Here is a 144,179-nt window from a genome sequence, read left to right on the forward strand (position 1 = left end):
GGTTTTCCTCTGTGAAAGCACTAAGCTTAGCATCGAAGAAAGTTGTTCTTCCGCAGAAACTGGATTTGTTTGGGAGAGTTGATTGCTTACACATTTCACGTGAAAGCAGCAAGTCTTTAGAAAAAATTAACTCACCTGAACAGGGTTTCCCCTCTTGCCCGGCTGATTTACTTCTTTCGCGACTGCACAGTCCTGTTAGACTCAATATTCCCGTACAAATATATCGTTACGTCCTTCGGGATAGCCCAGGTGCTACCATCAACACGATCTTGAATCACCTATTCTATGTCTGACTATATAAACAATACTATCGACCTATACTTCTTACTTCCTTGGACTCCTTGATTGTATATGGTCTAATAACAGTGTGCACCATTCTCTCACTTAAAAATACCACTGTAACCTATCATCTACTTTAGCTTCTTCTACTTAATAATCTTGATCAGGCTCCGCTATCTTCATCCGGGCCATATGATTTTCAAATCTAAGCTAACTTAACCCTGGAGACATCAATTTTCTCAGTACTATCCTTGTTCAAAGGTTTTGCAGCCGGGAACAAAGGAAGAGGGGTTCCCCTCCAGCAGTGAAATGAAGTAAAAGCTTGGAGGAGTGCACACTGTGTTCCTGTGGTAGGCTGCTGTGTAGAGCAAAGGGTTCTAGTGGGATTTTCTTCATATATATTATATTTACATCTATCTATTTTGTACACTTACTCGTTCACATATTCATTTCTTACTTTTTGTGACAGGACACGCTGCCCCATCAGCATTTGTGCACCCGTTGTTTTCGCGAGTTTTGCGTTTCGCTCACTTCGAGCGGTGTGACTGAGCGTTCCGCTCAGTAACCTTTTGAACACCACCAATGTTGTCTAGACTTGACTGGCAACAGTGACAACATATGATCGGGGGAGCAGCAGGTTGAATCGACAGCAGTGTGAGAAGAGGAGCAGGTGGCAGGAAGCTGGAGAAGAATAGAAGAGAAATGCAGCTGAAAAATCATTTTAAGTGGTGTAATAGTAAAGTGAGAAGCATAAGAGGTACGATGAAATGTAAATACTGCTTCAACCTGCCGGTGAAGGTAAGAAAAACGAATGTGCTCGAAAAATAACAAGTAAGCCATATTCGTGAAGAAACAAGACCCTGCAAGTAAACATCGCATGTCACGTACAAATGTCAACGAAAAGAATTAAAATAAGTGATATGTGTATACGGTGTACGACACATTAAAGCATGCTTTGCACTCGTAACCTTATAGAATTCTGTTGATATTACCGTAAAACATATGCACATATAAAAAGTAAATCTAAAATAGTGATATATTATTTATATAAGCCAATATTATAATATTCATTTCAAATACCTCACTCATAACCTAATCTATTTTATTGGATACTGCATATCAGTGCTACAGAAAGTAAATAATTAAGTTTCTTGCGCCAGTCAGTGTTCGTAGAAGTCAGTCACTTATATACACTCTAGAGAGTCAATAAATATAGAACGTCATGTATATAATGAGCGCACAATACGAACGCATTACTTTGTATTGAATTCTTTTAACCTTAAGCTCAAGCTTGAAACATCCATAAAAAGTGCTTGAAAGAAAATCAATCTATATTTGATATAGGCCTATATAATAGCGGAATATTACTTCAAATTATAGCCATAAAAATATCTAACAACCACAGTAGTGATATAACATCGTTACATAACTGCATTATTTCTGAAAACTGTGCTAGCTAACATATTTATCTGTGAAGAATGTTTGAAATATCAGTAATAAGTTGAATTCAATTTAAATAAAAGTTCGCCAGTCGCGACTATCAAGTGTCAATTAGTTAGTCACTTTGCATTCAAATTAATATTTCACTAGTGAATCATCTGTTCAGGCAAAGACAGAACTGAAAATAGAATTAATTATACCAAGCGGCAAGTATAATATAATAGTTTAGTGCATCCGTAAAAAGGAAATAATTAAAAATAATAAATAAATAATAAATATAAAAATAAATAAGAGATCAAGCTTCTCTAAAACAATTCTTTCTACTTATGAAATAACATAATTTGCAAATGTCGTCTGGACTTTCATTTATTCTGAAAAGACTTAGAAATATAGTAGAGAAACCTTATTGCATGTATTATTATTATTTTGTTGTATATAGTATTTTGTGTGTTTCCTTGTTCTAAATATCAAGTTTCTTTTAATTACTTGTTAATCGTAGTTTTATGTTGAACGGTATCAATAATTAAAGTGAGTGACGTTACCAAGTCATTATTGAAGCTACTATTTACGTTAAAAGATTGTTCATTTATGGTGAGCATTATCTGTTGTGTATATGAATACTATTTTGTGATAAAATGTGGTATTATAAAAACAAATATAGTAAATAAATACGTATGGTTTATAATAACAAGTTTACGCAACTGTATTCTGAGAATTCTGAGTCTAGATTGCATCATCTCTCTACGTCCACGCTACGTCTTACGACTTCGTGAATAACATCAGTGTGGAGATTTATATTGAAGGCTCGAATGGTAAGTTGTCGATTACGACCCAAGTGTGTTGTAGTATTAATATTGGTATTATTTGAGTTCACTATTTCTTGATACACTGTTTTCGGAGCGTGCGCTCCTGCTACCGAGATTCCGGATAACGGGAGGTTATTAAAGATTTGTTTCATATTTTAACCATTAATACCCTCCACCGTTACCGTCACCGTTACATTTTTCGTTATACATATCTCACTTTCCACCACCTTCATCGCCCTGTCCAAATGGGTACTTAACTTCTTTTCACTTTCTAAACTTCTCTCTCCCGATCTTGTCTTTTTCCTGATCTTGACGATTCATTTTCTTGACTGTGACATTTACTTGGATTTTGTGTTCACGCTCATTGCGACCGGACCTAGAAACTCCTCACATGTGGACAATTTATTTTTCACTTCAAAACAACTTGTAATGTATACAATTTTTTATTTGTAGCCTATACGAATTATATCTGAGGCACTTATTTTTATAACCGTTAGAGGTTTTGAAGAATAAGAATAATAAGAAGAAGATATCAAAGTATTTATTCGCATTATAGGCAAGAATATACAGAAGAGTTGGACAGTGGTTGTTACGGCGAGTGCCTCGTATGTGGTGATGCTCTGTGAGGAAGAAAAAATGAAATGGAATCTTTGTTTTACGTCCCACGGTTATGCCGGTTAGGCTAAAGGAGACGGTGATGATGAAAGATGAGTGAAATGGTGGAACGAAGAAAGTGGGAGGAAACGGCAGAACCCCGAGAAAACCCACGAGCACGGTGTTTGTCCACCACAAAGTCCACACGGCGCGAGCTGGGATCGTCCCAGGGACCCCAAGCACCGGAGGTTAACGCTTTACCACTGAGACACCGCGCCCCCTCTGTGAGGAAGAGTTGAGTGGGATTTCCTATACACCTACACTACACTTACACTTTCTTTTATATTTACACGTACATACATCCCCTTCTTTTTTATACTCTTTCTTTTTCATTTTACACTTCCCACTTTTCTCTAACTTTTTGCCTTGTTCAACTTGGCTTTCAGCCCTCTTTCACTGTCTGAATTTCTTTTTCGATTTTGACCTTTTCCTGACTTTGACCTTTATCCCGATTGTGTCCTTTCTTCCCACTTGTGTCCTGCATTTTATTCAATTTTGTTCCTGAATCACAAATCCTCCGTGTTAGTTATACATAAGCAATTTTGCATTTGTAGCATACGTATCTTTAATGCTAGTGCACCGACTTATTTAACCGATAATGGTCTCAAGACAAGACAAGATTTTTTTTTTTTTTAGATGTAATTCCTTGGTTCATTCAATAGATGGCAGGGTAATCGTCGAAACTTCTATGGTGATCTATCTGTTTTGAAGATGGAAGAAGAAATTAGAATAGAAAATTTAGTGTAAAACGAACAGTTTGTAAGTAGTTCCAGCATTAAAAAAAAAAAAATGATTCAAAACAATAATTAAATTACTTGTCAATATGTTTATAGTTTATATAAGTGTCTGTATTTTATTGCTTTCCGTCTGATTTTGACAAAACCTCAATTCAGTTGGCTTAAAGTTATCTTGAAAACAGATGTTTACGGTCCAGCAATTTCATAATGTATTAAAATGATTAGTTTATTGGAAGGTATATTAGGACATTAAGCACATCAGTCCATGTAGACAATACACATCTTTTATTATATCTATGACAGGTTATGTAATTTCTCCAAGTCAATTAGTGCGTAGTAATAATTAACATCCTTTTGCCATCCTAAGGCAACACTAAGGAGATTGCTTTAGTCCGCTACATGGTAAAAGGAGATATTTTAACAATGTGTCATATAAATAATTAGGGTAATTTTAGTTACAATTATTAGATAAGTGAACCGGAATATGAAAAAGTTTGGTTTAGTGAATTGCAGGTTGGTGGAAGTATACTAAACATTCGGACATAGTGGGTTTCGTGTACTTCGACGTTAGCATAGGCGTAAGTAAAATTACAAAATTTGTGTACATGCGAACACAACGTATACACTTTACTATAATTTAGAGTAGGGAAGATACATTACGATTCTGTTTTTGATACTTCTACGAAATTCTACGTAGGCTAATTCGATTTGGTCTTTTCAAAATGGAAGTCTGGTTCGAGGAAAAAAAAAAAAAATCGGATTTCACATTTTTATCTTTAAATTACGTTATTCAAAATTTCTGAGATTACTCTATCATAAGGCGAACTCAATTTTAAACAATAAACAAAAACAAAGAAGCTGACTGAGGAGTTTTCAACAGTGCAGTTGATTGTTTTATAAAACAGGATTTTTAATGTTAGCTTTATTGCTTTTATTGAATTAATAAGGCCATGCGTCAATAGGAAATATGAATACCAGTTGCAAACAGCAAGCGCAGAATGAATTACGATTAGTGGTTTACAGCGTGCAGGTTTACTTTTGGCACACCCCTCGAAATAACTGTTAAAAAATTACAATTCTTTCACTGATTTCCTTCTCTCGTAAATAATTTGTGCTGGGCAACATGAAAATATTTCACTTGGCATAAATAAAAGGTTTCACTCGAGCAGGTTCTACCAAATTGAAAATTTATAGGTAAAATACAATGTAAAGCTTTTTTTTCGAGAAGGAATGAGAGTGTGAATATAAGTAACTACTGTCAGTGTACGACATATTGAAATGGATTTTGAGTGATAGTGAAAGTATTGTATGTGTACCGGTAAGTTGTGTTCTTCCACTATCCTTGTTAATCCGTCTGCTCCCTTTCGCTGATGCGCTGTTTTGCGGTTTTTGGGGGAAAGGGACCATGCCTTTGAGTTTCTGAAACTGTATAGGAGGATAGTGAACAGAGTATAAATTACATATTTTTGAAAAAAATGAAGAACGATAATTTGTTAGCCTCAGTGCTGTCAACAAGAAGCTTCGGGTAAACTTCCCTAGTTGGCATAGTCCCTAAATTAATCAAAACTTAAAAACAGTTATACATACAGTGACGTGATGAAGTAATTATATATTTCAGTACTTAAAAAAAATCCAAAAGTAACAAGGGAAAGTGAAATATAAAAACAATGAATTATTCTAAGTCGCGGAGTAAACAACTCAATGCACATACAGGGTTGTAAAACTGTAATGATATAGATGTTCCTAATGTAATTTGAATATTCAACCTTATTCCAAGAAATACTTAAACACCACTATTCAAATAATCCATTTTTTTAAAGTACACGTTAAAAATAGAAGAATCGATACTTAATCAAAATATTCACAATCATAAATGGATGTGGAAAACCATGAAACAAGGTCCGTAGCATAACTGATGGCAAGTGACATATAAACGAATGCCTCATACTAACGCCATCACACAGATGCATACTTTGTACATCAACATTGCATCAGACACCAATTGCAACCCATAAACATGAACCATTACAGAAGCGAGGAAAATACACGAACTCATTGTCAGTTGTTTTTATTTTTTAAAATCTGTCTTGAAATACACACTACCTTGGAATCAAAACATTTTCAGTAGGGGGGGGGGGGGAGTAGTACAAAGCAATTGAATAAAGTTAGTCCATTACGTTTTGGAGCATTCAAATTATTATCAAGAATAACTTTCTTCTAGAATCAATGAGGCAACACAATAAACGAACACTATTTGAAATGGCAATCGAAAAGAATAACACAAGGAACCATCATAACTTCCGACTGCTTAAATGTTCAGCATTATATATACAGAAACTAACTGTTAATTAAATTTCTTGTAACACGAGCAACGAAAAATTTCATGGAAGATAAGCTACTAAACTGAAGGTAAGATTAAGTTAAAGTTCAAATTACAAATTAGTTTAGACAGTTAACCCCCTCTCCCACTTCCAAAAGTAGGGGCGTGTAAATAGGCGGAATTAGCAATTGAAGGGGCACATTAGGCCGAGGGGGAATTTTTATGGTGCGTGTCAAGTAAACTGGTGCCGTCGTGCTCCGTCATTTTAAATCTCGCTGAAAAATTTAAATGGGAGGGGAGTCATGTGATATATGAAACGGTTAGAATTTTAAGCTCTCTAGAAATTCAATGGTGTAATTAGATTTGACAAAACCTGTAATAAGTATGAAGTTATAATCACATGAAACTCAGATTACCTCTTACAAAGTGTGTTCAACGCGCTGGCCGTGTTGCGCTATACATGTTTGCAGACCTGTCTTCCTAGCTGTATGAACACTTATCAATGTCTCAGGTGTGATTTCTGGACATGTATCCTGCATCACTTGCTCCAAATGATTCAGATCCCTGTCTTTTCGTCATATACAATTGCTTTTGGTGATCCCACAGGTAAATTCCAGTGCTTATAAATCAGGTGATCTGCCAGATCATTTCTGTGGTCCAAGTCGATCAATCCATCGACCAGGAAATTGTTCGTCAAGATACTGACGAACCTGCACTCCATAATGAAGTGATGCCCCATCATGTTGGTAAAATAAGGAAAAGCTGCTTTCCGGGGCCGACACTTAGAAAAGAATGAGTTATCCTATTCTAACATGTTCAAGTAATGCTCTGCAGTTAAAGTGCCAGGGATAACAAATTGGCCAATGATATGCGTCCCTGAGATCTCTGCACCAACGATTTTGCCGGGTCTGTCCGCTTGGGGTTATCTGGAGACCAGTGGCGTAGATTTGTTTTGTTTACCTTCTCTGTAATACAAAAGTTTGTTTCATCGGTGTGTGAAATTTGCATTTCAAAATTGGGGTCCTGCCGTAATTGTTCCATTGCCCACTCACAAAATCACACTCTCCGATTTGGGTTATCCTCAGAATGATGTTACTGCAGCTACAACTTGTAAGGATACCACTTACGTATCTGTAACGCTTTGCAATGGGGGTTGGACTGACGTGGCACTCCAGTAACAATTGACGTGTGCTGCGCTGTGGAGACTTAATAAACGATGTGAACACTGCCGTAACTGTGCCTTCACCAGTGACATTTCTGGACCTGCCTTCGAGTGTACCTGTCTCTTCCAACTTAGTCAGTAGCTGTTACGCTGCAATGTGCGAAAGTGGAGCATGCTTTTTATTAAACTCACGAGCTCTAGAACGGACACTTCTATCACCCCACATCATGACGATGTCCATACGGTCTGCTTTGGCTAATGGCATGATTCGGCAGCTGGAAATAAGAAATAAATAAATTTGAGTATGTGATTATAACTTCAAAGTTGTTACAGTGACGTTAAATGTGATTACACCATTGAGATTCTACCCTGTTTCGTATTTTGCATGACACTTCCCATTTAAATTTTTGAGCAAGATTAAAAATGGCTGCCGTTCACCTGACACGCACCACCCGGCCAAACGTGTCCCTACGATACCAATTCCACTGTCTTATCTCGCTTTCTTTTTATAAGGGTTGGTAAGGGGCTTTTGATTCACCCTATATATTAAATGACAATAACGTTAGTATTCTACCTATTTTGTGAACTTTATATTTAAGTTGCGTGGAAATTACGGAAGTAGATCCGAAACTTGTAATATTTTGAATTATGCTAGAATGAACTTTTGAACATTAAATAATACTACTTTCTTGTTAAGTTCCTCTGATGAAAGGAAAGATATACAAAGTTTATGGGGAAGTAACAGGATTAGAGGAAATTTAGAAATGAGACCAATACAGAAGGTAATCTAGCTTATCACTAGGATGATTAATTAGAGAGGAAAGAAGCTTTGATATTGGACTATGTGAAGGCGCGTAGTAAGGCAAAACAAGCAATAAAGCACGATGTGTCAATGTTTCAGACTTACTGGTTTACTAAGTAGAAAGTATTGAGTTGAGTTGATTTTGAGTTTAACTCCCTTTCAGCAGCGAGGCTATATGAGGGGGGACATACTGATTAACGTGGACTCCGAACCGCATGAGCTCCCGCCAAAGTAGGAAATATATGCAGCAATAGGGGAGAGAAATACATAAATGCGGAGTGGAAGCGCATGAACTGAAAGTTTTATGTAAGCCAGTTATAGTTCAGATTTACTTTATATATACATTGGTATGTGCCTCTCACAGGACAATATTTGGGTGTCCAATAGCTCCTATGATTAGTTTGTAAAGACCCTGGAAATGTCCCATCGCGACGTATTGATTTCCGTAGAGTATCCATTGGGGAAAACTGACGTCCCATAGACATGTGTTTCTTGATTGGACATTCCTTGGGAGTCCAAAAGATGTCTGTGATTATTCTCCAAAAACCAGAAATGTTGGACATGAATACCACTTGAACTCGCGTTTCTAGAACATGAATTTCTACAAGATGTCCACTACAGAAACAGACACTTCATCAACGTTCTGGTATCCTTTTACTGGACGTCCAAGGAATGTATCTGTGATAATCTCAAAAAAAAAAAAAAAAAAAAAAAAAAAAAAAAAAAAAAAATCCAATTCGAAATGCAATTTTGCGAACATAAGTGAACATGTGGCTTTACACAGGGTGTTCACTGACAAAAATTGGTAACCTGTGGACATCCTTTGACTTCCAAGGAAGGTATATCGACCAAAGCTATGCTTACGGAAGATGAGCTGCACTGAAGAAAGGTAAACCAACGTAAGTTAAAAGGAAGGTCCTAACGCCTATCTTAGAGGAATATAGTGCGCTACCTCTTGCTGGAAGACACTATTGACCTGGTTTATAGCTAGCCGCATTAAGTAATCTGCATAAAAACACATTGCCCTTCTGCGCACCTTTAATAATTGCTTGACAATGCTTGTTGATTACAGTTTGGTGAACTTCTCTGCACGTAGAATTACAGCAGACTCTTCCTAATTCAATGTCCAAGGGGACACATAAAATGTTCAAAATATCCAAAACTATTCTATTTTTAAATATATCTAAAATTAAGCAATCAAAACTATTATACATATGAGAAATAATAATTAACTAATATGCAGTGTACTTTAAGGCAGCGTATTATTTGCATGATCCAATACGATGCGAATAACAGTTACTCGCATATAAATTAAACCACGCGTTTCATGGAAACACATTTAAGTAGAGTACCACATACTCTAGTTAACAACACAACAACTTAGACGAGTAACAACCTTAATTATCTGTCCTTAACTTTAGGAATTCATGACCATCGTTTGCTGTGACTTGATTTTTCCTACACGGTCAACAATATCTTCAGTTTCGTTTATTGTGTGAAATACGTCATTAATATCATTTGGTAGATATTCAAAAAAATATTCGTAAATTTTCAACCACTTCTGGAACTTCAGATGAGTTTGCCACATGCCGTTTCTTTATTTCATTGGATAGTTTGTCTTAATCTTTATCGTCGTCAGATGGATGTGTTTTTATGTCGCTCGTCCCTACGGTTACCTCGGGATAGCTGAAAACCAGTTGAAACTGCTGTTTGCAATCTGTCCAATACTAGAAATTCTTGTGCCATATTGCTTAGAATTAACCCAACAGGGGGTTCAAAGATTCAGTTTACCCAGTACTTTTTTTTTTTTTTTTTTTTTTTTTTTTTTATAAAGGAAATGGTTGTTTCCAATACAGTTTTAAAAGAGAATAAACTTTTATTCAAATTATTCAAGTTAGAATTAACGAGAGTCCTCTTTATTATATTTACAGATTTAATAATATTAATATTTTTATATCAGGCCCATAGCCAGTCCGATTTCTAAGAAGGTGTAGAAATGAATACGGAGGGGGCAATGACAAAGACACCTCAGAACTGTCTGTCTATTCATTTGTGCAATGTATAACAGAGCTGTAGCTCCTTTGACAAAGGATATATTACACTGAGAAACTAAACACTAGCTTCGTGAATGTTTGATCATTGTGTCTCATTTTACGTTGGTTTCATTTCATTAACGAACGTCACGACCAGAAATGTGGTGGACAAACGCCGCGCTCGTGGGTTTTCTTGGGGTTCTCCCGTTTCCTTCCATTTTCTTCATTCCACCATTTCATTCATTTCTCAACATCACCGTCTCCTTTAGCCTAACCGGCATAATCGTGGGACGTAAAACTTAAAGATTACATTACATTACATTGCGACCAGAAATGATAGTAAGAAGTCAAAATACTGAGTGCGCTTATGTTTATTAATAGGAAAGAAAGCTTTACAAGAAAATAATGCCATATATATATATATATAATCGAAAAACCAAAAGTTGTATTTTGTTTAATTATTTTATAATTAATAGAAGTTGCTTTGCGATGAATTTTGTTTCTTATTAATCTTTAGGTGATATGAATACACAAAGTCTACATTTTAGTCACCACTTGCACTCAACTTATCACTTAGCTCAAAATGAATTAGTTCCTACAGTTTATTTATGTTCGCTGTTAATGTTATAGACCTATTCGTTGGAATTATATCTGCCTGCACGCTTTGGATGCTTGCAATGGTGCAATAATAAGGTAGGGATTATTTGGGTTTGAAATTCTTGAAATGAAAAAAGGCCAGTGGGAGATATTTGGTATAATTTTATGCAGAAGTGAGTAAAATACGCAAAATTGAACTTAGTTGGGTGAATAAAATTTCAAAAATTTCATACCTGGTTTTAGAGGTCAATTTAAAAATTATCTCCATCGTTTTGATTTCAGAGGGGTCAAAAACTAATTTAGGGGGGCACTACCTACTATAGCTCCTCCCTGGCTACAAGCCTGGTTTTTATGCCTTTCAGTATTGGAAACTTATCATGAAGTAAATACTTTTTCCTACGTAAGTTGATTAAACGGCTTTGCTGCAAATATGTTCATTTTGAAAAAGTCAGGTCTGGATTAATAGAAAAGATAGGAATTTTCAAGATTTATGAGAAGCGACGAAAACTGTCCTCTACCGTAAGACATGTAATCGTAAATAGTTTAAGAAGCAAGCTAATTTGTCGTTCCGAAGATGATTTAAACGAAGCGACATTAAAACGGTTGTAACGTTATTTACATTCGTTACGTTACATTCCCTGATTCGAAATTTATACAGCTTACAAGATTATCATGAATTAAACAATACAGTTACGCACTTTTGAATATATATATTCACTTCCAACGTATATCGTGTTTGTCACAATACAATATTGTACATTCAGTCTATGTAAGATAGCTCTTCGTTCTAATTATCTTTTTTTAGTTACCATAACAACGACATCAAACAGATAAACAAGTTGTCTTAGCAACGAAATTAAGAAATATAACGATATGATACAAACACTTAAATTACTTCTTTATATTTTTCTTCTTCTTAATTGCTTGTGCCTTTAAAATAGCACTTTTGCCCGTAAATATAAACAATACTTAGTAAGTACATACAGAAATAGACACTACCGTTGTACAGTTCATTTATTTATACTGCGAAGTTTTCTCTGTAATAAAAGCTACTCGTATATTTTCAGAGGATAAGTCTGCGTAGGTTTAATATTATTGTGCTTGATTTGCTGTTTTTTGTGTGGCAGTTTTAATTTTGGGAGCATATTAGACTAAGATCTTGCTGTTTGATTTACCACATTTTTCTGGATTTTATCATCTTAATGTTAAATAAGGAATAGTAGTAGAATACTAGTATATGATTCTTACTGAAGTTAGGAGATAGATGAAAGTTGAAGTTCGGCCAGAGAATATCGTGTGACCGTTTATATGATTTAAAAGTAGGGTTGGCAAACACTGTGATTTTTATTGAAAAAAATAAAAAAAAAGTTTTTTTTTGTTTAGACCAGGTTTTTTTGGTTTAAATAATTTGCTGTATGTATTTGTGAGGTGATAGCAACGTCCCGTTCAGCAGCGAGGCTATATGAGACGTGCACCTACTGATTAGCGTGGAATCCGAACCATATGAGCTCCCGCCGGGAATCGAACCCGGGTCTCCCACTCTATGTATTTGTATCACATATGGATAGAAATAAGTTTGTTTTACCTTGGTGTTATTATGCAACAACCGGGTTACGCTGGAAGGGGTCACATAAGCTTAAAGAGGAATCCAAACCGCTTCTCGGCTTCCATCCGAGAGAAATTGTCCTCCATTTGAACTCTAAACCGGGACTAATTGGCAACAAATGCGAAACGTCTACCGACTCACTCACGAAGTATTCCTGATAAAAATACGTTAGAGTGATCTTTACATACTTGTTTATATAATTGTCAAGAGTCATTTCAGAAGGACAAAAAAATAAACAATTGCACAAGTGAAACCATTATACAGTATTAAATATGGACAATTTCAAAGTACTGCAGAGTACAGAAGATCTAATTTAGTCCAAGTTAGTTTACTACTTTTATTAACGTAAGTAAAAGAAATACGACTACTTAATTTGAATATCAGTAAGAAAAGTGAATAAAGATACGAATTATTTGAGTCCACTTTGGCTCTGAACCATTTATACATAAATAAATACCGTGAACTGGGGTGAAAACGGTCACCGGAGTGAATATGGTCAGTGGACTGAAATTTTGTGAAATATGCTAATACTAATACTAAGGAAATGCGTATATCAAGTAAGACATATTTTTTGCACATTTCCTGGAGTATGCTGAAGAGATTCAGAGAAATGTGACTTTAAGCAATGTCTTCTTATGAGATAAATATTTGTTTAAAAAAAGTCTTAAAAAGTTGATTTTGAAAAAGTCCGGAAAGTCTTCCCGGTATTTATAGTTTATAATTGTAGGAGTTAATGGAAAATTTTTTACAAGGTCCTTGTTATATCCACTTCCTTGCGCAGAAGTTTAATGCTGTTGAGTTTCGTACGGTACCAAAGATACTTCTGATTTCAATAAATACCTCTCATAGGATTTAAATAGACCCCCCCCCCCAAAAAAAAAAAGAAGTACGGCATTTCGATGTATTCTATAAATAGTAAACATTATTAAAACGAAACAATATTTAGATTTTTTCTTGACTGTAATTGCATAACAATAATAATAAATTATAAAATAATCACAAAAGGAACATTCATAAACTTATACAAAAAAAACAAAAGTTGCTCTTGTAGTATAATCTCTTTGAGTAATGATGGGGAATTTAGAAGTGGATATAATACGAATAATATACGGGAGTGAAACGTGATAACCCACGAATGTGTGTTCACCAAGATTTTACGAACATTTTTCGTCTTTTGGTTTAAACCTTTTTAAACAGCTGGTTTAAACCAGCCAACTCTGTTTAAAAGCGGGTAAGACATGGAGGGGAATGGCCGTCTAGCGACTGAAATGGTAGATGAAACCAGACAGTTTTCGAAACAACAATTAGGTGAGATAAGGACATTGAGGCATAATTACAGATTGAATCGGCGGCATTGTTAAAGAAAAGAATACGTGTATGACTATCGTTGCATCAGGAAGGCATCATCCTGATAAGTTCCTCGCAGTTTGGCATAAGAGCAAAATGAAATCATGTGGAATGGAACAAAGAAGTGGTTCGGCGGAATTAGCTCCCGACGGATTTCGGACATCGTGACAACCTGGGTATACTAATTCTACCCCGAGACTAAACAACAATTACCATCCACTACGAAGATATGGAGTTTTTGAAGTGTTGACCAAAAAATATGACTACACCAAATTGATCACGTAGTAGCTCTTCCTCTGGAGGATCAAAGGATAGTGACTGCAGTGTGTGGAGCACGTGTCTTTCGAAAAGTTCAAGAGCGACTGCCGAATACAAGATTGAGTGGAATCCTCATCCAGTTTCTGGAATCTACAGAATTTCAATTCGACCAATCCAACCCACAGTCCTGATCTGGCCTATGCAATTATTTCCTGTTTCCGACGCCGAAAAAAATCATATTTTTGCAGCGAACTTCGAGTCCTGAAGACGCTATAACTGCCTACTTGAATGATCTGTCGCCCTTTGAAAAAATAGAATGGCTTGAGTTCTATTCAATGAGGCTAAGGGAAACGGTGATAATGAGATGGATGATAATTGTGGATCGATGAGGGTGGGAGGAAACAGGAGAACCCGAGAAAACTTATGTACACCTTTCACTTCACTTGGCAGAAGCTAGGATCGAACCAGAATTCATGTGCCAGAGGTAAGCGCTCTAGCAGTAAGCCACCGTGACCCCGCAAAAAGGTTTGTGTGGATGCAGAAAAGTACACGGAGTGTAATGGTGAATGATTCGAAGAAGTGTAGTTCTTAGTTATTTTCCGTGTGCTGGCTTATATAAATTCAAAAATTTATGGTGACTCTTAGTTCATTTAAAAATTACGCGGTGAAATGCGAACTAAGATGCCCAGTCTGATTGCTACATCAGGAAAGTTAAAATGCAAATATGTATATATGTATAATCACTACAGTGTTAACCTCCTAATTTGTACTTGAAGATTGGATGGATCAAAACGGGAAAATGGTTTGAGGTGAATTTCATTGTTGAAGAATTTGTCATCTAAATGCAGCATTTTGATGACAAAATACACTTCTTAGTTATAGGCGATGTCCCGAAACCACTGACTATTCAAGTCTTAATATTTTGATAATACTGCTCATTTTCCTTCACAGATTGTTTGTTAGGTTGTAAGGCAAGGAAGTGAGGCGTTGAACAAAATGAGCAATTAGATAGCCCAAAATAATACCGGTAATTAAAGATTTGGTGTAATGCTTGATAGTTGAAAATGAGATACTAATAAATGTATATCAGAGGCGATTGTGAGAAATAAAAAACAAAATGAACGTGCTTAGAGTTCTGTAGGGATGTGTAGGATATGTAAGAAACGCGTTAGTAATCCATTGGATGCATTTATATATAAAATTGATTTTTGTTTAATCGACAATGCCGTCTCACCCAGACCGAATGTGTGTAGTACAGTTAAAATATCTAAAAGATGACTCATAGGAGCGAGGTATAGATATAGTATAAAATTGAAACTAGGGAAGTGGTATAAATTTCTAAATTTGATACGGTTTTTAGACTTCTCAGGTAAATCTTGAGGGGGAGGGGGGAATTTGACTCTATAAAAGTGAGTTAAAAGTACTTCTAGTGGATTTAGTAGAATCGAAAAGTAGAAGCTCGGAATAATATGTTTTGTATGGGATTAAATCTGTTCAGGGAAAAGTAAACTAGCTGTAAAATGATGGAATATTCACCAACTGCGAAATACTTCTCAGTAATAAATCATGGCGTTATAGTAGTGCAGATTTTGTGAACACTAATTTAAACTACTATAGTTACGCCAGAAAACACAAGGGGCCTATGGTACCATTGGTAATTAACTTGTAGCACAGCCTTGACTCCGCGAGCAGTTCGATGAGACTGATATACTCCAAAGATACAACTGTTTTCCGTTGTAGCCAGATAATACAAATGATTTGTAAGAAGCTGTGCCGTTACGAAGAAAAAAGTCTGTTACGTGATTCGTCACAATAAGAATTTATCGCCAAATCAAACAGGAAGAAACATGCAACCAATGCTAATTTAGAGTACAAAATTTCTTCTCAGACATAATTTAAATTTCGTGGGATGAGTTTCACTTTCATGAAACTTTTGTGATTTATTTCTGAATCATTTCCTTTAAAGAAATATAGAATTCAGATTTTTGGAAATTAAATTACTGACCTATTTAAGCAGTTTCAGTTGAACCTTGAAATTAATGCATTACATGTAAGATTAGATGTAAACAGAAATTAATTGCAGTGCTGATTATTTGTGTTAGATTGTCACGTTTTCTTTCTGTTCAACAGGTAGAAATTGAATGGTATGTTAATTGGTAATATTTTTCTAATTCATTCTCCAGAATCTGACAACGTCAATCTTTTAGTCATATTATGTAATCAGAAAATAGTGTTAGATTGTATTATTTGTATAAATATAAGTATTATAAAAAGATATGTGCCACAATGGTGGAAACAGCCATGTATGCTGAGAAATAGAAATTTTCACGTCCTGACTTCAACGACAAACAGTCAAACGGGGATTCAAAAGACTATACTGTTGCGACTAAGTAAAGGTGAGGGATAAAATCTGTTTTGTCTTGATGTGTGCTTGCTTAATTTCCTTGTGATCCCTTTATTTTGCATGGAATAAATGCCCCCCCCCCTTTTTTTTTTCGGCGTTAGTTCTAGTAACTAGAACGACACTAGCAGCATACTCCCATAGCACGAGTGGAAAATGCTTTAGACATCCCTTTTTCTTTAATCGTTTCGGTACATGTATTGTGTAGTTATGTATTTCGAATGCAATGCCAATACGAGCGAGTTCAGTGAAAGTATGTTTTTCTGTTCGAGGGGAAAGACAAGGCTATGGGAAGGAGTTACAAACCAAGGAAGTGCGACAACCTATCATACAGGTCTGCTAGACGTGCCAAGGATATTGTAACAGGTGAGTTCACCGTTATTAGTGGAAATATCGCATCAGGATAGTCTGCTTCAATTATGCACAAATAATGCAAGTTAGTAATGTAGATAATTTTATTTATTTATTTATTTATTATTTTTTTATTTTTGTGACTTCTTTTGCAGGTTTTGAAAATATGCTTTAAACTTAATGTTCAAATGCTTGTGTTGTTTATATAGGATTACATTCTTATACAATTCACTTACAGGTTCATCATCAATTAATTTTTCCATATATAGGAATATTTTACTTAATTAATAAATTTTATTGTTTTTATATGTACAATGGATAATGATAAGATACTTGAATTTTAGTGGAACCAGATCTGGGACACTTTTACTTGAATTTTATTACTGCAGTATATCAGAGAATGTAATGAACTCGTAAGAAGACTTTCCAGTGGTCAACGTATATTTATTGTAATATTTGTTTTCAGAATTTCGAATACATACACACACACACACACACACACAAAAAAAAAAAAAAAAAAAAAAAAAAATTCATACATAGTAGAAACTGAAACTATTGTTAGTGCTGTTTAAATCTTGTTTTTTCTATATGGAAGATTTAACTCATCTTCCTCTGGATTTTAGCTAAAAATCATAGCAATAGTTTGGGAGAATACTTGTTTCTTCTTATTTAACGAACTAATTACATAATTAGAATAATCGTATGTCACAGAGAGAGAGTACTCGTATTGATTAGCATACAATTAGGTATTGTTGAAGAATGTGATAATGATGTAAGCAAATTTTATCCTTGACTTCCTTTGACCTTGAATTAGCACATATTTTGTCACTGAGGATGCTGGAGTGGGGAATTACAGCAAAATTACGAAGTTATTTTATTTATTTGTTTGTTTATTTTTTATCTATTAATGTGCCAAGAGTGTAATATAGATGTTGAAGCTGCGACATTCGTAGTTACACGTATTTTGTATTTTAGTTATGAGCGAAATGAAGTATTCCATTTCAGTGATGTTTCTTGTAACGTTCTGCGTAACCAGTGTTTGTAGTGTGTATATAAAAAGAGAGAAAACTTTTATTTCTTTCTTTGAAATAGTGCATTCCTCAAAGAGACAATTTCAGAAGAATTGGGAAAATGTTATATCAAATTAACCAGGCTAGAAGTTGGACGTAATAGTGAGCAGAACTTGTCATGTGGATAGCAATGTAGTTCATCCACTATAGCAGATTGTACAATATTGGAATTTTCATCAACTTAGATATTATACATTATAGGTGGTGATACATCTCTAATATTTTTGAATTATATTATATAAACATTTTCTTCATCTGCAGTAAACAGTGAGAATAATGTGAGTACAGGTCCTTCCCAACAAATGCCTCTTAAGTATTTTGAATATAGCTGTATTCTCCATTTTAACTGATAATTGCCGTAGATATGTGTTCAGGTATTTTTCTGATTGTTTTAAACTTGAAAATGACGTCAGTTTATCGAAAACCAGACACTTTTCTGTCCTGTTAAATGATAATGGGTCGAATTTAAATTTATATGTGTAAGTATTATTTATCATTGTCAGCTCTTAACGTGATAATCTTAATTCTTGATATTATAAATTCATAACGTACACTGAAAAAAGTTAGAAAGAAAATGATTGCAATACGTTTGCAATTTCTTTTGGGCTCTTTCTAGTCTTTCATCGTAACATCATGAGTAGTCATCACCACCTAGGGATGAATGCTCCGAGCGGAGAGATAGAACACACTAATTTTCTCTCGGAACACATCGGTGCCCTGTACTTAAACGACGAATATAGTGATGTGATCTTAATTGTAGATGGCGAGAGAATACATGCCCATAAAGTCATTCTGGCAGCTAGAAGTGAATATTTTCGGTAAGTATCACATCCTTCGGTATAGATTCATGACTTTTGATCTGATTGTACGTATTTACGGGGTGGTTTGCGCTTTCTTAAATAATTTATGGATACATTTTTCCTTAAATTTTGCTAAATGACTAATCATAACACGTTATTCGAGTGTAGGAATAGTATGTGTAACGAGTAATTTATATCTCCCATAGATTTCGATTGATTGATTTTTGAGTTTAACGTCCCATTCATCATCGAGGCTATATGAGACGTAGACCTACTGATTAACGTGGAATCCGGATCACATGAGCTCTGCCGGGAATCGAACCTGGGTCTCCCACGCTAAAGGCGCGTACACTAACCGCTTAGCCACGAAGGAGTTCCTCATAGATTTCGATTCGAGGTAATATTTACACTCAGTCTCATGCACTTTAAATTCCGATCATACACTCATAATATAGCAGATGACAATTTACTGTATACGGCCTATTTAAAATGTACAAAATGAAGGAATGGGTAGTACCGTACTGAAACATAAACCAACTAAAAACTTATCGTTTCATAGTAAGCTAGTGAAAATGCAAGAAAAATAGATTTTGAAGTGCCGTAGCGCGAGAATTTCGCAACAGTAAATTATATCACTGCTAGAAGACGTTCCCCCATCACGAATTAACATATGATATTCAGTGCAGGTGCCCGCGCGATTTTGAAATACACACAATTTGAAATATCTCTGACCGTTTTAGTTAGTTTCTATAGTTTCCTAGTTAGGACGCTTCAAAATTTATACTCTAGCATTTTTGGCAGATTACAGCTACAGAACGTGTTTCTCGATCCATGGTGAAATGTGAACAATGAGGGACCTCTCATATCAGATCGTTTGTGCCCCATTCAAACTTTCTTTTAAATATTTATAGTTAAATTGAACTATTTTCTTATTTTTATAAGAAGCGTCGTGATTTGATGTTTTACTGTACTTGAATACAATTTTAGTCATGCATTTAAAAGTCTAAACAAAAGAATTCAGTATACACAACCAATATTTGTTCGGGTTTAATTCGTACATTTTCGTTAACATTACCTACCTGAGTTAAGAGTTTATGCTAAAATGATGCTAAATAATTTAAAGCATCATTTAATTAATTTAAATAAATGTTCGCTATGCCTATCAATGTTGCTCGATTACTATCTCATCACACATGAAGTCAGTAGATTTTTTTTTCTTGCTTTCATCTAGGAATAACATTCCTTAGCAATAGATTTTCCAATCAAAGATAGTAACCAGGGCCTAGACCTCAATGGTATTCACCAGGTTATGCTGATACTGATAATGTAAATCTGATAGATGGTGATAGCAGAACAATAGAAAGAAATACAGAGAAAACTATACACATGGCAATTCGCCGGGATCGTAATACTGCAAAGTAATGGTAAGCAATAAGAATACGTCAAAATATCAAACAACTTTCGACAAAGTGGATACTTTCTAATATCTAAGATCAATATTAACAGACCAAAATCATATCCACGAAGAAATTAAATATCGACTGAAAGCAGGATATTCGTGTTGTTTGGTTCATAATTTTTTTTTTGTCTTCGCGAGTTCTCTTGAGTAATTTGAAACTTAAAAAATATAAAACGATATTCATGTTTGTTGTGATGTATGGTTGCAAAACATGGTCGTTTACACTGAGGGTAGAACGCAGACCGAAAGTATTTGAGAGTAAAATACTGAGGCAAATGTTCGGAACCAAGAACATTGGGAATAGGGAATGGTGAAAACTTCATAATGAAAAACTGCATAATTTACACCGTTTATCAAACATTGTTCCGATCATCAAGTATAGGAGGCTCAGGTGGGCAGATCATTTAGCCAGAGTGAAAGAAAGTAGGAATTTTTTCAAAATTTTAACTCCAATCGGAAAACGACCATTAGGAAGATTAGGCGCTGATGAAAGGGCAATATTAAGATGGATCTCGCAGAAATAAGAAAGAATACAAAGTAACTTAGAAACTGGATGTAGTTAGCTAAGGACAGAAATCAATGGAGAGCTTTTGTGAACGCGGCATTGAACCTCCGGAATCCATAAGCTAGAGAGTGAGTAAATGACTTAACTAATTAATAGATTTTTGTCTGTCAACCGAAATTGAAATAAATGGAATCTTCTTTTTAATATTCCACTATGATGCTCCGATTTTTTTTTAAAGCTTAATGCTTTATGGAAGAATCCGTAGAATAAAGGTAGTGAGAGAAACCCGAGATATCGATGGATACAATGTTGTCTACTCAAAAGGAAATTAAAACAGCTTTCCAGAAATCTTACCCAAAAAGTAAAGGAGTATATATATCTTGAGGCACGTAGGAGAAAACACTGGAATGATATGTGTACATATATATAGCGTTGGTTTATTTTTGTGTTTGATATTTGCTTGCTCTTTTACCAATGTTAAATCCTAATTTTCGTTGAAATATACAAGGCACAATGGTTCGGTAGTAGAGAGAATTTACTTTAATGCAGGGGCCTTGAGTTCGCTTCCAGGTCAACATTACGTCGTAGGTTTTTCTTTCCATTCCGTCAGTTTTTGTAATATAATTATCCATCTCGTTTTTGTCTGCTGAGAATAATCACGGAACACTAAACAGAAATAAAGTTTTGCGTGTTATAGTATATACCTTACTTACATTTCAAGACTTTCTTTGATATAGTTGCATTTATTTATTGTTCACGTAGGTGATCACCCTAGTAATTCTCTAGCGATGAGTCTCATTTTAGCTCGATATAACGAATTTGTTCATTTATTATTATTATTATTATTATTATTATTATTATTATTATTATTATTATTATTATTATTATTATTATTATTATTAAGTCATTAAGCCCTTTATTAATGGGAAGCGCATCTTTAGACGCGATACAAGAGGATGCTAAATCGAGGAGGGTGTGTAAAGACACAGTCTTCTAAACACACAGACATTCCCCATTAAAGGGTAATTCTACGTTGATTACCATTGACGATCCAGATCATTTAAATATTTATAACTGAGTGTGGACAAGTGTCAGTATTGCAAACAAATTGCGTAGAGCGGAATTGTGCACTTTCTGAGTATCCAAAATAAAGTTAGCAACATGATAACTTGAGCACTCTTTGTCAGAAAAATCTTACATTCATTTGTAAATATTTAAAACAGAGTTTGAAGGGAAAATGAAAGCTTTGGTGTGAGATGTCCCCGCTTATTCACATTTCACGATCTTTTCCATAGTTATTAAATTGTGTTTACCATCCGTTTCTTAGCCTAAAGCGCATATTCGTAGAACATTAAAATGAAGCTTTAATTTCGTTCTCATTTCAAAAGAAAGTGTGAAGATTTCAGGTAGCGTCATCAAAATAAAAATAAAAATATGCTAATTGTCTAAACTACTAACCAACTTTCCCGTTTCTTTTTGTAAATGTTCGTATTGTATGCTAGTCAAACTTGTGTTGTGATTAATTTCAAAATTGTTAGTATTATAATTAGTTAGAATTCACTTTGACAAATAAAATAAATAAAAATTACATAGTAGTTAAAGAATATATTTCAATTATTTGGACATTTTAATTAGCATATATATATATATATATATATCAATCATCGATTACTGTGTAGAGGTATTCATTATAACGTTAAATATTTACAGAATAGCTTCCTAAATAGTTTTAATTTGATTTTTTTCTTTACACATGCAATTTATTTATAGTTAGTTGAAATCGCGTTCACTGTTTTGCATGTTTCTAATTATAAAGATCAACAATACTTTTTTATGTATGGACTTAAACAAGAGAGTTTTGTTATGCTTGCACTGTTAATTGAATATCTATTGTTATAATGCAGTTCGTGCTTGTATTATTATTTCAGAGCACTTTTGTTTGGTGGATTGCGTGAGTCACAACAGACAGAAATTGAATTAAAAGGAACGTCTGTTGGTGCTTTCAAAGGATTACTAAAATACATATATACAGGGCATATGAGCTTGGCCAATAACAAGGTAACTTTTACTTTTCAGTAGACCAAACACATATCTGACAACTTGTCCTAATGAAATGTATTTTAATTTATTACATATCTTATGAAGTAATAGATGGGCTTGAAAAATCTGGAACTAGATGTACAGTACCGTTGGAGAAATAAGATGATAGTATTTATGATGTGGGTTAGATGGGTTACAGAATGGGTCACATACACAAATTTAAAGTGGTCCAACTGTGAAATAGACTGTCAGAAGTTTTCATGTTGAAGCATGTAATTGAGTATAGGTTCGATTGAAAAGTAATTCGCGAACTGTATCAGTTCTAAGGTTTTGCTTGGTTGATTTAAAATTTAGTGTCCCTTTTAGCACCAAGGCTATATGAGACGTGGGATACGAACCACATGGGCTCTCATGGGAATCAAACGCCGAAGTAAAGAAGCATACGAACCATATAGCCACAAGGAATCTCTTAGTTACACTGGGTGTCTACTGATACTGGAAATATTGCACTTTAATTTTGATACTGGAAATACTGAAAATATACTGGAATTTTGATCCACACACTGGAAAAATTATGAAATATACAAATATTATCATTCTGTATAATGTACTCTGTATTTTGTACTCCATAGTCCGGGGTAATGCCAATCTTGCATTATAACTAGAACAGAATAATACACAATTATTTATACATGTTATAACTTAATAATACAGTTATAAAATAAAAATAATGCTCTTGGCTCACTACCAGGCCTCCGAGTAGGGTGTCAACGGGTTTCATGACTTGTCATGAATTGAGGTTGTCGGTCAAAAGAAAATAGTGAAATGAGCTTCAGATCATAGAAAAAGTGATTTTATAGAACAACAATACCTATGTAATACAGTACAGTTACTGAATAATTGTGATTTTCCCTAGTGATCCAGCGTTATAAGGTGCCGCCATCTCTCTTGGAGTGCAGATAGTGAATAACTTCCCCCTTTCTATTAATACTGTTTTCAGTTTCCGCTTTTTTCTTTTCTTTTCTCTCTCTTTTTTTTTTTTTTTTTTTTTTTTTTCAATATCACATACAATATAGATGTATTATATTATATGTAATGCTTCAAGCACAGTATACAGGCTGCAGACTAGTCAGTAAAAGTATGTCCAATGGTGGGAAACTAAGGGCCAGTTTTAATGCTTGGTATGGATGTGGCACACTGCTTGTGTACAGATTTCAGCGCTTTCGTGAGCAGCTACGTATACCTAATCATTTGTATTTCAAAGAAATCAAGACTAACTAAATTTATTAAAAATAAAATATTCATTTGATGGTAAAACAATTACAAAACTGACATCATGAAGAGTGTGATTATTCCTAAAGAATTTTAAGAGATCATTGTATTAGGTACTGGAATTTTGCTGATAGTTATACTGAATATACTGGAATTTTGAAATTGAAGTTCAGTAGACACCCTGTTACAAGTTCTTAAAGAGAATATATATTTCTATGATAAACTTAATAAAAACATATTGGAATATTGTTGTTATACTTAATTAAGAAGTAAGGCTTAATTAATCCTGTACGTAGATACTTACTTAATATTCAGTTTTGAATTGACGTATATGTACACAAAGCCTAATCAATTTAATGAAAAGACCTGAATAAAGTGCAGATAATTCGTGTGACTATTTTTCGCTCTTAGAACAGCTCTGATGCGATGTAGAATGGAGTCATAGATATCGTGAACGGTACTACACCATCGGGCGTGCAGCGCATTACTTAGTTGTGTGAGTGGAGATGAAGGCGGAAATGTACGCTGGCTTCGTGTCTTCAAAACTGACAATCATGTTCTGGTTTTGGGGATTGGCCAGGCAGGGGGAAGTGTTCAACTTCTTCTTGATATCCGTCAGGTCACGCTGCAGCATTTCCAGCTGTGTGAGTGGGGGCATTATTATTCTGCAATATACGTCATTGTCTGGACTATAGGATACACTAAAAGTAACGCTATGGTAAATGTTTTCACAGTACCCACAGAAAATAGGATATTGCAGCCCTACCATGGTTCACTATTGGGCACAGACTTCGGACCATACGCTTCTTTGGGCGCCTGCCACACACGAAGACAAGATGACCTATGACTGATCCGACTGTATCACACGTTTCCCTTCATCAGCTCTCCATGTTGCGTGTTTGTGGCATCATTTGGCATCGTGTTAAAGCGTAATGGTCTCTTATCAGAGATTTCGCCTGTGCAACCCGACCCATGTCCGTGTTATATGTAACTCGTAGCGGACTGTGATCGTCGATACTGTGTCTGGGAGGTGCTGCTTGAGTTCCTCTGTCACTTTCACCGCAGTCGCACGGCGTATCTGAGTGACAATTCGCTTGAATCCTTAGCGGGAATTATAACTGAGGGTTTTCTTCCGACCACTGTATATTACAGATACCAAATGTTATAGAAGTTAGCACATGCCTAGATATAGAATGTTAGTTGTTAGAGAATACACTGTGAAAACAAATTTTTAGACCAAGACGGATTTCAATCAGAGTTAAATGGATATTGGATTTTAGGAATCTTTTGTATGTTATTTCTCTAGGTGTAACCTGTGATTAGGTAAATAGATACATGGGAGATTTAATGGGATCAGGATTTATATTGTATACTTTTATGTGGATATGGAACACAGTGGAATAAATATGTAAATGATAATCAGTGCATTAATGTTTGTATGTAACAAGAGCACTTAGGCCTAACAAGTAGGATAAGATTTATCTGATTTGGAACATTAAAAGATAGTTGGCACAGATCAAATTTGGACACTCAATATATTAAAAAAATATATTATTTTCTTACATTGGCGCAGTCGAATCAAAGAATTTACGCTTAAAGCTGTGAAAATGTCGGCCATTCCTAGTTTTCCTCCTCTGAATATCCAAAACGATAGACTTCAATCGTATATCGAAAGATTCGACCACACGCATTGTGGCACAAATTCCTGACGATAGGAAAATATCTATTTTATTTACAGTCATAGGAAATGAAGCATACGAGGAATTATTTAATATTTGTTGGCATGAATCACCCTCCAATAAATATTATCAAGATATTGTAAAAGCTATGAAAGACCATTATGCTGCAAAAGTTAATATTATTTCTGAGAGGTATAAATTTCATTCCATTAAACAGAAGCAGTACCAATCCTTTGTTCTGGAACTTAAAAAGACAATCAGCGTACTGTGACTATAAATGCTGCATAGAGGACAATTTAAGAGATCAGTTTGTTTTCGGTATAGGTAATGAAACAATTAGACAGAAATTATTGAATACTGAGAAACACCTTTCAAAAGGAATAGAGATAACGCAAATAATGGACAGCACGGAGAAAGAATTACTAATGTTTAAATCATCTTCAAATTCATATTGCAGTGCTATACATGAGGAAAAGGGCAGGATATTTCGTGGAAGGACGAACCAAAGACAAGTTGCAGTCCCTCATCTACCGAAGCATTACCTATTATGATACTTCATTATAAGTTTTGTGGAGGACTACATAGAAAAAGGAAATTGTCCAGCTTGGGGAAAACAATGTATAAATTGCAATCGTAAAAACAGTTTCGCTCAAGTCTGTCAATCTGGCATTGTTCCATATTCTAAGATTAACTAATCGGTATCAATTATGGAGGCGATTAGGGAGGGTTATAATACGGATAAATAACAGCTGGAAGAGTGAAATACGTGGCTAATATAATAAGATTGGATACGATATCTTTGGATGAGGCAAGTGTGGAAAATACGAGCGAAGACTAAATTAAAAATAGTGCACCTAGCATAATTTTCGGAGTTTTTGCGCAACTAAATATTGCAAGCTCTAAGGATACAGATTCATTTCCAAGAACACCTTCTACATCCTAAGAAGTAAACTTCACCAAGGCAAGATTATCGTTAACTAAATCTTATCTGGGTGATAAGAGATGGAAAGCAGAATTTCTTAAACAATCAGAAGACGAGAATCTGGATAACAGAGGGCAGGAAGTGGAAGAGAGAAGAAGTGGAAATGAATCTGGAATGAAAATGGAGGATTAACTTTGGTTGATAATTAAGAATCAGGTTAGGATGCAGAATCAGATTAAATATTTAATGAATCAATTAATGATGCTTTATAGGAAGAAGAAGAAAGGAATTTTGTAAACGTTTTGGGGGAAACGGATTCTTAGATAAAAATGTAATGGTATTAATTAATTATGATTATGAATAATGTATTAGAAGGGAACTAGATTATATTTGTTATCTACACATTTTTCGTTATAATCTTAATTAGGCTCTGTTGTTCGTTATGATAGTAGTATTTTTGTTGTAATCAAGTTTGTCTCAATTTATGGAAAGGGAGAGAGTGTTGGTAATGAGGCTATAGATGTTATTTGTGTTTCTTGTAACCTGAGCATTATACTTTATATTACTTTTAAAGCTTTTTTTTTTTTTTTAACACAAGTAATACCCACGGTTAATGTTGCTATTTATTGACAGTTGCTATTACTTAAGTTGATTCCAACGGAAATTTTCGTGCCTGTCGTATATTTCTGAATTCAAGACGACTTCGAATGCAAGACAGGGTTTGCCCAAGTGGGCTCAGCCCGAAAAAAAACACCAGGTTTTTTCGGGTTGGACCCACTTGAAAAAACCCACCTGAGTTTTTGAGCTTTTTGTTAGTATATTATCGGTACAGCTATGGTGATCACACTAAAAGTTAATTTTGTCAGATTTTTGGCTTTCCTTAGGCGAATTAGATGCTTTCGTGTTAAGATATGCAACATTCAATATAAGACCGTTATAAAGTTCTGAATGCACTGAATAGATTAAAAAAAAAATCTTAGCTTAAAGAACAAATTAATGTATGGATTATGCTTTTGAAGTAAAATGTGCGATTTTGTATTTTAAAAAATACTTTCCGTGAAAGGTGTGCTCGCCAGCCGAGAGACGTTATCCCTCATACGTTGATGGGTTTAAGGCCGTAGGCGCCAGTATTACCAATCAATATGTAAATACACTAGTAAAACTATTAGTATTATTTCTAACTTTAATCGTTTCAGTAAAATTTGGTTTTCCAACAACAGTTTATTTCCGTCATTTGTTGCTACTCTTCAAATAAGTTTGCTGTAGAGTCAACACCAACAATAGCGTAAAAATTCTTGTCAAATTTAAGAAGCTTAATGCTCGGAGTTCCGAAGACTACGTAATGCTTGCTATTTCAAGTGCTGAATTCAAACTTCGTACTAGTGAAGTTTCTATCTATAGTAAAGGAAGCTGCATTTTTCGGAAAAATTCGTCGTGAAATAAGTGCTCATGAAATTCCCGCAATTGAAAGTACAAAGCACTGGAAGTGAACACTTCAACAATAAAACTATTTATTTTACTCTGGAAGACATTTAATTTCATTTGACATTTTGAAACACCCTAACTATATATAAAACTACATGAACTGACATAAATTAAACGGGTACTTCCGGTTGACACAGAAAGCTGAAATTTGGCATGATTGTAGCTTTCCGGGACTACCCGACAGAAAAATTGTCAAAAGTGAATATTTTTAATTTTTAGGAGGTCTAAAGGAGAGATGAAGAAATTCTCCCATGCTCTTTAAATGCGCTTTTTTGGACTTATAATCTCATATTTTAGGTACTTGGAATTGGAATACAAACTTGAAATTCGGCATACTTGTACGTTTTCGTTAGAGTTATCTAAGTAAATCACAAATAGATAAATAAAATAAAGTTAAATTAACAATAAAAAAATCCAACTTTAGTGTGGTTTTATGGAGAACTGGAAAATCTTTCCCATGTTCTATGGAACATTTTCTGCACCCCAAAATGTTTAGGCACTTCTGGCAAGATTAGAATGATGAAATTTTGCATCGTTGTAGCCTTCCAGGACTAACCGACAGAAAAATTGCCAAAAGTGAATATTTTTAAGGGACCTAAAGAGGGATGAAGGAATTCTCATGTTATTTAAATGGGCGTTTTCTTGGGATACAAAATCTTATCTTTTAAATAGTTGAAATACAAAAAGAAACTTGGAATTTCGTAGAATTGTGGATTTAAGAGGTGCAAGGGTGTGGGGGCAAAGCCCCCAGCAGCTCAAATTCAGGAAATATAAAGAGCAAATACACGAAAATCACTTACATAAGGATGCGAGGGCCGTAGGCCGAGCAAATGCAGGGAACTAGGGGCCGAGCTCCTAGCTAGCCAAAGGCTAGTTTACTTTATAAAATATAAATTATATCTTTGTTAATTGTTTTAAATTAATTTTCGGAGAAAAAAACATTTTGCAACAAGTGCTCGAAAAATTCCCGCAATTGAACACAGTATCGGAAGTGATCTTCAGCAATAAAACCATTTATTTTACGTTGAAAAATATTTATTTCATATAAGACATTTTGAAACCTTTATTTTATAAAATATGAATTATGTCTGTTTTAAATTAATATATTTTGTATTCATATTTGGCAAACGTCACTGAGGCTCCTGGGATGACTCGATCTACATTTGTTCGTTTGTCCGCCAGTACCATACACACTACAGGGTACAACTTTCGGTCTTTTAAGTTGAAACTTTCAGGTTACAAGCACGAGACATCCTGTATAGATTTTGGCGGCCTACCAACGTAGAATTTCAAAATGGTGGGGAAAAAAAAAAAAGTATCCACGCTAAAGTGCAATTTTCGGTTTTTACGTTGAAAACTTCAGAGTAGAACCACAAGAGACTCTAAATTAGCTGTATTTATTTTGGCGGCGATCCAATGTAAAATTTCAAAATGGCAGCCATTTTTCAAAACAGCAGTTAATAGAAAGTTGTTGCAATTTGTGACAATGACAGTCTTGAAATGTAAATCATATTTTAACAATTTTACCTTAAAGACATTGAAATATTACGAAAAAAAAAAAACAATTAAACCCGAAAAAACCCATATGGGCCCAGGTGGGTTGGTTTTTTCAAAAATACCCGGTTTTTTTCAAACCCTGATGCAAGACGAACACTCATATTCGTGTGTTATCAGAGGATTACGAAAGAGGCATCTGCACCACATACTGAGTTTATTTTGAGAACTTACTATAAAACTACACTAAAAGTTACATGAGATACGGATCTCCCTTAATGTTACTCTGGGAAGATCCACTGAATCTGCGAACGTTCAAGGCTAAAGTGGTAGATACGGAAGAGGATAAAGTTCGAGTTTAATCAATGACGAACATAATAAATTCTGACAAATAGTTCTCAATATAATTACAGTATATTTAAGTTCAAGACGAGGTTTTTTTTGGCGCAATTTCGTGTTCAAAAATATAGGTAGTTTGCATGAAGTGGATTTCTTTTTTTTCTTTTCTGAACAGAATCACAAGCTTCTGATTTATTATAATATATTAACTGATTAACTGATTTATTATATTTCGGATTATCCTCTAGTATACTTATCGACTCAGAAATGTTCTTATTCAGTGTTGCAGATAAGCCTAAGCCAATAATACCGAATTTGCGCAAATATAGGCGGCACTACTAAATTTACGAGAAAATTGTGTGTTGCAGCTTTGGAAGTGTGTATCAGTCATCCATTCAAAGTTAGTGTAAGACAATTCTATAGAAATTACATCATGTACAAAGCAACTTGAAGTCCAGGAAGCAGTTCACAACGTGCATCTGGGTCAGAAGTGTACCGTTAATTGTGGCTGTTCGGTCAATATCGAAAGAACTTACGAAAAGTTTCAGAAAAACTAGAGTTTCCAATAATCTTGATGAGACTGAAGATTACCTTCTTTGTGAGAGTGAATCTGAGCTGCATGCTAGATCGTCTAGCGAGGGTAAAGAATCAGACGCCAGTGATGCTGAGATGATGGGAAGTGATTGTGCTTGATTTGGGTTGGTGCAAACAAGCTGACGCATTTTTGCGAAACAAAGTTGCTTTTATTACAATATTGCGAGCGGTGATTATATTCAATGAGAAAAAGCAGAAAGGTTACTACTCACCGCCCCCATAGCAGAACATGCGCAGAATAATTGCCATGTAACGCTATAACAAAAATATGATAAAGCCTTTCTATTTCATCTGTGTCCCTTCTGGCGCTACTATTGATGTGTGTTTTCCTGTATCTTCCTCGAAAAAGGAGGGATAAGTTGCTGCGGTCGAGATCTTTCAATTGTTTGATGCAGAAGCGTTGCCACATTGCAAGTAACCTTGGCCACAATGAATTATTTCACGGGCTTCACTGTACTCTGTCTTGTTAGCCACTCTAAGTAGCCTATGATCTTCACTGGTCAAGACCAAACGACTGAATGACAAATTGGCAACACAGTTGAGGTCATTCACTTCTTTTCCCTAAGCAAAGGGAGCGTTTCATCCGACAGAGGGTGGTGGGAGTGGGGCCAAATTATAGTTGGCATATCTTCCGAGGGCACACCTGAGATAGACAGGCTATAGTATCATCTTCATTTATTTTGGAATTTCTGCAGAAACGTTTTGACTTACTAAACCTCATCGCAGAAAGTCAAAGTTCGGGCTCACTGCAAAAAAATATGTAACCGAATTTTCTTCTACATGCAACAGGTAGCGCTTTCGGAAGATGCAGCTTCCTTCTTCAGCCTGTTGTAGACTCCAAAAAGGATACAGTTTTATCCCTGGGTTTTCGAGAAAATTTAGAAATAAATAATTTGGTGGTGTTAAAATGTATGTGTTTTGTTGCCGATAATTATTGACATTTTTTAAAAAATTCATTTTAAGTAGTGCATTATACACGGTTAACTAGCAGATGGTTGCTTCTTTTTGCCTAATGGTGACGTACATACTCTTTACGTACGTAGTACTTGTCAACACTAACGAGAAATGATTTCATCACATCTTGAATAATGAGTTAAGTAGTAAAACAAAAAACGCCCTTTGCATCGAACACTAAGTACAGCGGTCAAGCTTACGAATTTTTTGTACAATTTAGTTACGACAAGTTTCTGTTTTATGATTCTATGTAAACATATGCAACTTTTCATATAAAAAAATATTGTGATTTGACCAACATAATTTTTTTTTGGTGGTAATCTTTAAAGAATGCAAGGAAAAAAAGAAATTAAAAAAATCGTAAGTACAACATCAAACTAAAAATTCGTGCAGTCTAGTTGATCTGTTAATAGTTTAATTTGATTTGATGAGTTTAGCGTCCCTTTCAGCAGCGTGGCTATATGAGACTTGGACCTGCAGCTGAACGTGGAATCCGAATCACATGAGCTTCCGGCGGGAATCGAACCCGGGACTCACACCAAAGGCATTTACACTAACCGTTTATCCACAAGGGAAATCATCTGTTAATAGTGGTGGAGGATGTGTTAATATAATAATTTACCTAGGTAAAATATTTTAAACGTAAATCTATAATAGATATTCTTTATTGATTGAATGTATAAAGAAAAGTATTGTGTACGAAGTATTTATTACTTGAACTTTCCGTCTACAAAAGCAATACAAAGTAAAAGACCTGTTATCTTTCGGAGAAAACGAACTTAAAATATAAAATAATATTAAAGAATGATTTATCTGTCTCTGCAGAACTATCTGGATCTGTAGAATGCAGTGAAATATTCTTCTTTTGTAGACACGACACTAAGCCCAACACATAATTCACTGTTAAAATACTCCATAAGAGATACCGACACTAGTATTCCATTTTTTCACACCAGACAAAAGATGGTGACGCGTTTACTTTCTCACATTACAAAAAACAAAAATACGGCATATTGCGCTTATGGAAAATTTATGATGAAATTTATAACTAACTGTTTACATAATTAATATAAGAATACATACAAAGATAATATACAGGGATAGACAAAAAAAAAAAAAAAAAAAAGTTAAAAACACTCATACAGGACACGTAAGTTTGGCCCTCCACTGTACAACACGTGCTGCGGTTGCCGATCGTTGTTTGTTTTCAATGTGTTATGTGGACCTTCCTCTTCCGTCAGCAGTAACCTGTTCACCTTTGAGTGTCGTGGTGTGAACGTGGTGCAGTAAAATGGGCGACCTGACAGACTTCCAAAGAGGCATGATCGTTGGTGCCCGTCTGGTTGGAGCTTCAGTTGCAACAGTGGCGAACATTGTGGGGGTATCGAAAGGCACTGTGTCCAATGTCACGAGGGCATACACAATTCATGGGCAAACGACATCTGCAAAGCACAACAGTGGTCGAAAGACAATCCTGTCAGATAGGGACTGGAGGGCATTAAAACGGATTGTAGCAGCTAAAAAGAAGACCACTGCAATGAAAATTACGTCTGAACTCAATTCCGGCCTACAGAACTCGGTTTCATCGAAAACAGTGCGACGGGAACTTCATAAAATGAAAATTCATGGTAGGGCCACTATCGCCAAACCCCTGGTCATAGCAGTAAATGCGAAGTATCCATTGGTGCAAGGACCACAAGGCGTGGACTCATGAGCAGTGGAAACACGTAATGTGGTCCGATGAATCGACCTTCACCTTGTTTCCAACAACCGGTCGTGTTTACGTATGGAGAACGCCGTCGCAGGCCTATGATGCAGACTGACTGCTCCCAACTGTAAAGCATAGGGGTGGTTCTGTTACAGTATGGGCAGTGATATCGTGGTTTTCTGCAGGTCCCATCATAGCCTTGCATGGAATGATAAATGTTAAGGCGTATGAGCCCATTTTGGGGGACCAGGTTCTCCCCATGGCCCTGATGGTGATGACATCTACCAAGATGATTTGGCACCCTGTCACGCTGCAAAAATGGTGAAATCATGGTTTGAGGAGCATGACCAGGAGCTATCAGACCTCCTCTGGGTCCCACAATCACCAGATCTGAACATCATTGAGCCATTATGGTGTTCGGTCTCATACCCTCCACCAGCATCTCTTAAGGAACCGTAGCATGTTTTGTAGCATGTAATGGTACAAAATTTCATACACCACGATTCAGGAGCTGTATATGTCCATTCCACGTCGGATCCAAGCTGTTTTGGACGCAAAAGGAGGCCCCACACCATACTAGGTATGATTTTCACACTTTTGCAAACGTTTTAGATTTTTTTTTTTTGGTCAAACCCCTGTATATATCAGTGACGAGTCTAAAAGTATTTAATTAAGAACTTTATATTAATTATCCAATAGATAGAATTAGACATGTCCGTTGATTGATGGTTTTCAGTTTCGTTATAGTTACGTTACTTAAAAACTATCTAATAAATGTTTATTTGAATATATAATCTTAAGTATTTATGTAATTCGTTAAAACAAAGTCTGAATAGTGCTGTGATTGTACTATATTGTTTCGTCAAACACACTCGCCGTAATCATCAATAGCTCAGGGAATCTCACGAGCAGCTCCTGTCCCATCTCAGATTATATGTTAATGATTATAGCACCAATCTTACATGCTTTTCAGTGGTTAACAAGTTGCTACATTAAGTTTATGGTTATACCTGATCTAGTGCAGTGTTTACAGTAGCAAGGAAGCAATTTAGATCGTTCATAACATGTTGTTCGAGAACAAAACGTTAGAAAAAAGTTTTAATCTAATCACTGTTCAATTGGACACACGTAATTAAGTGCAAGATGACATTCTGAGAGGAAACAAGAGTTACATGTGAGTTTCCCTGAGATACCGATGAATGCGACAATGTTTGTTGAAGTAGTATCATGCAATTTAGACGCAGTAGTAAATATTTCATACAGATTATTTAAAATATACTGTTCTTTGTTGCAAAATAAATTGTTAGTTTTACAAATCCTTATTCAAAGACGTACGGAAGAAAAGTATAGTAATGTGCAAAACGTATTTTATATCTAATGATTTTAAATTTAAAACAAAAAAATGAGAGATTTACTTGACATATTCAGGAAGGATATCACATTATTGAACTTCCCAAGAAGGGTAAATGGAGTACAATAAGAAAATACAAATAATCTTTTTATATACAACTTTATTTTTAAACATACGAAACACTAATAGATATTTATTTGTGGTGCTGGTGTTTTTAAACAATACTTTGTTGTAATTATCTGTTCTTATTCATGAAACAGTTACTACCCCGTGATATACCTCCGTAATGTGTATTTGCATGGTGCCTATTCAACCATGAAACAGTGAATGAGCCGTTAATTTTGTTATCAAACCTTGGAAATTTTCAGTAGAAAAAAAGCTCGTCAGAAGCCGTACGGGGCAGTTTTTTTTTGTTTATTATTGTGGTTTTGTAGTCAGTGAGGTTTTTATCAACTTTTCAACCGTGAAAAAGCCGTATATTTGAGTGGGAACCCTAACTTGAAATAATTTCAGTATTTTCTTTATGTTCAGTCACACTAAAATAATAATATTTAAAAATAAAATCGTGTTTCTGTGAGATTTTCAAGAACTAATATAGTTAGCCAGTATATTTTTAATGAAAGTGATTTTCGAATTAGTTTATCGTTAGAAGAGAACGGATATAAATGTAAATTCATTAACATTTACTGTTATCTTTTAGAAGTATGACTAATGAGGAGAGGAAGAACAACAGTTAAAATTGAAAACATGGCCTGAAAAATTGTTATATTTTAACGAAATATTTCAGACCTATTCCTCATTACACCTTCATATGTATGTCTCTCTCCTTTAACTGGGAAATTTTTGTGCATATCTCTGTACATTATCCAAAGTTTCCAGGCCTGAATTTAATGTTGACGTTTTTCAGGCGTATCACGAACGCATCTCATACAATTGAGGCGTGGGAAAATTGGTTAAACGAAGCAGATTTATGAAGAAAGAAAGAAAAACAAAACGCATGAATATCATGAATTAATGTCAACAAGGCATTAGTTTTAAAACTACATCATAGACACCTGAATAACCATTAGTGTTTCTATGTTTAAAAAAGTTTAGGTCGCTAGTTTGATCCCTGGCCAAGAAAGTTTCTGATGGACAGCGTCGTGTTCGTGGGTTTTCTCGGGGTACTTCTGTTTCCTCCCACTTTCTCATTCCATCAGTTCGTCCATCGTTCAGTGGTCTTAATCGACGTTTCCCTTAGCCTAAGGGGCATAATCATGCGACGTTAAACTGAACAAAAACAATAAAAAAGTAAAGCGGACTAGGTGGCGTAGTGGTCAACGCATCGGTACAGTATGTCGGAGGTCCCGGGTTCGAACTGCGGTCCAGTCAGGAACTTTTTCACTCTTTGCGTTAGAATTCGCACCTATAGAGGATTTGGTGTGTAGAATAATAAATCGGTTGTTTTCTTCTTTTATTAGTATTTATGAAAGATTTAATTTCATTTTTACTTCAAAAAGTGACAGTTTGTACCCATGTATATTTGTGTATATGTAAAGTTTATTAGTATTTCTTTACGGATTTATTCCATCTACCGGTATAAAGTCCCTGTGGTTAGTTTTCCGTAGTACCTGCTTTTCCTGAAGGTGCCAAGCGTATCTCGCATATCTGCGAAAAATAAAACAAATTTTATGTTTGTCAGCATCAACTATATTAAGTTTTATTTTTATAGATGTTCAGCACATCTACGTAACATGTTTATCCGCCATTGACTAAGTTGATGGGTCCAGGGAAAGAACCTACCAACTGCTTTCTGTGTGTTTGTTTGTTGTTTAAAATATACTGAAATTCTTTACAATTAAAGTAAACGGACCAGCGCCATTAATAGTTTGTGGAATGGCGCTTCGGAGAGACTTCCCTGGATTCTTGTTACGTTTTGCTTTTTCATACTTTGAATAATTTATTAAAATTTAGCAATAGTTGTAGTGTTTAGAATTTAGTAATAATTGTTTTAAGTTTGATAATAGAATTCCATCTTATACATAATTTTAGGGTTTTGTTTCCGTCATTCTTCTCAGTACCAAATCCTTATAATACCTTCAAATGGCGTTTTATCTTCTAGGAGGAGGTTATTTTGGATATTCTTGGTTTGGCCCACTTATACGGATTTGTTGATCTTGAAGCTGCTATATCGGACTACTTACGGAAAATCTTGAATATAGGTAATGTGTGCATAATATATGATGCTGCGCGTTTGTACCAGTTGCAGTTTTTGACTAGATTTTGCTGTTCGTTCATGGATCGTCACGCTTTGGAAATCATCAACAATGAGAGTTTTTTAAATCTTTCTGCTGTAAGTATGCTTCTAGTCTGATTTCATTGCACTTAAGAGTAGTTTCTTCTGCCGAAAATGTAGTGTGTACATCGTTAACTAAATGTCTATATTACAATCTCATTAAAACAGCGCGAGTAAATATATAAGAGGGTTCTGGTTGGTAACCAAACTCCTTAGAAATCAGAGAGAAGACTGAAGATATGTAGGAGCAATAATGTCACGGTTCCCACTGACCTGGAAAACCTGGAAAATTCAGGGAATATTAACCCTTTCACTGCGTAAGTCGATTTTTGTCGGCAGAAAGAAAATTTCCCTAACCAGCGAATGTCGACTATAGTCATTGTTCAAAAATTTTTTTTTTTTTTTGGTCTATATCTTTGGCTTATCGAGAGTAGTCGCTAAAGGTGTTACGTACGATTTTTTGCATTCTGTTGTTTTCGATAAACAATAGGATGCAAAAAATCGCATCGAACACGTTTGACAACTTCTCTCGACAATTCCAAGATACAGACAAAAAATTTTTGAACATAGACTATAGTCGACATTTACTAGTTAGAGAAGTTTTCTTTCCGTGGACAAAAGTCGACTTACGCAGTGAAAGGGTTAAATACGAATTTTGACATCTCAGAATCCATTTTCCTTTTTGCCTTTCCCGGCTGGTAGAGAATATTTTACAAAATATATTTGTTTTGCAAAATTTCTCTATTTACACACTTACTATATACTTATACATGCATTGTATATGAGGAACCATGGGTGGAGAAAAATCTAGTTGCTTTTTTTACATTGTATATAGAGCTGGAAATTTATAAATCGTGATCTAGAAAACCTGGAAAAGTCTGGGAATTCGTGCTCACCACCTAAATGTAAATGTAATAAAAGAAATTAGCAAAGACAGAAATATTCTGGAAACGGACTGAGCGTAGGGAGCCAGAATATTACAGATGATTAACACCATGAGCGCGGTTCGCGGACAGAATTGTAATTGACGTCTTTTCATCTCTTTCTGAGCGCCATGGAAGATCTTAGGGAAGAGTTTTGGGTATATTTACGTGCGGAAGTAATGTGGTGTACTGTTGTGATGGTTTTTGTGTTCTGGCATAAAGAAGATGGGGAGAGCGCTGGAAATATGTTTGATTGTTGATGCTAATCGAAAGATAGTTAAGAGTTAACGCTAGTGTAGAAGGCTTGACAGGGGATGCATATAAGGATGTAAATTAGGTTGGAAGAATCATAACTACCAGAATGACAGAAAGTGTATGTTATCGTGGTGATAAGGGGTTGAAACGTCAAACTGGTGTCGAATATCGAGCAGGTTTCTAACATTGATTCAGTGGAGATGCGGGGATCTTTCAAGAGACCAATCCTCATAATGAGGGTATGACAAGGATATCAGGGAAATGGGAAAACTGTTTCAGTTTCAGGTGAGGTTGTGAGTGTGGAGTAAGCAAGAATCGTTAGTTTCTGTAGGAAATGTACTCGTAGACTGGAATAGTGTTGGGTGGTGGTTTGCTGATAAGATTAGAAGGTGATATCCTCGGTTGGCAGATATCTCTGACTGCTGAGGAGATGACTTTGAGGTAGTAGTTGAGGAACAAACTGTTGGAACAGAGCTCTTTTAGAAAGAAAGCTTTTTTTCTTTTCACCCTTGCACTCGATTAACGAGAACATCCGTAGATACTGAATATTTTTGAGAACGTAAAATCTTTCTGCGGAAATGAGTGAACAGAAAGCTACTGTGTATAGTAACCGGCACGTAGCGTGGCAGCTCAAGGTCACTGCAAAAGCAGACGAATTCCGAACAGCGATCCTACCGTCAATCCGCTTTCCAATAACCGGCAGTGCTGCCAGCTCTACACAATTATTCCAGCATCCAATAACATCAAATAAACTGTCACAGAGGGATTAATAACAGATAAAAAAAATCTTTATAGTAGAAATAATAAAAATAAATTAATAATGACATGTGTGCATGTATTTCTGTCTTAAAATTTATTTTGAGATCGAAGTGCATCAATTCATTCGAAATGATGACATTTATATTGTATAACCCATTTTTATTTTAATCCGAGAAAATGTGTAATATATTTCAATTTTATTACAACTATCCGGAAAATTACACAAACAATAGCACCAATTTGTCGAAAATAACAACTATTTTGGGCAGAAAATAACGAAAATTTGACGTCCCTACATTAATCTATACTGCGTAACATGAACATAATTCCAGTACGTGAGCGGCAATATTTTCGCATATTTACTAGAATATTGTGATTGTGTTTTATACACATACACATACCTTATAACTCTGAGACACTGCAACGTACTTTCTGCAGTGCAATGTAGCTAACTACTCTGCCAACCCTGCAAGAGAATAAAGTGGAAGCACGCCTCGGCCAGCACATTGTGACCTTGAACAGCCATGCTACGTGCCGGTAACTATATCTGTAGAGTTCACACTGACCTTGGAAGAAATCAGGGAAATTAAAAAGAACCAGAGAAAGGCTTCAAAATATGTCGAGAGTAAGGAAATAGCTAAATTTTACAGGAGAGTAGATTGTTTCAAGTTCCCCACCACCTCAAAGAATCAAGACAGATTTCAAGAAAACAATAAGGAAAAAAATAAAATTACCTTCAGGAATAAACTAACTTAAGAGGTCCGAAAGGTGTTAAACTTCAATCTTTAAAAGAACAACAAATGAAATAAAAAATTCAAATGCTACAGAAGGAAAAAAATGACGTAAGTTTGTTGATTGTAGATAAAAAGGTGTGTCAAATTATATATTAATAAGACAGGAGACACCAAATTCTCTGTAGGTGCTAATTCAATAACATACAAAGAGTAAAAAGTAATTGACTGGACCGGGACTCGAAACCGGATATCCGACGTACCGTGCCGATGTGTTAACCACAACGCCACCTATTCCACTTCCCAGAACTAGTCAAACATCCTCTCCTGTAGTCGGTGCTCTCAGGAGGGTGTTTGGCTAGTTCTGGGAAGCGGAGTGGGTAGCGTTGTGGTTAACACCTCAACACGATATGCCGCAGATCAGGGTTCGACTTCCGGCCCAGTCAATCACTTTTCACTCTTTGTGTGTTATACATACTTATTTGTTTATGTTTGTGAGTATATTTACAATGTTAAGATATTGAAACATATTATTTTGACACTAGTGTTGTATTGGATTCCAAATACAAAAAGTTTGACGTATAATAATTATTTATAATAAGAAAGTACGCTTATACTGTAGCAGAAAAAAAAATGAGAGCGTTTCAAGGCTATAGGGATGGATGATAGAGGCCGATTGAAAAGATTTCTAAATCTAACCACAAATGATAGAGTTGCGAGTCAGGGAAAATTTACTTATTTATGGAAATTCAAGAAAATCAATACTAGAATTTTAGTGTAAACTCTGATTTAGGGATATGTTTTATAAATTAATATATGCTTTGACAGCTACTATAAGATTTTGCTAGTTTATTACTATCATTTAAGAAATATTTGTTGTTCATCCACAGAGTGCGTTGAAAGAAATCATAATGAGAGATTCCTTTTGTGCCCCGGAAGTGGAAATATTTCGAGCTGTTTGTGAGTGGGCTCAACATAATCCAGATGAAGATTCTCGTAGCATTTTGTCTGCAGTAAGGCTACCTTTAATGTCCTTAACAGAACTACTGACAGTCGTTCGCCCGGCTGGAATTGTCAGTCCAGATTGTATATTAGATGCGATACAGGCTCGCACAGAATGTCGTGACACAGAACTTAAATATCGAGGATACCTAAGTAAGTATAATAAAGTTTCCATTTGTAACTCGTGTTGATAAAACGTCGTGAGTGGGAACAATAGCTGCGTTAATTTGTGAAGTAACTTACGTTCATTGTACTGTAAACTGCTTGAAGAGCAATGTTATCAACCAATCTCTGAAGTACTCCAAAGCTTCTCCACATTCTTACGTTTTTTTTTTTTTTTTTTTTTTTTTAAATATATATACATACATACATATATATATATATTAAACTTCGAATTTCTGTTGATAGCTTTCAGCATTGTAAAGATTTAAGTAAGAAACGGAATTTGGTAGGGATAGACCGTATGGAAATTCAGTTTCCATAAATTTTCGTATACTCTAACCCTATCAAATTACTAACTCTTGACAATGCTGACAGCTATTAGCGAAAATTCGACGTTTAATGTAATTTTTTAATTGATAAATAAGAATTTGGGGGCACAAAAGTGAGTGGATTTGGTGGTTTATTGTTAATTTAACGTTCGTTTAGATAGTGGTGTTGTGGTGAGAATGATCTTTATAAAACTGTACAGCTATGTAATCCATTTGTACGTATTTGGTCTAGGAATTAATTCGTGCGGTTTTTAATAAAAATTGAAGCTTTATTTCAAAAACAAAGTAAATGAATACGTTAACAAAAATATTGTCCATCGCTAGCCACTACTTTCTCCCATCTTTCAGGCAATTTACGGATTCCGTGTCGAAAGAATTCCTCATCTTTTGACGCAATCTAATCAAAGATCCATTTTTCGATATTTTTTGAAGAAGTGAACCGCTGTCCAATCAAATCGTTATTCATGCAATCGATCAAGTAGTAGCCAGACGGAGCAGTGTCTGGTGAATATCGCGGGTGGAGTAACACTTTCCATCCGACATTTTCCAAATAGGTTTTGACCGGTTTTGCGACATGTGGTCGAGCGTTATCATCTTGATAAATAAGTTTATTATGCCTGTTATTCCATTCTGGTCGTTTTCAGGCCAGAGCTTGCTTCAAACGCATTAATTGTTGTCGATAGCGGTGTCCATTAATAGTTTCACCAAGTTTCAGAATTTTATAGTACACCACACGTTTCAAATCCCACCATATATACAGCATAACCTTTGCACAATGAATATCTCGTTTCGGTTGTGAAGGACCTGGTTCACCTTGCTTCACCCAGGCCTTTTTTCGTTTAGGATTCTCGTAATGAATCCACTTCTCATCACCAGTTACAATTCGATGCAAAAATCCCTTCCTTTTCTGTCTTTGAAGCAGCAATTCGCAAACGGTTTTTCTTCTTTCAACGTCTTTCTTTTCAATTCATGTAAAACCCAATAAGACATCTTTTGAATCATTCCTGTGGCTTTGAGACGTTTGGAAACTGTTGTTTGCTCAACTCCAAATGCTTCTGCAAGTTCGTCCTGCGTTTGACACGAATCCTGATCAAGCAATGCTCTCAATTCTTCATCTTCAAATTCTTTTGGCTGTCCAAATTGCTTTTGGTCTTCCAAGCTGAAATCACCACCTTTAAACCGTGCAAACCACTTCTGACACGTTCGCTCAGCTAGAGCATGGTCACCAAACACTTCCACTAAAATATGATGACTTGCGGTAGCACTTTTCTTCATGTTAAAGCAATGAAGAATAACTCCCCGCAAAAACACTTTATCAGGCACAAAATGCGCCATTTTCAGTTGAAGAAAAAATGTTGTTGTTTCCGCTTCAAGCAACTGACATATACTAAACAAGATGCTCAATGACAGTAGTTTTCAACGCATGTTTGGATTAACGAAACTATGGGACAATAAAATAGTTACGCCATCTTTTGTAAAACCGCACGAATTAATTCCTAGACCAAATATAAGAAAATGAAAGAAAGTAATAGCATAGTTTACAAAACTTCGACAAGGAAAATTCTTTTTATTGAGACAAAATTTTAAATTTATAATTTTTCTGGTATATTCCGTATATTTTCATATTTTACCTTGACATTTAAAAATAACTATATACTGTAGGTGAAACTAGAAAATAGTTTCTTTCTTGCAAATTGATTTAATAATTGAATACATATTTCATGAACAAACCTTTTACAATCATCGAGAGTGGCATAATTTCCATCTGTGGGAGAAGTTTAAAAAGGATGGTTTATTTTCGGATGAGGTAATGAAATGTTTTAGAAATAAATTATTTAATCAGTAATCACAGTATAGCATAGTACATGATTAAATTGTAAATATAATAATACTTACCGTGAAGTATTTCGAGTATCAGTTATGTCGAACTGTTAATTTCGAGAACCACACTACTTTCAGTAGTGACAATAGTTACTAGGTGAAGTGGTGAGTTTGTAGTCATTACGTTGCATAAAAAAAGGTGGTTCACCAAAAAGTGTTTCTCGGAATATTAAGCACAAAAATAGTTTTACTGGGTGAGGCATAAGTTTGTGTGTTTTTAAACTTATCCGAATGTTTCATATTGTTTCTGTAAGTGTCGAGTATAACCAGTTAGTGTGATGTGTAGTGTTTGTCAGTCATTAGATAGGCAGCACCTGTTTTCGCACCACAGTCAAACTGAGCCGGTCACACGTAGAGGTCGATAAAGTGGCTTATTCACATACTATTAAGTCGTTACTGAAAAAAAGGGTGTGTGGGTGAAAATTGCGAAAGCTGCAAAGGAAATCCGTGCTGTGAAAGGGAAGGGAACTGAATATTCGGACAAACCGAAAGTAGTTTACGCAGTTACGTCAGACGACATGAGCGTTCAAGACAAATCTTGAACGTGTAGAGACAGTTTGCGTAATGACCAGTCCACGTAGAAGTACACTTAGTTGGCAACACAGATGAAATCCCAAAGCGGCCCGTGTGTAGTCATCTTCATTAAGTGGGGTTTTGTCTGAAGACACCCTCGTGCCCCACGAGCTGACAACACAGTAGAACAAAAAACTTAAGATTTACATTTAATTTCTTTAATAAAGATTTTACATTTTGTTTCTTGCAAATGTTAGGTTTACGGTTTATAGCTATACCCCACAACGCAAGTAAATGAAGATTTAGGAATGAAGTAGTGAATGGGGAAAACACCCTTGGCCACAATGTCACCTACCACGAATTGAAGTAGTAACCTGTGTCGAAGCAGGTATTCTTTATATCAGAAATATCCGCTTTATTAAGCTGTCGAAGGTCTCCAGTCAGTCACTTATTTTTTGCCAGTTATTTATTTGAAGTTTTTGGGCATAATATAAATAAATAAATGGTACTTTGTTACTTGACTTTGTATCAGAATCAGGCCATTCTAAAATATCCATATCGTCACCGCTATTTAATTATGATAAATATTAATATGTAAATAAAATTTTATACTTAACTGCATTGTAAATTAAGAGCACAATATCTGAATATGTTCTGTATTTAACGTTAGTAATAAATAGTAGACATAACGTTTTCCTGTTGTTTATTATTTCAGTGGCAGAAGAGAACGTTGCTCACCCAAAGCATGGCACCCAAGTTCTACAGGGAGAAATGCGGTCAGCGCTTTTAGATGGTGATTGCCACAATTACGATATGGAACGAGGCTTTACTCGACACGCTATCAGCGACAATTCAGAACAGGGTATTTTGATAAAGCTGGGCATGCAGTGCATTATCAACCATGTTAAAATGCTGCTCTGGGATAAAGATATAAGGTAAATATGTACATTTTCTGAAGTATATGGGTCTCGGAAATAGTATTTTCTTCTACCAAATGTATGAAGTAGAGATTGTGAAATTCAGAGTATTCAGGCATTAGAATTCGTTAATTATAATGGAGTTGTTCCATTAACGTGTATAAAAATTGTATGTTTACGTTGTTAATATTGTTATTTATTTATCTATACAGAGAAGAGAAAAGGTAAAAGATAAGAACTTAAGAATTTATATACTCGTTGAAATTTATTTAAGAACACCCTGTATGTATAATTTTGTTCTAATAAGATTCCTACTACAGAGTGTGTCTGTAGACGGCATGCTGATTTTAGTTTGAAGTTCCTAGCACACCGGCTATCGTAGACGGAAGGTTGCTAGTAGTGACTGAAAGGAGGTGCTGCTAGTAGTTTAAACGTTGTCGGACAACACGAACAGTGTAGTTGTGTATGTAAATCTGTCATGTGTGGATTTTGTAGTCTCTGCAATGTCAGGACGATGCCACTGAACGCTTATTGTCCATTGTAGTAACTTTGAGCATGGTGAGTGCATTGTGGCTGCGAGAGACTCAGTGGCAGTTCTCCAGAATAGCCACTCGAGTGGGTCGTGGTCCATTGGTAGTATTTGCGGTGGGAGTCTGAAGCTTTCCATAACATACGCAGGATCAGTTCCCTGCAACGCAGCGATGCATATGAAGTGAAAGGTCGTTTGTGGCGGCCAAACGGACAGAACAACAAATTGGCTATAAATCTCGAAAACAGGGAAATGTCAGGGAATTTTGCTGAGAGTCGGGGAATTTTGATTTGCTAAGAATGATATTTTGCAACTTTAAACTGAGAAACTTAGCTGTATTTTCCGCCATTCTTATGTAGCAGTATTGTTCTGCAGCTCTGCATATTATCTTTAGTTTTTGGCGTGATCAGTGGAATATAATCGGTGATTCACCTACGGAATGCAGTTGGATGAAGATGCAATAGTAAATTCATTTTTGACGCACACATAATTCCAATCTTCTTTTTCTTTCTTTTTCGTTCCCACTAGTTTCGATTTTATTGGAGCTTCCCACACAAATGAAGGGATTTTGAAGAGTGGTTTCTCGTGTTTAAACTTACCTGTTTTCATTGTAATGTATTTTAATTCGTGAAGGGGTTTATTTCTGAAGTGCCTATGAATTTACGAAAACTGCTGATGAAGTTGCACATCAGCGTATGCATTCGGTCGAAACTGGATGGATAGCCGGTCTAATTTCGTCGGACCCTGGATCTTTAAGTATAAAGTAAATCTGTAGATATCTAAAGTGTACTTTTATGTTGTGAGTTTTGATGAATCTCGTAATGAAGTGTCTCAAAAGAAGGAGATTGATATAAATGTGCGGTTCTGGAGTACTCTGAAAGGACAAATTAGCACGCGTTATTTGACACCGGTATTTTTGGTCCATTCTACAGCTTCTGATCTTTTAATCGCTTTCAGAGAGAGTCTCTCCCTCGAACTAAAAGAAACGATTATTTAAATTTCAATTGATGGCTCTTTTTAAAGCTTAACGAGTTTTTGTTACCATTTGGCTACACTTTTTTTGTTCTTGCCTATTGTAAATTGTGCGTATCTTCAAGTCAGATATCGCCAAATGATCCTGTAATACTTGATAAAGGAAGCCAACCGGTACATGTTATGCATGGAACATTTAAGGCTAACTGGAGAATCATTGAATTTCTAAGAGCTCTGCGCAACTTAAAGGATATTCCAGTACTATCTGCCGAGTACCCTCCTGTAGAGGCTCAGAAAATTTTCCAATCAAGTTTTGTTCTGTGTTGGCTTGAAAATAGTAGTGTTACCTAGTGAGCCATTAACATTTATCCGTTTTATATTCAATGTGTCAGGAATTATAAGAAAGTTTCCAGTTCTTTGAACTGTCAGATCGTGTCAGGCATATTGGAATATAAAATTCTCATTCCTAAACTTAGGTTTTTTAAATTCACTGGCTTTAGAAGTAGCACCGATTGACGCTTCTCTCAGTCCATTTCTTTCCAAGACTTTATTGGCTGTGATAAATGTGATACAAAAGTTTGTAAAACCAGAAGCTTTTAGTTCTTCTGGTTCATTTATTCGAATTCATTTGAAAATTAAAAAATTAAAAAAAAAAAAAAAAAAAAGTGAAAAATGTTAACGTTGGTGCTATATGCAGTGGCATAAGAAATACCAACGAATAACAGACTTGTATATTTTGAATTTTCTCCGAAAGTACAGAAAATGTCTATAGAAATTTGTTCTTAAACTTCTGGAGAAGTTATATTTATGAAGTGTAAATTGATTGGAATTCTTTCGTGTTTGGATCCTGATGTTTCTTGGGGATTTGACGTTGAAAGTGAGTCGTATCAAGTCTTTAAGCTGAACTAATTGAAATAATTGGTTAGGTGGTAATAGGACATAGTTGTGAACCAAGAGAGAGACGAGAGGTGTTAAAGAGAGACGCAAGAGGTGGGAAAAGACGACTTGTCTTAAAAAAAAAAAAAAAAAAAAAAAAAAAAAAAAAATTTCTCCAGCTTTTTTGCCCTGGGATTTTTATTCTTAATATTTCGACTTTAATGAAGAAATAACAGTACGTTCTACATTTCTTTTTCCATTAAAACACGAAAAAGCATTCCTGCATTCTGTAGAATTAATGCAAAAATATCACTTAATAAGAAAGAGAAAAGGAAAATCAATGGACGCAGTGGGCTTTCTAGTTCCAACGAATTGTTTGTAGAACAGTGTTAGCAGTGACTGTTGTGGAAAAGTAGCAATTTCGTGGAACAACATTGTCATTTACAGTTTTGCATAAGCTGAAACTTAAAAGTTAGTAATAGTTTAGGAGCTTAAGACACGTATGTAGGAGATTATACGGAACATATTTATATACGTAGCATTTATTGAGATGGTTAAAATTTGAGGGAGACCAGTTAAGAACACAATACCCAAGTTACGTATCAAACATATTGACAGGATAAGAAAGAAAATAATTCTGTGTATAATGATGTTTTATTACCATTAAAGTAACATAATGCTCAAAACTACCGTTAATAGCTTTAATTTTATAAAATAGACGTAAGTACCTTAAGTTTCTGAAGCTCTTAATAGTGTTACCCAACGGAGAATATGACTTTTGTATCTGTTTCTTTGTTTATGATAGGGGTCCACGGTGGCTCAGTTTCATTATACTTACCTGTGGCACGTGAAAACGTGGTACGATCCCAGCTCCCGCCAAGTGTTCTTTGTGGTGGACAATAATCGTGTGCATGGGTTTTCTCGAAGTTCCTCCTACTTTCATTATTCCACTATTATCATCCATCTCATCATCACTGTCTCCTTTAGCGGTGGTACATAACCGTGGGATGTTGAACTAAAAATGGATTATGTTACTTTTTTTGTTTGTTTCTTTCTTTCTTACCAGTACCAGTTTGACTGTAGGTAACCCGTGGAAAACACCTAACAAAATGTATAGCTTTCAAGCAATTGATAAGATGGTGAGGCAAACAAATTGACACTAGTGTTATGTTCGGTTGCACAACTTACAGTTGCTAGAAACCGATGAAATGTCAGTTTGAAAATCAATCAAGATAGCCAGTCCCAGTCTGAAAATAGTACTCTCTGTAGTGAATGTTGTGAGTGCACAATTTTAATTGTGGAATATACTTCAAGAAATCAAAGATGGTACTTCACACACAGTCATAAGAAGCGGAAATGTCCATTTTTTGAATAAAAAGCCTGCTTTTTATGGAAAGAAAAACCCACCACCGCAAAGACAGCATTTTTGCATCTCTATAGGCACTCCAAAGATTTTTGTTCGAATTCAAATTGTAAAACAGTTATGAGTAAATATTCTAGAACTGGTCAACATTTGAATACTTTTAACTAAAGAATTTGGATACTTCCGAGTACGATAATCTTAGAGATTATGTTAAAATGGTCTTTATTTTCTCTCTTGGAAAATTCAAATTCAGAAAGAGAGTTCTCTAACAATACGGAATGTGTAGTATATAATTTACTAGCATCGATTACCCGCTTCGCTTGGTTAAAATGAAAATTTAAATGCACGTCTCATGTGTTCGGTAGCCGTGAAATATGCTGTTTTCGTTTTGAGTGGCATCGATTTAAACGGCATCGGAAAGATCACTGTTCATCTCAGCGACCCCGAAAACTATGGATTCGACACTAATATTGGTCATTTTAGATCATTTTTATGTATCTTCCCAGTTCCAAGTTGCGGGGCTGAATTTAGTTTTAAATGGGATCGGAAGTGTCACTGTTCATCTCAGCGACCCCAGAAACTATGTATCAGACTCTAATATCAGCCATTTTCGATCATTGTATATATATATATATATATATATATATATATCTCCGCCGCCTCCTTCATGTTGCGTGGCACGGCATCGGAAGTGTCACCGGTCATCTTAGGACGTCGAAAACTATGTATTCGACACTGATACTGGTCATTTTAGATCATTTTTATATATCTTCTTCCTCCCCCTCTCCAAGTTGCGGTGCTGAACTTGGATTTAATCAGCATCAGAAGTGTCGTGCATTTCAAGTGACCCCGAAAACTATAGATTCGACACTAATATCGGTCGTTTTCGATCATTCATAAATATTGCTCCCCTACGTTGCACCGTCAAAGTAATATGACAAAACCATCTCAGGTCTGAACCTCATCTATGATGAAAATTTCATCGAGATCGGTCGGGTGGTTGAAGAGTGATGAAGTCAAAAAGGCAGTTACTTTCATTTTTAGTATATACAGGGTATTAATGAACTATACCGACAAACTCTTAAGAGGTGATTCCTTACATTAAAATAAGACAAAAAGTTCATACGGACCTATGGCGAAAAGTGCATAGTTTCAGAGCTTGGGCTGTCAAAAATCGAGAGAAAGCTAAATTTCAATAGGCCCCATTTCGAATTCCAGAAACTTTGGATGGTGGTTCTTATCAGCGTAAAGGAAGCCACGTGTACGCAATCCAAAAGTGCATATTTCATCAAATGTCAACAGGTGTAGAGGGTATTCCCTACAGGTTGTAATTCTCAGATATGTTGTCAAGAGAGTTTTCAGATATATCCTGATTTCAAGGAGAATCCAAAGTAGGCAGGAGGTAAGCCTTGACAACAAAGGGCATCCAATGCTTCGGAGGGAAGTCAGACGTATTAGAAACCTTCAGCTCCACTCTCTGCGCGCGCGCGTGTGTGTGTGTGTGTTTTCTGAATAACATGTAATGATATGTATTTCGTCACGGTATATTCCACGTTTTCTTCACTTATAAGCGTGAAAGAAAACATCGTAGAATGCGTTTTCCCAAGTACAAGAGACCGTGCTGCTGACGATCCTTAACACTTCCGACATCGCGCCAAAGGATTCCGTGTTCTCTGCTATCAAGGCTTATCGTTTGCCTACTTTGGACCAATCATGAAGTTAGAGCATAACTCAAAATTCGGTTGATGGCATGTCTGGGAATTTCACCCTACACGGAATACACACCCATTGAACATTAATGAAATATGTATTTTTTAATTGCATATGCGTGACCTCCTTTACACTGATAAGGACCACCATTCACAGTGTCTGGAAATAGAGCCTCTTGAAATTTGACTTTTTCGCGATTTTGGACAGCCTTAGCTCTGAAACTATGCACTTTTCGCCATAGGTCCCCTTACTCCCCCTACCCTAAGTTGCACCGTCAAAGTAAAATAATAAAAACCATCGCCGGACCGAACCTCATCTATGTTGAAAATTTGATCGAGATTGGTAGGGTGGTTCATATATATATATCTTTCTTCCCGTCCCCACCCCCGCCTCTAGATTCTACCGTCAAAAGGAAAATATTAAAAAAATTCCAGTCCTGAACTTATATATATCCCTCTCCTCCCCCTCCCCTAAGTTCTACCCACCCCAGGTGCAAATCTCATGTGTTCAAAATTTGATCGAGATCAGTTGTATGGTTCAAGATTCATTATGTTTTATTTATTTTCTTGTACTCCTCCCCCTCCCCTCCCTCTCTCCTAGGTTCTACCGTCAAGATGAAATAAAAAAAAACTCTAGTATCAAAGCTCATCTATGTTGAAAATTTGAGATCGCTCGGGTGATTCAAGAGTTAAGTCACAAACCTAGTCACTTTATATATATATATATATATATATATATATATATATATATACAAGGTGTTAACGAACTATACCAACAAACTGTAAGAGGTGATTCCTCAAAGTTCATATGAACCTATGGCGAAAAGTGCATAGTTTCAGAGCTACGACTGTCCAAATTCACGAAGAAAGCTAAATTTCAATAGGCCCTATTTCGAATTCCAGAAACTATGGATGATGGTTCTTATCAGCGTAAAGGAAGCCACGCATACACAATCCAAAAGTGCATATTTCATCAATTGTCAATAGGTGTAGAGAGTATTCCTTACAGGGTATAATTCTCAGATATTCTCTCAATAGAGTTTTCAGATATACCCTGATTTCAAGGAGCGTCCAAAGTAGGCAGGAGGTAAGCCTTGATAACAATCGATATCCAATGCTTCGGAGGGAAGGTAGAAGTGTTAGGAACAGGCAGCTCCATGTTTCTTTGTGTTCGGAATAACGTGTGATGATACGTATTTCGTCACTGTATATTTCACGTTTTCTTCACTTAAAGCATGAAAGAAACCATCGCACCATGAGTTTTCCCGAGTACGAGAGACTGTGCTGCTGACGATCCTTAACACTTCCGACATCGCGCCAAGGGATTTGTTTTCACTGCTATCAAGGCTTATCGTTTGCCTACTTTGGACCAATCATAAAGTCAAAGTGTATCTCAAAATTCGGTTGATATCATGTCTGGGACTTTCATCCTGCAGGGAATAATCTGAACACCCATTGAACAAAAATGAAATATGCATTTTTGGATTGCGTATGCGTGACTTCCTTTGCGCTGATAAGGACCACCATCCACATTCTCGCGAATTCGAAATAAGTCCTCTTAAAGTTTGGCTTTTTCGCGATTTTGGACAGCCCTAGCTCTGAAACTATGAGTTTTTCGCCATAGGTCCATATGAACTGTTTGTCTTATTTTGATATGAGGAATCACCTCTTAAAGTTTGTCGACATAGTTCATTAACACCATATATATATAGTGCATTCCACGAATAACACTAAGGCCCGTCTTCTGAAGAAACCAAGGCAAATAGAAGCATGAAACCTTTTGTAACCGTCAAGGGACATAAAAGACATTATGCTGATAAGGAGAATCCCCCAAAAGAAGGGCCTAAGGGAGTTACGGAGGTTAACGACAAAATTTTAAATAACAACCCCCACCATGTGGTACCTTGTTTGAAAGGTAATCACATTTAGAGACCAGTTTTGGAAACTACATGTTGGTAGCATGCCTCTATCCAACATGGCGCCAGTTCGTAAGTACGGTCGAAGTACGTTCCACGCATAGCACTAAGGCCCATCCCCTGAAGAAACCAAGACACATGGAAGCAGGAAACCTTTTGTAACCTTGAAGGGAAATAAAAGACAACATTATGCTGATAAAGTAAATTCCCTATGAGGGGGACCTAAAGGGGTTACGAGGGGTAACTACAAGTACTTCGACCATACTTGCGGATGGCCGCCATGATGGACAGACGCACGATAGCGACAATCAGTTTCCAGAACTAGTCTCTGCATGTCATTAGGTTTCAAACGAGTTACCACACGATGAGGGTTGCTATTTAAAATTTTATAGTTACTTCCCGTAACCCCCTTGAGCGCACCTCGTGGGTGGTTCTCCATATCAGTATAATGTTGCATTTTATGTCCTTTGAAGATTCCAAATATTTCATGTTTCTATCTGGATTGGTTTCTTCAGGAAATCGGCCTTAGTGTTATGCGTGGAACGTACTTTACGGATGGCCGCCATGTTGGATAGGGACACGCTAGCGACATGTAGTTTCCGGAAAATTTACATTGCTGATTGTAGGTGCCACATAAGTTGATGCGGGCCAGCAGGAATTGCCGACCAGAGATGTGCAATTTCCAAGATGCAGCGAGTTAGTTCATACCACTAGAGTTATTGGGGTTTCGTTCCATGAACATCAGGATGAACTACGGTTTTGTTTCAGGATCAGGTTTTGTTTCATGAATATCAGCGTTTTGTTTCATGAACACCTCCCCTCCCCTTGGTCGTCCAATCCTCAGAACTCGATGTTATCAAGCGCCTGTAGTCAGTCCTGGAGCTCATATCCTGGAGCAGATATCCTCCTCCATCGCTGCTGGCGAAACAATGCTGCAGTGTATGAGGAATACAGTATTCCTCTCTAAACGATTCATGACTTACATGCCTCCATTCCACGATGAATGACTTTTGGGCTTTTTTCAATTATGGATATGCATCAGCCCCACAAAACGGATACTGGCACGATCCGTAATAAAGGGGAAAAGCTTGGTCTTGCACCAAGGTACTTAATAATCAAAGACAAGTCAAGTGACACATCCGGAGCTCTTAATAAATTATCTCCATTTGTTAGACATCGCCAATTACAACATAGTGCCACACGAACCTTTCCTCCCGGACATATCCGCAAGTTGAGAAATGGGACATTACTTGTACAAACGATCTCCGATAAACAATCCAGACTGCTCTTAGCTTGTACCCAGTTAGAACCTGTTCGTATTCTTGTTGAACCTCATGGTCAATTAAATACCAGCAAGGGAGTCATTACCTGTTTTGACCTCGAATTACCGAAATCTGAAATCTGTGAAGAATTGAAGGACAGCTGTGTTACTGATGCGCATCGCATCGCCACAAAGAAGAATGGTACAGTGCAGCCAACAGATTCTTACATGATCACCTTTGATTTACCTAACCTTCCGACGCAGTTGAACATCGCTTACCACTGCTTGAAGGTCTGTCCGTATATGCTATTACCCGTACAGTGCTTTAACTGTCAACATTTTGGCCACTCAGCCCCATCCTGTAATACCTCTGCCATTTGTGGTAACTGTAATTCAGCAGCTCATGGCCAGGCCCCATGTGCGACCCCAACTACGTGTCCTAACTGTAAAGGTGGCCATCCAGCTTGGTGACATGACTGTCCTAATTTTGTGGGTGAGAAGATGATTCGTGAACTCATGGTCTTAGAGAAAATATCAGCAGCTGAGGCTAAACGCAGGCTATAATCCAAGGTTTCCATTGGCACTAGTGTCTCTTCACTTTTGAAGAACACCAGATCTCAAAGTACTCAAACAGTCGATACATCCCCTAGACTGAACTTGATGTTCCCAGTGTGCCCGTCTCCTCCAAGGAGTCCCTTGCAACTGGTAAAATCAGGAATCTCCCGCTCGAAGCACAGGTCATCTTCCGCTTCGCAGCCTACGCTTACACCGAATGATCCTTCGTCTCCTCGGATCGTTAAGCAACCTTCTGCATCTCAGCCACCTGCCGCTCCGGCTGCTGGCTCCACCTCGATTGCCCCTAAATCCCAGCTTTTGAAGCTGTTCCACAGCCTGCCTCCTACTAAACCACTCACCAAGAAGGAACCAAAAACAGCTCCAGTCTCAGGCTTCCAAGGCTGCCTCCATCTCTTCCACAGCTACTTCTTCTGCCAAACAGTCGAAGAAATCTCCACGCACCCAATCTTCTAATCCACCTGGAGCAAAGAAACAGAAGCATACATCACGCTGTCCCGCTAGTGATGACGAGTCTCTTATGGATGATATGGTGGAGGAGGAGTTTGATAATTTTACTGTTGTGGAAGGTCGTCAAAAAGGCAAGCGCAGTACCTCGCTTCTTGTTCTCGACGCTTGTTGAATATCTCCTTCAGTGGAATCTAAATGGTTATTCCACACACTACGAGGAATTTAAGCAATTATTGACGTTGTTTCTTCCTACCATCTTCTGTCTTCAGGAAACTCATTTTACCTCTACTAGTAATTTAGTTCTCTCTGGTTACACTTAATATCGTCATGATCAGCTCACTGCTGCTCGTGCAGCAGGTGGTGTGGCAATCGGTGTCTCTGATGCCTACCACTCTGCTCTCGTACATGTGAACAGTGATTTCCAGCTTATAGCTGTTCGTGTCTTTTTGAGACAGCCTGTTACTTTTTGTTCTATCTACCTTACTCGCCTTGTCATCTTTACTGCTGCCGATCTTGACCGATTGCCCGACAGCTTCCATCCCCATTTCTGTTTGTGGGTGATTTTAACTCCTACCATGCACTATGGGGCTCTCCTCGGAATGAGCCTCGAGGTCAAGAGATTGCCTCTTTCCTTGACAACTCTAACTTTTGCTCCTAAATGATGGCAGTCTACATATTTTACTACTGCTACTTGTACCTACTTTCATTTGGACCTCTCCATTTGTAGTCCTTAACTTGGTGCCCACCTCACTTGGCGCGTGCATGACGATCTCTGTGGCAGTGACCACATTCCTATTATTGTCAATGGACTTTCGCTTGTCTTTTCCGTTCCTTCACTGCCTATAAACTACGTAAAGTTGATTGGGCTCGTTTTTCTGCAACTTTTCAGTTCACTTTAGAACCCCGTTTTTCTGTTGATGATCATTGTGAGGCCTTTCAGCAGAGTATACTGGCAGCTGTACACGACTCTATGTCCATCTGTGCTGGTTCCCGGTGTAAAAGAACCGTTCCGTGGTGGTCTGAGGAGATTCACGACGCTATTCTGGCCCGACGTCGAGCACTCGTACTTTTCATCGTGCTCCTACAGATTATAATTTGGCTTAATTTCGTCTTCATGCTCGCTATCTGATTATTCAAACTAAACATAGCTGGCGCACTTATGTTTCATCTCTTACTGCTGGCAGTTCAATGACAGCGGTCTGGTCGCAGCTTCGTCGTCTCCAGGGGCATGTTTCCTCTGTTCCTGCCCTTGTCATCGATGGTGTATTGGTCACTTATCAGGATAGAATTGTTGCTGAATTAGGACGTCATTTTGCGGATGTCTCCAGTTTTACTCACTACTCAGCAGAGTTCCTCACTCAGAAACAACGCACTGAACGTACACCCTTTCAGTTCCTCTCTCGTTGGCAAGCAACATCATCTTGACCTGTACTGGCTTGAAGACTCCTTCCATGCTGCCTGGCGTAAAGCATACATTATTCCTATTTTGAAGTCTGCCAAACCTGCCACGTCCAGTGAAAGCTACCGCCTGATCGCCTTGACCAGCTCTCTGTGTAAACTTTTGGAGAAGATGATCAATACATGCCTAGTCTGGTTTCTTGAACACCATGGCCTCATTTCTAATCTCCAGCGTGATTTTCGACGTTTTCATTCAACTACTGATCATCTTATCCATCTTGAAAGTGCTATCCAGGATGCCTTCCGCTATCAGAAACTTGTGATAGGAATTTTCTTTGACCTCGATAAAGTCTAAGACACGGCTAGGCGTTATGGCATTTTACGGCCACTGCATATCTTGGACTTACGTGGCCACTTGGCTCTCTTCATCCAGGGCTCTCTTCATCCAGAACTTTCTCCAGCAACGTTATTTTAGAGTCAAGCTTGGAGCTACTCTTTTGCTCAGTTTCCACAGGAGAATGGAGTTCCGCAGGGCAGTGTGTTGAGTGTCACTTTGCTGTAGCAGTGAACAGCGTGATGTCGCAGCTCTCCCCTTCTGTTCGTGGACTGCTTTATGTGGATGACTTTACGATCTACTGTCGCTCACGTGATTTCCGTACTATTACTCGACAGTTGCAGTTAGCGCTCAACCGCCTTCACCGATGGTCTTCCACGCTGCCACACAATACCAAAACACACTGCGTACATTTTTATCGCCTTCGTCACTGTGCCTGTGATCCTAAGCTATTCCTTGTCAGCTCTCGACTGTCCTATGTCCCCAAATTCGTTTTCTGGGCTTGGGATCTGACAGAAGACTTACCTGGGCTGTTCATATTCGAGACCTGAAATACCGCTGTCTCCGCTCCATGAACTTACTACGTTTGGTGTCTCATCTTTCGTGAGGTGCTGACCATGTGGTGATACTGCGTCTATATCGCAGCCTCATCCGTTCATAACTGGATTATAGTTCTGTTGCATATTGTTCTGCTCGACCTTCCATTTTACGTCATCCGGATACTGTTCATCATCTGGGCCTTCGTTTGGCGCTTGAAGCTTTCCAAAACCAACCCTATTCCTAGTCTCTATGTCGAGGCTCATGAACCATCTCTTTCACACCGTTGGGACTGCCTGCTCTTGCGCTATTACATTCATATCCGTGCCCTTGTGGCTGGTGCTAGCTATGACAGATATCAAGCACGACCTACTGCTACTCGGGCTTTTAGCATTCGTGCAACAGACCTTGTGGCTTTTCTTGGACTAGACGTCCATGCAATTTGTCCATTGGGCTTCCTGCCCATTTTTCCGTGGACTGTTCTTCCACCAGTCGTCAGCTTTCATCTAGCGTAATTTAAGACGACTCACCAGCAATCAAGAATTTTGTCAGGAGTTCTCCTCTTTTCTGGATCAGTACTACCCCTACACTGTCTTCTACACAGATGGTTCAAAGCATGAGGTTTCTGTTGGCTGTGCCTTCGTCACGGATGAACTTAGCGCTAGCTTCAAGCTCCATCCTACTTCCAGTCTTCACTGCTGAATTGGTTGTATTTTGGAGACTTTGCATTATATTCGTCAAAGCCATCTTCGAAATGTTTTCCTCTGCTCTGATTCCAGCAGTGTTTTATGTAGCCTTACTGATGTGTCAATTGTGCACCCTATAGTTCAGCAAATTCTAATTTCTTGCCCCTCCGTACGTCTGGCAGGCTACGATGTACAATTTTATTCGGTGCTTGAGCATGCTGGTATTCCAGGGAACGAGCGTGCTGACTGTGTTGCCAAAGAAGCTGCCCTTACAGGACCTGACTATGTCATCACTCCCCAGCTCAGATCTTCGTCCTGTAATCGACTGTCGTCGTCTTCAGCACTTGCTGGCAAACTGGGATGAGCAACTTCAGAATAAATTGCACGCTGTCAAGCCTCTACTTGGTGTTTGGGCCACAAGTTCTCGTCCTTCACGACTGAAAGAACGACGATTGGCACGCCTGCATATCGGGCATAACCATCTGACCCATGGCTACCCACCTTCGTGCACCCCTTGTGGTGCATTTCTGACCATCCGCCATCTTCTTGTGAAATGTCTTTCTCTTGCTCCAGATCGAGCCCGCCTGGGCTTATCAGCTGATATGTCTACATTGCTTGGAGACGATGTCAAGATGATCCAGGAAGTTTTCTCCTACTTACAGTATGCGCAAGTACTGATTGCTTTGTGAGTGCATTTCTCACGTTTCTTTTAATTAATTTATCTCTCATTTTATCTAATGTTTCTTTTTCGTGGCGGTTTTATGCTTGTCATAACATTTCCTTCCATTTATCTTCTTTTCTGCACAGTCATATTCAGTACTAATTATGAGCTGCCCAACGTGTGTTCACCTATTGTCCCTGAGCTACTCCGGCAGAGAAGATTAACATGTCTTTGTGTATTAAGCAGTCCTTGTGTTTGTGTGTTGAGTTTGTACATTTCTTAAATGCTATGACATTTTAATTTGTAAGTAAACTGACATCTTTTATCTGTTATAGACTTCGCTTTTAATCTATATTTTATGAAGAAATATACTTTTTTATAGGGTATTTTCATCTTATACTGTCACAAGGGTGCAAAAGACCTCGCTGTCGACGCGCCCAACTAAACTCTTTCAATCAATCAATCCACGACAAATGAGAGGTGTTTCCTAGGCTTACGGTGATTCTACTCTGTATTAACCGGGTATAGTAGTGAATAGTTCTTGGAAAATTGCTACACAGCTCGCCGAACTAGTGACGAGCGCACTACTTTTGCGCGATTGCACAGACACATCTTTGTCAGCAGTAGTACGAACTCAGAGATTACACCACCACATCATATGGGGATGAGATTGAAAATAGTACTGAAAGAAAATACTGGTAACACATTGAGGATGATCGGAGATATGCATCGAGGAAAATATCGTAGCTTTTGGGGAAATATAATTTCCTCCCCGGGCCACCCTTTCAAATCATCACTAGTTCACACAACTCTGAAAATATAAAATAGGGAATCCGATATCCCAATGTGACCTGAAGTATTACTAACTTGTTTCTAAATCTGTGTGCTCCACCGCGGGTTGAACCAGGGATTACATATTAATCGTTCTGCTATAAAAAGAAAAGTTCCTTATTTAAACAAAGCTATAGCAGGTTTTAAAGTGTGCTGTATGAAATGAGAGAATTTATTGCATATTTCAACATACAATATTGTTTCGATTTTTTAAATATATGTAATACATGCTGTCTCGATAAGTGCATAATTATCTTTTATTTTTATGATCATTAAATTCTTTCTGTTTTCACACAATACTGCGCTCAGTCGGATATATTATTCTTAGTAAAAATTAAGTACGTGTTCACGTTTATTTTTAATTGCAAAACGAGACAATTGAACAGAGAAATCAATGTGACATGAAATAGCATACCCAAGTGGCGATTAATGTATTAAAACTAATCTGACATTTGGTGCCTCCCTGTTTTAGAACCGAAGAAAATCTGAACGACGATTGAAATAAGGGATTTAAAACGAGATTTGCCAACGAATGGGATGCTTAACGTTTACTATTCAATGTACACCTTACAGTGACAAGCATTTCGTTTGGAATAGTGTAACGAAAGGGCACTTTCAATTCCAGGCCTTTGTGTGGCCAATGGTAAGGAACAAATTTGTTGTGCTAATTTTTCGTTAATTGTCTGTCGAGTGCTGAAACGTTGCTTAACCTAAAACATACAAATAAAATAAAAAAAGGTTATGTAGAATTTCGTGACAGTAGGACCCCCTGCGTGATGGTGGTGGTGAGCATTTTTCAAGGCACCTGGGAACCAGAAGGCATTTCCATATGGATTAGTGATCCTTGCGCCTCGTTCAATCAGCTTTTATTTATGTATGTGTGTGTCACCAAGGTTTACTTGCACTGCATTAATGCCAGTGATATCACGTTATAGGAGAGATTTGTTTCAGATGTATAGTACGGAAATCTCATTGTTGTAAGTTAGTGTCTCACGTAGCTTACGCAGCTCAAACGTTGTCATTGAGGAAGGCTAAGAGTAAATAATTATGACAGCATTCATAGATGATCTCTTTGTCTTTGCACCCATTTAACATTCCTTTTTCTAATTTTAGATAAATAAATATGTTAAGAGTTCGAAATCTGAGATGGGCGTCGTAGGATTTGAACGAAATGGTATTTGCGAATGTTTGTTAACGGATAAAATAACTGTTGGGTAACTGGAAACTCTGGCGATGGCTTTACTGTTTAGCATTCTCGAAGTTATTTTCAAATGGGATCCACTTTTGTTAGTCAGAATGATCTGTGGACTACTTTATTCTTATCCTCTTCAAAAGCAAGTTTATCATTTTTTAAGTGTTTTAAGCATATACCAGTAAAGTTATATTTTAAAAAACTGGATCCCATTATAGTTCTTTTTAATTATTGAAGATTATCAAAAATATTTTATAATAATACATATGAAGGGTAAGGGAAAAAAAGAAGGAATGTCACAAAACTGTATTTTCGAGAAAACGGCGTTTTAATATTGAAAGCCGCGTAAAAAAGAATAGGATTAGTCAAAACTTTTGCCCCTTTATATATGGATATTTTTACATCTACGGATGCTTACATATACAGTCAAATAGTACTAAGAGTCATCAACAGATAGGACAGAGTACCCGATAAAGCACACACATGGACATTCCTTGTTTTTTCCCCTTACCCTTCATATACTGTAAATAAGCTTTGATTTGTGTAATCGTTACGTTATTAAGCTACAATCTATACATGTTTGAGATTCTCATCGATAATGTGTGAAGTATTCTGCCTTTCGGCGGGTCCTGGGACTGATGATTTTTTTTTTTTTTTAAACTTTAGAATATATGATACGTAAGTAAAATGAATTTTATTTTATTTTGGTGTTTTTTTGACTAATGTTTAGTCTAAGACAGGGTTCTTACAAATCTGGAAAACTGGGAAAAACGGAAAAGTCAGGGAAAGTGAAACAATGCTCAAATGTCAGGGAAAATAGTGCTTAACCTGGAAATCAGGGAAAATTGGGGATTTTTCTCAGGAAATGAAACTATTGTCCATCTTCTGTATTTGTTAAGATAAGCCAATAATTCAGTTATTATTTGTTGAAAGAAGCACTGCCAATAAATGATTTTCGTTGAGTTTTAGTTGTGTTTATAGTACGGTATGTAAACTTGTTAAGTGAAGTAGTTAGTGTACACAACTTTATTTCTAATATTAAGAATGTAATTTATGAAGATATTTTGATTTTTTACACTTCACGTTATAAATGGTGGCATTTCTTTCTGTTGGGAACATAATAGTGTAGAAGTACTGTTAAGTAAATGAGAGTACTGCTCAACCTTTTTTCACACCGTAATAGACTGTAACTTTTTTTTGAGAATATATAATAAAATTTAAATGCCGATGTCCAATAAAGAAGACTGAGGGCAAGCTCAAGAAGTTAAAAGTAGTCTGAAAGCCCCAAAGAATGTAGATGTAGGATTCGAGAAAAAATGCATTGGGTAGCTTAAAGATGTCAAGGAAGTAGATAAGTGCAGTTTCTTCAGTGATTGTCAAAAATTTTTGATGGACACTACAGAAAAAATACTCGAAAAATTTCCTTTGTCCGGATAAGAATGACGAAGTGCATGGAAATACTCCATCAGTCGTTTCGTCTCGATAATGTTAAAGCAGAGCTAGTTCAGAAAAAGTTCGAATCTTTTCTTCAGCCGGCTAGAAGTGTGTAGGCGTCTTATTTTAATTCAGATGGAAGCAAAACAAATCTTGTTGAGCTTTATAAATCAGTTATAAGTGGCAAAAGTGAATTCAAATACTTGAGTGTTGTGAAAATGACATGGATTATGTCACACGGAAATGCAAGTGTAGACTCTGGTATTTCTATTAACAAAAGTTTATGGTAGAAAATTTGCAAGAGCTTCTTCAGTATCCCAACGACAACTGGTAGATTGTTTGACCTACATAGGTGAAATTAGAAGTCTCAATGCTTCAGATCCAGAACTCTTTAACTTCTTGTGAAAGGTGGGAGAACAAGATACGATTCGGCTTTGGAAGAAAAGAAAGAGAAAATAGAGGTCTCAGGCAGTACTTACACGGAGGAAAATGGCTAAGTTAAAAGAACTAGGAAAAAAAAAAAAAAAAAAAAAAAAAAGATGACTTAAGAGAAAACAGCGATTGGAATCAAAATAAATTGAAAGTGAGATCAAAATTTTAAAGCAGTCAATCTAAGTAACTGAAACAAGTAATCATAGCTATTATTGTTAAAAACTTTTAAGTAGTGTTCCTACTTACTTAATATCATAAGTTGTTTTTGAATCAAAGATCCAATATATTTCAGGCAAAAATTTTCTTGTAGGTCTTATATCTGGAGAACTACATATAGTGTACCCAAACCAAACTATCACTTAACTCACTGTCAGTATGATATGCTTACTCAAAAAAAAAAAAAAAAAAAAACGAAAACTCGATTTAGGGGCCGTTCAAAAATTTTCTAGCTTCTGATCCAAAAACTAATTACCGGCCAAGATCGCAATCTTTCGATCCATTTTGTGGATCATTTCTAAAATTCAGTGAAACCTGTCAACTTGGCCACCTCTCTAAGTTGGCCACCTGCTTATCTTGGCCTAGTTCGTCTTGAACCTGCATTTTCTCTTAAGACATTCGTTACTTACTACTCTATAAGTTGGCCACCTGTCTATCTTGGAAGTTGGCCACACTGAAGCAATGTTTATCCTATGATGATAATGATAAATTTACCTGCGTATCTTGGCCACGCGAAATATGTTTTGTTATTTTTCTTAACTCTTTCTTATTCCCATATGAGAGGCAGATGTTCTGTATTTGTGACTGGACACAAAGAAGCATAGATTCGCACGATTTGTTCTTGGAGGTCAATGGTCAGAACACTACCCTCATAAAAGGGTGGTGAAAGAAGGTGTGAATAAGAAAAAGCACGTACAGGAATTCAGGAAATGGTTGTACGTATTTGTTTACCCTGTCTGTTTTGGTAAAACCATTAGCTATATCAACTCCTCTCATCAGTGGGGAGCGTTAAAACTAACCATCTCAATTGTCAACTATTGACACCTGTCGGCTTGTCAAAAGATAGCGGAGTGTTTGAGATATCAATTCCTTCAAGATTTTCTCAAAACATCTTTTGCTCCGAAGGAAACACTTTTAGCTCATTAACAAGAGGTAGTTAACTACAATATTAGACTGTGCATATCTGCCAAAAAGAATAAAACAAATACATGTAGAACGAACCACCATTCAGTAACAACTGAAAAGATGTCATATAAATTGCATATGAATTTCTCAATTTATAACTTAGCTTTTCTTGTTTTCAATCTAAGTAACTCAGTGTGCTATAATATCAATTTCAATAAACTGCGTACATACGCTTCAATTTCATGCTTGTTTGTGTTATTGTGTTTTCAATCCGAATAATCCAATGTACCAGACTAGTTTCCAGGAAGAGAAAGGTATGCACATATATTAAATATACTATAGTAATATTTTCTAGTACTGTATATTTTTATGATTACACTATATACATTATTTATAACTAGCTGTCGTGCTAGTTAGGTGGGATGGGAATGGATCTGCAAATTCCGGAAATTTTACGTTCTTTTACGGGGAAGGAAATAAAAATCACCAGTTAGGAACAGGTTTTTTCGTTCATAAACGTATATTACCAGCAATTAAACGAGTTGAATTTGTTACTGACAGACTTTCTTTTATTACTCTTAAGGGACGGTGGTGTGATATTATTGTTTTAAATGTACATGCCCCAACTGAAGATAAGGACGACGATATAAAAGACAGTTTCTACGAAGAAGTGGACCGGATATTTGACCAACTCCCGCGATACCATATGAAAATTCTATTAGGGGATTTCAACGCGAAGGTAGGACGAGAGGATATTTTCAAACCGATTATAGGGAACGAAAGTCTGCATAATGAAAGTAATGACAACGGTGTTAGACTCGTGAACTTTGCAACATCCAAAAACCTAGTCGTGAAGAGTACAAAATTTCCACATCGCGACATTCATAAATACACTTGGACATCACCAGATGGGAAAACACATAATCAAATTGATCACGTTTTAGTAGATAGAAGAAGGCAATCGAGCATAATTGATGTCCGGTCGTTTAGAGGGGCTGATTGTGACACTGACCACTACCTGGTAGCAGCGATAATACGAGAGAGGTTATATCGTTGAATAAAGGTAATATTCATTGTCCGAAAACGGAGAGATTCAATTTAAAGAAATGAGAAGAGAGCCAGGTGAGAGAGAAATACCAGATTGAAGTTTCGAATAGATTCTCGGCTTTAGAAGATTCGGAATGCACTAGTGTTGAGGATACCTGGATTGAAATTAGAGATAGTATTAAAATTTCAGCAAAAGAAAAATTGGGACACGCGGAAACACGTAGGAACAGACCAGGAATGCATAAAACTAGCAGAGAAGAGAAAACAGGCAAAATTACGCTGGCTGCAAAATCCGAATGAAATAACTACACAAAATTTCGCAGATATCAGGCGGGAAACTTCTAAAACTTTTAGAACAAAGAAACGCGATTTTCTGAAAGCTAAAATTATTGAACTTGAAGATAATAGTAAAAATAAAAACATCCGGGACACGTATAAGGGAATCAACGAATTTAAGAAAGGCTATCAACCTCGTGCTTATATATTAAAGAAATCTGACGGTACAGTTCTCACTGACACGGATAGCATCTTAAATAGGTGGAAAGATTTCTTTGACGACTTGCTTAACACGCAACCAAAAACTAGTGTACGTGGAGAGGAGATACACACCGCAGAACCGTATATTCCAGAACCCAGCCGAATAGAAGTAGAAACCGCTATAAAGAAATTAAAGAAACACAAATCTCCGGGTGTACATGAAATTCCAGCTGAGTTAATTTTAGCTGGAGGCGAAAAATTGTGGAACAAGATACACAAACTCATCCTCCTTATCTGGAACAAGGAAGAATTGCCACAAGAGTGGAAAGAATCAATCATTGTTCCAATTCACAAGAAAGGCGACAAAACTGACTGTAATAATTATCGGGGCATTTCTCTTCTGTCAACATCCTATAAAATCCTTTCAAATATTCTATTAGCAAGACTGACCCCATACGCAGATGAAATTATTGGGGATTATCAGTGCGGATTTAGACGAAATCGATCAACTATCGACCAAATATTTACCATTCGCCAAATACTCGAAAAAAAGTGGGAATACAATACCCCGGTACATCAACTATTTATTGATTTTAGAAAGGCGTACGACTCGGTTAGGAGAGAAACATTATACAACGTTCTTACAGAACTTGGAATTCCGAGAAAGCTAATTAGATTAATTAAGATATGTTTAAATGAATCCCAAAGTAAAGTCCGGGTAGGAAAATTTTTGTCCACGAGCTTTCACGTCGAAAATGGCCTGAAACAAGGAGATGCGTTGTCGCCATTATTATTTAACTTTGTTCTGGAATACGCTATAAGGAAAATCAAAGATAGCAACCAGGATCTAGAGTTGAACGGTATTCAGCAGGTTATGGCATATGTTGATGATGTAAATTTAATTGGGGATGATAGGAGAACAATAGAGAGAAATGCAGAGATCTTATTAAACGCTTGCAGTGACATGGGTTTAGAAGTAAATACAGAGAAAACTAAATACATGGAAGTGCGTCGGGACCGTAATACGGCAAATTGTGGAGGCGTTAAAATATTAAATAATACTTTTGATAAAGTGGATACTTTCAAATATTTAGGATCAATATTAACAGAGGAAAATCATATCCACGAAGAAATTAAATGTCGACTAAAAGCAGGGAATTCGTGTTACTATTCGGTTCAAAATCTCTTGTCGCGAATACTGTCGAGGAATTTGAAGCTTAAAATATACAAAACGATAATCATGCCTGTTGTTTTGTATGGCTGCGAAACATGGTCACTTACTCTGAGGGAAGAACATAGACTGAAAGTATTTGAGAACAAGATCCTGAGACGAATATTCGGACCCAAGAGGAACGAGAATGGGGAATGGCGGAAGCTTCATAACGAGGAACTACATAATTTATACGGTTTACCCAACATTGTTAGAGTCGTTAAGTCTAGGAGGCTTAGGTGGGCAGGTCATGTAGCTAGAATGGAAGAAAGTAGAAACGCTTTCAAAGTCCTGACTGGAAGACCAATCGGAAAACGACCATTAGGAAGACCTAGGCGCAGATGGGAGGACAATATTAAGTTGGATCTCGCAGAGATTGGAATCCAAAGTAGAAACTGGATGCAGTTAGCTAAGGATAGAAGTCAGTGGAGAGCTTTTGTGAACGCGGCATTGAACCTCCGGGTTCCATAGGCCAGAGAGTTAGTTAGTTAGTTAGTTAGTTAGCTGTCGTGCCACTGCTTATTAAAATTTTACAATCAAGTAATACTAGAAATCCTATTCTAAAAATACACAAATCACACTTATTTTCTGTAAGTTGGCCACTTTTCGATGGAACCGATGGTGGCCAATATAGATAGGTTTCACTGTACCTTTTAATATGTTGTATAATATGTATAACATAATAAATTTATGTTTTATTGTGATAACAATTACGATCTATCGCACTAACTGAAAAAAAAAAATCGGTACAAGAAAATAGAGGTTAAGGAATTGGCACGGGCAGCTGTAATGTTCGCTCCCCATAACTTTCATTATGTTAAACTTTCTAATATTTTTTTAAAGCTTACACTTAGCCTTTTGTATGGCTTTGTGTCTACTGTTTAGTGTTGCAAACGGAAAGTTGCTGATCTTTTGCAGCACACAGGTTAAGAATCACTGGCCCAAGTCTTTATTTAGCTTTTACAGGCGTTCATCATCAATATCTTATTAAATGTCGCGGGTCAGGGAAAATGGTTGGTCTTCCACCTAAAATCAGGGAAAATGATAAAAGTAATTTCGTGAACCCTGCTAAGAGAACCACAAGGACTGACCTCGAGAGAACCACCAGTTCGCAGACCACAGTTTGAGAAACGTTATTCGAAGCTACTGTTAAGTAAAAATCATTCGTTTCGTATTTACTAAGAAGATTGAAGCTAGTATTCATTAGCTGTATAACATTTTGTGTATTTATTACCTTTCTGTAGTTAACGATTCTTGATTTTTTCTTTATTCTAGATCTTATTCATACTACATCGAGGTGTCTATGGACCAGAAAGATTGGGTGAGAGTGATAGACTACACTCGATACTTCTGTAGATCATGGCAATATTTGTACTTCGAACCTCGTGTTGTGCGTTATATAAGAATTGTTGGTACGAATAACACAGTCAATAAAGTATTTCATGTAGTCTCCTTCGAAGCTATGTACACAAACACACCATTTGAACTGGAGAAAGGGCTAGTTGGTGAGTTAACGAGTTGTGGGCGGTATGAAGTTTTAATAGTGATATTTCTTCGTAATGTTGCATGTCTAACTAATTATAATTATAATCTAAAAGTAATTGAAAAAAGGCACTTATCATTGCGCTCGTTAATAATAATAGCATTGGAGTCAATTTCAATAACTTGCTGTTATCATTATCCACCATGGTAAATAACCATAATAAAATTTGAAATATCTCACTTATTCCTTTTCATTTTCTATAGAATGTTCGTCTCCAACGAATTTTCTGTGTAATTCCAATTTGTAAACTGACAACACAACATTGCTGCACGTCTTGCAAATAAGAACAGAAGTAAAACACTAAACTGCTGAACAAGACTGCACTATTCATAAAAATAATAAATACTTTACATGTTACGCTTCGATCTTCTAACCAAGATCCTCATCAGACATACATCAGTCTCATTAGACATAAATCAGAGTGTATGTCTGATGAGGATCTTGGTTAGAATATCGAAGTGTAACATGTAAAGTATTTATTATTTTTATGAATAGTACAGTCTTGTTCAGCAGTTAAGTATTTTATTTCTGCAGTTTGCAATAACTGTGTGTGATCTGCTGAAGCTTATCAAATATTTACAAATTCTTATCTAGTATGTAAATTTCGAAAAGATATAATTGTCGTACGAACTATTTACGTAAAACATCTCTATTAACATCCAATTTGTCAAGATTGGTCGGTGATATTTTTGAAAATGTTCTCAATGGCCAGAATTTCAAGAACTTATACTTATGCGAAACAATGTATTTCTGTTATTTTCTAATGTGAACGAATTCTAAATGCTTAACTTAAAAATTTACAATACCTGTTTCAATTGGCCAGAAAGTTCGTTGGAGGTGAACAAGAGATAGAAGGCTATGTAGAGGAACAAGTGACAATCACCTTTCATTAATTAATTAATAATGCTATTAGAAGATTATTGGAAGAGTCTTCCACATGAGTGTTATCAATTTTCCATTTCTTAGTTAAAAAATGCGTTATCTGCAAACTTTGCCATACAATTTATGTTTTTTTTTTTTTTCGTATGTTTTCATAGGTAATAAGGATGATGTGTGATCAGATTATGTGAATGAATGTATTTAATTATTCGGAAAAATACTGGGCAATGTCAGTGACCTTCACCAGTATCTTCATTCGAATTCTCAGAATGATAATAACATGTATACCATAAGTATAGGTTCTATGGAACTGAAAAGAGACGAATTTCAGATTGTAAAATGTTTTATTCTATTCTTTGAGGGAATGTGGTACGGCTCCAAGTGCTCGTGTCACCTTTGAACAAGGTATTTAACCGGTCACCTGTTAACCCCACCTCCACTCCCCATGGAAGCAAAATTGATTGATTAAAGGATCTGGCTCAATTCGTATCAATTACACTTACATGAAGGGCTAATAGGTTAGATTGTCAATGTTCTGCAAATTTTATGTATTACGTTACTATACGTGGCGATGAAACGATGGTGGTTGGCGTTATTAGTCGTAAACAAACGACGCCGATCTGGCCTAATTCAATCAATTTTACTTTCGTGGGGCCAAACAGGTTAACTTGTTATCTTTCTCCAAATTATGAGTATTACGTCACTACACATCACAATCAAACACTGGTTGCTAGCGATCAAACGATCTAGACCAATTCTGATCACTTTTGCTTGCATGGAGTGAAAATGTTACCTGCCTCTACAAAATATGCGTATTACATCACTATGCGTAGTGATCAAGCTATAATTATTGGTCATCAAACGCAATCGAACTATCTGGCCTAATGTTGATTAATTTTGCTTCCATGAGGGCTGACCCGATTTCAGTCAAGTTTGCTTACATAGAACTGAGCAAGTTAACTTTTTACTTTTCTACAAATTACGCGTATTACGTTAATACGCGTGGCGATCAAACGCTAATTGTTGGGCGATTAAACGCTAGCAAACGAAGCTCAAATGATCTGTCTCAGTTTCAACCAGTTTTGCCTCCATGGGGATAATAAGATTTATTTGGTAACTCCCCCTATAAAATTATGCGTATTACGTTACCAGGCGACGATCAAACGATAGTTCCAGACAATAAAACTAGGATCAAGCGATCTGGCCCAATTCCGTTCAATCTTTATTTGTTGGAGGCTTACAGCTTAACTTGTTAAGGTTCTACAATTTTTTTTTCTTATTATGTCACTATGCGTGTTAATCAAACGACAGTTTTCAGCGATTGAACGCAATGTAACGATGATCAAACAATCTGACTCAATTCTGATCAGTTTTGCTTCCTTGGGGGTCTAAAGGTTAACTTGGTAACTCCTCGTACAAAATATGTATATTACGTTACTACGCATTGCAGTCAAACGATTGTTGTCGGCAATCAGTAGAGATCAAGCGACGATCAAATATTCTTGCCCAATTTCAATTAGTTTTTCTTCCATGGAGCCGAATAGGTTTCCTTGCTACATGTGCATATTACATCGCTAATCGTGACGATCAAACGCAAATTGTTGCCGATCAAACGATGTGGCTCAGTTTCGATCAGTTTTGCTTGCGTGGGGCTAACAAGTTAACTTGTTATCCCATTTCCCCGTCAAATTTAAAATATGTCACTACACATGTCAGTTCCAATCAATTTGCTTCCAGTGCAGGAGGGTATTCAGCAACAGATCGCCAGTGGTATTCAGCATTCTTGAATGATTCACACGGTTCAGTAACGCATATTTTTGCTTGTTTTTGTGGTGTACTGCAAACAAGAGCACGACGAACACTAACTAAAGAACAGTTGCTTCCATTTCATCTTCAGTATGTGCAAAATCAACAGCCTGGTTATAGTTCCATACATTTGGAATTTTGTCAGTGGTGTAGTGCCCATTGTAGCGTTCTTCCGTCACATGCTGACGAAGACACCTTCACCAGAAATGGCATAACATGCATCATTGGTTACTCAGAAACAGACATGATTAAGCGGAAACAAATTTTCAACTGGTTTCTTTATGAATGTGTATTTGGTGTGATCGATGGCGGGTTTACTTGGTCCTATTATTGTCTATGCATGAATCGAGATGATTATATGCACTTTCTGCAACAAACATTGTTGAACACCGTCAAGAACTTCCCTTGGCTATTCGAATGAGTATGTACTTACCAACACGATAAGTTCCCATCCAAGAACCAGATTTATGAACTATCTTCATGAACATCTTCCAAACCGTTCTTATCACCTGGGTTCCAAGATCGCTCAATGTAATTCCCATTGACTGTTGTTTATACGTTTGGATTAAAAGTGACGTGTACATATTCAGTCATTCCATCTGAAGTAAAATGAAAAGCGTAGCCTTGAATTGTAATTTAGTGTATATTTGATAACGTCTTTCAAATAATTCTCACTTACCAAGCCTTAGAATTAAATGTGTTACAATGATAATTCACTACTTAGAAAAATAGAAAATGAATAACCATAATTCACTGTTTAGAAAAATATGAATAACCATGCTTAAAGATCTGTCATCTCTGGTAATCGTTTCTTTGCTAATAACTTAACAAAGGGATGTGCAGTTTTCACTTCAGTTTTATGTAAAAGGCAATACAATTTGTTTATGATTAAGAAAAAAAAATATGTTTCTTAAATTGGTTCAGAAATTCTAGACCTCGGGTGTAGAAGGTGATAACCCACATATCAAAAAAAGTTTGGTTCTGTGAATAAACTACACGTTGTCACAATACCCTTTCCTGCCGTCTGTATATGAAAATCAAAAATGTTTCGCTTTGAACAGACGGAGAAGAGGCTTGTCGCCTTGTTCATTCACAGAACTAAAATCTTTGTGATATGTGGGTTATCATCTTTTGCAACCGAGGTCTAGAATTATTAACCAGTAACAAAAAGTTAGAAGAATTCTTCTTCTTAAGTCATTCGTAAAATACAAATATCAGTAGATAGTATGTTTTTATGATGAAATATTCGTCGCTTGTGTCTGTTAAATTATTGTCATTTGTCTGATGTAATCTGCTTGTATAATTTCAGTTCCAAAGCAGAATGTGGCAAGAATTGAACAAAGTGCATCTGTCATCGAAGGCGTGAGTCGAAGTAGAGATGCTTTGTTGAATGGGGACGTTAAGAATTATGATTGGGACTCCGGATATACTTGTCATCAGCTCGGAAGCGGATCAATACTAGTTCAACTAGGACAGCCGTACATGGTCGACTCTATGAGGTAAATGAATTCTACATCGACATTTTCAATCACTCGTATTTTCGGTTATTGTATTTGTACTGTTAAAAACCTGGCCGTTTTGTGAGTATTCAAACACTTAAAAATTAGATTATTGTTTTATTTTACTGGATGATCAGTAAAAGTGAATAATTATGAAAGAATTCGTAGCATGCAGATGTGGGAGGAAACTGTCACTTGGCCTGAGATCAAACCAGAGACCCGTCGCACCAGAATGAGCTCCCTACCACCAGAATAAATTGAAATTATACGAATAATGACAACCCATTTTCCAATCGAGATTGGAATGGCCAATGACGAACGCTAAACCAGATGATTAGCCAATCAAGATGTCCGAAACAGTTCCCAGATACTCCAAAAAGAACTCATATAAGTTCCGTTTACTATAAGTACCACTGAACAAACTTGTCTCGACACAAAATTTATTATAACATGCTTTAACTTACCTTGTTTAATCGAATTTGCTCAGTGGTTATTCACAGGCCCGTATTTACACAGGGGCTTGAGCCTAGAGTGGCAAATCTTCAGGGACATTAAAAAAAATCAAGGTTGAAGCAAAAAAAAAAAAAAAAAAGCCGGCATTCGAGATTATACTTTAAACAATATTGCTACCACAGCGCGACCAAATTTTCTTATTACGACACCAAAGGTGTTAGAAGGAGCGTATTAGCTGCTAGCATAATCCGTGCATCTAATTTTGTACACTCCACCACTTTGCTGATGGCTTAATATAATTGGTCGTGGCTGTATTGTTTAGGCCTGTATTCTATCGAATAAATAAGTGGAAATGGACGCAAATTTTGCTTAGACTCAGGGGCCTAAAATACCTAAATACGGGCCTGATGACTCATACTTAAATCAAAGGAAAAAAATATTTTGCATTGCCGTGTCTACAGTAATTCATCCTTATTCCAGAATACATGCTTCAAGTACCAAACTCCGAGCATTCAGGATTAGGCTTCATTTCTTCCTTTATCTTTCTTTCACTTTTTTCCCCTTTACTATTTTGCACAAAGATTTCAAACTCTCCTCTTGATAAGGTACACCATCATTGTTACTATAAAGATAACCAAGAAAGTTCTGTCTTTTGTTGGAGGTATGTGCTCCATTGGCCCTCACCGTTAGTTGAATGCAAATGAAGATAAGGCGAAGGTCAGTTCTTGGTGTGAGTATATCCAACCTACTCTCTTGTTGTGGCAGTTCAGTTACACCGTGTACTTGTGTAAGGAAGAGTGAACATCGGACCACCACAGAGCGTCATAAGGGCGTGTATGCTGTACGAGTGAAACTGGGATCAAACGCCGCTGCAGCAGGATGGAAGATATGTCAGCCCTTTGGTGAGGTTGTTGTGACTACGCGGACAGTGCAGCGGTGGTTTAACAAGTTTAAGGACTGTGACGAAACACTCGAAGACGCACCACGTGCCGGAAGACCAACACGTGTAGAAAATGAAGATCGTCAGGCAGCAATTGAGGCGAACAGTGGCCATACATTTGGGAAACAGGGATTACAGTTCAGTGTGAGTGGAGAAACCATTCGGCAACACCTCCATCAATTTGGGAAACACTACAAGTTGGGTCGATGGGTCCCACATGATTTGACTCCGAGCGCAGCGCGAGCAGACACCTGTGTGTCTTTGCTGTCTCGACTAAGGAAGGAGCCATTCTTGACATGTGATGGGAAGTGGATCCTGTACGAAGCTCCACTGTGCCGTCATCATTAATTAGCATCCCATGAACCGGTTCCAAAACAGCTGAAACCAGCACTGCACCAGAAGAAGGTCCTTCTGTGTGTTTGGTGGACTGCACGCGGTATCATGTATCAGAAACTGCTACGAGCTGGTCAGAGCATCAGTGCAATGTGTACTGTCAGTAGTTGAGCCGTGTTCAAGAAGAATTCAAAACTGGAGCCAGCACTTCTGAATCGCAAAGGAGTCCTCCTGTTACAGGACAACGCTATGCCCCACGTGGCTAGGATGACTCGGGACACCGTTCTGCGCCTTGGATAGGAAACTATTGCATCCGCCATACTCCTCGGACATTGTACCGTCTGATTATCACGTGTTCCATTCCTTGGGTGATCACCTTAGAGGACGCCAGTTCAAATCCCTAGTGAAGGTGGAAAATGCACTTGATACTGTCTTCGCTTCAGTGCCCACCAAGTTCTACCGCGATGGAATCCATGGCTTTCCAGAACTTGGCAGAAGGGCGTCGATGCTGATGGGAACTATTTTTGATCTTCCTGATACGTCTTAGGTGACATACCGATGTTCGAAGGTGGTGGGTGAAAAAGCGACAGAACTTTCTAGGTTACCTTTATAGAAGGTGGAATAATATCCTATTACTGTCGCAGACAACATATTTGCTGAGAGCTAAGTGGGATCTGTTTATACTGAAGGGAACAAACCCAGAAAACAAAAAGAAAGATTGGTAAGTGATATATTTGTATCGCCCAGGATAAAAGAGTTGATTAATTCTGCCATGTAGTAGAGTCTCAAGGTGGCTCAAAACTGCGGTTGTGTAGTATTATGAAAAGACTGTTCTGGTTAATAAAAAGATTAGTTGAGAGCTAGTTTTCGTTACTTTTCCGTAGTGCACCGATATATATATATACCATATATTAGGGTGGTCCATAAATATCAGTTTTCAGATCGGGCTGGTCTCACCCCCTAAAATGGTTCCATATGGGGCTAAATTAAGCCAGGAGAAAAATTAGCTTCATTGAATACTATTAAATGGTGCCCCAAGCGACCTAAAATTTTGAATCCGATTACAGTACATAGTATATGGGTAAAATCTGGAATAAACTCATGTAATTTAGAAACGGCTAAAGGTAATGCAAAGATAACCCTGGATAATAGAAATAGAGAAAGAAACATATCTAATTTTGTATAGTACTGCTATTGCGGCCATCTTGAAATCCGCCATCTTGGATTAAGGTCAAAATTTTTAAATAGAAAGAAGGTCATGTGACGTTTTGAGGTATCGTTTTACCAGAAGCACAAATCTGGCACTGTTTTAAAGGTAACTTTAGTCATGTAAGAATTATTACCTGTGAAAAGATTTCTCTTTTTCAGATTAATAATTCTCACACGACTAAAAGTAAAGACATGAGTTTGGCGTGAAAAGAACGAAAGGGATATGCACGGCTTCAAACGAAAGAGGAAAACGAAAGAAAATGCACTTCTGAAAATGATTTGTTTGAACTTTATACGCCAAAAAACATGGAGCAGTTCAAGTAATGAAGGGGGAAACCCAGTTGAGAATGTTAGAGAAAATGTAAATACGAATGCGTGTGTGCCCGGACCGTCCAAGAGATGTAAAAGGGGAAAAAAACTAATTTTATTGCTCAAAGACTGGTGTTGCTCTTAATCGATAAAAAATCACTCATAGAGCAGCAATACATATTCTGACAGCGACGGCAGAGGCATTAGGCCACAATGTAGAGGAATTAGCAATAAATGGGTCTTGTATTCACCGATGCTGAGAGAAAACCTGTAGTGAAGTTGCACAGAACTACAAGAAACAATTTCAGAGTGCATCAAGTGCGTTAATTGTGCATTGAAACGGAAAACTACTGCTGAATTTGGCTGGCAGAGAGACTGCCGGCAGATTATCAATAATTATTACAGGAGATGGTCATGAGAGGCTAATTGGTGTTCCCATTTTGTCGTCATCAAGAGAAGAACATATTGATTCTACTATAGTACATTCGCTTGAAGAATGGAACTTGGTAAAGTTCGTGCAGGTAGTTTATTGTGACACTACTCCTTGCAATATGGATCTTGTCAACGGTGCTTGCATTCTGCTAGAGCAGTAGCTCCAAAATAACCTTCTATACCTTCCTTGGAGACACCACATTTATGAATTAGTTTTAAAATGTGTATTTGATAACTGTTATGTTTCGTTCTCATCTGGACCGGACGTTCTCTTATTGAAGTGTTTTCAGAATGAGTGGTCTAGAATAGATTGCACTAACTTTATTCCAGGAATTGATGATGATGATGTAACAAACAATATTTCCGATTTAAGAAATGAAGTGTTGAATTTTGCTATCAAACTTGTAGAAGCAGGACACTGCAGAGAAGATTATAGGGAATTTTTAGAACTGATCATCATATTCTTGGGTGGCATACCTCCTTGAGGAGTTTTCTTTCGTTTGCCTAGAGCAGTTCACCATGTAAGGTGGATTGGAAAAGCAAGCTACTATTTAAAATATTTCTCTTTCGCCAACAATTTCGATTAACGAAGCAAACAGAAACGGGTCTTCGGAGAGTATGCACTTTCTGATCCAACTATATGTTCACAGTTGGCTTAAATGTGATCAAACATCCCATTCACCATTACAAGATCTACAATTTTTTAAAGATTTGTACAGTTAAAGACAAATAGATGCTGAATTATCTGAAGTGGCTCTTTCTAAATTTTCACGCCGACTCTGGTACTTGACGGAGGAACACGTAGCATTGGGGTTTTTTGGTGATGGAGTTACCATAATGGAAAAGCAAAAAATGATTGAAAGAATTAAAACTATAAGGGGAAACCGTGAAGCAGCTTGACGCAAGAGATGATACCATAAAATTTGTTACAACAAACAAATTTTCCTCGAGAGATTTCAAATACCCAAAGGGTTTGTTGAGTGTGATCCGACTTCATGGCCAAATAACAATGACTATCTTCAAGGAAAGACAATAGTTTAATTCATCCACGTAACAAACGGTGTGCAGAAAGAGGAGTGTAACTAATAGAAGATTACAACAACGTTCTTACGAAAAATGAGGAGCACAAACAGTTTCTTTTGCAGATATAAAGGCCCACAGACAATCTTTTCCTATATGCGACAAAGTGAACTGTGTAGCAAATAAGATTCATGACTTACCAAAAAGATACTACATAAATAAGGGATATTTCAATTTCTTCCAAGTTATAATTTTTCTTTTTCCTCATAATGGTCTGTGGATCATCTTGATATTTAAAAAAAAAAAAAAAAAAAAAAAAAAAAAAACTTATTTGTAGTTCAAAGCGAAACAAGCAGTTTGTTTCAGTTTATGTAAAAGACTTCCAAAATTCTTACATATCTGTGTTCCATAACTGCAATAAAATAACGTTACATGAAGCATTTTGTTTTTCACACGTAATAACTCTTACATGAATATAGGTAACTTGAAGATAATACCAGATTTGTGCATCTGGTGAAATGTTACCTCAAAAAGATATGTTACATGACCCTCTTTCTATTTAAAAATTTTGACCTGAATTCAAGATGGCGGACTTCAAGACGGCCGCCATGATAACGTATACAAGATTAGATTCGTCTCTTCCTCTAGTTCCATTATCCAAGATATCTTTTCATTCCCTTGAGCCGTTTCTAAATTACGAGAGTTTATTCCAGGTTTTCCCCATACACTATGTATTGTAAACGCATTGAAAATTTTAGGTCGTTTGGGGCGCCATTTAAAATTATTCAATGGATCTAATTTTTCTCCTGGCTTAATTTGGTTCCATATGGAACCATTTTGGGGGGTGAGTCCAAAGAAATTCCTAAATTTATTTTTCCCCATATATATATATAAAATAACTCCTTTTGGTGGAATTTTTCAGATTGTTGCTGTGGGATTGTGATGATCGGAGTTACAGCTACTACGTGGAAGTGTCAGTCAATATGTGGGATTGGGAATTAGTAGCTGATAAAACGAGAGAATGTTGCAGGTCATGGCAAACGCTTCGCTTTGAGAAGAGGCCAGTAGTATTTATTCGCATTGTTGGGACTCACAATACCGCAAACGAGGTAAAGTATAATCTATTATTGTTAAGGTAAACTGCTTGAAGAGCTATTTTATAAATAAACTCAAAAGATCGATTTACGTTGACTGCTGTCAGCATGGTGTTAAGGGTTAGGTTTTAAGAAAAGTGGAAGTAGAGTAGATGGGAGTACCGTATATTTGTGAATCCCAAGCTGCCACCAATTTTTGTAATAAAAAATAAAGCACTTACTGGGTATTTTCAGAAGTTACAAAAAACTGCGCTAAAAATGAAATCAGATACAGACCTGCTGTAGTCTTCCTCACTGGAAGGTCCACTTAGTTTTCAGTGTCATTGTGACCTTGGTTTTCGTGTCACAGGAGATCGTCTCAGTCTGATATAATGCATTTGTTACGCAGCATTTTTTAAAGCCGTTCTCAGTTGATTCGCTGGATGCCTGTCCAAACAGTCTGGATCCATTCCGTTAGTAGAGATTCCGAGGGCTTCTTCAATTTTCCTGGTGGGGTAAGGACTTCGATGACTTTGAAGCAAACCAGTTTCTGTAGAGCTGCTTCGAATGATCTTTGGAATCCCTTTTTCACCACCACATATAACACTTGTAGTTGCAAAGTCACGCCTGTGGGATTGACCACAAGATCTGTGTTTGATTACAGGATTTCGTCCTTCACAGCTGGTGTTAGATGGCCCTTAAGAGCATCAAGGATCAACATCCCACGTTTCTTCAGAAGAGCGCCTGGTCTCCTGCTCGAGTTCGTGCGGAGCCAATCTATAACCAGCTCACTGTTCATTCACTTTTCCGTGGAAATGTAATATGACATACTAGGGAATAACTTTTCCTTTGATGTAGTTTTACGATGATTCGTGATTTCTGGGCCAGTAGATCAAACCAATACATTTTTGGCGCCTGCCTCCTTAACTTCTGTATTGCACGGCATATCAGAGTATACTGGAGTCTCGTCTGCATTTCAGATTTGCTCTAAGAGCAGTCATGCTTTTTTCATGCATGCTGTTTTTAAAACGTGTGGGTAATACTCGATCAGTTTACCATACGATGCTGGAAAACTTAGCAAGAGATGTTCGACGTCGCAAGTCCATTCCATTACATCATCTTTGTGCACCACCCAGAGCTGCTTAAAGGGACACCAAACACTAATCAACCTTTTGCTGTTGACTGCCAGACACTAAACAGAGAACGTAGGCTTCATGAATATTACGTTATTTAACTGTCCTTTTCAAATAAAATACTAATATCAACAGTGACATTTTTAACTGTTGGTGATCACTTATAATATCTCAAAAGTTGGCGCTAATAATTATTTATAATAAAACATTCTTTTTACATACGAAACTATTTACAGTTTGAAATATTTCACTTCTTCTCTCTTCACTACAGTTTATTATTTATTAATATATTTTTAAAATTTATTTTAACCATAGACAAATTGTTTCAACATGTAGACTTTGAGCCTAACTAAAAAAAAAAAAAAAAAAAATGTTACCTACACAATCTAAAACTACAGAAGTTGTTTCCGATCTATGGTGACAATTTCATACTGCTTTTATCTTAAGAGAAACCATGTCGCCACCATTGAGAGTGCTCTATTTGGTGGCCGTGCATCTGGGCAATTGCCTGACAGTGAAATTTCCACTATAGGAGACTGGTAGGCAGTGTAGTCATGTCTATCTGCAACCACTTCTCCTGACAGGCTTTCCATAGCCCTTCAACGATGAGGGGTTTCTGTGAGGCAAGGCTCGTTTCAGGAGGAAGAAGGTGCGAAAGTCCATCGGTGACGCATCAGGGGACTTTGGGACTTCACTGGAATGGTACGAATTCCAGTTTCTGGTGCCATTTGTTGAAGAAAGAGGTGGGTTGAGTGAGATGTGTAACTTGATACCTTGTCTTGATATACCCACACACGATTCTTGTCTCTCCCATAGAGATGAGGAATGTCATCGCGATAAATGGGTGTCAGGACGTTAGCCTGATAATATTCCTATTTTACCTTCGTATTTTTGACTACACGATGTATGGTCAGGTTGTTCTGTACCGAGTATCAAGCAATGAATATGAAACCTGTGCCGAAACTTTCATTGAATTCAGTGACGTGGCTTGTGACAGTCATCCAGATAAACATATGCCTTGTCCAGTGTTGCAACGAACTTCCACTTTTCACGGCCAGGTACCGCGCATACAGCTTTCTACAGTTGGCGCGACGTTCCTGGATGTGTTTTGGCAAGAGCTTATGAACAAGCCCTTTCCGTCGCTTTACCAACCTCAAATCGCGGTGAAAGATGGTGTGCACTGTCTTTAGTGATGGTTTATTATTATTATTATTATTATTATTATTATTATTATTATTATTATTATTATTATTATTATTATTATTCTCAGGCCCGTCTTGCAGAACCGGTATCTGAAAATTAAAACCGGCACGGGTTATCATCATTGCCTTTTATTTCTTTCCTTTATTTACTTTTCCATTTTGGAATAGGACACAGGTCTGAGGTCCAGGGCCCACTCAGAGTACTTAGTATGGACCCTGGTCCGAGGTATCCTTCCACTTGTGCCAACCGTTGAGACATTCACGAAGTCGAACTTGTCTCCTATGGGGACACAGTCAAAGCCAACATGCACACTGTCATACCAGATGAACCCGCCACCCGAAGGAAAGATACACTTCCAAAACCACACTCTAGTGCTTCCGGAGATCCGCTCCAAGGCACCTATGCGTGGGGACGTACTAGCACAACCACACTCGTCCTCCCTAGCAGATACAGAATTCCTGTATCTTTCACGAGACATCCTGAGGTCTCCAGTCCGGAGAAACTGGATTTCATTCATCCTTCCACATTCATTCTGCTCTTGTTTTCCTTATATGTTTTTCTCTATAGAATTGTTCTTTCTTTAGTTCCAAGTAAAGATCTGTTATTTTCTTTAGGATATTTTAATATTTCTCGCTTCTCATTATATCAGCTATTGTTTTCTGTCTTATCTCCACTCTTTTCTTAAATTTTTAACTCCTCGAGCAAGGGGCACCAGAGGATATGATGCTCTGGTGCCCCTGTTTCACCACATTCACAATTTGAATCGTCTTTGGCCTTTATTTTTTGTAGGTAGCTTTCATATGGATCATGTCCCGTTAGAAAATGAATGAGTCCTGGGCCTGGGTCAAGAAACTTCATTTGTTCTCTGATTTCTACCTTTGATATAATATTTCTAAGTCTTTGTGACTTATCAGAGTGTGTCCATTCAGTATTCCACATCTTTTTAATTCTTTCTTCAATCTCTTGGGCGTTTTCAAGAACGTCTTCCAACAGTTCCCTTACCTCCTCTTTATTATTCCTCTTCATCCAATAATTTGTTGCTCTCTGTACTGCTGTTAAGTTCAAAGGCTTGACGTCAAGTAATAAACACAGGACATTGTTGGGGGCGATGCTCTATGCACCACTTAATCTCATCAGAAGGTTTCTTTGTGGTCTGATAAAGTTTTCTTTTGTTCTCTTATTTTGAAGCAGGGGGGCACGGTGGCTCAGTGGTAGAGCGTTCACCTCTGGTGCTTGGGGTCCCGGGTTCGATCCCAGCCTCCGCCAAGTGAACTTTGTGGTGGACAAACACCGTGCTCGTGGGTTTTCTCGGGGTTCTCCCGTTTCCTCCCACTTTCTTCATTCCACCATTTCACTCATCTCTCATCATCACCGTCTCCTTTAGCCTAACCGGCATAACTGTGGGACGTAAAACTCAAAGATTTCATTTTCTTATTTTGAAGCAGTCTGTGCACCCATGTGCTAGATCCGTAAGTCATTGTAGCGCATAGCAGGGTTTCAATTTTAATATTTTATTAGGAAGTTTATATCTATTTTTACCTAGGGTTATCAATTTGTTGGTCGCCTTGTTTCCTCTCGTAACGGTTTCGTGTATGTGTTTACAAATATTCAGGTTTTCATCAATTATTACTCCTAGATATCTAAATTCTTTAACTCTGTCTATTTTATGATTGCCTAGTTTTATTTGTGGGCCTCTTCATTTTTTTTTTTTTTTAACCGAAAAGTATGCATATATACAGATGGTGATCAGAAAAATGGAAACACCTGAACGAAATTGCAACTTACCAGATTAATATGGTGTCGGGCCACCTTTCGCCTTCAGAACAGCCTTGATGCGACGTGGGATGGAGGCATAGAGGTCGTGAATGGTAGCAAGTGGAATTTCACACCATTCCTCGTGCAGGGCATCGGCCAGTTCTGTGAGAGAGGATGGAGGTGGAAATCGTCGCCGGAGTCGTGTTTCCAAGACGGACCACACATGTTCAATTATGTTGAGATCTGGGGATTGGGCGGGCCAGGGGAGGTGTTGAACTTCATCCCGATGTTCCTCAAACCACGCTGCGACAACGCCAGCTGTGTGAATGGGTGCATTATCATCCTGGAAGATGGCGTTATTGTCCGGGAACAACATCCGGACCATAGGATGCAAGTGGTCTCAAAATTGCAACATAATCGTTGGCAGTGATTCGTCCGCTAAGTGTGACCACAGGACCCAATGAAAACCATGATATGGCGGCCCACAGCATCACCGAGCCGCCGCCATGTTTCACAGTTGGGCGGAGACACTGCAGATCATAAGCTTCTTTGGGCGTTCTCCACACATAAACACGGCCCGTGGTTGGGAATAAGGTGAAGGATGACTCATCCGACCATATCACACGTTTCCAGTCCTCAACGGTCCAAGTTGCATGGTCGCGGCACCATTTGCGACGTGCGAAAGCGTTATGGTCCCTGATGAGCGGTTTGGCCCGAGCAACACGACCCCGTAAGTTCATGTCATGTAATTCGTGGCGGACTGTGATTGTCGAAACAGGGTGGGGGAGGTGCTGATTGAGTTCCTCCGTCACTTGCTCCGCAGTGGCACGACGGTTCTGCGTGACAATGCGCTTTAATACCCGGCGTGACCTGTCACTCATAATTTTCTTCCACCCACTGTTCCGCTTCCCCGATGTGGTTTTCCCGTGTGTTGTGTAGGCCGTCATCACCTTCGACACTGTCCCACGCGACACACCTAACACAGTAGCCACTGCCGTCGCACTCACTCCACATAACCGCGCACCAACAATTTGTCCTCTTTGAACATCTGAGAGGTCTCCCATTTTACACTACCTCCGTCTGCTGCAGCCACTGAATACTGCTGTTCCACTGCGCCTGACGTAGTATGGAGTTCGACCTAACACACCACCACCCGCGGTCCGGCGCTGCGGGCGCCACGACACCACTGCCAACCCATACATCTGACATGTTGCCAACTACAGGTGTTTCCATTTTTCTGATCACCATCTGTATATATTGACCGATAAGTTTAGTTTATTATCTTGACACCAGTTGTTTAGGTCTTCAACGATTGCATTTGTTTTCGTTTCTATTTCTCTTCTTGAATTGGCTGATAGTATTATCGCAATATCATCTACAAAGGCTGTTATTCTGTCTTTTCGATTGTTAGCATTTAGTTTTGTTTTTTTGCAGTCAGGGTTGTGTCAAAATGTTCCACATTAAGGGCCCTAGTATTGAGCCCTGTGGGCAGCCTTTTTCATTACGAATTTACAACTCATCTTGATCCATTTGTACTGAGATCCTTCTATTCCAAAAGTAGTGTTTAATGATATTTATAAGTTATTAGCCTGTTCGCGATACTCCTCTGTGTGGGTGGATTCTTCCCGAAGTCTAGCTCGTGTGCGGTCTCCGGCGGGAGCTCATGTGGTTCGGATTTTACGTTAATAATTAGGTCCCGTCTCATATAGCCTCTCTGCTGAAAGGGACGCAAAACTACAAATCAACTCGTGTGCGGCCAGTGGCAGGCCGGAGTTTGGTATGTTTCTACCCCACAGGAATCATCCCACACCTCGCCTTACCTACCCCTTTCGACAGCCTTGATATGCCATTTTTGGACATAGTGAATCCACGCTCCTTGCATAGTTTGATAATGGCACTATATCTGTAGTTTACATCGGAAAGGGCGGTTATGTAGCCCTCCCAATAAGCACTTATTTTCGGCGGCATTTGTTCCGGTATGCACTTACCACACCTGTCAGGCATAGTCAATGGTCCAAGGTGCCCACACAACTAGCAGCTTCTTTCTCTTCCCGCTTTGTGGTGCTGCACAAAGTGTGTAATTTCGTCACCATAGATCGGAAACAAACTCTGTACTATTCTTCCCAATTCTTTTCGAGCTTGTCGTCATCCAAATTACTATATTATGACCAGGGCCGGCGCTAGCACTTTTGTCGCCCGGGGCGGTACTTTCAAATGCCGCCCCTTTAATCCGCAAACCTTATTTTGATAGAAAACGTTCAGGTATTAAGAAAAGTAAGATACCATATTTAAAAACATATATGAAAAGGAAAATTAAACAAAAAATTGAACTGCCTCTCTCGAATGCTTACGTAATATTTAAACGACTCCATACATGTCACAATATTCGGTATGTTCGATTTCGCTGTACGGGATATACAGCAGGGCATACAGATTTTTTTATGCTTTAGTCCGACTAAGAATTTTAATTTTAAGCTTATTTTATATCAAAAGGTGTTTCCAATAGAGTATGGAGCAAAAAGATAATATAGTGAATCAAATATTACGGCAGAAAAGTAAGTAATTAGCTTAAGACTTATTATGTACTAAAACACAATAGAAATACACAAATTTAACATACTTTAATTGAAAAAACTTTTCTTGTTTTGGTATGAGCAAATTCCTTTATCACATTCGCGTAGTCCAATGTTTCAGCCAATTAATGTTCCATTGATATTATCTCTAGACCACTTAAACGTGTTTGAGATATGGAAGAACGTAGATAGTTTTTAATAAGCGTAGAGTAAGTTTCGAAAAATTTCTTTCTCAACTTGCCACGGTTACTGGTAAGGTAAACAAAATCATAACTGCAACACTGACATAGGGAGCAAAGTTATATTTCTCAATTAATTTTAGTCTCTTTTGGTGAACGTTTAGGCTTAATTATAGCGGTTAATAGGTTCAGTTCATCTTTCAAAGCACTGGGGTTAATATCTTTCGATTCTTCGCGTATTAAAATGCAGGCAATTTTCAGACAAAAGTTCAGGTGGCATATCGTTCAGATTACTTATATCGTAAAGAAAATCGAAATACTCGCAGTGATGTTTAAGTTGCTCAAACCTTTTTCTTAAAGCTAACACAGTCACGTCTAGAAGTTTGTAATAAAAATCGATCTTGTATTTTGTTATGTGGATCTTCAATAGCTTCATTCTCTGGCTCGTACTGAAATCGTCTCCTCTTCTTTCGACTTAGAGTTTGCATTGCATTGCCTATCCGTGGGTCATCCATACCTAATTCTGATGCCAACTCCATCGCATCAACTAAGTAAAGTTGAATTTTGCATAATTTCTGCTCCTCTCAAAGTACTTAGATATATTTTGAAGAAACCCGACTGCATCCAACACATGGATACTTTTGTTTACTATGTTTAGGTGGAGTGAAAAGTCATACCAGATAACGAGTGAGCAAAGATAAGTAAAACCACGCAGCTGGTTTGCTATACACAGAGCATCATGGACGATCACTCTATCTATTCTATTGTCCTTGCTTATTTAAAGTAAGGTATCATAAACCTCTATTTGATATCTAAATGGAGTCAGAGCATCAACTCAGCTCTCCCATCTTGTGGTGCTGGATGGTTTTAAAGTGAGGCTGCTAATATGTTCCTTCAGTATGGCCCAACGTTGAACTGACGCAGAAAAAAAGTCATAAACTTGTTTTTAACTATACAAAAAAAAAAAAAAAAAAAAAAAAAAAAAAAAAAAAAAAAAAAAATGGTGGACTGAGATGTTGTGACCGCATCGTTAACGACAAAATTTAGTAAAGGAACATAGAAGGCTTGGGAATTTATTTTTGCTTTTCATATTGGAACTGTTGTCACATCTTTGGCCCTTCATGTCTTCGATAGAAGCTCATTTCTTTTAGGTGTTTAATTATTACTTCTGTCACTTCTAGACCAGTGATGTCTTTTACTGGTACGAAACCAAGAAAGTGTTCGCAAATTTTTACAAGCCATTCTCCATTACTACATGTAATTTGTATAAAACGAACGATCCTTTGCTCTGTACCAGAAATATTTGGTGCACAGTCAAGCATTATGGTATAATATGTTGCAGCTTTCAACAAAAACAGTATTTTACTTTCAATTTACTTACTAAGAATTGGAATAAAATTTTTTTGGACATTTTTCCTTACTAATGGTGGTATTTATTTTGTCCTCCCATGGTTCTTTTAATGTGTTCGGCCATGATGCTGTCAAGCTTGTATTGCTTAGATATAAAAACCATTATATATATATTGTTGATAAGATACGATAATGAACAATTTGTAAATTGGTTAAAAACTCGCTGCTAGAACCTAAATGTCTCTAGGTGCTGTAGGCTGCAACGGCCTGTCTCAAGTGGGAGTGTACCTTTTGCGTACTTGGAGTGGAGCGTTAGAATATTGCTGAATAGAAAAATATAAGACACACTTGACAATCTTATCCGCCCTAGCTGAAAATCTTATCTACGCCGCTGCAAGGGAAATCTTGAACGAGATACCTGTGGCTAGTAGTTTGATAATTGGAAATGAGGGAGAATGCTCTGAATTTCCTGAGTGAGTATTTTCCTGAATGTGAGTGAAGTAAGTTTAATTACATTCTCAGGGAACACAATTTTATTTTTCCATGTGGGACTATTACGAAGCCTTATATTTTAATAGTATTCTTTTCTTTTTCAAATTTTGCCGCCCACTAGACGTGCCGCCCTGGGCGGTAGTACGACTCGATCCCCCTTGCGCCGGCCCTGATTATGACTCGTACACATTTCTTTTTTACTAACAGTAACGTTTTTCCTAATAACATTAATCTTCTTTAAGTTGTATTTGAATATGCTTAGATGTTTTGACAAGCCTGAAACCGCAAATACCTCATCTTTTGCGTCTCTTGTATGTTGTTTTATTCTAGTTCCTATACATTCCTAGTAATTCCAGTGTAAGAATTATCTCATCGACAAATAACATGATAGACCTCAATATGTTCACAAAATAATTTTCCTAATCCGAAAAGAGCTTTCCAGTATTTTTGAGTGATTTGTAGCTAACGTGAAACTCAAATTTCTTCGCAACTTTGTTCAGATTTAATGACAATTTAGGTCGATATACAAAGGAAATCTACTTATTCTGGACTTGGGTGCAAGTTTGTTAGTTAAGGCGAAAGCCCTTTTTCTTAATTTATTTTAAAGTTTTCCTAAGGTATCCATTCTTTTTAACCAATTCAAATATAATCTTTAGTTGATTATTTATATCTTAGTTAATTGATATTCAGCAGTACACCCTTAGGAAGAATACCAAACCCACATGAGACATAATCTTGAAATGAGCGTATTTTTTTGTGGATATCAAAATGATACTCATCTTGGTTACATCTGGTGGTAATCTGAAATTGAAAATAAACCTTATTTTTTTCGTTAGAGAAATGAAATGCATACATACCAATACGTTGAAAGGAAAAAATAGTCAATACTAAGCTAATACTAATAAACAAGAATCCAAACAATCAATTGAACAAAATGCTAGTGTTTCTCTCTTTCCAAAATTAACACATAAAGGAAACTATTCTGTAGTATAAATTACAACCAAGCTTTATACCCAGAATTAATGTAGGGAAATCGCAGCTGGTTACATTTTTTAAAAAAAATACAATCACAAAATTTCAAATCTGAAAATTTTGCATGAGTCTTTGTCACAAATAATAATAATAATAATAATAATAATAATAATAATAATAATAATAATAATAATATAATAATAATAATAATAATATAATAATAATAATAATAATAATAATAATAATAATAATAATAATAATAATAATAATAATAATAAAGTAAAAGCTTTTTGATTTTAAAGGAAGTGTATTTAACATTCGTTAAAAAGTACTTAACTCCAAAAGCACCCAGAATTATCTAAAACTGAGTTTCGGCAATATACCCTTAGTGCCTTCTTCAGTACCTATCCCTTCTGAAAACTAATGCTGATTGTGGAACTTACTTTTATTACTTCCAATAGTCCTTCATGAAATTTCAATTTTGCCTAAATATTCATTCTCATTGAGTACTGTCAGTATCTTAAGTAGCTGATTAATAATACTTATACATTACTTTCCAGTCTCATTTGTTTCATCTGTTTTATTTTAGTTCACTAATAATGTAATTGGTTGAAGAACAGTGTTAACACTGCACTAATTTAAATCTCCTCAGCATTCCTTCGAAATCAAACTTCGATGTGCCTTTCTAATCACAGGATTTCCTTATTCTAGAAACCTGTAATGAGTTTTGAAGAAGAAGTACATAAGTTGAAGATTGCGATTTCTTACTTCACGCGATCCACAATATTTCTTCACACTACTAAATTATACGTATTGTATTGGCGATACCTATATAACTTCCACACCGGTGCTAAGTGTCGATGTAATGTGTCAAGCTTTGCACAAACCTATATCTGCTGAAAATCCATCCTGTTGTGCCATAACCTGTGTAAAATTTTTAAAGATAATCTGATTAAGAATTTTTGAATTATTAGATGTTAATACAAGTATAAAAGTATCTTTTTCGTTTCTTCTTCTTAAATAATCTTGTGTAGTTTCAAGCCAAAACTGTTAGTAATGCCATCTCAGCCTTTAAGATTTCCCTTATATAAATTTAATGCTGAATTTCTTACCCTCATTCAAAAAGGTTCCTTTCTATATATAACGTGCTGTTGTTAATGACTTACATGTCTGTAGTTTTATAGTCGGTGTTGTTAACTCGCTCACTCACTCACTCTATAGCCTATGAACCCGGAGGTCCAATGCCGCGTTCACAAAAACTCTCCAGTGACTTCTATCCTTAGCCAACTAGATCCAGTTTTTACTATATATACCTATTTCTGCGAATTCATCTTTAATATTTATTGTCCTCCCATCTGCACCTAGGTATTCCTAATGGTCGTTTTCCAATTTGATTTCCAGTTAATACTTTGAAAACGTTCCTGCTCGCCCCCATTCTGGCTACATGACCTTCCCACCTAAGCCTCCTAGATTTGATGACCTAACAATGTTTGGTAAACCGTATAAATTATGTTGTTCCTTGTTATGAAGTTTCCGCCATTCTCCATTCTCGTTCCTCTTAGGTCCGAATATTCGTCTCAGGATCTTGTTCTCAAACACTGTCTATGTTCGTCCCTTAGAGTAAGCGACAATGCTTAGCAACCATACAGAACAACAGGCATGATTATCGTTTTATATATTTTAAGCTTCAAATTCCTCGACAGAATTCGCGACGACAAGAGATTTTGAACCGAATAGTAACACGAATTCCCTGCTTTTAATCGACATTTATTTTCTTTGTAAATATGATTTTCGTCTGTTAATATTGATCCTAGATATTTGGAAGTATCCACTTTATCAAAAGTATCATTTGATAGTTTAACGTGTCCATAATTTGCCATATTACGATCCCGACGAACTTCCATGCGTTTAGTTTTCTCTGCATTTACTTCTAAACCTATGTCCCTGCAAACATTTAATAAGACCTCTGCATTTCTTTCTATTGTTCTCCTATCATCCATTATTAAATTTACATCAGCATACGCCATAACCTGGTGAATTACATTCAACTCTAGGCCCTGGTTGGTATCTTTGATTTTCCTTATAGCGTATTCCAGGACAAAGTTAAGTAATAATGGCGACAACGCATCTCTTTGTTTCAGGCCATTCTCAACGTGAAAGCTCGTGGACAAAAAATTTCCTACCCGGACTTTACTTTGGGATTCATTTAAACATGTCTTAATCTAATTAGCTTTCTCGGTATTCCAAATTCCGTAAGAATGTTATACAATGTTTCTATCCTAACCGAGTCGTAAGCCTTTTTAAAATCAATAAATGGTTGATGGACCGGGGTATTGTATTCCCAATTCTTTGCGAGTATTTGACGAAAATAAAAATGAAAATTAGTATTTTAATTTCATTAAAATTTGTATGTTTATTTTATGTAGTTTTTTTTTTTTATCCGCGTGTTAAATTGTTTAAACAAGCCAGGAAATAACAGTGTTATGTTTATATACGGAAATGATATTGTTTGTTTTTATTATATTTTTTGTTATATAAAACTTTGTATGTAACAAATTGTAACAAACTGGAAGAACTTCCTAGCTATGTATGCTGAAAAACGACCGCGGTATATTAATTAAAAACTTCCTAGTTTCATTCATTTCAGTCTGTGGTCACGGGACCCGTGACTAACAAACCAATACCTTAACTTTTCAAAAATAAAAGCCAGGTCCGTAACGCTAACTGTCAACTCAACCTATCGTATAAAATGTAACACTCTCAATTACCAGCTCATTGTAAATCCCACTAAATAAAATAAATGCAGTAAACTTCGTGTATCAATCTGATTTCATCAATATACAAAAACGAACTGTTTCCAAGTTCATAAGAGAAAAGCCATCTACATCAGGTTTGAGGGGCAAAAGTAAGAGTTCGTTGCTTATTCAAATTCACTATATTACGTTAAGCACTCAGCATTTTCTAAATGTCCACTAAAAGACTGTTGAACTGAAATATAAAAGATACTTCTGTGTCAAAACTTTTTAATATTTCTACAATAACAGGCTATCTATCGGTCACGAATGTCATGAAATCAGAAAACAGCCATGAAAGCAAGAAAAAGTCACAAAATTTAGCTTTGGGTCACGATTTTTTTTTTTTATCTGTGCAAATATAAGCATAGACTGAAAAATTATAAAACGTCAAAATTCACCACCAAAAATGTCTCTGGTCGGCTTTAGATGCTACCAAATTGCAGACAAACCATGCTTCTATCGCATGTATGAAAATTTGGCCCAATTCGCATCCAAATTGGCTCTTCTTACTAAATTTTATGGTTTGGGAAGGAGGTTACGAAATTTCATTTTGAAGTTTTAGTAGACACCCTGAATAACCTGTTTTGTGTACTACTACAATGTGTATTTTTTTCCCATATTGAAGGAAACTCGCCATTTCTGAGGGAGACAGTAAATATATTTGGTAGAATGTGTAGTTTTTTCCATATTAAAGGAAACTCGCCATTTCTGAGGGATGCAGTAAATATATTTGGTAGAACAATTGGCAATTTGTGCTACAGGCTTGTAACTGTATAATAAGAGATACTGTTAGGACCAGGAGTGGGACTTTCCTTGATCATTTTAATTGCTGGAATCACATCAGATTTAGTGATATTGTGTATAGGTATCTATTACGTCGTGCTTAATACTGAGGGATGGAGAATTCATATCCTGGCTATTTGCATAATATCTGAATTCTAAATTAACATTTTCGCTAAAAACATCTTCAAAATAGTTCCATAACATCATTTGATTCTGTAACTGATTTGTAATTATTGCTTGCCATCAGAATTCTAAAATATTTTCCTGAAATACACATTATTATTGACAGTACTGTTTTCCAGACTCAAATATGATTTTTTTCTACTCTAAATACAGAAGGTCGATCCGCGTATATGTGTCCAATTTTACACCCGTACCCCTGACCACAGAAGCGACCGAACCAAGTGGTTAAACGCGTGTGCTATACCTGGAGGTCCATTCTATCGTCTGCCAAGCGAAACTGTGTCGTGTGCATCATGGCTCCAAAGGTGAACCGTTTTTGGAAGAGCTACGTAATTGGACTTTTCCACGCCAAATATTCGGTTTCTAAAATTCAAAAGCAGTGCAAAGAAAATGGTTGTGCATTGGGTTCGACGACTATCAAGAACATAATCAAGCAGTATAAAAAAGAAGACATACCAGGTAAGCATTCACCCACTAAGGGGTCGAGGAAGCGAGCGTGTACCACAGGACTCCACAAGTAGCTCAGAAGTTGCGGCGAATGGCCTTACAAGAAAATCCCCCTCCGCAACGTGTGATGGCAGCTCGACTCCACATACCACAGTCAACTGTTAACCGCTACCTCCGGAGGGTCTTTAAAAGTCATGGACATTACCTAAGTGCGGCCCATCGCCGTGAGAGAAAGACCAACAGCAGGCGCCTCTATGAACGCCATCTATCTGGGGAAAAGTGGAAGTTTGTGGCCACACTAGATGAAGCATGGCTGTATCTATCAGATTGTGACAAAATTCGCTCGATAACCTACACCGGTATTCGTGCTATTCCATTTCATGATATACCAGTGAAATCACCAGATGCCAGTCCCATGGATTTCTGCGGGTTTGGTCTACCGAAAAGGGCACTTTCTTCTCGTCGTGTCACTACTCTCGGGGGCCTGTGGAAAGCCTGCCGGGAGGAATGGGAGAAGATTCCACTTCCTGTACTTCGTCGTAGTCTTAGTGGAAGTTACGGTGCAGGGCTATTGCCAGAACACATAGCCATTACATTGAGGCCAACCGATGGTGGTCCCATGGATTTTCATAAGTTAGTGCTATTTCAAAATTGGACACATATACGCGGATCGACCTTCTGTATTTCTTTCTGATAATTTTCCGTAAATCTGATTATTTTTGATACCATGAATTATATTTCGTTTGTCTTGCTTTGAGAAAATATTTGGTTTTCTTATTAATTAACTTATAATACTAATAATAAATCATGTCACACAAGACATTGAACTTGAACCAGGCTACACAGAGCTAATTTTTAATGTAAGCATATCTACTTTTGTAAGAGGTAGCTTTTTTTGGGTAGTAAATACGTAAATACGCAGTCTTTGAACTGTAGAAATTGTAAGGAATGAAGGAACACGCTGAGAAAGAAGAAACTATTTCTCGTAAAGAAAAACAATATGCAGTTCTTTTTTCCTAAGTTTTTTAAATAGGACTATATGGGTGGGTATATCTTTCTTGTTTAAATGAAAAAGCGTGAGAAATTTCTAGTTTTATCTAGGCTGGTGATAATAGAAAACGGATCATGCTCTTTACAACTATTGCTTACTAGCCTAGCCCATCCACAAAGTTGAATTGACGTGAACTGACTTGTCTCGTCATTGCCACTGCTTAGCTTGAACTCGTTTGTTCCTTGCAATACTATATGCCGAGAGAGAGAGAAAAGGAGGGAGCAGTCCCATTTAGTCAACATTCGTTTCCATTATTGTATTTTGAGTTGTATCACCTACGTTTCTGTCATTTAGGCCAAAAGTGACCATTAGGATTGAATGATAATAGTGAAATAAGTTATGATTGGACAATACATAACGCCCATTCCCTGAGTTGGATTCGAACCTGCGAACAACAGCACAGTATGTAATAACCGCCTTTAAAACGAATAAACTTAACGTTGATTCGTAAGCATAAAAAATTCAACTCCCATAAAAAATTCAAAAATTTAGCCCATATCAGGTTGGTAGGTTTTCGACGTGTCATTCAATAATAATAATAATAATAGTAGTAAAATACCGCAGTCGAAGATACCTGTTCTGCGAGGAAACAGAAGGTTGTTCGCTTTATATCCGATCATTTTCGATTCGGTGCTGCCACCTGGCGTATCATACAGGAACTATGGTTTGCTGGCAGGAGCAGTGTTGTTTCTGACCTTGTAGGTGCGTGAGTGTTGGTAGTGAGGTTATCAAATGGCGCCGAAAATCACCAGATATCGGGAGGATTACGTAATGATCCTTTTCTATGCTTTCGTACCTACGCATTGTGAATCAGTGTCAGGAGAATGGGTTAACACTCGGGGTGACTAGTGCGACAGTTATTGTGGCCCGTTACACACAACAGGCTCCCCTTGGGAAACATTCGCCTACGAAAACCACCATGACAAGCGCTGCAAGCAAAGTGACACCTGTAGTGGTAAGAGGGATCCGTCGATTGGCGTGCCAAGAAGATCCTTTGACGCAACGTGATATGGGCTACAGATGCCACCTCGCATTGTCAACTGTGAACGAAGCAATTCGCAAGCGCTTTAGGTTGAAGTGTGTGCGGAAGGCCCGTGTACTACACCTGCTGCAGCGTCACATTGCCGAACGTAAGACGAACTACAGAAAACTGTATGAAAAATACCTGACGGGTTCCAAATGGAAGAAAGTTGTCACAATGGATGAATCGTATGTCCATCTCACTGCTGGTGGTCATATTCGTGTGATCACATACCATAACATTGACTGCAAGGGACGCAGCAGCTTTCTTCTTCAGTGCAGGGAAAGTTCCCCTCGTGGCTTTATGGTTGTTACGAGATTCGGATATGAGAGTAGTTGCTGTTACGCAGGTGGACAAAAATATGTAGGTGAATGAAAGATACTTCCAAGAATTCATTCTGGCACCTTCTATCGGAGAGATATCCCACAATTGTATGAAATGGACGCGAACCAGGTGATGATCCATATGGACAAGGCTTTGAGTCATACCACCACAACATACACTACGTTTTTATCAAAAAATGACAGAGGAATTAGGAATTCGTGTCATTCCGTTTGAAGATATCCCCGTGAAAAGCCCAAATGCCAGTCCAATGGATTTTTGCGCATTTGGACTGTTGAAACGCCATCTTCAACATCGCCGCCCACGCACCCTGGAGGCCCGTGGGAAGCGCGATATCTTTTTGGGTGAGTATCCGTCAAAAAGGTCGGATATAATGCAAACAACCTTCTGAATTTTGCACATCTGTGGACAGCATTCCAAAAGAAGACCCATAATTTGGGAGGGAAAGAAGAAAACTTGAAACTTCCCCTTTTCTCACCCCTCCTTTTTGCAGGTATACGTACTTCCGTGTAGGCCTTCGATTTCGCTCACTGAGTTTCAAAGTGAGGGCTAGAATGATTCTCCTTGTTCTCACCAGAGGCGCTAGTAGTGAGAATAATTTAAAAAAACATCATCTCGTGGTCAAAAGACGTACTACTTTCGCTGCAGAAAAAACTCTAGATGAAAAGAAATTTTAAAATTAGGCTATTATTACAAACACCTTCACATAAATGATCATTTCAGTTTCTTCTAAAGATAGGTTACATTAGTCAGATAGGTTTGAACGCTATTGTAATCTTCATTTTTAACTATTTTTTTGATCATTAATTTTATTTCCTAATTCTTTAACTTTTTTTTCCGTAAGAGATGATTTGATCTTCCAATTCCAACAACGATTTAGTACACTTTTTCTATTTCATTTTCTTTCTCTTTGACTATCTCTGTAATTCTTCTTTGATAGTTATTGTCAATATGCACTCTTTCTTGTTCAGGGCCCCATAATTCTGCTTGTTAGTTTTTGATTCATGCTTTCTCTTTGTCAATCACCACATCCTTATGAATAATTTCCCTTTGCTTAGTTTCTGTCTTAATTTTTAACAACTCAGTTTGATTTTCTAATATTTCTATTTTTATCCTCTTTATCATTTTGAAGATGATTTATTTGTTTATTAACATCATCTACAGCTTTCTCCTTTTTTAAATACATTTTCAGTATTAAACTAATCAGGAGACTATTCAAAGAAATGTTATCATCTGCAATAGAACTAGCCTTCAAGCTTTGAAATCGTTTAAATAATTTTGCCTGAGTTAAATCAAAGTCATGATCAAACCACCTATCCGTGTTAACACCAGTTTCACATATTTCTTTCCTACTCAAACCAACTGCATGTACATCATTATTATATATATAAATACAGTATCATTTTGGGAACCAGGTAATTGTAGTTCCTCATATGTTTCAGAATCCGATTCTGAATTTAGTTTTATTCTGTGAATTAACTTCTCGTGGCAGCTTTCATTACATTACTAACCTATACTTTTTGTTTCTAATATCCTTTTCTAAGATTTTCAGTGGTAAGTATGAATCATTTTCATTGGTGTTTTGTTTCCCTATATTCTCCCGAGCAATTTTCACAAATTCATCAACCGTATTGACACTCCTATATTTTGAATCAGACTTTTTAGACTTCTTTTTCAACCTTTTATCTTTGCCTCTAATTATTTGAAATGAGAAGTCCATATACCAAACTTCATGTCTAGCATTCAGAGATTCCGAGATATGGACATTTAAGATAATGTTCACTCCTCGCTCCTTCCTTCTCCGTTCGTATACGTGGAAATTCCAGAATCCCAATTTTGTACTGTAAGTACAACATGAACTAATGGTTACTTATCGTACATTTCAGAATTAATCGCACTTCCTCCACCAGAGATATTCAAGTGCAAATATTGGAAAATTCCGTATGTGGCCATATTTGATGCCCTACAAAATCATTATTCAAATTTCGTACAGTTGAGGCAGAAACAATATTAAGTATAGGTTAAGCTATCATTTCCTATACCTCCCAACTTATACTCCATATTGTTTCTGACTGTACATTATGTGGAGATAAATACAAAGTCCATATAGAAATATTCTTGACTCAATGCCCTCCGATACTTTTCATGGCTTAAAAGTGACAATTTGATTTCTTTTTATTCATCAGTTTATGGAATTATTTGCATCCACATTGTTGAAATTGAGATGTAAAAAGTTTTTGGTACAGCATTAAAGGTTAATTCATTACATTTCTATTAGTGTTTGTCTCATATCTGTATCACTTTTCATTTATGAGATATTGCGTATCATGTACAGTCCGCAGCAAAAAACCTGCAACATGAGCATGTAAGTTTATTGTGAAACTACGCCTAACAGCGCAGGGAATCAATATAACATCTAAGTGGCACGAATCACGCCAGGGGAAACTTCGGCGTCCTTCCCTGCACACTTATTTTGGAGCAAAAGACTTCGTCGTTTCACAATAAACTTACATGCTCATGTTGCAGGTTTTTTTTTTTTTTTTTTTTTTTCTGCGGCCTGTACAACCTGAATTTCTCATGAGGTGTATGCCCTGTTGAAAATATAGCCGCGAACAAGAAGTGGATTTTGAAGTTAATTCAGCAGAATAGATTAAGATTAGTCTCCGCTCTTACCACTAGATTGAAACTGGAAATGGTACAGTTAACCACTTCTTCATAGAGCAAAAACGATAAGAGCGTAATTTGTTTGTTTCGGGTAAAGTGGATGCAATCTTACAAGTGTAGAACTCGTCTACTGAAGCTGTTAGATTTAGCCATTATTTTCAGTATTGACTCTCCACGTGGCAGAAACAATGAAAGGTAGTGACAGTTGTTTTTAAAGTACGTTCAGTGTCTCAAGAATAGTTCTGTCTACACCTTTTACCACTTGTGGTTTCGGTATTAGATTCTCGCAGAACAAAATACGTAAGAGATAATGAGAAACATATTTCGAAGTAGATTCAGTGTTCTAGGAATAGGTTTCGTCTTCCTTCGTTTCCTTTTAGTGATACCAGAACTAATAAACATATCACATCTGGTTAAAAAATTGATTGAACCATAGTTTTCCAGTGTGAAACAAAACTCATTACATTAGAGCTATTTAAGAAGTTGTTTCAGATTTTTACATTATGACTACCCTTTTCTTCGCCTTGAATTTGTACGATTTGTAACTTGAGATATTTACTATCAATTTTAATTTATGAATGATTAGTATCTATTCCATTGTCATTAAGTAAGCTAAAGTTGAAAATTGTAATTTCTTGTGTTATTTGATGTGAAATGACTCTCTTTCATAGACGCTGTTAACATTACTTATGCTAACAGGTGTACTATTTTAGAAGAAGATACTATAAAAAATGATAATACCTAACTTCATAAATATTTAATTAAACATTTTGTTCCTTCATTTTTGAAAACGTAGGTTTTCCATTGTGTGCATTTTGAATGTCCGGCTCAATTGGAGGAATCACAAATGAAGGTAGAGACTGGACAGCCGAATGGATCTGGTGATAATCCATCCATTGCACAAGGTTCTCCCGGAGCTCAGTCTGAGGAGAGTACGGAACAGCCGAAAGTACAAGAGAGATAGAAGTGGATTTCTTTCACCTTGAAAATGGAGCTCATCTGTGATGCTGGAATCTCGAGTGATTCTTAATTCTTTGTAGCTTTATTTTCGTTGCTTTACATGTAAATGTTCTTACGTATAATTTCATTCACTATTATAACAGTGGCACTGGTGCTAATGCTGAAGAAAATCTAGTCTCAATTTGTGTTATCTAACAGATGTGATTTCAGGATCAGTGTTAATCTGTTTCTTAAGTAGGCAGTTTATTCTCCAGTTGATACCAAACTGTCGTTGAAGATTTTCTGTAGAAAGTAATTACTTATTCATGACAATAAAAGAAGAAAAAATACATGACAGTATTGTAACATTCACAATATAAGAATAGCAAAATATTAGAGAGCTGTGTTGTTCTGTGTTATTCTTGGTACTAATTAAGTACAAATTAAAGCATAATGCTTGTTAGCCAAATATTATAACGTCTTCTGTATATATTAATTATCAGGGAAGCTGTGCTTACATTCCATCATTCCGTGTAACATTTTCGTGTATTTTATAATTTGCCTTGAATCTTGTAAGTATGTATATTAGATCTTTATATATATATATATATATGTTTGTGCATGGTTCCCAAAATACATATTTTGTTATGAAGCCAGCAGTTTTTTTCTTCTGTTGTACGTTAACTTTCCTTTATTGTAGGAGAAATTTGGACTTTAACGTGGGACCATCAGTAAGTAAATGTGTTCTTATTCACATCATCAAAGAATCATAATTTATTACAAAATTTTCAGGCTACTATCATAAAAGAAATATAACTTAATGAATAAGTCTAATAAAAAGTTAACTTCTGTTTGATGCCTTGGAAGTTGTTAATAAGGTACTGGTAGATTTAAACAACTCAGATGTGCCATTGTATGTATGTATGTGTGAGTGCGAATAAGTATGTACGTATATGTACATCGGTCCTAAAGATTCTTCAGAACCCATTACATAGTATGCTTGAAAGCTACATATCATCAAAGCTGGTGTTTTTTCTTTCTTCCTTTCTTTCTTTTCTTCACACATAGGTTTGATTTGAGAAATAAGTATATCTTTTTTTTTTCAATTTTTGTTTTTCGAGTTAAAAAATCTGGATACATCAAAAATTGTAAGATAATTTTGAGTCAAAGGGAAAAAGAACACTTCAATAATGTGAGAATTTTTTTTTTTTTTTTTTTGTTTTTTTAAATATACATTCGTATATTGAAGCCTGATTTATTATCAAACACTGTACAGAATTAATTTTTGTTTGTAGAAATGAGATAATTCTGAATACCATGTGGTTTTATTTTTATTTGGAAGTGCTGTGAAAATATTTCTATAGCTTTTTAAATCCAAATATTTCAGTGCTTTGGTGATATATTTTTAAGAACGGTGATGGTGTAAATCGTTACTAATGAAAGAAAGACAGTATTAAGGGCAGTTATACACGATAAACAAGTAAAGTATCATAGGATTTCATATTGAATGGATATTATTTGCACAACGGTTAGGTTTCGGGAAAGGCGTGAATAACTGTAATCTGTGATGGGAGGGGCAAGTTACTTGCCTACCAAAATATCTGCATGGTAGTTTTGAAATATTGGTAAGAATTAATCTTTCATCGCATAGATGCCAGTTGCGTAATTGATATTAGGTGTTAAGTGTGAGAAATGCTTATAAGTAGACACTAAAATTATATCAACTGCAGTTTTTTGTCTTAGTTTTAGCATTTTAACATTCTTTACAGTGAATACTATACATGGAAACGAAGTATTATTAGACAATACCGACAATTTATGGAAGATAGTACTTCTGATATCTGAATATGGTAGTACCATGATAAAAAAAAAAAAAGTACAGTTTCTCCTGCAAGTTACAAATTTGATGGGCAATTTTCTATAACTGCTTGCTCATAATGATAACACTTCTATCGCTGGAAGAAGTGGGGCACAGGCATTTACATCGTAAGACAAAATATATATATTCCCAAAATCACTCTAAGACACATTATTCGTTCTAAAAGTGTCTATTTGCATAAAAGGAACGCTAAAGTCTAAACAAATAAAATTATGTATTAAAACTGTATATAAAGGTAAGCTTAATAATTAACTGATAAAGATTTATTATGATTTTTTTTAAAAAAAAAGTACCTGTAATACCAAAAAAAAAAAAAAAAAAAAAAAGTATACATTGGATAAGATGCTGGTAAAATCTGTATTAAATTTCCTCAGGATTTCCAATGTTCCCTTAGAGAAAATCTTTATATTGTGAATGGGCCAGTTGTTATTAAGAGAAGATGAATGTAACGAATTGTACCTGAGTAAACGTTGGCCCACTTTTAATTTTCAGAATGTAACTATTTTTGTTTGTGTTAATAATATCAAAAAGATGCGCAAATAGTGTAATGTACTGTCTGGTGCCTTGAACTGTATTTTGTTCCGAGTAATATATACATGGGTTATTGGAGGTCTAATGTTTTTGATAAAAGTAGTACACGAATTCGGCTAAGGTGGGACTTTATAGATATATAAAATATATATATATATATTTGGTACTTGTTTCTAGCATATTAGGGTTGAATGCCATATTTATAATGTTCTTGAATAATTAATTATTGTTTTGATGGTAATATATTTTATAAATAATAATAAATTACCTAAAAATATTGTAAATCTTCAAATCTTCCGAGTACTTTCTTCTCAAATTACCGTTTTTTTTTTTTTCGTATCAAGCAATTTTTTTCAAGTAGATAGGTTATTTTGATATAGAAGGTTCGGAAGTAAATACTAGTTTCTCTAAAGAATTTATGAGCAATTTCTTTACATTTCAGCTAAATTTTAAAGAATGCAAGGGGAACTACAGTGGCCAACAAAGATATGTATAAATTTATATTTATATAAACGTAATTTTGTTTATTATTTTAGTTTGCAATACAAATGTCTCCTATTCAGTATATTGGATTTACAAGCACAAATTTACTTAGTATCTGCAAAGTTTTATTCCTTTTTTTTAGTAACCTTTCAATGTGATTCTTATTTTATTTAAATAGGGAGTAGCGTAAGTTTTATGTATTACCGTATCCAAATCCTTCCCTCATCAGGGGATGTGTTGCATTTAGAAAAGGAGTTTATATATTATTTCTCCAAATAAAATGCAGTACAACAATATTAAGGACAAATAAGGATAATAATTGTTCCACAATTGACAGGCATAACATAGATCTAAATATTCATTAATATGTGGCTTGCGTCTACTTGCACTGGACTTCAATTTTTACTCCGGAAACATTTCAATAACAAACTTTTCAGAAGTTGTTAGTGAGTTGAAAAATGACTGTTTGCACTTTCGGCTCACTAGTTGCTTGAAATGAGGGGATTACTTCATGTAAATTTTTCACTTGTGGTAAATCTTCTGATAGTCTCATAGTATATAACTCAAAGATAAATCTTGAAAAGTGGTTCATTACAGAATTCAAGTGATGAATATATTTACTGAAAAGGAAAGAGAAAAATAATTGAGATGTCTTTTTCAGTCTCAACCATTGTAAATTTTTTGTTGTTCCAGTTAGGGAGCCGCGGTACTTTAGCGGTAGAGCATTCACCTCTGGTGCAGTAGGCCCCTGATTCAATCCCAGCTCGCGCTAAATGGGCTTTGTGGTGGTCACCGTGTGCCTGAGATTTTCTCGGAGTTTTCCTGTTTCCTGCCACTTTCTATTATTTCATTCATCATCATCATCATCATAGTCTCCATTAGCCTACACTACAGAACCATATTTCATAAAACAAAGATTTCATTTCATTTCATTTTGTTCAAGATCACATCCTTTGTTAGATCAAATCGTTGACTCGTGCTTTTCAAATAAGTTTTATCTATTTGTTTATATTCTTAAGCCACTGACGATTTGATATGCAGAATGCATAAGAAAATTGAATAGCACTTGAACGAAACAAAACTCGATATTGTGGTTTACTGCTAAACTTAATACATCACAGATGTAATACACATTAACAGTAAAGCACGTTTCACGCACTACCTTATAGTTACTGAAAGTGCTCAAAGTAGTTGGAAACTCGTCTTAAAATCATAGCTGAACTAAGCAGGACTTGTAACTGTACGAGGTTTCTTCGATGTTCTCTTCTGCATGTCAGAAATGGTACCATATGTCGCAAACTTGTCACAAAGCCATGTAATTGTCAAACGTGTAGGAGGTTCTGTTTTGAACTCACTTTCGCTGATGCTACGTAAGCAACAGTTTTAAACTTGAACACATTACACTGCATTCAATCATGCATCATCCATTGTCTTTTGCTATCATACGTCATACTTTACTTATTACAGTTATGAGAGTACTGACATCTGTTCAGGAAACACCGTACTCATATTGTAACCAAAATGTAATTCAACTTCGAAAATAGTAAGTAGATACCATCCATTATATATAACATATTCTGACGGACTTTGCATATTTGATATAAAACTAATATAGTTATGATAGTTATGTCCATTTTTGAAGTAATACTCGGTTGTTTGACGAGGGAGAGTTTGTGGCCTATAAAGGCCTGGATAGGCGTGAGAAGAAAATTAGAAAAGGCACAAAGTATACAGAAAAACACGGTCTTTAAACTGTAATGTGGACTAATAGAGAAAAGACTGAGATGGGGTAGCAACGAAAGTGAAAATAAATTGGTAAAGAGTTGTAAAAAATGAAAATAGTGAAAAAAGGAAGAAAGCAGATAATGAAATAGACAGTGCTAGGGATTTTTAAAGGGCGCTACTATGTAATTATTCAGAGGAAAGAGAGGAGAGAGCAGTGGAAGAATACAGCGGTTTGAGGTATGATGGTTTTTGTGTGCGGGCAAATAGAGAATTTTGTATTCCAGGACCAACGATGATGGTTAGTGCTTCTAGGTAGAGATGCGTGTTGCCAGTACCAGCATTGGTTCGGATTTGGGGAGAACAAATGAAAACAAAAAGTAAAATCTGATATCTCAAGTTCAAAATCTAGTAGTATCTCGCAGCACAAGATTTTCTACCTTCTTTCTTTTACTGATCTCTTCTATATTGTGTGTAATTGATTAAAGAAATGTAACATGTTCAGTGATGATATTTCAATAGTTCCATCTCATTGTAAATGTTGCCAAAATGCGCTTTTGTTCTTTTGGATGTTAAATTAATTATCTGTTCTAAAATTAAAGTAGGCTTATGAGCATAACAGTGCATAAAGTGCCGTGTTCATGTTTTTCTTTAAAAATGGATTGCAAACAAATATGCTTATCGGTCGTCATCATAGCTATTTCGTCAAATGCTTGTGTTACAAATTGATTACCATATACGTCACAAAATTCTAAGAATAGAACATAATAGATAAAATCATTATTGGTAACTGAATTCTTGGACACGTACGTGGTTTCATCTTTGATCACTGAAATAAAACTTGACGTTAATCACTTTTGTTTTCATGTTGTTAGTTACGATACATTCATGACATTCGACGTACCTGAAAATACGGTATACAACAAAACAGTTTAAAAACTACAATCACACTTCCTAGAAAAATCAGTATATTGAGGTACATCAAATGCCTTTGAAAACTTTTATGTAGCATTTCTTACTTCAGGAGAGGCTAGCTTGTTCGAAATAATATCATTTGTCGTCACAAGAAACACGTGAACTCAGAAGACTGTTCTATAGCATAGGTATAATCGTCGGATTATCCTTCGTAGTAATTTTTGATGCTAGAATAAAACAAACGGAAATATGTCGCGTGCCTCTTTACTTTGTATAACAGCCAACCTCGGAGCCGCTTGAACGTTACTGTTAATTGACCTATGCCAGCCAGCCCGCTACACAAACTATCATGGAGTGTGATACGAAACGACAAGAACAGAACCATCCGCTAGCTTTGATTATTAAATCCGATAACTTAATTACAAATCTCAGATTATTTTCCCGAGAACTTTAAAAGGTTCTGTAGTGCAGATTTTGGATATACTGTATATATTCTTATCACCTGCAGTTGTGACGAGATAGCAATTAATATTTTGTAAAACGTAGTTCTGAAATATTGAATGTATGATTTCCGTATGTATCCTGATTATAAAATATAAGCGTCTCAGTCTGGATGCGACGCTTCTAATATTTCGCAGTCGCGCTAATAGGTGGCTCTGGCAGCGCTGCTTGACGCCAATAGATGGAGCTAGTGTACAGGAAATTTGCAGATTTAGATGTATATTAAAAACTACATTGTCCCACTTTAATTTCAAAATAGGACAAATCACAATTTTAACTTATAGCGTTCAGTAAGCAACTAGTTTGACATATAGAACACCTCATTTCAGAGTTCAGGTGTAATCAGCTAACACGGAGGATTCCACTTCCCTTGATAACACCTTTCCATTTCGATAGTCGTCATTTACAGTCGTTAGATTCGGAAGGAAAAAGTCCAGGCGTGAGCCAAAGTTACGGAATTTAATTCTAAAATTATACTTCCATGAACAGATTTGACAACTTCGCGGTCATTTTTTGACCGTGATCGCCCCAAAGAAAACTTTGCAGATGCTCTTAATTGCTTATTACTTTCCTAAACTTCGTTAGACCATTTTTGGGAAATATCTTTCTTAGATTTGGCCAGTTTATTTATATATGTAACAAAATTTTTCATTTGCCACCTTGAGCATTATGCGCAAAGGAATCAGACACATTTTCTCAGAGTCCACAAGTGAAACATTGAGTACATTTTTCTCTGCTGAAGTTTAAGAAGAAAGTTCATTTTTTATTTTTTATTTTTAGTTTTTATTCTTTCTTCTTTCTTACAGAATCAATGTTGGCAGTTATTTTCTTAAAACTTTCCTTTTTAACAGTAGTATAGATTGCATATCTGAATATACAAAAACGCTTGTTTTCAAAATACCGTGGGTGAGGCAAAAGTTCTGATATGGATTATCTTGCATTTTGTTTCACCTAAAACATTTACTCACGCCTCTGATTTTATACTAATATAATAATATCAATTACAGGGATTTTTCACAATTTATTGGTATTAGAAACTACAACTAAATCCGAAGAAAATAGTTTTCTGACGGAAAAAAAAGTCGAAAAATACCATGAATATAGAGAGTAACTTACGTAATAGATAATTTTATCACTTATCTTCTGTATTTATACTTCCTAATCAGAAATACCCCCCATCCCCACCAAAAAAAAAAAAAAAAAAATGCAGGAGTTTGAACTTATTTTCAAAAATATATTTGTTTTTGTACCTTTTTTGGTTGGTTGGTTTGTTAGTTAGTTAGTAACCTCTCTTAACACGAAATAAGGCATTAATATTTTTCATGTTATTCCGTAAATAATGTTAATTTTTAATTTTTAGATTGCTTTCGTGTTTGAGGTGGCTAAGTACGTTAAGTTTATAAGAAAGCATGATGCTAATTTTATACTTATAACCCTGCAAATACTGTTAGAATATTTTGTTTCAGGAAGTGCAACAATCTGTTCAAGAAACCATATATTTTAATAAGAAGTATTGAAAGGTGGATCGGGTTATTTATAACAGTATTTTGAAATCCATCTAGCATGTGAAGTAATTAATATATTTTTTTAAAAGGTGAAAAGATGAAAATAGCTAATTATGATCACCAGTTTAATACAATTCAACTAGCAACATTTTAAAAACTTCCGAACTTTCTGACAAATATAAGTTGTTTTTTTTATTATTATTTTTATTTGAAGCTGTTCATTTATTGTTTCGATGTGTGTCTGTTTATTAGTTTTTAAAAATAGTTTATTTTATTCTTTCCTTTTTTCACCATGTTTCGTTACCAAACCGCCCATATTAAAATATTTCTGAGACTGAAAAAAAAAAAAAAAAAAACTAACGAATTAGTTACGATATATAAAAATGTAGTGATCTATATAGATTTATCGTCTTTTAATGTTCGTGCTTAATAATAGCTTATTGGAGTTATCGATCGTTCTTGCTTGTAGATTATTATTTTCAAAACATAATAATTATTGTTGAAAAGTTGCAAGAGTATTTGATGTTCTTAGCGTGTTAAATCATTTTTACAGCGAATCACTATTTGTACTTAGATGTCGGCACTCAAACTCTGATAATAAACAAGGAGACAGTTTTCAGAGGTTTTGTCTTGGGTTCAGGAACTCTCATTTAGTATCTGTTTTTTTTTATGTTTTAGAAGTTTCAGTATTAAAACTGTCATTGTAGATTAATTCATGTATATTAAAAAAAGCAGGTCGAAAACAAGCTGTAGAATAAGTGTTAAATTTCATCGGTCAATGAGGAAGAAATTCGTGCAGTTGAATGTGTGTTATAGTTCATATCAAAATTTCAACTTTAGTTTTGAGCAGGATACCATGTTCTGCATATTTCCATGTAAGAAATAGTAGGGCTACACTAGAGTGAAAAATGTTGTTGTAGTATCTGCTGTAATTTTTTTCACACTTTTATGTATATTAAGATCGAGAATTCAGTAACGAATATGTTGTATGTATCTACCCTACCTTACATAAAACTCAGACATTACGATTTGGCTTGTCGAAATAAACTGTTTTAAATCAAAAATTTAATAAAGTATAACCAAATATTGAAACACTTGCTTTTCCTTCTTACCTTGAAACCCACTTTGTCATGGTTGTAGTTAAAAAAGTAATTTTTTAAAGTTTTACGTCCCACATTTATACAGTGTAGGCTAAAGGAGACAACGGTGATGATGAAAATGAATGAAGAAAAGGGAGGAAACAGGAGAGGATTTCGAATCCTAGGAATTCATCCATACACGGTGTTCGTACGCCACAGAGCCCACTGTGCATGACCTGGGATTGAACCAGGAAACCCACGCACCAGAAGTGAACGCTTTACCACTGAGTCATATAAAATCCACATCCTACACATAGGGCACTAGTAAAGTTTTTCAATAGAACAGAACGGATCATCATAGGAGTTTGCAACTTAGCACGTGTTTAGACATGTCCAAACCTGCACTGTAGAAGCTCTAACCATTGTCTCAGTGTCGGTTGATTTTCAGCTATGTTAGTGAAAAAAGGTGAAGATGATGTGGTCAAAAACTGAATACGGGGCAATTTTGCACGTGGTTTAAGTGTTGACCAGTGTTTAGAGGAAATGACTCCTGTGCTTGGAGAGGATTGTTCTCATCGTACAACGATATTAAGGTGGTATCAAGAGTTTCAAAAAGGAAATTTCAGCCTTGAGGACGCTTCAAGGTTAGATCGGCTATCTTCATCTGTGATTGAACAAAACATTGCTGCAGTAAGGAAAATGCTTGAGACAGATAGACAAGTTACATAACATCAAATAGAGGTATGCTTGGCCATTAATGCATCAGAAGCTCCTGCTATTTTCCGCGATCACATTCGAGTTAGAAAGCATTGTACCCTTTGGGTACCACATGACTTGACCGAGGAGCAGATTGCACACCGTGTTTCAGGGTGCCGTGAAATGTTGAAAAAAAAAAAAAATTAAAATGGAAAACCTGCCCCTGGGAACAGTATTGTGACAGGTGACGAAACTTGGCTCTATTACTATGACGTCCCGACCAAGGCTCAAAACAGTGTTGGTGTTTGAAGATGAGGAGACCCCCCGTGGCTGTTCGAAAGTCCACGTCAGTGAAGATGATGATGGCGGTATTTTTTAGTATGCGAGGAACTGTGTAGCGAGTAGTCTTAGAAACACAGAAGACAGTCAGGGAAGTGGTATACCAAGGAATGTCTGCCTGAAGTTCTTACAGCTCTCAAACAGTTGCGTCCAAACTCAAGGATGGACACATAGTTTCTTCACCATGATAACGTTCCAGCGCACCGTTCAAAAGTTTGCTGAGAGTATTTGGCCAGCTCTGGACTAAAACTGTTAGAGCACTCTCCATACAATCCAGATACTTCCTGTGACTTCGCGCTATTCCCCCATGTGAAGACCAGACTGAAAGGAAGGCGTCTTATAAGCGATAATGCCCCATTAAGGGCTTGGGATGATGAGTGTGCCCAGATCTCTGCCTAAAGATGGCAGAGTTTCTTCGATGACTGATTTCGAAGAATGGAAATATGTGTAATGTATAGTGGAAAGTTTTTTGAAAAAGTATAAGAAATAAGGCCGTATAGCAATACTTTCCGTGCCCTTTGTACATATAAGCTTATTTTCTAATTCTGTTTTGCAATAGCTAGCTAGAGCAACTAACTTGACCGAGTTCATTAATGAAGTCCATCCGTTAACAACTGGTAACGGTGACTATCCATATCCCATGCATACATTTCGAATGATCCTGCATTTTTTTAAACCAAAGTTTATACTTTATTAGCATAACGCAAGTGAGACTTCTAATATTACATACAGTGTGTCCCAGGAGGAAGGGGCAATATTTTGGGAAATGGTAGTATGAGTAATTCTAAGCAAAAAAGTTTATATAAACATAGGTTCTAATCTCAACGGTTTGAGAGCTACAGGTTGTGAACCATTTTTATTTCTTATTGCGTATTGCTCACCCTGTAGCTATTCTACAGAGGTGTCACATAACGGATTTGAAAGGTAATGGAATGACCTTTCCAACGATATGCAATATGTGGCAATGGTATCTTTGGAAGTTATTGAGGGATATTTTGAATCATTGTTGCCATCCAATTTCTTTAAATGACCTTTCTTAAATTTCCATCAATAGCTTCCCTCCCAAAAACAACACTCGTCTCGTAGCCTCGCTGTTGAAAAGAGACGCTCAACCAAAAATCAAATGAAATTAAACCGTATGACTATAAAGAAAACTAAAGAGCATGAAACTTGTTTGTTATCTGATTCGTCTGCAATTCGGCTTACCTCTATGCACTGAAATAAAATACCTAAAGCACATGATTTGAAAAGAGCACATGGAAGTGTGCCCAGCCACTGGGCGAACGTTTCAGTTGGTGAAATGCTCAGTGCATTGGCTTTATATATATATATATATATATATATATATATATATATATATATATATATATATATATATATATATATATAGAGGCGGATCTAAAGGGGGCTATAGGCGCTATAGACCCCCCTTGACGCTCAGGTATACACTGGGTAAAATGGGCCTCAATCCTACTTTACACTGGATAAAGAAGCAAACTATGGTTTAGCCTCTCCCTTGATCATATCCTGGATCCACCACTGTATGCCATTTCAGTTGCCATGGTGCAGTAGTCAAGGAGGCATATTACAAAAAACAATGATAATTGTGAAGCTGTACGGCGCGGCGTGAATTTCAGCGTCATATTCAACTGCGCCGTCGTGATGCGGAAAGATTCGGAGCAACGGGAACAACACTGAACTTGACAAATGTAGAACCAAGAAAAACGGTCCGACTTCAGATGCTATCCAAGCAGTAAATCAGCAATCGAGCAAAGTCTGCAACGTTCTGCGACAATACCCAAACAGCAAACAGGAACCCTAACATATACCTATCATGTTCCCTCAGGTACAGTTCGCAGCATAGAAATTGTTACAAAAATTCTAAGTCCAAATTAATAACAAACTCTTGCCCCGTTTTCTTATGCATCCAGAAATACATGTCTCAATCGATTAGTTGCTTCTAGTACGATCCAACTCCTCCCCTCCTCCACCTCTCATTGTCTAAAGCAGTGTGTGTGACGTAGTACACTCTTTCCATTCAGACGAAAAAAAAAAAAAAAAAGGAATCAAGTTTACAATGTTATAGCTCTAAAACAGACTTTTTCATTCGTTTGTTCTGAAATATCTTTTAAGAGCCTAAATTTTAAAAAAAAGTCACACAATCTTCCCATAGCTTCATTAATACCTTTAGTTTCATTCTTTCCCTTCTTTAAAGACTGCAAGCTAGTAAGATGCTCCCTAAGAAATCTATGGAAATTGCCAACAACGGCAGTAAGTTTTGTGCTTCCTAAAGTCTGTAATGCACGCACAGAGCTCGAGAATGTCTACTGACAGAAATGAGTGTTATTCAATGATTCATTTCATTTCTTTTCAGTAATTGCAAGCAAATGTTCCAAGAGCGTCATTTGGGCAGGACAGGAAGGTGTAATTTCCCCTCCCTTGAGCTTCATAAATACATATTGTTTGATCAAGTGTATAGTAATACACTAATAAAAAAGTGAATTTTTTTGTCGGCGGGGACTCCTCCCCCCCGAATAAAATCTAAAATGACACTGCTTTTAGCAACAAACCTATAGAGTTACGATAGCACATTGCTAGAGAGCTTACATTTGGTTTCAAGAGTCGAAGGTTTGATCTCAAGCCATATGAGTTCCTGGGTGACATTGAGAGAGACAAAGAGAGAGAGAGAGAGAGATTGAAATATGGAGACAGAGAGGAATGATTTATATACACAGATTTAGAACTGGAAAAAAATGATCGGACAGCATTCGTATTATGACGAAAATTGTAATTTTGTGAAACAGAATAAAGGAACAGGCACGTAGCCAAGAGGGGGTCCGGACCCCCCCTCGAGAACAGAAATGAAAAAAATAAGGAAGGATGAAACAAAATGAAATGAGAAAAAGAAGGATCAGCGTTCAAAATAAACTACAGGAAGCTTTTGGTTACTCTTTCTTATGAGGAGATTTGTATTACTTGCAATGCATGGTGGCGAGGTGAGCGAGATATCCTGGAAGAATCAGGGAATTTGAAATTTCTAGAAAAGTTACTGAATTCTCAGAATTTCTGCTACTAGTCAGGGAGATTTCAAGCTTCCGAAAGCATAGTTTCGTTGTGTAACAGCTTGGACATTTTTTATCATAATTTTGCGTCATCTCATCCTTGTAGTAGACCTATCAAACATGTTATTTCAAAAACAATTTTCTGCTGCACACATTTGGATCCTGTCATTTGGAACAGACAGTAGTTGGCGGAATAATAAAAGCAAAAATTTATGTGGAAAGAAAGTTCTGTTAACATTTGATTGAACAGAGAAAGGAACGCAAATATTGTAAAATATTTTACAAGACATTATTGAGTATGTACTTTTTATACTAGTGAATATGTACTTTTTATAATACTTGAGGTCATAATGAAAGGAAATTTGTTATATTTGAATAAACAGAGAAGGACGTAAATATTGTATAATCTTTTTCAATACTTTTATTATTATTATTATTATTTTACTCGAGATTTCTTCGTAGTTTATTAAAATAATTACCAACATGTGCTCATTTAATTGTCCTAACAAACCAATATATGTTGATAGTAAAGTAGTTTAGATTGATCGAACTTCTGGGCCTTCAGAATTTCTTGTCACCCCCTCCCCCTATATATGTTCTAGTAAAACAGTTTAAAATGATGGAGCCCCTGGTGTGATGTGTGTTATTTCATGTCACGGACACCCCCCCACCCTTCACGAAATCCTGGCTACATGCCTGAAGGGAAGGTTTCGAACTGCGAAGGTCACATTAGGCAGTTGTCGAATTAAGGTGGAGAACACTTTTTAGAGCATCAGATGATCAGTAAGTACTCCAGAAATTTTTACTTGGGGGGTGTTCAAAATAAAAGGGGGGTGTTCTGAGAATAGTGATATACATTTTTAAACAAACTCAAAGAAAACAGTATATTTTGTTCTGCAACTATTGCAATACTACTACTACCCCTACTACTACTAATAATAATAATATCAGCTCTTCGTAGTGGTAGGTTCAATAAAGGAAGTTCACACATTTGAGCATTTATTATTATTAAACTAAGTAATACAGTGAAACCTCTGAAAACGGACATCGGTGGAACACGATTATTTATCCGTAAATGATAGGTGTCTCTAAAAGAAAGGGTTCTCTCTCATAACAGCACACCACACATATTTATGGCATGAAAGAATAAGAAAGTTTGTCTTCTTATGAAGGTGCCACCACTATTTTACCCAGTAATTACATATGAATTGATTACATACGAATTATTGTAATCATTTTGCAAAATTCTGCCATTATTTCAATTTATTCACCCCCAGCAAGTTTTAGTGGGTGATTTTTTCCCCAAATATTAATTGGGAAAAATGTCCTCGCCCCATGCTGAAATCACATTCGTTTAGTAATTAATACTGTACATAGTTGTAATTTCATTATTTTAATGTTCTAACCCTGTTGTTAACGTTAATTGTTGTAATATTATTTGATCTCTTAATCTCCGCTCTTGCTCCTTCCTGACTACGTTATTGGCTCTGAATATCTTTCATAAGAAAATTATTCATTGATTTGTTTTCCAGAAAACCAGTTTTTCGATTTACAAATATTTTGTATCTTTCTGTTTTGTCTTTTCTTAAATATAGCCTAATTTTAATAATCCGCTCAATAAAAAATTAACCTAGCGACAAGCGTTCCTGCATAACACTAGACTCTGTCTAATATATATATATATATATATATATATATATATATATATATTCTTACTTCGATCGATCTCTTCATTTCTAAAAACGTTTTGACTACACCCTTCTAACTTCCGTCCGTTGATACACCACTTGCAGAGTAGCTCTTACCAAGACCAACTGAATCTGTTATAGGCTTATTATTATATTGTCACATTTTTCCTTGTTGAGGAGGAGGTTGGTGAATGACCGCTTAAAACGTTGCCAATTTCAGTCATCTACATCTGTCCATCAATATCTTTTATGGGAAACAACCGCGGAGCCCAGGAGGATATGTATAAGCGGGTCTGTTTTGTCAATTTTTTTTTGATCGAAACACCGCCCAAAACAATGAGGTCATGTGGTTCTCGAAGCCGTACATGAGAACGAGGTCGCTTTGTATTTTGAAGTGAAATAAATAAGAATATTGCCTTCTTTCCTAAACGCTAAACCATTTTTAACTTGATGTAATAAATAACCTATATGATACTGATTGATACAATTGGATTTGGGGGGTATTCCTTTTCCATCCAGGGGTGTGTGTAAAGAAATTTGGAGGGGTGTTAGGGGGTGTAGATTACTCTCTGCAGATGATTACGAATGGAGAGAAAGATCTTCAGAACAGAGGAAATAAGAATTTAAAAAATCTGCAGCTTCTGAGATGGGTTTCAAACCGCGAACCTTATAGTTATCGATCCATGGCTTTATCCATTCTGCTACGGAGAACTCTGTACTCATTCATATACGTTTCCTTTAGCTACGTTGAAAGCTAACTTAATGGGATATTCCAAAAATTGATTTGGTGGATGCGCCGTTCTGATAGGATATAAACCTCTTGTAACATAGTTACAATGTGCATAAGAGAACGTCTCCTTGTTCAGAACACTTTTTAGGGCAGTAAAATTTGTTACTATTGTGTTAATTAGGTTACATTTGATAGAACCATCTGATAAAGTAGTGCCAAACCCTGTGCGTCATTGTCTGTTAGGTGAATGGTTAATGTAAGTTACTCCTACGTGTATGGTCCGAGCTTCGAATCAAGACCATTCTTATTGATTATTTTATTTGGGCTACGCTCCTACTGTGCATTCCACAAGTTCAATTTTGAAGTAATGTAGTCACAGCTACTTTAATTCGAAATTATTTTCAAATATGATATTTGTTATTACATGCGTTTCTTTAACTTGCGATGTTTCAAACTTGATACTAAATCTTACAACCTTAATGTAACTCATTTCCCTACGGAATATCATCATGAATGTTTGCACAACGACGACAGTCAGGCGTTAATACAAAATTCAGTTCTTACTGTAATGTATGTATATATATTTAGAAAGTTTGACTCAGAAACAAACGTACAGTGCAACATTGACTCTTGGAGGAATTTCAAACGAATTTACTATACGTATAAATTACCATCTCAACAGTCTACTGTGGGGCCTAAGACACTGAAACCATTCCAGGGAGGAAAAGGGGTTACAAGTAAAAAAAAAAAAAAAAAAAAAAGTAATAGAATACGAAAAATATTGGTGTCAAATTCATAGTTCTCTGGTTCGAAGAGATGAATAATGGCTACCAGATGCATCTAGAACATCGATTAAGAGTAAATAGTTTTATTATTCGTTCTATAAATGGTGCCGGAACCCGGGAAATTGTGTATCGTTTAGAAGTTAAGTAAAATGATTACATCATTGATCCTAACGTTAATTACATCATTTTAAGAAGTGGCACGATAATAAATAGAAATATTATGATGAGTGCTACCGAAGATGAAGTAATCAATAACAGAGTTAGAGTAACCGGAACAAATTCAGCGGAAAATGTAATTGATCTTCTAAAATAATTGTCTCAGCAAATTGATAATAAGCTAGACCAATTACAACAGCGAAATGATGATAAACTGGATCAACTTCAACAGAAAATTGACGACAAACTGTCACACCAACTTGACAACAAATTGGAGCAATTACAACAGCGAAATAACAATAAATTGGATCAAGTACAGCAGCAATTAAACCAGATGAATCGGCAAATTAGTGCACAGTTCGAACAGTATGATCGTAAAGTGGAACAAATGTTACAGAGGTTCACTGTGGTACAGGATTCAGTTGAAATCATCGAAACTGTTGTTAATGAACATAATACCCAAAGTAAGGAGTTACAGGAAGATTTGTCAGTTCACGAAGAAGTTTCATCACAAGTCAACATGAATGCGATAAGTGAACCTGAACCTTCCACAGAAACAACGGGAAATGCAGATCTCGAGTTTACATTAGTGAAATTCACTGATTTTTCGCAAAACATACTGCCGTATTGGTTGGATCAGATTATCCTAACTTTTCTTTTCATTCGAATGGTTTTGATTGTCTTATGGATGCTGCGTGTAATGAAGATTTTGGTAGTTATGATAGTTTTCGTCTAGTGAATGCTATTGGTTGCTTGTATTCACAGTATATGCAACATGACATTAATTCAGGAGATGAAGTAATTGTAATGGAACCGTTTAATGATCTGTACCCGACATTAATTCAGAAAGAAAATTGATTCCAGTATTCGTGAAATTCGAAAGGAGAACGTGTGTTCACATCAATGTTTGTGGTGATTGGCAGTGGCAGAGTGAGTTGGAGCTATTGAAATGTTCATTCAACGAAAAGTCCAAAATGATGTTAGTAAACAATCTGATGATATTTTTACAGAACGTGATGCAGTGCGTTGATTTAAATCATCCAAATGTGACGTTGCAAAATTTTGAAAATCCTTCAATGGTACAATACAATAATAACTTGAATCAAACTAACCTTAATCGAAACCAAATTCGATACATTCATGTGACATTAAAGTGTGATCCCAATGTACAAGATGATGTTAAATTCACGTGTAATGTAACCGAACCTAATTACAGTAGAAATAGAAATTGTGGTAGGACAGATTACCGTGAATATTGTAGAAAGAATAGGTACAGATAAGACATCTCTCCACCAAAAAAACGAATGAGAACTGAACCTAATTTTACCGGTAAGATAACCGATCCTAACCTTAGTAGTAACAGTAATAGTGATCGTGTAACTGAACCTAATTCTAGTGTAGTACGATTACGTACACCTAAGAAACATGTAAGCATTAGATCTAATTTCGTTCGAATTGGATTTCGTGGAAATCTTATAGATGTCAAAAATTCTCAAAGTAAGAAACGAAGAACTGTAGAAGTAAATAACGCGCAATACTGTATTCCTGTTTATGACTTTCAATGTAACTTGAATGAATTCGTTGGTCGTGTAACTTAAGCTAAAGTTACGGCGTCCGAGAAAACCGTACTCAATTGATTTTTGTTTTATTTCGCTTTAAAATATCATTATGATTTGTTTGTTATTCGTACCTTGTTTGAATTCTATGAAGATAATTGAATGAATTAACGAATTGAACAATTCGTACATTTATGATTTTAATAAGAAGTTAATTATTATGTTATGTTCTGATTATTATCGATATTTCAATCTTAATCTATATTTTGTTTAACTATATTCTATACTTCATCCTTTTTCGTACAAAGAACAACCATATGAATATCATAAAATATATCTTTGTCAAATTCTTCTTCATCATGCCCAATGTAATAATTTAAATTTTGTTAACAAACATTTTATGGCCCGGAACGGACTTAAAATAAGTTTATAGATCGGACTTCTGGCATTCCTTATCGACGTTATAATATATCAGCGGCGGCTGGTACTATATGTTGCATGGTTGTGCAACCGAATATTTTTTTAATACTAAAATATTTTTAAGTAATAAAGTAGTGTATCAGTAAAAAATAAACCTTTGCTCTTGAGTGCAAAACAGTATTGATGCATTTCTTTACCAAAAAATCAATTAAAAAACTGAAAGAAAGAGAGATTTACATTTCCAGTGGCAGCGAGCGTTGCCACTGGAAGCAGTAACATTGAGCATATGGCAATGAGCTCCTATCTCTTAACATGGGGAAGTGGATTTATACTTGCATCGCTCCTATCTTCCCGTATTGGCGGCTTGCAGTTCCACGTTATTCCGCAAGTGGTCAGCTTCTGTAATAGTTACGAATTCCTCCGCTTATCAGCGCTTGACTCAATTGATAGGGTGAAGGAGATACAGACGCTTGGAAGAAAGAAGTTATTTACAAAACACAAACTCGCATAAGTTTGGTGGTAGCAGGGACGCATCCAGGCTGAAAGTTTGGGGGGCGGTCGTTCGAAGTCAATAGATTTTATTTAACATTTATAATACAAAGGTAAGTAGTTTTATTTTTTAAAAAATCCTATTCGGGGGGGGGGGGGTCTGATCGAGTCTCGAAGAAGAAAATGTTTTACCACTGGTCTAACTCCTAGCTCTGTGTCTTTCGTGCACATGATCTCGCGTTCGATTTCTGGCGGAGAGCATAAACTATTAATATCAAATCATTCAGTTCCAATACTCATCGGTCTTTTTTAGCCTAATTTGCTGGAATGTTAAACTATTTTTTTTTTTTTTCATTTTCGAAGGAAAATATCTTAGATTTCATGCTTTATACTACAACAGCAGACAAAAATAGGTGGTTTCTGAAAATTGACATTTTGTACCGTATATTTATACAAAGAAATGCTATCAAAATGCATATTGACGGAGGAGAGAGGTGTCCTGGACCCTAAAGAAAATAAAGTGGAAAATAATTGCGGTAGCGATGCTTTCTATTCAGAAAAACTTGGCGAGCAGCATTTCGAATTTCAATAAAGTCATTAAAAAATTTGAAGCCCGAAAGAAGGAAGAAAGATCTTCCATTCTAAAATAATGAATAGTCTATATAATTAAATAATTTTGTTTAACTGCCTGCATGCAATTTTCTTGCTTTTTTTTTTTATTATTATTTTCGAATTAACGCCATCATTCATGGCTTACAGCACATACTATATATTCGATTTATCTCTTGTTCAATGACATGTGTGGTTTGTATAAAATAGTGTATAAACGTACATGGGTCATTCTCAGAAAAATCAGGAATTTCATTCCAGAAATTTTTAAAATTAAAATTTATTCAAATTTGTTGAAACTTAATTTCAAGGCAGGTCTTAGCTTAAGTAATAACACTGGTATAGTGGTTCAGATCAAACTTGGAAATTTTATGAGTTTTTGAAACTGTTAAAAAGGTCATGTCCACAGACGTGACGACCTGATCCACGGATGTGATACTTTGTTCTACAATTGTGACGATATAAGCCACAGACATAACACAAACAATAAAAGAGTATTTAGACTGTATAAATGTATTTCTTACTCTAGCCTACATGTAGAAAACTATTTTTCAAAAACCCGTAACATATAAATATGGTCTAATGTAATTCTTCAAAGGCCTACGAGAAAAAAAATATGAAAAAGCTACTAAAGAATCACAAATCACACCCTGAAAAGTACCCATGGCCTATTGGCACTGAATCAAAAATGTAGTAACAAAAAAAAAAAAAAAAAAAAAAAAAAAAATTCAGTACATATTTTTGAACTTGGTAAGGTCCTCTGTAAATATATACTGATGTTTATTTATTTGAGGTTGCGCCAAAACTTGAACCACAGCACTTTTGTCAACAGTTTCCACATTTGCATTTTCGGGAAAAATAAATTTGTCAGTTCCAGTCGATTTCCTCATAAAATTGACAACTAGCTCTCCGTCGGAGTCTACTCTTTCCACCACACCAACATAATGCTGTACAAGGTTCCTGTCAGATTTAAACTCTGCGACTACATAGCTGTTACGTGTAATGGTCTCTGATAATTCTTGATCATCTTCCTCATCGGAATAGATTTCCTGCACCTTTAAGTGCTTCAAATTTGCAATATCTAATGTTCTTTAAGGAAACCAATCAATCACTTGAAGCTATTAAGTAGCTAATAAATTATGAGAAAAATGGCAAAAGAAAATAACAAACATCTAAAATCAGCTAATAATCTATATGCATGCAGGCTACTAAGAATAGAGGGGGACAAACTACCTAATACTAATTATCTTCTATAAAGAGCAATAAAAAAGGATACACTTTGGATCATTAATTTTCACTTGTCCAATTCCATAGTGAAAACAAGTTTGCCCAAGAATACAGGTTTCAGGTGTGCACATATTGCTACAGGATCATGTCGTGTGCTTTCAGACAAAGTACAGATTGACTTGTGTTGGACGGATTCTTCTCTTGCAGTTTTGTAGTATATGACAACAGTATGAAGTGTGACCTGCTTCCTACAACCTCCAAAGTGTACGGATTGAACCTCTTCGCCATATTTACATTGATAATTTTCCGAGAAGTCGATGTGTACAAAAACTTCATCGTCAGCCAAGGACTTCTTAATACTGCTTGTAACATGAAACTGATGTTTAATGTTAGCTACATATTGCCTATACTGTTCAAGAAGCATAGTAAACTTCAAAACCAGTTCACGCTTAGTACAGGTGATTATCTCTTTGCATGTCTTTTGTATGATTCGAGTTATATCTTTAGTGACGAGATTTTCTCTTTTTTTTAACCCATTGCTCGTACTTAATTTCTTCATCTTCAAATTCATTAATAAGAATTGGACTATCGTTTGGGCAGCATTCCAAACATGTTTTCTCCTGGCATTTGGTGTTTTTTTTCACATGTTATACTTTGCAATAGTTCATTAGGAGACTTTTCTGCAATCATTCCTAGTAACTTCATTTTTTTCACAACCATCCCAAAGTTATCACACAAATTACAGTTGCAAGTACTTCGCTTTTGACAATCCGGGGAAACTATCCAAAATGGGCGTTCACGACAGAACTGTTGGTAACTGAGATCTTTGTGTTCCGGGAATGAGGTTATAAACTTTAGGTGTAAATTTTTCATTGTGTCAGATAATAATCTCTTTTGCTGTTTCTGCTTTGATTTTGTTATTGTGTCCTTTTTCCCAGGGCAGAGCCGGCTGTCATCATCTTGCTCAAGGAATGTTATTATGGCATTTTGAAGCTTTTGTTTCTGGAGCTTTCTCGCTTTTCGAAGGCCAATTTTTGATTTCAACAGATTTTTAGATGTCAAATAAGAAATAGTTTGGTAAAATCTGTACTTCTTGATGATATTTCCTGTTATCATATTCACTAAATTCCTGTTCTTAACCAAAAGTGGCTCTTTCTTGAAGTTCACAGCAATCTGTCTTTTTAACGCTGAGCCAAATGCAAGATGTCGACGAACTGTAGGTGGAACCTTTTGGCCATTGAGCATTTTTTAAACTTCTTTCATTGGTGTGTCAGATTTTTTTGATAATACTCTATAGTACCTTTGTTTGTACTTGCTTACTTGTCTCTTCAATGACTTGTTCTCTTTTTTCACTTTTTCTAATTCTTTTTTCAGCAATTTTCTATTTTTCCTCCCTTTTTGCCGGCCACTTTCAACTTGTGAGCAAGATGGTCTGTGTTCAGGTTCATTCTGTTCAGGATTTTGAGGTGGTGTTCCAACAACTAATAGTGCCTGTTCCATTTGTTTTTTCTTTTCCCTGTATTTTCTAGTCCGTTCACGCCAACCTTTCCTTATTTGTCTCTTTTCACGCTCGCTCATTTCACTAACTTTTTTACTGGATGCTTTCTTTCTTTCCCTATCTTTCCTCTTAATTTCTTCATACTTCTCAGGGTCAGATTTTAATTTCTCCCTGGCACGCCTCATACTTAGCTTTTTCATCTCTCTTCTTCTCTGTATTTCTTTCTCGGATTTCTTTTTTGATTTTGCATTTTTTTTTTTTACATCTTGTTTCAGTTTTCTCCATTTCAAGACTGGAAATATAAATAAGAAAAAAACTTATTTAACATTTAGCATGTAAAAGCCACCATGGGGCTGCGTGGCTGAGTGGTAGAGCGTTCACCTTTGCTTCATGGCGTCCCTGGTTTGATCCCAGCTCGCGCTAAGTGAACTCTATGAAGAACAAACACCGTGTGCGTGGGTTTCCTCGAGGTCCTGTTTCCTCCCACTTTCTTCATTTCATTCATTTCTCATCATCACCGTCTCCTTTAGTCTAACCGGCATAACAGTGTAATGTAAAACTCAAAGATTTTATTTCATTTTCAAAAATCATTTAGACTGAAAACAGAGCAATTCACTGAAAGTTATGATTTCTGTCACCTCCTCCCGTATGGTAAAACCTATTATGAAAATTTGGTCAGATTAAGCTTTTCAATCCAAAGCTGAAAATTTTACACACACGGTGTGTGGCATGATGGTGGCAAAAATCTGAGATTTTTTAGACATGTTTATATACATGTATCAGTAGTATGTAGCAGTAAACATGACTACAATTCAAGATTCGTCACCCAGTGTCGGTGCTGCTAGAATCACTTTTTCTAGAATTATAAGCATTAACATGAATTTTTAAAAAATAAAGTAACTTTTGTTGCGGTTTTTACTTAGTTACTGATGAAAGAAATCTTCATAGGCTATAATTGCTTTTAGGTTTTGGTTCCAAGATACTCTGTCTTTCTTTACATTTCAACCAGAATGGTACGCTGTCACATCTGTGGACACGGTGTCACGTCCATGGACAGGCTGTGTCCACGGATGTGATGTCCACAGACGTGACAAAACTTACATTCCTTTGTTTTAGACCATGTGCTTTTTGAGATTATGCTATTTATGTTGGGCATCAAAGCCTTTACACCTAATACTATTAATTCATTGAATTATTTTATGAACTTACCTTATTATTTGAAATCTACTTCCACCACAGACGTGATGCGGTGATCTTGACACTGTTACAAAAATGTCCAGAAAATTTAAAAAATAGCCAGAGAAATGACAAAGTTTGCACCTCCTTATGTTTCTCTGAATTAAATGGCTGTCTGGGGGCTGTTTACAAAGTATACACAGTATGGTGCTGCTACCTGGAGATATTTAGTGACACTTTATTTTTTGTGCACAGACGTCACCTATTTCTATGGTTACAGCTATTAAACCTGAAATTCAGCAAGCATGAAAACTAAGTTTATCTTTACGGTCCCGAAAAAAATTTTTAAGATGTTCCTTTAATCCAAAAATGTACGCTAACGACTTAGGTTTATGTTAATATGTGAAATATAAACCTCGAAACAAACAAAACAGTGAGTAGTGACAGTCCACAGACGTGACAAATCACACTCTGTAGACAACATTTGAACAGTATAAAAATATGTTTATCTCAGTTTTCAGTTCATTTGTTTTCTATCAGTTGTATTCGGGTTTTTTAATATTGAATTACTTTTTTAAAATCTTTAATTTTCATAATAAAAACCAGATACATAAATTCCTGATTTTTCTGAGAATGACCCACATTGATAGTGGGTGTTTGAAAAAAAGAGGAAATAGCTTATATATTAAATCAATATTAGAGAAATAATTTAATCAATAATATACAAATAGAGCTTAAAAGACTTTCCTCTTCATATTTCCTGATTTTTTTTTTTTTTTTTTTTGGATAAGACTCAAGAATGCTGGGGGAGGGGAACACTTGCGCGTACCTAGATACCTTTGATATTGAAACATTGCAACCGATGCTTGTACAGACCACGAACCGCTACTGTAATATATGAAAATATATATAGTTAATTATGAAATTAACGCAAATACAGTATTAATATTGATATATAAAATAAATGTGATATATGAATTGTATTATGAAATGTAATTTTTATATACGAGAAATGTCCGAAGATTACAAATAATTAATATGTAAGTCCTAACGGTCCAGGATAATTTTCTTTTAATTGTAAAACAAATAAAAGAAAGTCCGTAAGTTCGAGGCGCCATAACAACGATATGTTGTATTCTTTTAATTTTTTTCTGGGCAATATGTGATATTTCTTTAAATATGTACTAGTCAGCTATTTCTATCGCAGAAGAAGAAGAAGACACAAAAATAATTATATTAAAAAAAAATCAATGTTTTCGTGTATGTATTTGTTTGTTTTGGTAACCATGACGATATGTTGAGTGTCAACATAGAAACGGAGTTACTGTAAGATATAATATAAATAACATCAGAGAGATCACGACGAACATAAAAGGTATAATAAACGACATTTTGGTACCATATTAATTTTGTTTATTTGTGTGGCTCAAAATATATCCAAGGATCAGGGCTATAGAACATCGATTAAGAGTAAATAGTTTTATTATTCGTTGTAAATGATTGTAGAAATAAAGTATTTCTCAAATTTACACCATTGCGCAATTAGAGATCATGCAAGAAATTTAGTTTTGCATTCGAACATTCCTTTTGTCACATCCAACAACACTGATAAAATAATAATAATTAATTTGCAGGGTTAAATTTCATCGTAATCAAAACCTATGATCGATAACAGAGCTTTGTGTTTGCTCCACCAAGATGCTCCAATTTTCTTTAATCTGGAAAGCTTAGCATATGATTTTTTTCTTTTCTTTTTTTCTTTTGTTTTTAAAAAAAAGGAGATTGAGGTCCATTATACTACTCCTTCATATTATTAGCTCCGTCAAAGGAACATGCTACCATATTTGAAAGAGAGATATCGATTGTTTTAATGTTGATTTTAATTTTTCAAGCAGAACTATACAACTATAACATAACAAGTATACATTATGCTAAACGAAACCACATTTTAAAATGTCAATATCCTGTTAAGATTCTTCTTTTTGTATTATTATTATTATTATTATTATTATTATTATTATTATTATTATTATTATTATTATTATTATTATTATTATTATTATTATTATTATTATTATTATTATTATTATTCAATCCGGGAGAACTCTCCTTTGAACCTACGGGTCAACGGCCCTCGGCGATTATCAACCAGCCGGCCTAGCCAGTCCGACCCTGTAGAGAAAGGTCACTGGAGGCCCCAGAGATGAAGGGTGGAAAATAAAAACCTTTTTTACTGCCACTGTCCATGCGACTTTCCTCTTGTAGAACTCTGGAGCCGTCACTGTTTTAACTCTGGATAACATCTTAGCAAGTTACAGTAGTTATTGACATACCATATTCTTTATTTTCTAGTTTTTTATTATTATTATTATTATTTATTTAACATATGCATCAAAGCTTACCAACGGCTGCTCAAGAATTGTTTTTAATATTACTGACAGAGCCGGGTTTAGGTTTCTTGGGGCCCTAAGCTATTAACCCTTTCCGGATCCTGGCTTTTTGGGCTATTTTTTAGACTTTCAGTCAAGCAGCTACTGTATCCTCACTATTTATCCTAGGATCATGGTTCATACCTCATTCTCTTCAGAATAGAGCTGGCTTTCAAATGGTACCACTTGCATGCTCATACCGTATACCAGAAGCGGGAAAAAATGTCAAAGTCAAAGTAAAAGTTTCGGAGGGAATTTTTTTCTCGAACTTTGGCCCCCCCTGCCCCCCCCCCTGTGTGATCGTAGCCATCTAAAAAAATCTGAGAAATAGTACTTGGTATACTGAATTTGTGTGCCAAATTTCAAGTTTCTATCTTGAATAGTAAGGGAGGGAGAAATTTTATCAAAATTTCCCACAATGCCCCAAATTACCACAAAACACTATGATCTCAGGGAACAAAAATCCTGAGACATCCCTAATTACCCTAGGGTCATGTGTCGCCCATATTCTCTTCTGAATAGAACTGCCTTTCAGGCGGTACCATTCACATGTCTCCATCATGTATCTAAGGCGGGAAATTGCAGAAAAAAGGGATTTTTTGGATCTAAATTTGCCTTTTTTCAACTTTTAGCCCCTCTGGACCCCCCTGTTTTAACGCAGATATCTAAAAAAAATCTGTTATATACTACTCGGTGGACTGAATGTTTGTGCACAATTTCAATCTTCTAGATGCAAAAATAAGCCCGCCAGAAAAAAAAAATTCAGAAATTTCCCCATGTTACCCTATGCAGAAGTATATTTTTAAAAAAATCACTGAGACGTCCCTAATTACCCTAGAATAATAATTCGACCGTCATTCTCTTCAGAATGGAACTGCCTTTCAGACGGTATCACTCACGTGTCTCCATCATGTATGTGAGGCGGGAAAATCCTCAAAAACGGGACTTTTTGGTCTAAAAATCCCTTTTTTCAGTTTTTCCCCCTCTGGACCCTCCTGTTTTAATGCAGAGATCTTAAAAATCTCATAAATACTACTAGGTAGGCTGAATGTTTGTGCACAATTTCAATCTTCTAGGTGCAAAAGTAAGCCCACCAAAAAAATATACCCACCATGTCCCATTTTTCCCTATATAGAAGTATATTTTTCAAAAAATCCCTGAGACGTCCCTAATTACCCTAGGACAATGATTCGATCGTCATTCTCTTCAGAATGGAACTGCCTTTTAGATGGTATGACTCACGTGTCCCCATCATGTATGTGAGGCGGGAAAATGACGAGAAACGGGATTTTGGGGGTAAAAATATCCCTTTTTTCAACCCTTTGCCCCTCTGGTTCCCCCCCTGTTTTAGCACTGACATTGGAATAAAAAATCTGGTAAATACTATTCAGTGGACTAAATGTTTGTGCAAAATTTCAATCTTCTACGTGGAAAAATAAGCCCGCCAAAAAATATTGAGCATAGGCTTAGTAAATGAGAAAATAAATTTTTGACTTATGACGTCATCACCTCCTATGTCTAGACGCAGGAAGGTCTGAAACCATACGTAATGTCTTCTACAGGGCCTCTGGACTTGGAAAACAAAAAAAAAAAAAAACCCGGACGAAAAAGCTCAAATAGAAGAGAAATAACGCAATGTACCATGAAAAATGCGTATGGTACAGTCAGCGACAGTAGAAAATGGAGGTTGGATACATAAGAAATGATAGCTTTTTCCAGTAGCAGAATAGTTTCGCTGTATGTCTGATAGTTGGACAACCAACATGACAGCAAATACATGCCCGAAAACATAACATGCCAGGATATTCCTCCATTTGGAGGAAAAAGTATTACTATCTGAGAGCATCACTTAGAGAAACAACCACGAGATAAATCTACAGAAATTCCATTCACATTAAGTTCAAAGAGATATGAATTAATGCAAAGGAAACGAAAACAACAATACGCATCATGCAGAGACCGAAAAAGTATGGAAAGCTAAACAAAATGAGAAAAGAAGGAAAGAGGGAAAGGAAAGAGCAAAAGACATGGGAATAAATTAAATTTTAACACTTAAGGATAAACAGTGTCCGTCTTTCCTCCTGCCCCCTGTATCCGTCCTGGTTTTTCTCCCTTCATAGGATAAATCTCATTCAGCATCAAACGCGAACATCATTTATAGTGTTTAACTCTTTGAAAAAAAAGTAACTCAGTCCAGGCCGAGATTCGAACCCCGGACCCTTAGCATAACAGTCAGACACTCTAACCACTTACCTACACACGCTATACCAAGTGTTTTTATAAACCAGCCATTACCCTCGCTATCAAACGTCTTAAATCAGCCATTGTCGGGAGTTACCCCAGTTACACTTGAAGTTTGAATTTTATTTACGGCCTTTAGCCATCTACGGCAACAGGCCCCATGTTTTCATTAAAAGCATTTGTTCTGTAGATTAAAATCAAGAATAACTTAATCTATACTCTTACTTACTGTTGTCAATATATATATATATATATATATATATATATATATATATATATATATATATATATATATAGAGAGAGAGAGAGAGAGAGAAAGAGAGATAGGTAGGTATATAAAAATCGGATTAATGGGGGTTAAAAGAGTGATTTCGTAACTGCGAAATGGGTGATCGCACCACTACTGACATCTGGTAGCGGTGTTACGTAACACATACATTAGAAATAAAGCTTCGAAACGACAAATTGCACGTTGTGCCGTGAAAAAGTCGGTAAGGTGTCTGCTTATTGAGTAGGCAACTCGAGTTCGAGTCTTGAATAGACCAATTACTTTTTCCTTCAAAATACATTTCTATATTTTTATATATTAATATGTTATTAATAATTGCTTTCCTGCATTTTTTTGTAAATTATCTTAAATTAGTGAAGGTTCAGTAAAATCAAGAAGGTTAAAATACATATATATGATTGTTTTATCCGTATGTACAGTCCAGAGATGGAGCGGGTCGGGGGGCCGCGGGTCAACAGAACGTGACCCACTGCAACCCCCCACTCTGACTTAACAACGTATTACGACCCACAGACTCATTCTGCTCAGTGCATTGTAGACAGCGTCTGAACACTGGTGAATTTGTCTACTTTCAAGGCATCCTTTTTCTTTTCATTTGTTTCTATTGACAAAAGAACTTCAGGCAATTTTAGATATTGATATTTGCAACTGTAATAATAGCAATAGGACTTATTTGAGACGCAGCCTGTGATTTCTTAGAGGAGCTATAACTACTGGGAAAAATGTTTCAATCATGTGCAATATATGAATTATTATATAAAATATTGAATGTAACTATGTGTGCATGATCATCATATCCAAATTGCAAAGTCAAATGAAATGATTTTTGGTATATACTTAGGCCTCAATTTCAACTAGGAAGTTATCATAAATTCGGTATCGATTTATATTACATATTCTAAGAGGGTCCGAATTTTTGCGAAAAATTTAGTATCTCACAAGCCGTTCAAGTTGGAGAGCTGACATTCAGTATATTAATTCTTTATCTAAAATAAATAAAATAAAGAGTTTGTTGGTGTGTTTGTCTGTCTGTCTGTCCGTGTGCGGCCTGGGAACCAGACGAGTGGACCGAGAGTTACCAAAATTTGGTCAGGGGTACCTAGCCCAGACCCCAGATCAAGACGAAGTCGCTTTTTTTAATTTCGAACCAGGGGGGCTCAGGGGGCTTTTACCGGAACTGGCTTGGGAACCAGACAAATAGACCGAGAGTTACCAAATTTTAGTCACAAAAACCTTGGTTCACGCTCCAGATCAGAGTTAAACGTTTTTCTCAAAATTCGAACCAGGGGGTCTCAGGGGGGCGTTTATCGGGACATGTAAAAGTAGTAGAAAATTTCCGATATTAGTGTCGAATTAATAGTTCTCGCGGTCGCTGAAATCAATGGTGAAACTCTGATCACATTAACTTCCAAATTCACCTTATTTGAGCCGGGAGTCAGCGGGGAGGGAGGGATACCGAAAAATTTAAAAATAATGTTAAATGACCGATATTAGTGTCCAATCCATAGTTTTCGCGGTCATTGAGATCAATGGTGACACTTCTATTAGCGAAGATTTGCAAATTCAGCTACAATTGTATGCAAGCCGGGAGTCAGCGGGGAATACTGAGAAATGTAAAAATAATCCAAAATGACCGATTTTAGCGTCAATTCCATAATTTTCGCAGTCGGTGAGATCAATGGTGAGACTTTCATTAGCGATGACTTGCAAATTCAGCTACAATTGTATGCGGCCGGGAGTCAGCGGGGAGGGGGGATACCGAGACATTTTAAAGTTATCCAAAATGATCGATATTAGTGTCACATCCAAAGTTTTCGTGGTCGCCAAAATGAATAGTAATACTTCCACAAGCGTTGACTTCCAAGTACTGGCCCCATGCGAAAAACGGGTATATTCAGCTGGTATATATATATATATATATACTTCTTTAGTTCTTTAATACCAATTATGTATGTACTTTGCCAGTACATGTCCCATAGCGTTATTTTTTGTTGGAATATTTTATTCTTTTATTCCCCCCACTCAGACTATGTTAACAAAATCGTAGTCGTAATTATTCGTACTAACAAGAAGTAACTAGGGGAAGGTCGTCTGGTATCGGACACCATAGCTTTTTTCAGTTTGTCATTCTGAAAATTAGCTATATCAAATTATTTAATGCACAAAATGATACCTTGGTATCTTACACACAACGTGTTAAAGGTGATTTGACAGGTAAAAACTAATAATATATATTTTTGTAAAAAATCAAAGGTAATACAAATTAGCATTCTTAAAAAGTGGAGGGTGGTATCGGACAAACATAAAACTATAGAGAATTGGTCTTTTGAGGTAATTTCATAACAGAATTAATTGCAAATATAAACTGTTTACTTGCAAGAGTTCTTACACTTAAAATAGAGTTTTATTACGCTTTGAAATACAGCCTAAAATAAGAGTAAAAAATAGATCTTAAAATTCTTAGTCTCATCAAGAGATGTTATTTTTTTTATTCTGACACAAATCACAATGATAAAACAGTCTGCCTTCAAAATTTTCACATTGTTCAAGTCACATTAGACCAAGTCTTTACACATATTGCGCTGTATCCAATCATCAAAAGACTCCCCGCAGATTATAATGTTTTTCAGCAAGTTTGTAAACTAGTTTTAAAAAATTCTGGTATTCTTAGTGGCATTAGACTAGTTAACTATACAAAGCCTTTACATGATTGTATAGTACTTCTTCTTGGTCATATTCTACTAAATGTGCCTTTGTTATCCGAGCAGCGAGACTTAGCTGTTACCTCTTTCCCTTCCGACAGTTTTTGACACGATCTCCTAATGTACTCTAAGGAACACCATATCTAGCACTGGCCACACGTGCTTCTTTGGAAATAAGTTTGTAAATGACCAACTTAATACTTTCTTCATCGCAATTGCCACGTATTTTCCCCATGGTTTTCTGAAAAAGCCAGAAACCATTAAAAAACGTCAAGTTTACTTACCAGTGTTTTGTCCGATACCACCCGATTCCCTTTTGTCCGATACCAGCCGAAAGACTTGCAACTTATGAATGGCTATCTACCGGCTTGTAACAACACGAAGGCAACTATACGCCTAAATTATAATATATACACACCCTAATAAATACTATGATTGCAATAATATATCGATACATTTACTTTGTGACAAGTTGCAGGCATACAAACCTATCTCCGTGCACCTCATTACTCGCAAAAATACAAAAACTTTGAAGCATGAGATACACCGTTCATCGAACAAATCCACTATGGCGTGGGCTTGGCTAGTTCATTTTGATCAACTCACTGTATGCTTGACATGTGCCGCCTTAAGCAGGAAATAACGAAAACTGCTTTTGTCCGATACCACCCGCTGTCCGATACCAGACGACTTTCCCCTATAAAGTTATGTAGCTTCCTGTGTATTTATATAATCTTGGTATTTGCCTAGAGTCTTCTTGTTTTGTAAAATCCCTATGTATCTGCTTAAAACAATTTGAGGATATATATATATATATATATATATATATATATATATATATATATATATATATATTAGGGGTGGCCAAAATTTTCCGGAATCGGAAAATTTACTTTCCGGAATTCGGAAAAATTCCGGAAATCAGAAAAATTCCGGAATTCAGAAAAAATCCGGATTTCGGAAAAATTCCGGAATTCAGAAAAATTCCGGAATTCGGAAAAATTCCGGAATTTAGAAAATTCCGGATTTCGGAAAAATTCCGGAATTCAGAAAAAAATCCGGAATTCGGAAAAATTCCGGATTTCGGAAAAAATCCGGAATTTAGAAAAAATCGGAACTTTTCCGAGATCCGGAATTTTTCCGATTTTACTTTCCGGATTCCGGAAAGTAAAAATTCTGGAATTGGCCATCCTTAGCTAGTAGCTGTTAAAAGAGAAACACAATAATGAATAGGCTATATATACTGTATTAATTTCTTGTAGTTGGATATGTCTTTATCATTTACGTAGACAATTGCTACTGCAGTTATTTACTACTTTATGAGAAAGGTCTTATTTCCACACACAAAAAAAAGTCGCCGGTATGTCTCAAACATTATCGCGTTCCCACCTGCAGCTGCTCCAAAGCACTGCAAACTACTTTTTAACCAGGCGAAAGGCAGTGAAGGAAAATAAATCTCAACAAATATTCTAATAACATTCGCTTATTGTCAACATACCTACAGTGAGCGCAGAAAGTGTTCGTACACCGTGCATACTTTATATTGAAAACAGCTAGCATGAGAACGGGAGGTGGAAAATATATATATAACCAGAATTAAGACAACACATTCATACATTTTATTTCTATATACAAGAGAAAGGCCAAACAAACACAATCACTGTTTTGTTCAGAAGAAAAGAGAGAATTCCTTTTTTGTAAACGCAAAAAGTCACCGTACACTTAGCTTGAATTAATGCTTATAAAGTATATTACGTTATTTAATATTTTGTGGGATTACCCTGTGCGCTAATGATTGTCTGTAGTCTTCGTGGCATTGATTTCACCTGTAGTAGTTCGTAGTTCTGTAGCTTCGGGACTGATTATGTCCCATTCTTATTGAATAGCTTTTCTTAGGCCTTTAGTAGACAAGCTGTGCCTTCTGATTCTTGTCTCCAGAACAGATCATTGATGTTCTATGGGGTTCGTGTCTGGGGATTGGGGAGGTGTGCAAAGCTGTTTCAAGGTATTATAGAGTCAGGGGCGGATCCAGAGGGGGGCCATCGGGGCGATCGCCCCCCCCACAAGAGGAAACTCTTATTTTATATATAAATAAACCCATCCATAACAAGTTTGGAGCTCTTAAAAGTAGCAGTATTACCGCCGACCGCCCCCCCCCAGAAGTCCGTCCTGGATCCGCCCCTGGTAAACCTTGCAGACAGGCCTCGTTCAACAGTACAAACAATAATTGCGATGTATAATGTTTCTATCACTGTGCGAAACCACAAAAAAATAATTAAAAAATAATAATAATAAATAAAAAGAACTGGAAGACCAAGAGTGTTGAGTGAACAAGTTAAACGTTACATTATTAGGGAAAGAAAAAAGGTTCCAAAAAGTAGTGCTGTGCAATTGGCAACGGATCTGGAAACACGCGGTGTTAAAGTATCAGCCAGTATAGTGCGGAATATTTGCAGGGTATCATGGTCGGATAGCCAGGAAAATGTTCTGGGTGAACAAGACAAATCGTATAAAGAGACTAAAGTTTGAAAAAGAGTATAAAGATAAGGGATCAGGCTTCTTTCTGGAATAGGGTCATATTTTCGGACGAAAGTAAATTTAATTTTATCGAGTCCAATGGGAGGCGTATGGTATGGCGCAAGGTGAATACAGAGATGAATCCTCAAAATCTCGTCCCTAAAGTAAGACACGGAGGAGGGTCCGTGCTCGTCTGGGGTTGTATGAGTGCCTCAGGAGTGGGTCGTCTCCACCTTATCGATGGAGTGATGATCCACAAAGTGTATATTAACATATTAAAGGAATATCTCCATACTAGTGCGCAGAAGATGGTTCTTGAAAACAATTTATTGTTCAGCAAGACAACGACTCCAAACATACAGCGGAAAATACTCGATTGTGGCTACTCTATACAGGGGCGGATCCAGGACGGACTTCTGGGGAAGGAGCGGTCGGCAGTAATACTGCTACTTTTAAGAGCTCCAAACTTGTTATGGATGGGTTTATTTATATATAAAATAAGAAAGTTTCCTCTTGTGTGTGTGTGGGGGGGGGCGATGGCCCCGATCGCCCACCTCTGGATCTGCCCCTGAGGTTTGCTATCTTTCTCAAAGACTTACCCTTCTTATGCATTTTAATAATTACTTTTCTTGTCTCCTCATTTGTTTCTGTTCGGTTGCTTCCCATTTCGACAGCCCACCGTGCAGTTTTTTCACTCCTATTCACAACTAAACTCATTCTGTTACTCGTCATGCTATACAGAGGTGTATACTCAGGTGAATACTAGTGAACCCCAGTTGTGGTATCTTTGTTTCGTATTCGTACGTCAGGTGTACGATCACTTTTTGCGTCTACTCTATACATTTTCTACGGAATTTATTTACTTTCTGACCATTAAACTTGTCTTTGTGGTTCTTTATTGATATATTCATAAAGCTTAGTTTTCATTATTCATATTGTGTGTGTTATTACACTTCTTAAATTTTCTGTTTCTTTTTCGCAGGCATTCTCGTTTCAATAGCATAGGTGTACGAACACTTTCTGCGCTCACTGTATGTACAGTAAATACAAATTTATAATTTTTGACTTTACGAAGTATACAATGTAATTGTTCAATAATTAACATAAGCAGGCATTCATTAATTTATATTAATATAATAGTTAACAAAACTAATAAGCGGGTGATTGATGACTCAGTGGTAGAGTTTTCATCTATGGTATTCTAACCCAGGACATGTGGGTTTTCGATGGCTAATTTTGTGTTCGAAAATTTTCCCGGTGGTACTCTTGGTTCCCTTTCTTATATTTGTTCCATCATCACTCATTAACGAATTTAGTTTATCAAAACTCTATAGCCATATATTCATTCTGTCCGTCAGTGAAACAAACAGTCTCAAGAACTATCTGATGGATTACCAATCAATTTTGGCCATGATGTACAGAGTCAATAGTTAAGAATCGAGTTCCCTGATGAATGTAATATTCAAACCGGAAGCAGTACAAATCAACCATTTCCGGTTTTAACGTTAATCATTATATAGTAAATATGGTAATAGATAGCGAGAAGCGGTTTCCAGTAATCGACATATATAACATTCATGTAGATAGAATGTTACCCAGTTTGTGCATCTGGTGAAAATAATGAGCTTAGGTATTTAGAGAGCATTTTCCGCTTTAGTGCTTGGTAAAGAATGTAGAGAATTATCTGAGTCAGGCACGCAGCTAGAATATGGTAATAGGAAGGGGGGGGTCTGTCACGAAATACTGTGGTTATTTACCAGGGGCTCAATCATTCTAAACTATTTTATTGGCAACATATATTGGTTCGTTTAGCCAAGATTTCTAATGGGGGCATGATATGAAATACTGTGGTTACACACCAGAGGCTCGATCAATCTAAATATTTTACTGACAACATACCCATATTGATTGGTTAGGACAATAAAATGAGATATAGTCTTCCGAGGTCATTCGAACGGTGTCGAGAATTTTGCGTCTGGGAAATTTGCGCCCTACCTCAAGAACAGGGAAAATTGCGCCTGCAATGTACCTCCACCGGGAAGTTTGAGCCCTGCGAAATAAAAGAACCTATTGGAGCTTACGCATTTGCTCGGAGGGGCTGACATTACAGCATAAACAATCCTCCCCCCACAACCATGCCATTTGTGATTTATTTTCATTGTGGCTATATAAGGGGAGAATAAACTTCAATATAAGCCAAAAGAACACAACGGATCAACGCAATCACTGCTTCTTTCAGAGATGATTTTGGGGGAACACTGGCCTCCCCAGAGCTCTCAGAGTGCCCCCTCGGAGGAGACCAAAATAATACGTCTATAATATAATAATAAATAGAATAGTACCAGCAGTGACCCCCCCTCCGGAATACTAAGTGTGCCCCCCGGAACATTTTTTCTGAAATAACGACTGAACGCAATTGTGTGTTTGAAGTGTAATTCCAGCAAGTAAACACACTGTACATGGTTTTCTTGATAATATTACTGAACTGATTTTACATTCACTTTACAGTTTCTTTTCTATATTTTGTGTCCTGAAAAGCCAAACAACTCGCAAGGATTGTGAACAGAGATATCTGGGTAGAGCCAAACAGCCTTTTGTAGATTAAATTATACTCTTTGATTATATTAATAAATAATTATATATCAGTCATTTATACTTGTATTGTAAATTTTGTAGTATAATGAAAAATTGTATTTGTATGGATTGCCCTTTAGTGAACTAAAATTGTATTTTTATCATTTGTTCGGAATATTATAACGGATGGAGTAACTCACTGAGACGATGAGAGGCAAGCCTAGTTCAAATGTGAGTGGAAGTTACTTTACACAATACAAAAATAAGTTGAATTGTAGGGCGCTAACATCCCAGTGCAAATATATAGCCGGCGCATTTTCTCCTCTTTTTGCGGTAGGGCGCAAACATCCCAGTGCAAATATATCGCGAGCGCATTTTTTCCTATTTTTGTGGTAGGGCGCAAAATTCTCGCATTCAAGGAAAATATAATGTCCGTGCAGTTGACAAGCCACTTATGCCAGACTCCAATTTCGACTTTAAACGTCGCTAGTGCTATGTTAGTGTTCGATAGTGACGCAAATCGTTAGACTCCACAGTTAACGTGTGCTTTTTAAATAATGGATATAAGTCTTCTAACTGCATGCCAACACGCCCACTTCTAAGAATCATCTCAAAAATGAGGTTAACCGTTAGAGCAAGTAAGTGCTCATTAGTGCCATTAACATTAGCGTTAATGCCTCCATCGTACGGCCCTTTGAGTAATAATAACACAACGTTTTGTTAGAGTCTCAATGCGTCCCTATATTCTCGCGAACATTCTGACATGCCCAAGTTAGTTACTTTTTTTTTTTTTTTTGCAACTATTGTTTATCTGTTATTGTTTATTGCTAGTCTGCAGAGTAATCCTTACATTAATATGCCATTGTCCTTGATAATCATTGCGTATTTACAAGCAGTTTGTTATTACTGTTAGAAGATATCAAAAAACAACAGATAAAATCTACTACTTAACGGTTCATATTTTTCTTTTACAGTACATAAACGATTAATAATAATAATAATAATAATAATAATAATAATAATAATAATAATAATAATAATAATAATAATAATAATAATAATAATAATAATAATAATAATAATAATAAGACTATTCCAGCATAAAAGTTATCAATTGCATCACACTGGCAACAAGCGACGCATATTTTAACTTCATAAAAATTCGTTTCTCACGATTTTCTGGAAAACTACGTATGATAACATCTTCATTATGTCAAGTTGTTTATCTCAGTGTGATATATGTATTACCTCTGGACAATATCACAGTAAAACAAAAATTAAATATTAGGAGTACATCGTACTTTTGGACTACATCTCATTAACCATGGGAAGATTGAGTAGTGTATACTTTAGGATGTAAGTTTCAGCTTAACTTGCATCATACATTCTTAGGATTACAAAAAGGATATTTGTTCGTTTGCATTTGAACAAAATTCTTAGGATTACAAAAAGAAAAAATAATTTTTCCGAATTCCGGAATTTTTCTGAATTCCGGATTTTTTCCGAAATCCGGAATTTTTCTGAAATCCGGAACTTTTCCGAATTCCGGAATTTTTCTGAATTCCGGAATTTTTCCGAATTCCGGAATTTTTCTGAATTCCGGAATTTTTCTGAATTCCGGAATTTTTCCGAAATCCGGAATTTTTCCGAATTCCGGAATTTCTCTGAATTCCGGAATTTTTCTGAATTCCGGAATTTTTCCGAAATCCGGAATTTTTCCGAATTCCGGAATTTTCCGATTTTACTTTTCGGATTCCGGAAAGTAAAAATTCCGGAATTGGCCATCCCTAATATATATATATAATTTTGTGTATATTTACATTGTTATAATTTATATTAATGGTTGTTAACTTCTATCTTAATATCACATTCATATTGAACCAGAATAGTCAAAAATGGTAGCGAGAATTGATGAGACTAAGTAACTACGAACGCCATGATAGTACATTAACGAAAGCTATAGACACTTTCGTCGTGATCCGACTTGTTGAGTTTACTTTTGTTAGTTATTATTCATAATGGAACCTGAGCAACCCGAAGTAGCATTCAAATCAGTAAGTGTTAAATGTTTTTTCTAATGGCTGGCATGGAATTTTTATTCGGAAAAATATGAATACAACTACTCAGATAGACGACTAACAATTGTCTTTTGGCGATATTATTAGTCCTCTCGTAGAAACAGAGAGTGATCATAGCAATTGTTTGCTTAGTAGCGATAGCGTTAAGGGAAGGGTTTTGGTTGACAGTGTGTGTGTGAACACAGAGCCAAAGGTCGTTCACGCGAGTTGTTTAGATGGCTTGGCTGATAACAATTCATTCAGCGTCTCGTGCGAATCAGCTGTTTTGAAGTCGAAGGAAAATGAAAACGAAAGTTATTTTTCTTTAGGCTTTAAACCTGGAAGAATTGTGTCTGGTGATTCACGTGTAGGGAATTCATTTATGCCTTTTAATACTAATTTAGATAAAGTAAGTGTAGGCATTGCTTCAGACAGCTTTAGTAATTTATATAAACAAATCCCTATTTGTGATGGACAAGATGATTATGTATTATTTCAATTTCTATTGTCAGTTTATAAAGTAGCTAGATTAAAAACCTTCCCTGAAGAAAGCATTCTCACGGCACCTATAGGAAAAGTCATAGCCCATTCAGCCCTAACCCACACAATTGTGCACGTAGAATGAATGACCAATCTTTCCATCTTTCGTAATTATTAAAATAAAACAATGCTGTTTTTGTGGAAAACTGAATTTGTGACTTGTAACGTAGCCTGAGTGGAAGATAAAGTATTTCCACAAAAACTAACGCTATGGGACAAGTACTGGTAAAGTACATAAACAGTTGGTTTTAAATAACTAAAGATATATATATATATATATATATATATATATATATATATATATATATATATATATATATATATATGTGTGTGTGTGTGTGTGTGTGTGTGTGTGTAATAAATAAGCTGAAACAGAAGCATTAATACTATCAACTGAGTAAATCGCTCAATAGGCTATTTGAATTATGCAATGAAATAATACATAAAGTTCGTCGGATTATAATATGTAAATTTCATTAAGGAAACAGAACATAAAATTTGACTTAAATAATTTTATAAACAATTTGATCACTCCAAAATAGATCCTACAACAAATATAAAAAAAATTAATAACTGTGTATTCATTGATTATCAGCACAAATATATTCAATATTCTATTAAAGTTATTTTATTTGATAATCTTCAATAATCTTCAATCAACTTAATAGGATAACTTTGAGATAAAAGAGTATTCAATTAGGAAAGTTAACATTTACCAATATTTTTCGCATATCACTACAACATCTTTCATAGCGAAGATTACACTTTATACAATAAATATATGGTTTTGTTCCAAAACAAGCTAATAAGGAACCTTCAAAACAACTTTAAACACAATTCATTTATACTCAATACTCACAAGAATTTGACTAATACATACACTATAGCCGTATTCATAAAATTCAAGAAAAGCAGAATAGCATTTGCCACTAATAAACCTCAATATATTTTCGGATCAATCACAGAATATAGAATAAATCTTGAGATATTAGAAGAAATTGCTATATAACTCTACTATCCATGTAGCAATAACTTGAGCGTTGTTATCACAAAATTTCATACAAAACTTAACTTCCCGTAATAACATACAGATTCTTGCCTTTCACGTTTCTCTTCCAGTTTCGGAATGAAATTGTTACAGGAAACATTTCGTCGATATTTGATAAATAATACATTACTCATGAATTTGTATACATTTCCATGTTTTCACTTCTGACTATGTATAACTTGTAGAAAACTAAAATGAAGACCCAGGGTCAGATACTGAACCTTGAGAATTTGACTGTCCACTTCTCTATCGTAGTCGTAATTATGAACATACGGACGGCTACGGACAAATCACAACCTAGCGCACGAGTTCCAATTCTATCCACTATCACATGAGTAGTGCTATTTATACTTTAAATTGACTGCCGATTTCCTCACCTTTTTAACTTCAATGAAATCGTTACACACATCCAGTAGTATATTTACAAACAAATGCAACGTATATTTTTTTCTAATTATGAATGTAAAAGTACAATAGTCATCTGTCAAAACAAAAATTAATAATTTAATTATCTATACACAAGTAATAATAATATTCTAACTACAAAATAAAAATCCCCAAAACTAAAAATTCCCAAAATAAACTATCTAAATACAAACAAGAAGTCCCAAGTCTAAACGTCAAAACGTAATCTATAGTCTTAAAAGTCCAAGTACTAAATACATTCATAAACAAACATATAAATAACTAGAATCCTGAAATAACTATAGAAATCAAATTTTCCATATATGCGTATAAATAAATGTACCAAAAATCACAAAAGTAAATCCCCACGTTAAGCGGGTTTTCATATCCAGGCTCCTAACTATGAAAACATTTACGATCACTCCAACCCCAATCATTTCACTCCAATCCCAGTCTTTCGCCATTTCTATCCTTGCTTTTTTTTCACGTTCGCATGTCATATCATCACTAATAATACTACTCAGATATCGAAAACTAGTCATTTGTTGTTTTCTTCCGCTCCCACTTCCATATATGACACCGATCGCTTCGTTTCAATCACCATGGATTTTGTCTTTCTAACATTTATTTTCATCCCATATTCTTCAGAAGCTTTTCTCAAGTTTTCTACATCTTATCAATTTTCTTTTTAGATTCTGCAACAACAATCATATCAACCCCAAACCGTATACACCTCATCATTTTATCTCCTACCGGAATTCCATCTTTATTAGGTAGACTTCTTTTCGCTATCTCTTCTATATAGCTATTAAATAATGTCGGCGAAAATCTCTGTTGAACTCACCTTCCAATTACACTGTCTGTCTACTGTGCATGCACCAGCGAATTTCTATGAAAGATCATGAATAATTCTGATAATTTATATAATATTTGTAGACGAATACGTAAGAGAACCGATATGAATAACATATCATTCCGCAAAGTAACGAATACGCTAAAAATAAAACATCAATACATATTACATCAGGGTGAAATAGATATAAAAAATAAACACTTCAAAATGCATATCATTCGTTACTACCGCCGGTCTAGTGGCTAGCATGTGTGCCTTTCGTGTACGGGGTCCCGGGTTCGATTCCCGGTGGGGGAACTTTGGAATTTTAATTGTTCCTGTGTTTGGTTTTTGACTTGGTGTTCCTGTCGTTCAAGCTTAAAGGAAATGATTGTAAAACCTGTATAACCGAGTAGAAACTAGGGACAACTTACTCAGATACGTTCAGTGAATCAGTTAACTTAAAGAAAATAAACAAAGTGTCTCAGGCATTTGTCTGTAAATTGAAAGGAACTCTTAAACGTTAGTTCCAGTCCCACCAAAGTAACATTTTTCTTTTACCCGTTCTCGAAGTTTCTCTTTGTATTTCTATCGGATTCGAACAAATAGAACTTCGAATAGAGACCACGTTGAATTCATTTATTGAGTAAGCCTGATATTCTTATAAAACATGGCTATAATTTTATTATTATTATTATTATTATTATTATTATTATTATTAGTTAAAGTACGAAGTTTGAAATCAGGCGATGCAGTATTTACGTAAACTAAATGATAATTTATTTGTTAATATTCACTAGCCCAGTATACATTTGCGAGGTTTTGCTTTGGTAAATGAAAGGTATACGACATTGAATAGTAAAAATATTACAATAAAAAATTATTATTAAAAATATTGATTAAGTAATTGGAGTTAAACATGCTTTCCAGTAAGAATTATATAGAGAGAGGATTTACTTTAAAGTGCATGCAAACGAATATTCTAGTTTTAATCCGATTAAAAATCGATAACTTACACAATACTATTTACAGTAGAGCGTCGATCATCCGAAGTAATTGGGGGACATGGGTGTTCGGAAAACTGGTGTGTTCGGATAATCGAACTGTACATGTTTATTTGCCATGCGCGGAGCGGCACGCCTCAACTCTAAGCTGCCGCAGCTGTTGCTTTGAACAGCTTTGATACTGACGCTACTTCTACAGCCAGTGCCAAACCGACAGAAGTGTGCTGATTGTTGAAACATAGCGACTGGCGGCTTGGCCGGTCAGCAGCGCCTTATGAAGGCCCAATTAGAAGCAATGTTCCGCCAGCGGTGGCTCAGTACGGCGACTCTGTGGGAAACTTGGTTTGGGAGTGAGGGGGATGATGGACGGTAGGGTGGGAGAGTAACAGGTGCGAGCGAGTACACAGTTCGGTTAAGCGGTGGTTCAGTTGACCGACGTTCGGATAATCGACGCTCTACTGTACTTCATTAGTTCTATAAATATTTATGCTTATCGTATTATAATTCTCTTTAAAATTATGATTTTGTCATTTCAAAACGTAGAACTAGAAATAAATGTAATATTCTACCCACGGGCGGATCCAGGACCGACTTCTGGGGGGGCGGTGGGTTGTCATAATGCAACTTCTAAGGGCTCCAAACTCTGGGATAGATTTTACTTATATATATAAAGTAAGAAAGTTTCCTCTTCTGGGGGGGAAGCGATCGCCCCGATCCCTCCTGGATCCGCCCCTGATTCTACCTAGGTACTTGTTAAGGAAACCTTTCAAACAGTGTTGATTTCAGGGCATTACCTGTTCGAGAATTTGAGACCTTGTCGACATAAATTTCCCCCTTCGTGGCCATATTTTCGATCATGCTCAAAGTAGACTAATAATGTTTTATCAGTTTTCGCTCATTCATATCTTGACCATTACCCGGGAAGAATCTTCTGAAATTATCAATGCTTATAATTAGTTTTTCATTACAAATCAAAGGATAATAATGAAATATTGAACATACTTAATATTTTGTTTTCAGCTTTGGATTTTAGATCTCCAATTCATATAATGTTTCTTTCTAATCGAATTTGAGAGAAAAGTAGTTGCCAAAGATTTATTCAAAGAAATGTTCTCAGTCCTCTGATGAAAATATGAACACAGTTTTAAGAAAGAAAAGAAAACAAATTGAATACTACCTACAGGGTTTGAACACATACACTTATGATTGATAGACTATTCACCCAAACCGCTCCACCAGTTCGTACGTTTTCACTGAGCTTCTTTAGACTTTTGTGTAAAGTAGTTTCCTGCTCCACATTTTTTTTTTTTTTGTTTATTTCGATACGACTATAAGTTTGTGGTGAATATTTGGGCGTTACAGGTGTTGCAATGCATAAAAGCCTTTTTCGTATAAACTACATTCAATTTTACGTCCTAATAACTTATATACAACAGGTTGAATCTGTGAAATGATTGGGGTTGGAGTGATCGTAAATGTTTTCATAGTTAGGAGCCTGGATATGAAAACCCGCTTAACGTGGGGATTTACTTTTGTGAATTTTGGTACATTTATTTATACACATCTATGGAAAATTTGATTTCTGTAGTTATTTCAGGATTCTAGTTATTTATATGTTTGTTTATGAATGTATTTAGTCAATTTAAAGTATAAATAGCACTACTCATATGATAGTGGATAGAATTGGAACTCGTGCGCTAGGCTGTGATTTGTCCGTAGCCGTCCGTATGTTCATAATTACGACTACGATAGAGAAGTGGACAGTCAAATTCTCAAGGTTCAGTATCTGACCCTGGGTCTTCATTTTAGTTTTCTACAAGTTATACATAGTCAGAAGTGAAAACATGGAAATGTATACAAATTCATGAGTAATGTATTATTTATCAAATATCGACGAAATGTTTCCTGTAACAATTTCATTCCGAAACTGGAAGAGAAACGTGAAAGGCAAGAATCTATGTTATTACGGGAAGTTAAGTTTTGTATGAAATTTTGTGATAACAACGTTCAAGTTATTGCTATATGGATAATAGAGTTATATAGCAATTTCTTCTAATATCTCAAGATTTATTCTATATTCTGTGATTGATCCGAAAATATGTTGAGGTTTATTAATGGCAAACGCTATTCTGCTTTTCATGAATTTTATGAATACGGCTATAGTGTATGTATTAGTCAAATTCTTGTGAGTATTGAGTATAAATGAATTGTGTTTAAAGTTGTTTTGAAGGTTCCTTATTAGCTTGTTTTGGAACAAAACCATATATTTATTGTATAAAGTGTAATCTTCGCTATGAAAGATGTTGTAGTGATATGCGAAAAATATTGGTAAATGTTAACTTTCCTAATTGAATACTCTTTTATCTCAAAGTTATCCTATTAAGTTGATTGAAGATTATTGAAGATTATCAAATAAAATAACTTTAATAGAATATTGAATATATTTGTGCTGATAATCAATGAATACACAGTTATTAATTTTTTTATATTTGTTGTAGGATCTATTTTGGAGTGATCAAATTGTTTATAAAATTATTTAAGTCAAATTTTATGTTCTGTTTCCTTAATGAAATTTACATATTATAATCCGACGAACTTTATGTATTATTTCATTGCATAATTCAAATAGCCTATTGAGCGATTTACTCAGTTGATAGTATTAATGCTTCTGTTTCAGCTTATTTATTACACACACACACACACACACATACATACACACACACACACACACACACACACACACATATATATATATATATATATATATATATATATATATATATATATCTTTAGTTATTTAAAACCAATTGTTTATGTACTTTACCAGTACTTGTCCCATAGCTTTAGTTTTTGTGGAAATATTTTATCTTCCACTCAGGCTACGTTACAAGTCACAAATTCAGTTTTCCACAAATACAGTATTGTTTTATTTTAATAATTACGAAAGATGGAAAGATTGGTCATTCATTCTACGTGCACAATTGTGTGGGTTAGGGCTGAATGGGCTATGACTTTTCCTATAGGTGCCGTGAGAATGCTTTCTTCAGGGAAGGTTTTTAATCTAACTATTTTATAAACTGACAATAGAAATTGAAATAATACATAATCATCTTGTCCATCACAAATAGGGATTTGTTTATATAAATTACTAAAGCTGTCTGAAGCAATGTCTACACTTACTTTATCTAAATTAGTATTAAAAGGCATAAATGAATTCCCTACACGTGAATCACCAGACACCAGTCCCGATAAACGCCCCCCTGAGACCCCCTGGTTCGAATTTTGAGAAAAAACGTTTAACTCTGAGCTGGAGCGTGAACCAAGGCTTTTGTGACTAAAATTTGGTAACTCTCGGTCTATTTGTCTGGTTCCCAAGCCGGTTCCGGTAAAAGCCCCCTGAGACCCCCCTGGTTCGAAATTTAAAAAAACGACTTCGTCTTGATCTGGGGCCTGGGCTAGGTACCCGTGACCAAAATTTGGTAACTCTCGGTCCACTCGTCTGGTTCCCAGGCCGCACACGGACAGACAGACAGACAAACACACCAACAAACTCTTTATTTTATTTATATTAGATAAAGAATTAATATACTGAATATCAGCTCTCCAACTTGAACGGCTTGTGAGATACTAAATTTTTCGCAAAAATTCGGACCCTCTTTGAATATGTAATATAATGAAATCGATACCGAATTTATGATAACTTCCTAGTTGAGATTGAGGCCTAAGTATATACCAAAAAATCATTTCATTTGACTGCAATTTGGATATGATGATCATGCACACATAGTTGCATTCAATATTTTATATAATAATTCATATGTTACACATGATTGAAACTTTTTTCCCAGTAGTTGGCTCCTCTAAGAAATCACAGGCTGCGTCTCAAATAAGTCCTATTGCTATTATTACAGTTGCAAATATCAATATCTAAAATTGCCTGAAGTTCTTTTGTCAATAGAAACAAATGAAAAGAAAAAGGATGCCTTGAAAGTAGACAAATTCACCAGTGTTCAGAAGCTGTCTACAATGCACTGAGCAGAATGAGTCTGTGGGTCGTAATACGTTGTTAAGTCAGAGTGGGGGGTTGCAGTGGGTCACGTTCTGTTGACCCGCGGCCCCCCGACCCGCTCCATCTCTGGACTGTACATACGGATAAAACAATCATATATATGTATTTTAACCTTCTTGATTTTACTGAACCTTCACTAATTTAAGATAATTTACAAAAAAATGCAGGAAAGCAATTATTAATAACATATTAATATATAAAAATATAGAAATGTATTTTGAAGGAAAAAGTAATTGGTCTATTCAAGACTCGAACTCGAGTTGCCTACTCAATAAGCAGACACCTTACCGACTTTTTCACGGCACAACGTGCAATTTGTCGTTTCGAAGCTTTATTTCTAATGTATGTGTTACGTAACACCGCTACCAGATGTCAGTAGTGGTGCGATCACCCATTTCGCAGTTACGAAATCACTCTTTTAACCCCCATTAATCCGATTTTTATATACCTACCTATCTCTCTTTCTCTCTCTCTCTCTCTCTCTCTCTCTCTCTCTATATATATATATATATATATATATATATATATATATATATTGACAACAGTAAGTAAGAGTATAGATTAAGTTATTCTTGATTTTAATCTACAGAACAAATGCTTTTAATGAAAACATGGGGCCTGTTGCCGTAGATGGCTAAAGGCCGTAAATAAAATTCAAACTTCAAGTGTAACTGGGGTAACTCCCGACAATGGCTGATTTAAGACGTTTGATAGCGCGGGTAATGGCTGGTTTATAAACACACTTGCTATACCGTGTGTAGGTAAGTGGTTACAGCGTCTGACTCTTATGCTAAGGGTCCGGGGTTCGAGTCTCGGCAAATATGTTTAAAACTGTTCTGTCTGGGTCTACGGTTGTCAACGACTTGTGCGGCTTGGCTCACAGCTTATTCAATATCGAACCGAACCGAGAAGTAGGGATGCGCACGAGTCGAGACACAATTTGTAAAATTCGAGTCGAATCAAGACTGCTCGTAAAAATCTTGATTCGACTCGAATGTCTCAAAACTCTTCACATATTTTTAAAAATAGTTTTGAAGAAACTAATTGCTCAGAAACAGTTATATATATATATATATATATATATATATATATATATATATATATATATATATATAATACAGGTGCGGATCCAAGGGGAGCTACAGCCCTTTTGACACTCAGGTATACACTGGATAAAATAGGCTTCAATCCTGCTTTACACTGAATAAAGCGGCAAACTGTGATTTAGTCGCTCCCTTGATCATATCCTGGATCGGGGGCTTTAAGGGTTCATAGCTGTAAAACTATGGGATCTATCGTTAGGGATGCGCACGAGACGAGTCGAGACAGAATTTTCCTGACAAATTTCGAGTCGAGACACAGCTTTTGCATTAAAAAAATACATTTTTCGAGTCGGGACAGCACGTTTTCGAGACAGCACATTTTCGAGACGAGAAAGCCTCAAATCTTTTCTCGTGCCCATCCCTACCTATCGTAGTCGAGTTAAGACTTCACTTAGAAACTAATATGTGCGCTATCCAAAAATACAATGTTTCAGAATCTAAAGTACACATGCGACAATTTTTAGATAGGAACTTTGGCTATGTGCATATAATTTGAAGTACTCACCAAATACCTGTATAAAAATTGTTGCAGAAGTATGGCAGAATTCTGAAACATGGATATTTGGATAGCTCACGTACTTGTTCCTAAATAAGGTCTTGACCCTACTACGGTAGGTCGCTTAGTTTTGGAGCTATGGACCTTTAAAGTTCATTTCTTCATGTTTTTGGCAGCCTATAACTCCGAAATTAAGCATTTGTGCGCCCAGGTTTGTTATTACCTTT

The 144,179-nt window shown here is 36.2% G+C and overlaps 1 protein-coding gene across 3 annotated transcripts; it reads left to right on the forward strand.

Annotated features, from left to right (window-relative positions):
- Positions 1-3,819: 3,819 nt before the first annotated feature.
- Positions 3,820-98,754, forward strand: BTBD9 (BTB (POZ) domain containing 9). Of its 3 annotated transcripts, XM_081771710.1 has the most exons (12): positions 3,855-3,938; positions 4,220-4,318; positions 16,715-16,808; positions 18,480-18,681; positions 22,556-22,685; positions 36,567-36,797; positions 40,299-40,563; positions 44,011-44,230; positions 66,498-66,727; positions 70,760-70,949; positions 76,568-76,754; positions 96,458-98,754. In XM_081771710.1, exons 2-12 carry the CDS (start codon positions 4,316-4,318, stop codon positions 96,623-96,625), a joined length of 1,920 nt encoding a protein of 639 aa, XP_081627836.1. In that variant the 5' UTR covers positions 3,855-3,938; positions 4,220-4,315; the 3' UTR covers positions 96,626-98,754. The 3 variants fall into 3 exon arrangements, with proteins under 3 accessions (XP_081627837.1, XP_081627838.1, XP_081627836.1); XM_081771711.1 differs by lacking the exon at positions 4,220-4,318 and having other exon boundaries at positions 3,820-3,938; XM_081771712.1 differs by lacking the exons at positions 4,220-4,318; positions 16,715-16,808 and having other exon boundaries at positions 3,821-3,938.
- The last annotated feature ends 45,425 nt before the right edge of the window (positions 98,755-144,179 follow it).

The sequence above is a fragment of the Thermobia domestica genome, chromosome 9 (assembly GCF_964235325.1).
Source record: "Thermobia domestica chromosome 9, izTheDome1.hap1.1, whole genome shotgun sequence".
Taxonomy (NCBI): domain Eukaryota; kingdom Metazoa; phylum Arthropoda; class Insecta; order Zygentoma; family Lepismatidae; genus Thermobia; species Thermobia domestica.

Excerpts from the sequence above, each read along its gene's own strand:
- BTBD9 (XM_081771710.1), top strand. Across the intron at positions 16,809-18,479 it reads TGCCAAGGATATTGTAACAG|TCTTTCATCGTAACATCATG; the intron begins GTGAGTTCACCG and ends GGCTCTTTCTAG. Across the intron at positions 22,686-36,566 it reads TGAGCTTGGCCAATAACAAG|GAGGAGGTTATTTTGGATAT; the intron begins GTAACTTTTACT and ends TTTATCTTCTAG.